General features: G+C 36.9%; 9 protein-coding genes and 1 pseudogene across 15 annotated transcripts in view; 4 read left to right on the forward strand and 6 right to left on the reverse strand.

Moving 5' to 3' along the window:
* Positions 1 to 5151: 5151 nt before the first annotated feature.
* On the forward strand, positions 5152 to 56068 carry LOC306882855 (protein jagged-2-like). Its single transcript, XM_079437821.1, has 25 exons — positions 5152 to 5423; positions 5940 to 6260; positions 20994 to 21054; positions 29752 to 30006; positions 31224 to 31284; positions 32367 to 32497; positions 33710 to 33829; positions 34018 to 34131; positions 34251 to 34364; positions 41331 to 41377; positions 43667 to 43840; positions 43929 to 44079; positions 44568 to 44732; positions 44838 to 44951; positions 45461 to 45574; positions 45655 to 45768; positions 45850 to 45966; positions 47706 to 47733; positions 47985 to 48070; positions 48615 to 48728; positions 49572 to 49687; positions 49896 to 50150; positions 50274 to 50405; positions 52148 to 52301; positions 52845 to 56068. Exons 1-25 carry the CDS (start codon positions 5361 to 5363, stop codon positions 53309 to 53311), a joined length of 3588 nt encoding a protein of 1195 aa, XP_079293947.1. The 5' UTR covers positions 5152 to 5360; the 3' UTR covers positions 53312 to 56068.
* On the reverse strand, positions 36936 to 40245 carry LOC306882856 (uncharacterized protein). Of its 2 annotated transcripts, none has more exons than XM_079437822.1 (6): positions 40097 to 40245; positions 39561 to 39677; positions 39146 to 39391; positions 38978 to 39045; positions 37587 to 37719; positions 36936 to 37284 (listed from the first exon to the last, which is right to left on the reverse strand). In XM_079437822.1, exons 3-6 carry the CDS (start codon positions 39257 to 39259, stop codon positions 37111 to 37113), a joined length of 489 nt encoding a protein of 162 aa, XP_079293948.1. In that variant the 5' UTR covers positions 39260 to 39391; positions 39561 to 39677; positions 40097 to 40245; the 3' UTR covers positions 36936 to 37110. The 2 variants fall into 2 exon arrangements, with proteins under 2 accessions (XP_079293948.1, XP_079293949.1); XM_079437823.1 differs by lacking the exon at positions 40097 to 40245 and adding an exon at positions 39814 to 39866.
* A 4072-nt stretch (positions 56069 to 60140) lies between the features above and the next one.
* Positions 60141 to 83947, forward strand: LOC306882087 (cofilin-2-like). Of its 3 annotated transcripts, none has more exons than XM_079436542.1 (5): positions 60141 to 60253; positions 60423 to 60511; positions 82501 to 82796; positions 83303 to 83379; positions 83516 to 83947. In XM_079436542.1, exons 2-5 carry the CDS (start codon positions 60455 to 60457, stop codon positions 83626 to 83628), a joined length of 543 nt encoding a protein of 180 aa, XP_079292668.1. In that variant the 5' UTR covers positions 60141 to 60253; positions 60423 to 60454; the 3' UTR covers positions 83629 to 83947. The 3 variants fall into 3 exon arrangements, with proteins under 3 accessions (XP_079292668.1, XP_079292669.1, XP_079292670.1); XM_079436543.1 differs by having other exon boundaries at positions 60174 to 60338; XM_079436544.1 differs by lacking the exons at positions 60141 to 60253; positions 60423 to 60511 and adding an exon at positions 80984 to 81282.
* A 4677-nt stretch (positions 83948 to 88624) lies between these two features.
* LOC306882547 (ribosome-binding protein 1-like) lies at positions 88625 to 108174 on the reverse strand. 2 transcript variants are annotated; one of them, XM_079437256.1, is made up of 29 exons: positions 107949 to 108174; positions 104398 to 106374; positions 101639 to 101793; positions 101378 to 101500; positions 99482 to 99634; positions 99023 to 99141; positions 98612 to 98765; positions 96793 to 96931; positions 96389 to 96516; positions 96233 to 96267; positions 95958 to 96012; positions 95789 to 95826; positions 95607 to 95688; positions 95477 to 95514; positions 95295 to 95370; positions 95138 to 95178; positions 94925 to 95012; positions 93960 to 94052; positions 93550 to 93642; positions 93342 to 93431; positions 93139 to 93231; positions 92853 to 92924; positions 91595 to 91690; positions 91282 to 91365; positions 91078 to 91158; positions 90352 to 90435; positions 90172 to 90267; positions 89216 to 89359; positions 88625 to 89130 (listed from the first exon to the last, which is right to left on the reverse strand). In XM_079437256.1, exons 2-29 carry the CDS (start codon positions 106355 to 106357, stop codon positions 89092 to 89094), a joined length of 4449 nt encoding a protein of 1482 aa, XP_079293382.1. In that variant the 5' UTR covers positions 106358 to 106374; positions 107949 to 108174; the 3' UTR covers positions 88625 to 89091. The 2 variants fall into 2 exon arrangements, 1 of the variants encoding a protein (XP_079293382.1); XR_013785264.1 differs by lacking the exons at positions 88625 to 89130; positions 89216 to 89359; positions 90172 to 90267 and having other exon boundaries at positions 90354 to 90435; positions 91078 to 91171.
* A 5285-nt stretch (positions 108175 to 113459) lies between these two features.
* On the reverse strand, positions 113460 to 121428 carry LOC306882504 (sorting nexin-5-like). 2 transcript variants are annotated; one of them, XM_079437166.1, is made up of 13 exons: positions 121146 to 121428; positions 120529 to 120633; positions 120266 to 120376; positions 119957 to 120078; positions 119760 to 119883; positions 119177 to 119272; positions 118966 to 119071; positions 118784 to 118859; positions 116929 to 116968; positions 116751 to 116837; positions 116186 to 116345; positions 115811 to 115896; positions 113460 to 114947 (listed from the first exon to the last, which is right to left on the reverse strand). In XM_079437166.1, exons 1-13 carry the CDS (start codon positions 121179 to 121181, stop codon positions 114897 to 114899), a joined length of 1200 nt encoding a protein of 399 aa, XP_079293292.1. In that variant the 5' UTR covers positions 121182 to 121428; the 3' UTR covers positions 113460 to 114896. The 2 variants fall into 2 exon arrangements, 1 of the variants encoding a protein (XP_079293292.1); XR_013785256.1 differs by having other exon boundaries at positions 113467 to 114947; positions 116006 to 116345.
* Positions 121429 to 122156: 728 nt separating this feature from the next.
* Positions 122157 to 124475, forward strand: LOC306882461 (mitochondrial genome maintenance exonuclease 1-like). The gene is made up of 4 exons (XM_079437086.1): positions 122157 to 122851; positions 122929 to 123151; positions 123316 to 123448; positions 124238 to 124475. The coding sequence occupies exons 1-4, from the start codon at positions 122326 to 122328 to the stop codon at positions 124367 to 124369; spliced, it is 1014 nt and encodes a 337-aa protein (XP_079293212.1). The 5' UTR covers positions 122157 to 122325; the 3' UTR covers positions 124370 to 124475.
* A 136-nt stretch (positions 124476 to 124611) lies between these two features.
* Positions 124612 to 126343, reverse strand: LOC306882905 (glycine N-acyltransferase-like protein; annotated as a pseudogene). Its single transcript has 5 exons — positions 126269 to 126343; positions 125959 to 126070; positions 125763 to 125871; positions 125538 to 125664; positions 124612 to 125005 (listed from the first exon to the last, which is right to left on the reverse strand). The product of its transcript is annotated as a glycine N-acyltransferase-like protein (transcript).
* Positions 126344 to 131563: 5220 nt separating this feature from the next.
* On the reverse strand, positions 131564 to 133656 carry LOC306882345 (cystatin-like). The gene is made up of 3 exons (XM_079436899.1): positions 133309 to 133656; positions 132340 to 132450; positions 131564 to 132237 (listed from the first exon to the last, which is right to left on the reverse strand). Exons 1-3 carry the CDS (start codon positions 133507 to 133509, stop codon positions 132160 to 132162), a joined length of 390 nt encoding a protein of 129 aa, XP_079293025.1. The 5' UTR covers positions 133510 to 133656; the 3' UTR covers positions 131564 to 132159.
* A 3213-nt stretch (positions 133657 to 136869) lies between these two features.
* Positions 136870 to 141999, forward strand: LOC306882083 (epoxide hydrolase 1-like). The gene is made up of 9 exons (XM_079436539.1): positions 136870 to 137219; positions 138129 to 138339; positions 138569 to 138749; positions 138924 to 139133; positions 139307 to 139436; positions 139616 to 139830; positions 139938 to 140046; positions 141207 to 141332; positions 141454 to 141999. Exons 1-9 carry the CDS (start codon positions 137176 to 137178, stop codon positions 141659 to 141661), a joined length of 1434 nt encoding a protein of 477 aa, XP_079292665.1. The 5' UTR covers positions 136870 to 137175; the 3' UTR covers positions 141662 to 141999.
* Positions 141954 to 143132, reverse strand: part of LOC306882084 (MAD2L1-binding protein-like) — a 3669-nt gene continuing 2490 nt past the window's right edge. The window contains exon 3 of the mRNA XM_079436540.1: positions 141954 to 143096. Coding sequence (XP_079292666.1) covers positions 142566 to 143096 — 531 coding nt within the window. The 3' untranslated portion in view covers positions 141954 to 142565. The remainder of the gene's footprint in view (positions 143097 to 143132) is intronic.

Consider the following 143132-nt stretch of genomic DNA (forward strand, 5'->3'; position numbering starts at 1 on the left):
CTACTTGGAAGACTTAATGCTATGTCACACATTACAATTAGATCTTGCCAATCGTCACTCGACATGAGGAATATATAAGCTCTCTACTCACCCTTCCTTGTGTTTGCAGATACTGACGTTATCATTCCCCTCCATCCTCTCCACCACCACCAGGTTGGCCCTACACCTGCCTTCGTCTTCGGCAGTAATAACTCGAGTCTACGACTTACTGATTCAAGCAACGGATGGGGCCTACACCAAAGAAATGTATTTTAATGTCTTGGTTTTGTCAAATAAATACTTTTGAGTCTTATCCTCACCTCCTGAGTCTTTCTGGTAGAACTTTACTTCATACATTCCAAAGCATAGTGTTATACTTTTTTACTGCACTGCATTTCATAATTAAAAGTTGTTGTTCGTTTTTCCTTTAATACTTAAGAACATTGAAAATGTAGTACTTTCTTGTACTAAAGTAAATCTTTGAATAACTTTTACTTGAGTAAAAGTAAGAAAGTAATAGATTTCTAAAGTAATTAAGTATTAAATTATATTTAATATGAAACGTAGTGCTGTAAAAAGTTCAATGTTATGCTTTGGAATATTGTGAAGTAAAGTTTTCTAAAGAAAAATACTCTGATAAAGGTCAGAAACTTGAAAAGTAAAAATACTTCACTGCTGTCCTCCTCTAGATGCCATCCACTAGCGATGTAACCTGCAGAAAGAGTCAAACAGTTTTGACTCAACAGAATATTTGAAGACATGTGAATTTAATGTGTTTTTAGCATTTTAATTTAGATTTAAGTTATATTATTTGAATACATTAATAATAATTTATTAATTTAAATTAATCATTCTCCGGAGTCCGACCCTCTTGGAAGTTTGCTGAGGCCCCTAGTGGATGAAATCTTCACCACTAATGCACAGACCTTCTGTTTTTGTATGTGCGAACACAGACTGGCAGAGCGATAAAAACAGTGAAAAGTCCTAATCAAATTGAAGGAATGTTTTATGCATATAATATATTAAACAAACACACATTAGAGAATATTCTCATGTGTAGAAGGTCACAGTCACACACAAAGGGTCCTTAGGGATTTCTCTGAGAAACACATAATCCATGCTCAACCAACCCTGCCTATCTCCTTCTATTCATCACTGTATATAAGCAACACAATGTCTCATTGTGTGTGCGTGTTTGTGTGTGTGTGTACTCCTCCCTCTCTTACAGCACACTAATGCAATGAATGATTGGCACAGCTGACTGAGCTGATAACAGCTCCATCCTCTACATACCCACCCACTGCTAGGCACGCACATACCCGCCTGAGGTTAACCCTCATGGGCTGCAGACCTATACTCTGCCATGGCATCTTTTCCCAGAAGCCTGGATCAAAACCACAGCTGGGCTTCAAAAACTGGCCTTTTTGCAGTGGGGGTCACATAGCTGTCTAATTACCAGTAGTTTACAGTCTCAGGCTGGATATGTGAGCAAGAAAAAAAATATTATTATTAATATTTTTTTTTTAAAGTTTATTCATTTTGACTAATTCAGCGAGGTTACTGGAGTAAGTATGGTACTGGACTACCTGTTTGGCCCAACAAATATTTGCTCGCAATTTTGTTTGGTGCAATGGTGTCAGTAGTCGCAGAAATAACCATTAAAATAAAATTAGGTTAATATACTTACAAGCTGTATCAAAGTTTATTAGGATTGTTTGGCAGTTTGAAATCCGATAAAGATATACAGTATTTCATGATACTTCCATACTTCAGCTCTTTTTTGAAAGTATATTTTGGCTTTCTTTCTTCAGTTGAATACAAAATGTGGAGCAAAGCTCCATACAAGTGGTTGGGGACAAAAAAAAGTAGGCTATACCATAAAAGCGCTATAAAGCTTGTACGTGATATTTCTATCCATTTTATTTTATTTTTTTTGTTTAAACCATGAGACACAAATGCTCGCGATTCTTGTCCCGACTCCGCCGTCTTCTGATTGGTCCGCTGTTTCATAACTGACATTGATAATCTTATTTTATTGTTATTGCTTATTTTAACTTTACGTGGCGGTCATAAGCGAGATGCGGCACAACACCTTTATCTATGCATGCTTACTTAAAACCTGAAAAAGCAGCACAGTGCAACCCAAAAACGCGGTATTTGTGAACCAGCCATGTATAATTGTGAGAGACATAAGACAAAGATTTTCTGAGTACACACAACATGTAGGCTAAGTACAATTCAATATGTCCTGCTTTTTCTATGAGAGTGTAACCCACAGCTCAGCTGTGAACAAAAACAAAATGTAAAACTCAAGAGTAAGCAAAGGGATCAACACAGTTTTATTGCAGTCACCCTTTTTTTAGCAACTAAAATCAGTTTTCAGATATCAATCAGAACAGGGCAAGCTGAGGTGAGCTGTAAGTGGCTCTTCTGAAGATGAGATATACAGGTCAACTCATTGACATGTCGCACCCCTTCAGTGACCCTAAAAGAGTTGTAGAGTGCACACACTGAAGGAATCTGCATTAGCTGTAATTGAAGTCTGACTTGAAGTCAGAGGTTAAGCACTCTCACACTCCATCACTGACATTTATAAACCTGAGACAGAATTTCACACCTCCCAATGACACGCCTGCTCGCTTCACTTCTGTTTCTCTCTGCTTCTTCAAGTGGAAGGAGAGAGAATGAGATGAAGACAGAGTGAATGCATTTATGGTGGCCATAGATTTGGGCACTTAAGATGTACCTAACCTGGTAAAGCCTGACACATTGATAACAAATAATTATTTAAAAAATAATCTCACATGAACACTTTTCACAAGACTGTGATGGTCATCAGCATCGTAAATCCTCAAAAGTTTTTTATATTTTGATATTGTAAAAAATGTATGTACATTTATAACACCTTCACATTAAAAAAAAAAAAGTTAACGCTAATGCAAGGGTGTTTGTAAAACAGCATCTGTGGGAGGGATGATAAATTTGACATCGTTCTCTCTTCTGACTGTCGTAATCAGTCTCTCATTTTTTCCCCCTTGAGTCATGAAAACACTATTGTGGAGTTTTTCTTTTGCTATTTGAGCAAATGGGAATGCAAAAAATATATTTGTGGTACTCTCCCATTCACTGCTGCTCTGAGCTTACCCAATTATGACGGCTTCCCCTGCTGAGAAACCCGGAAACGTGAAAAAAGTCTATTGAAATGGAACAGTTTATAAAACCTTTAGACAAAATATAAAAATGTTAAATGTTTTATATTTGATACATCAGTCTTTTATGGCTCCTAAAGTAAGATATATTGAGTATATTATTAAATATATATTGCTGTTGCTGTTATTTATATAACAAAAAGATTAAATTCTGATAGTTTGTAATGTAAATCAATGATATATATAGGCTATATATGTAGTAAATTGTACACAACAGGTTTCTCAGCATTTTATCATGGAAGTTAAAGGCCTTCAAAATTAAGATATTAACAAATAAGAAGCAGGCTTTTTAGCGTCACTGCATGTCAAAATGTTATTTCATATGTGAGCTAATCTCTTATGTTAACAGACAGAGCTGTAATCTTTTATCTTGTCATGCAACCAAACAAATCAATCAACAACACTGTATCAAAACTGCAATTGCATTTTTGACTGCAGGCCAAACCTCAGCTGTTAAAATAGAGCTACAATGGCGGCAATGACAACAACAACACTTCAATTAGTCATACCCTTAGACCCAAATAACGTGTGCTTCTGTGGTGTAGATATTATTCCATGTGCAAAATATTTCCAAGTTTCCCACCCCCTTCCCAATCTGTACATGTTGTATGAGTTCAACAGAATGCAGGTGCCTTTCTTTCTATCACAGCCACAGTGTGTCACATCCTCAGAGTGCAGCAAGCATTGTTAACATCTAATTCCTCTGCATGCAGCTCTCGGGCTGACTTCCTCTCTTTATTCTGGCTATGGACCGGCACTAGAGGAACGCAGGATGGAGTCTGACGGCTAGATTAACACCATAGCGTCACCCATTTCCTAATGAGTGAGAGAGCAAGAGTAGAGACAGACATAGAAAGACATCAACAAAAATCAGGACGTGATACAGCTCTACAATAAATCTGTGATATCATCTGGTTTAGTCTATTATTAACAAACTCTTTTAGATCTGCCTTCACTAAAGAGCAAAAGTTCAGGTCTGGTATCATGGCGGAGAGGTGGGAAGCCTTTGACCACAAAAAATCAAACAAAAATTAAATAAAACAAAACAAAACAAAACAAAAAAACATTCCCACGCTGTTTTATCAGGCACAATAATGACTTCAAATAATAAAGAGATGTGAGAGTGATATGGGCAAGTGCTTAATGTAAACACACACAAACAGACATGTTTGGTTTTTACTAAATTCATCAAAAACATGATTAGTCTGTTTTATGACGATTTCAAATTGTGATAATCACTTCAAAAGTCTTTTCAAGTTGTTGTTCAGCATGTATGCTCTTTGTCAGGAAATTTTCAAAAATACCCTTTTTGTATTATGTTGAAAAAACATCAACAACGAAAAAACATAAATAAACACATTTATTTATTTTAAATAATTCAATAAATGTATTTATTTATTTTAAATAAATAAATACATTTATTTATATATAAATAAATAAAGCGTACAAAAAGCCAGGACTACATGAGGCCAAAGAGTGAATGACAGTATTTTTATTGAAGTTTTCAGGAGGAAACCTAATAATACAGTAGGCCTACCTTTAACTAAAATACGCCGGTAATCGATCACTAGAGGGCGCTCTATATCTGTTACCCACAATCATTCACCCTGTGTCTTGACATGAGTGTAGTTTTGGATTGTGAAAGAGTACAAAAAGGGCAAAACGCTAAAAAAAACTTAGTCTGTAACAATCGTTTACAGAATGTCAACATACTTACCAGTAATTATAAAACCATTGAACTCTCAAATATTTTAGAATCGAAAATTATTTCCGTGAAAGATTAAAATTCTTAAATAATAGTTTTTCTTGTCATTTTAAAATCTTTTTTCTTTACTCTATAAACGAAGTCAATAAGCCTGTCAGAGCTATAATTTATAGGAATGCTCCGCCCTCTGACTATGCGATTGGCTGACGCAGACATTCTACTACAACTGATGGCTTGCCAATGGTGTATTGAACTGTCAATCAAGCCCTTTCAGACGGCTAGTAGTTGACTGATATAGTGAGAGCAGCGCGCTGGAGGAGCGAGTGGATGCATGTGTGTGACTTTCATCTCATCTTCTGGAGGTCTTGCGGAGAAAGGAATCACTTTGAATGGCTGGATTTTTGTGGATAATGATGCATATGTGTGTTTTCTTTTTCTAATCATGTCGTATTAACTTCATAGGAGTCATGCATAACTATTTTGGAGCTTGTTTCTCAGTAGCGTTCTTAATTTTGACGTTTTGGACTGAGGTGAGTTAAACTTCCTTATGCCTTTTTAAGTCCATCTTTTTCTTCACTAGTTGTAAAGTTATAGATTAAACAACCGATTTACACTGAACTGAAACTCATTCATTTTTGTCAAATTAGATTTTGGGATTCTTGTCCTAATAGAATTATCCTGCTGTCTTTGGAATCATGTGATCCTTAAACTTTAAAGGCGTTTTAAAACCAGTCCGCGTGCACTGTAATGCATGTAAATCGAAACTTTAAGCATTGCCTAAATAAAGTGCATATTTCATTATTGCAAAAACATGCTTATTCGTATTTGCTGCGAGGGCATTTGATTGGTATGTTTGCAATACCTGTATAACCATTAGATCACTCCTTTAACACATATGTAAGTCAGTGCACTGTATCCGCTATATTGTGTTCTGCTGCATGTTCTGGCTTGTATTTTAATGGGAGCGAGACAAATTATTCCGTGCAGACTTACAAAGCCAAACTGTTTGCATTTCATATTTTAACTGCTGTTTATGTTATTTTTAGGTGTGCCAGTCGTCGGGTTATTTGGAGCTCCAGTTGATCAGCGTGGAGAATGACAGGGGTGAGCTCGCGAATGGAGACTGCTGTGACGGCGCACGGAGCGCGCAAAACGGTTTGTGCGATCAGGACGAATGTGACACGTACTTGAGAGTGTGTCTAAAGGAATACCAAGTGGAGGTCACCACATCTGGCTTATGTACGTACGGCACTGGAAGCTCGAGCGTGGTCGGAGGGAATACGTTTCAGTTGAAAGGATTCAATGGAAACCCAAACAAGGCCAATGACCTCGGGACCGTTATCATCTCCTTTCAGTTCGCCTGGCCGGTAGGTGTTCACCGATACCCTCTTTCATCAGCCTTTCAACAACAAACAAATCCTTTTTGTGAGCATTTTCTATATAGTTATCTTTATGTAGGCTACAATGTGAAAAAATGTCTGCTCGATTTTATGAGTTTGAACTCGAATTTTCTTAAGGGTGTCAAAACTTAACACTGCTAGTTGTAACTTGGATTTTATTTTATTTTTAAAAAGAAGAAGAAGAAAGCAAGTAGCTAAACTTATAAGTGTGTTTGTCGTAACCATATAGCTTTTTCTATACTAGCTTCACGCATTAGGCTATATGCCCATATGACATTTGGGAAGTATCAAATCAAAGCCCCCTTATGTTAACGATTTCTTGCTATAGCCAGTCACATTATCCATCTTAAGGTGGAATATGTGGAAATGATTATCTGCTCTAAGATTATTATTAAGTATAAGGTAGTCCAAACTGGTTGCTATTTCCACTTCCACCTTAAGATTGGTTTGTTGTCGATCAAAGATGGTCTGCTTGTACCAGCTAACAACCAGTTTAGACCAGCTAAACCACCTTGCTCCAAAACTTGTTTCTAGCTGATGGTCAAGACGCACAAGTGAACATACAGCTACTTGGTCTTAACAACAGCAACTGGTAGCCTACGCTTTAAACACGCATTGCAAAGCAAATGTTTGACTCGGTGGAAAGAGGAGAGCTCGGTGTCACGGTGGTCACTGGCGTTAATCGTAGAGATGATGAGCAGAGCATCTCCGGTTACGGCGCGCGTTTGGCTGCGCGAGCGGCGGCTGGTGCGTGTCTCTCGCGCGCGCGGAGTGTACAGTTACAAGCTTAACTGATGGTGTCGTATTTATAGGACGTAGTGTGTTTTACTTCATGGCGTGCAGACGGGGCTGCAAGAAGTCCATGTATTGTGGAGTTTAAAAGGAAGACAATCGATATCTATCTATCTATCTATCTATCTATCTATCTATCTATCTATCTATCTATCTATCTATCTATCTATCTATCTATCTATCTATCTATCTATCTATCTATCTATCTATCTATCTCAAACTTTAAAAGCCTTATTTAGTTTTTTTTTTTAAATAGCTCTTTTATAGTATTGGCATTAGAAGCTGGCATGGTGTTAAAACAACAACCAACTAACATATATCCATCCATTCTGAATCAATCAATCTATCTACACTGTAAAAAAAAAAAAAAAAAAAAAGTTGAGCCAACTTAAAATTTCAAGGCAACCAGCTTCAGCAGATTTTTGAGTTTTCTCAACATATTTTTGTTGGAGATTCTCAACTTTTTGTTGTGTGAACTTAAAACAACAAGTTGAGAAAACTCAAAAATCTGCTGAAGCTGGTTGCCTTGAAATTTTAAGTTGGCTCAACTTTTTTTTAACAGTCTATCTATCTATCTATCTATCTATCTATCTATCTATCTATCTATCTATCTATCTATCTATCTATCTATCTATCTATCTATCTATCTATCTATCTATCTATCTATCTATCTATCTATCTATCTATCTATCTATCTATCTATCTATCTATCTATCTATCTGTCTGTCTGTCTGTCTGTCTATCTGTCTGTCTGTCTGTCTGTCTGTCTGTCTATCTATCTAATGTTGGTCAACGTAGCTCAAAAGTGGCAAAAACCTGACAAGGCTGGTTTAAGTTTCTTCTTTTTTTCAGCAGCAAGTCTAAAACATTTACTAAAGTCATTAATCATATAATAAAATCAGTGAGTCTAAAATCATTAATGAACATGTCATTTTCTCAGCAAATCAACTCTGAGCATGTTAGCATATTTTTCTTAGTGAAAGAATTTTAATATGTGGTCATTAGTGAAGGGCATGAGCTCACAGGAATGCTGTTTTGGGCAAAAATTAGATTGCATTTGTTTTTTTTTTTGTTTTTTTTAAGAAAGGCACGATTTACACAAGACAGAGTTCTTGACTAGAGCTGGCGTGCTCATGGAGCGATATCACAACCAGAGAGATAGAGAAGAGAAAGAGAGAGGCAGTGGGAGTTGTCTACACAATGTTTCAGATAGCAGCATTGTCGCTAAATAGACCAGAACAGATAGTTTGTAAGATAACGCAAGGCACATTACTGTGGGTAAAACATTTAACTCAAACCACACAGCGCTTACCTCAGTGTGAGTTTGTTGTGGTTTTCTTAAACCTGGTAAATATGTTTTGTAAGTAGTGAAAAACGCTGAATCACTGCGTTTGAGTCTTATTTGCTTCCAGATTTTTTCCAGATTTACGTACATGGTGATAACAGTAGCGCTGTGGTGAGAGCTGCCTGTGTTCTTCTGTTATGTACACATGTATTTTAAAGTGGCTTTGTTTTAAACACAGTAATTGCTCAATTGAAGATAAAATCATGTACACAGTAATGAGACGCTTTAGGACCGTGCATGATTATTTCTATATCTGTGAGATGGTTCTTCAGCGTTTTTCTGTGGAATGTTGATCTTGGAAGAATCTGACCAAGACTGAACTTGAGACAGCTTACAGATTGTTCAATTAAGAGTTGGTTTCAAGGGAACTAATCAAGATCATTTAATCAGAATCAACTTTACATATTATTTTACAGGGCTCTGCCACAACTTACAACTTCCCAACTCCATCTTTCCATCCACACACTCATCCATTATCTATCTATCCATCTATCTATCCATCCATCCATTCATCCATCCATCCATCCATCATACCCATAGTTGTTGATTTGCTGTCGTTTCTGGTATGCATAAGAACATCTGTGTTTTTACATGCACCGTCACATGGTTTCCCTATTCAATTTAGGACTGTTTCACAGATGCAAATTCTACTTTTTGAGTTTAGTTAGGTCTAGACTGTGTCTCAGAACCGTTATCTGGTCACCTGCATGCGAATAGATTCATAAGTGCTGTTTAAACAGCTTTGCAGGTGAGTCATTTGAGAAACTGGTTTCACATTGAGCTGGTGAACTTCTGAAGATTCTTCCCTGCTGCAACTCTGTTGAAGTCTGAAGTGAGACATAGGCGTAATTTACGGGTGGCACGGGTGGGACATGTCCCCACCACTTTTTACCAGGCTCGATATTGTCCCCACCACTTTTAAAAAGTAACTGAAAAATAGATTGCGTAAGGTATGTATTAAAGGAAAAGCACCATCTACAAATCGTCACTCTTCATAATCTAATTTATTCATTTAACAAATTTTTCCGCCGGTCAGAAGCTTTTCAACGTCCTCAAAGATGAATATTAAGTCTCGTTGTGAAACTATCGTGAGATACGCGATATGCGTCATGGGATATGTAGTTTCCTTTCCCTATAATTAGTCAACAGATCCTGTACCTCTTTTAAAATTTATTTGTAGTCTACAATGTTAATACTGTATTTTAGTCTTACTGTTACCTCTACATTTTCTGCTCCCTGTTCTTGTTCTTTGTCAGTAGGCACATTTGTCTGATTCTGGGGAAAAATTACTAGTTCAACCCAGGATCTAAATGTTTACATTTGCAATCATAAGCAATATTGGCATTTGTCCTTCGTTGAAGGCTGAATAATAGTTAAAGCACTTTTAGGCAACAGGACAATTCTATGTTATGACTTTAGTTCATAGTCCTTTAATTCAGTTTTGTATTAAATCACAGCGCGCTCCAGTGGCCGCCAAAAAACATGATTAGCGACAGTATGTCTATATAGAGTGGGGGAACTATGACGTCACTTTGTAGGCGGATCGGCTGTTAGCATGAAACTGGTTCCCTCGACAAAAACCCAATAGGATTTCCCCATAGGCTTTTGGATAATCGCAAAAAATAAGCTCTGTGTTCAATCATAGTTCATGAAATTTACACGTTTTGACAATCGAGATAATCTTTACAGAGTAATAAAAATTTTGTGAATTTTGAAGCCTAAATACAAGCGCCAGAACTAAAAAGCTAACATTAGGCTATAAACGAACTACAGCACCACGGTCGCTCTCCTTCAACGTCACCACCACCATGTTTCCGACACCTTTTAAACTTATTTTTAGAAACATTTTCCATGATAATTATTTACTCTGGATGAATTTTAATCCAAAAGAGCACGAGACTGTAAAAGCGGGTTAGAATGAGTTCCTGTTCGGCGTGATGACGTTGAATGTCTCCGACAGCGCCTGTAGTCCCATTTAGCAACTTGTTAGCAACCGTCTTTTTAAAGAAACGTAACAGCTTAAAAAAATCACGAGTGGGGTGTAACTGGTGTGTTTTATGTCGTAGAATAAAATGTGAAAGTATCTTGAGCCTGTGTAAACCACGGACCTTATTTAAGGGATTTAACCAAAATCCCATTCAAAAAACCCATTGACTCTGGGGTGATGGAACCGGAAGTGCTAAAATGCTAACTCGCTTCCGGGTTTTCGCCTACAAAGTGACATCATAGTTCCACCACTCTATTCACGTAAGTTAAATATAATATGTTTTCGTGTTAAGCAAAGTAAGTTACTGTGCGTGGGTGCTTCACTAAAAAGCTTCTTATATCACTTCCACACTTTCTTTTGGACATTTTGTTGATGTTTTAACATTTATGCTATAGGTAGCAACATTTACCGTTAACTAGCCTTTACATGTGGGGTGGGGGAGGAAAAAATTGAGCTTTTATACAAACGTAATAAAAAAAAGATTCGTCAAAACCATTTCATTTATTTAATTAATAAAGGTAGTTTAACCATTTTAAACACAAATTAACTCTCATTCATGTTTTACACAAGGTTTTGCGTAGTTCAGGATTGGTTAAATTATTTGATTGGATGAGGAAACATTTTGTGGGCTTGTCTTGACTCTTGACGTAATGTTGATTCTTCCATGTTCAGCGCGTGCATCGATCACACCTGCTTTTAGCAAGTTGTCCGGCTGGTATTAAGAGAACATATGCAAGTAATTCAAAGTAGAATGAATCGTAATACACACACACACACACACACACAACTGTGCAATTAATGAATACGCTGCAGCTGAGCTGACCATGAAATTGTAAGTTCACCATATTTATCTTGCGTATTTTGATTGATATTAGCTACCCTGGATGTGTTGTGATAAGCAAAACGTAACATTCACATTGTGAATGTTATGTTTTGCTTATTTGGATGTTTATAGATATATTTGTGAATGTGATGCATGTGTACATCAAAGTAAGTGCATTTCCAACTCTGAACTCAGTCCCCAAGTACATTCGGTTATTAAATAAACAAATAGCAAAACGAGTTGTGCGGTGTCCCCACCACTTTTCAAAGCAAAGTTACGCCACTGAAGTGAGAGATATTTGCAGTCTTGTGTTAATACTTGTGAAGACAACCCATAGCAGGAAGGAGATCCTCCTGCTGTGATGGATTAATAGTTATTTATGCTGTGATGTTTAATAGTTATTATAATAATTATGGGAATAATCCTCCCATAATGTTTTCTGCAGCATGTGCATGTCTAATGAATGGATATGATGGTTGACAATATACTGCTGGATAAACAATTGCTTGCATCATTGGACTCGGTGCATCATCAGTGTATTTAGCTGAACATCAGCTAATCTGAAATCTGACAAGACACTTACATCTGCTGTTGTCCATAGTTTCTTAGCGAATCGGGTGTGCCAGGGGAGGAACGCAGTTTACGGAAGGTGATGTTTATGAGCCTTGTAAGTCCTGCTGTGCCTGACGTCCTACAGCTGTGAGATCTTTGATACTCTTCCAGCATACCATCCTTTGTTTTTGGATAAAAATCCCATCCCACTGAGCACACACACACCACAATAATTTTTATATTTAAGCTTTTCCAAGTGAGAGTTCAACAAGTCCACCTTCTGTTTCATGATAAATTCTCAGACTTATTATAAACTCCGAATACACAGTTAAGAAAAGAGATCTTTTACAAACCAAACAGAAATATACAATAGCAATGTATCTTTACCAAAGATAATGCTAGCTCTTTGTAAAGCAGTCAGTGGATCTGGCTGTTTTGAGATATGACACTTAAATTACTTTATCTTTGCTCTGTCATTTCTGTCTCTGTTTTAAATCACATATATGTAGACCTGCCAAAATACAAGGGAGATTGATTCGCATTAAAAGTTTTGCTAAAAGAGAAAGGGATGCTATAGTGACAGACAAACCTGACTCCTTCATCCTTTACTACTTAAACAGTTATGAGGGCCTGACTAGATGTTCAAACATTATTTGATCTGCTCTACTCTTTCCATGTTTTATTTTCAGTTCTTTCCTGTCCTCCTTTCACCCCATCCTGCTTTCTTTAAATCTTGGATGAGTGTTGGGTCTCTTGTTTCACGACTGTTTCTCTCTCCTCTTTTCTGTGAGCGTTATATATAATTGGCTGCCCATTAGATCACATGTGTTTGATGCAAACCCGCTTTGTGTTATCCAACTGGACTGTGATGTTGTCTACTGGTTACAGGAGTGATAACAGTTGATATTTGACTATTATTAATGGAAACATGTTCCCATAGTTTTCAGAAGCTTAATGTTGGTGCAGTTGCATGTTCATGTTATTTTTTATGCAGTCAAATTAAAAATTTAGACTTATTCTTGTTCTATTATTTAGCAGAAATATTGCTTGTTATTATTATTATTAAATATTAAATATATTGACTTAACATAGGGTTTTCTGTCATATTGCTGTTGCTATACAGTTTTGTTAGCCACTCAAGACCATTTATTACAATGATTTTACCATGTTAAAGAAATCATTGTCTTAAAGATTCTGTTAGTATTTACTCACCTTGATGTCATTCCAAAACCCACTTGACATTTTTATTGATTTTTTATTTCAAGCTCCAATATGAGAGAAAAACACAATTAAGGTAACTTAAAAGCAGTCCATATGATTGTGGATGGTTTTATTGATATCTTTATGGAACAGACTGTATTAATTAATTAATTAATTCATTCATTCATTCATTCATTCATTTGTTCTCATTTTATTTTATTTTATTTTATTTTAAATTTTAAACTGGCCAATATCACCGGAGGAGAAAATTCCAAGTTACAAGAATAATGACTTTTGAATTTTGTCCTCACATAAAATTATAATGTCTTCAGGTAATTTGGAATATAAAATTATAATATGTCTTCAGGTAATTTGTAATAAACTTTTTTGTCTATTTTAAAAGCCCTGTGTACCTTTCACACCTTCATTTTTCTAGATATTAATATATCAAAATTATTGTCTTGCTGGCTACTAACATTTTAACACTCACACAGAAGCAGACCAGTAGGTGATTACAGCAGAAAGCTGGTGTCTCAAGGCAGATTTGACACTTGACACTTTTAGCAAGATGTTGGACAAACAGTGAGACACCTATTGCATGTTTACAAAGGAAAATAAAAATAAAAAAAAACAATGAATTAAATGGCAGAACACAAGTGCTATGACACTTTTGGTGCAATATTCTTCCACATTCATAAGTTTATATAACAACACTCATAAATAATTTTATAAAATGATGGTGATGACCTGTTTTGACATTTACAGTGTCAATGTTTTTTGCAACCTAGTCTCATGGCATTTTCGTACCTGGGTGCACTTTTTAGCGAGACACGAAATACGTACCAATAACTACATATTACTGCAGTTTCAGTTTCCTAAAGAAACAAACACTAGAGGCAGTAAAACTCTGACACCTTTTACTCCTTTTCACACAAATTTATAGAGTTTTGATTAATAAAGCGTATTTTTTGCACAATTACTTTAACAATATCATGTTACGACATCAAAACAATATTAATATGCTGGGAGATTTGAAAACTGATGCTTTTGAATGTTAGCATCGCACATATCCAGCCTCGTACCTATGGGTTTTCATAGACGGAAAGTTTGTTTGGTAGCTCACGGAGTACGGAGCCGTGCTTAGAAGGCGAGGAGCTCCGCTTTGAATTCCATGTAACTACGGTTTGACAAAACAGTTCAAATCTGCATAAAAGGAAGTTGAAATGGCACGGTTGCATCAACAAATATGTTTTTATACCAGTTTTGCATTTGTTAACATTACCAGTTTGGGTTTGGTGTAGGGAATATTTCCAACAATATTTGGAACTTTAACTTTTAGGGACAGACCCCGGATATTTGAATTCTGAACTGCCGCAGTAGCCTACGTACCTGTAGCAACATAATAAAAACACAGCAATACGTACCTATATCAACATAATAAAAACGTGCCAGGGTTCACATATTTAACCTGTGTTTTAGCACCACTCAGTGGACATTTCTCTTTGAAACTGCGGCGAAACGTGGCGGAAACGAGACCACGTTGTTTTTTTTCATGAACAGCCTACAGTCTTTACCACTGTTACTTCTGACATTCATATTAAATGTTTTCTTAAGAGTTTTGCATATTTACATATCTGTTGTAGTCTGTCTGCATACACAGATTTCTAAATGTCAATGAAATGTCAGTGAATGTCATTTTGGCATTTGACAGTGCAGATTTTTGAGTTAAATATTTATTTTAAAAAGCTTTAAATTAACAACACACCTTATTCATGATAAAATCAAATACACAGCTTCTCAGCTTATTGCTTTAATAAACCAACACCTCTTTCACTGAAAAACTGCACACAATAGAATTACATTGTTAATTCTGTGCCATAGAAACCCAAGCACATGGAGTATGAAGAGACTTACACAGGTGTGTTAGCAGCCTGCACATATCACATTCAGCTTTTAGTTGGAACAGCTCCCATGTAAGTGTGTTACTGTGCATTGATTTGCATTTGACCTGAATCCTTAGGGACCGGTATATTAAAATCTGGTCTGAGTGTATATGATAATAAAAGGCACATTCCAGCTCGGTTCTCGCAATATGCGTCCTCCTCAATGCCCTCTGAGGTGTAAAAACTGTGGCACTGCCTGTTCAGTGTCACTTAGGAGGTGTAATTTATTCATTGCCAGTGTGTGCGTGTTCCTGTGTATCTGCTGGCATGTGTATATGCATGTGGGTGTCTTATTTCCCTCTAACTAAGGAAAGATAAAATCTTCCCTGCTCCTGCTCCTCCCTGGACTGGTGGTTGGTGTCTGATGGCTGTCTTTGGAGATTAGTAACTTTGTCTTACACCACTCCACTGACCAGGTGTTAACATCAGTATGCTTATGCTGCAAACTAATGATACACAAAGCCTATCATTAGTTTTCTGACACAGATTCCTCAACATCCTGACCCATTTAATGAGTTTAGATGTTATTCTTAGTGTTATAAAGCAGTAGGCAACCCCTAGGGGGTCTGTGGGGGAACTGCAGGTGGTCCGCCAATTATTGTTTCTTGCCAAACAAAATGTTTGTGAAAAAATAAAATATACATGGCAAAAAAATACAATATTAAGTTAACTTCAACAACCAAATATGAGTTAAGCTAGTTTCATTGTCCTTCCTAAAGTAATGATTATTTTTAAAGGCTTTGTAAAGAAAGCATCGTATCAAATATTAAATACATTATTAAAGAGATTCACCAAAAAATAAAATTTCTGTCATCATTTACTCACTCTTTACTCACGGTTTTAAACCTGTAATTTTCATTTTTGGGTTGAGTGTCCCTTTATTATGGTATAGTGAATGATGAAGGAGGATGTGACATTGAAATGGAGTAATTACTGGAGCAGTGGCTGCTGAAAATTCAGCATTGCAGGAGTAAATTAAAGTATATTTTAAAATATATTAAAATAAAAAAATCTATAAAATTGTTGTATTTTACAATATAGTTTTACTGTAATTTTGATCAAATAAAGTATCTTAGTGAGAATAAGTTGACTTAAAAAAAAAGCTCTCACCAACCCCAAATTTTTGAACCGTAGTGTATATCTACCATATTCATTATATTTTGCAAATTTTTCATGACACATGCCTAAATGAGAGGGAATCATAAAGAGTAATGATCAATAAATCAAGAAGTCTTTCTTTGAGGATTGGAGTTTGTTTGAAGTTTTCATAATGTGTTGATGTGATGATTGCAAAGAGCTTCAGGCTTAATTGCATGAACTTTGAAATATTTTAGTGAAACAAATATCACTTGGTTTTTTTTCAGTTCATGACGCATAAGATTTGGCTCAATAGTTTGCGTATGCCTTGCCCATTTGTTTTTTAATAAAAAAAAATATTTTTATTTTCTTCTCTTGTAAACATACAGAAACATGTAGACAAACAATCAGCCATACAACAGCAAGTGATGGACACAACAGCTGTAACAAATAAAAAAATAATTGCACAGATACGTAAATAAAACCCTAAATAAATATGAATTTAAAAAAAAGTTTAAAAATATAAATAAATAATAAGGTACACTTGTCAGTTACACAGAAAATTAAATGACAGAAAATATATATAACAACTAAATGATACAAATGCAGAAAAATATATAAAAAATTAAGCAAATACTAATACACATTCAACCAAATTCATATATAAACATCTAAGGCAAGGGCATGTATGTACATACACTTCACATGAAGAATCAGTAGAATAAGTGACAAATTAACCCTTGGCATTTAAACTAAAACCGCTGAAAGAAGTCTATGATAGGTAGAAATCAGCAATTTACAACCTGAACAGGGAACGATAAAAAGAAAACGAGAACAAGAAGAACCAAGCCAAAAGACCAGAAGAGGGGGGTTTCCCCTTTAAGCTTCCCCAAAGTTTGGGCCAAAAGTCTAATGGTGCCTTCTCTTGCAATCAGAATCTTCTCTTACAATCTTGAATTGTCCACTGCATGCATTCATGGTGCAAGTTGCACCATGAATTAATGCAGTGGACAATTCAAGATACAACATGTCTATAATGCCTTGCCCATTTTAAAAGCATAGCCTGTACACCTTTCATGTTGTGATTCATTTTCACATTTCTCTGAGAATAAATAATTATCTTGCTGGGTACTGTTATTCACACCGCATTTATACTTACTGATGCAGAGCAGCAGAATATAATAGAAAGCTGGTTTCTCAAGGCAGATTTGATACTTGTGGCTTTTAACAAGAAGCTGGACAAACAGCGAGACACCTAGTGCAAAAGAAAACAACTTAAAAACAAAAATCAAATGTGACTATATTTCTGATGCAATATTACTGCCACACTTTTAAGTTCAATAATAATTTTATATTTGGATTGTGATAGTATTTTGTAGATGTCCAGCAGTTGTCCATCAGTTTTAATGTTTGTTTCTTCATGAACATCCTTCTACCAACATTACTCCTAACATACATGTTAAATATTTTCTGAAGGGTTTTGCATACTTTACAGATCTGTTGTAGCCTGTCTGTGTACAAACAAATATGTACATCTATAAATGTCAATGAAATGCCAAAACATAATTTTTTTTCCCGAGATACATGAATTTTGTTTGAGGATTAGTGAAAGGTTTGAATGCCTGTGCCTGTATCAGGAGTCTTTCCTTTCTACCATTTACTGCATGCACCTACAAGTTGGAGTGGTTTGGCTTCACTGATGTTAGCGTGCTGATTCATGCTTCCAGAGAAAAGATGCGTGAGTGTCAGCACACGGAATCCATGGGCATGTTTCTCATGCCGTGCTGCCTCAGTAAACCTGATCTCTGCCCAAACCAAAAAATACAACCTTTCAGCCAAACATAGACCTGCTAATATCACCTCTTCAGAAATGTCCTCTGTTTTTTTATTATTATTATTATTATTATTGCGAAGCTTTATATCATACATCATATAAAGCTGTTCCATTCCATTTCCTGTGCCAAAGTATTGGAAATTAATGGTGGTGTGATTTTTAACCATTTTCATTTGTACAGACTTAAGCTGAAGGAAAAAAACTCTTAACTACGCAGATTCTTATTACACTCTGTTGTATGCTATCCTGTCCCAGAGATTTCTTCCTAATGTTTCAGACATTTCCTGAATGTTCATCCAGCACAATGTTTGTAATCCAAAAGCACTCAGGTTCTGTCAGATTAAAGGGAAGAAACATTACTACCCCTCATTTGAGTGAAGAAACATGACCTCTCCCATCTTACAGTCAGTTCACCTCACTCACTGTAAAGTACTGCTGGTTCAGAAACCGTTTGAACCTTTTGAAGTCATTCTGCCCATGCTGTTATTTGACTTGACTTAGGAAACCATTTTCCCATGAAATAAATGAACTAAAGAACACTGTTGAAGCACATGTCTGTGTGAAAAAAAGTGCATGTATAAGCATCACGGAATCATTTATGAATTGTTGACTGCAGCAGTGACCTGATACATGCTCCTACAAACATCCTTGCACCATTTCATCATTCATCTGGTTTATAACCTAGCTAATCAGTCACCAGACCGTGGGAACCAGGTTATTCACATTGCTGTTATGACTTGATCCTGTTAAAAAGGCACGCACAAGTATACACACGGTATCAATATGAGGACATTAAATAGATTTCCATTGTTTGATAATGGCAACACACTAACCCAACCCTAGAGTAACTGAAAAAATTCCTAGATATTATACTTCATGATGTTTTTTTTCTTCAAGGATATCCCGTGATGCCCTTCAAAGTGTGGTTTTGTGAGATTAATGTAAAAAAATGGAAGTTTGGGAGAGTCACGTGACGTGCTCATGAACCTAGTCGCACTTGAGTAGAGCTTCATACGTTTGGCCTCTTTTAGCTGTTTTTTTGGACAAGATGGCGAACATTGTTACACACTTTGAGGACATTCTAAGAACCGAGTTGACGGCGATGCGGAACGAGTTCGCTTCTCACATGTCAGTTGTTCAGTCGCTATGCTCTAAACTAGATCTTCTTACAGGGGAGATGAGAGAACAAAAGAAAGTCGTCGTAGATCACGATAGGTGAGTAGCTGCGCTCGAGCAACAGGTTGTGGACTTGCAGGATCACAATAGGCATAGCAATCTGCCTCTGGTCGGATTGCCTGAAGGTTCCGAAAAGGACGACCCTATGGGCTTTTTGAAAAGATCGCTACCGACGTGGCTCCCATCTCTGGCGGGCAAAGAGATTGAAGTGGAGCGAGCGCATCGCGTACACAAGGCTCTCCTCAGATGTCATCTTTAAACTGCTGCGGTATATGGACAGGGAGCTCATTCTGCGGGCCGCCAGACTTCATGCCCCGGCGAAAACATCCGACGGAGCAACGCTGTCTTTCTTTCCAGATTTTTCTCTGGTCACCACAAAAAGAAGAAGGGCATTTGTGCCAATTAGGAAGGAGATGAGAGAAGCTGGCATCCAGAATGTTCTCCTTTATCCTGCAACGCTGAAGGTCATTCTCAATCAAGGTGAACCTAAAATGCTACACTCCCCAGAAGAAGCAAGAGATTTTCTCCAATCCCATTTATCCACCAACTCTCAGTGAGCTTTAGCTGGACATTTGCTGTCTAATCGGAGAAGAGATGCTCTAAATGGTTAGGTGATTGTGTCTTTCACTTTAATGTTCACTTCTTAATTCATAGTTCATTGTGCATACAGTACGCTCACTGATTATGATATTTTATTTGTTTTAGTTGTATTCTTTGTCTCTCTTCTCTTTTTTTTTTTTTTTTTAAATAGAAATACTACCTAGTCAATATGTGACTATGGGGCCAAATGTTGGTGCTACAGTAATGTGCAGGGTTTTGTTGACACCACGGACCATATTAAGGGGTGCTGGCAGAACAAGGTTCGTTCTTGGTTTGATCTGCCATAGTTCATGGGAATGTGTTTATGTTTTTTTGAATGGTAACGGGGAGGGTGGGGGGTGGCCCCTTCATGTTAGATATGATGAATTTTTCAGTTACTCAAGGCTCATTTCACCCATCCATTAATATAGCTGTTATTTCTCTCTTGTTAAAAAAAGATAAAGATCCGACTTCCTGTTCTAATTACCGGCCACTTTCTTTGATTGGGACTGATGTTAAATTATATGCTAAAGTACTATCTCGTCGTCTAGAGAAATTTATGAATAGGCTAGTTCATCATGACCAAACAGGATTCATTAAATCTCGCTCAGCTTCGGATAACTTACCAGGGTATATCATATTATTAATTCAAAGAATAGTTTGTCCTCCCCTTGAGCAGTATTATCTCTAGATGCAATAAAAGCTTTTGACCAGCTGGAACTATTTATGGGCGGTTCTACAGCATCTGGGTCTGGGATCGAGTTTCATAAATATGATAAAAGTTCTGTATGCCAATCCAGCAGCCACTGTTCTCACAGGTGCTGTTCACTCTAACCCATTCTTTATACATCGAGGTACTCGTCAGGGTTGCCCGCTGTCTTCTCTGTTATTTTCCCTATCCTTGGAACCCTTAGCTCAAGCGGTCCGACAATCTGAAATTATTTTTCCCATAAATATACGGAATACTCCTCATCATATTTCTTTGTTTGCTGATGATATCTTATTGTTTTTGGAGAAGCCGTCACATTCTATTCCTCATGTGCTGAATTTATTTGACTATTTTGGATCTCTCTCTCAGGGTTTAAAATTAATTGGAGTAAGTCATGTTTACTTCCCCTCAATTCTAAAATTTATTCCATGTCCCTTTCTATATCTATTTCATTGGTTCAAAAATCGTCTCAAAAAAAAAAAATGGTATTCTAGCCAAAGTATCCTCAGATTTGGAAAATTGGTCTAATAACTAATATGATTTTTTTATGTCTGTGCTTCTTGTGCCATTGTTTTTGTGTGGTGTTTTATTGATAATTTGTGTTTGTCTTCAGCATAGACTTTGACTGTGGAGACCTATATGTCTGTATATTAGCTAACCAGCTCTTTCTCTCTGTCTTCTAGCGAGCATACACTCTGATCGTGGAGGCTTGGGACTGGGACAATCAAACGATCCCAGACAGCAGTGAGTAATGATTTCTCAACACCTAGACACACACCATCAGTACCGACAAGCTCTCTCTTGTGCAAGTTCACATCTACAAGTGACACAGAAAGTCATATTTGACATTTGACCTTTCACTGTATGAGAAACATACCAGAATACATAACAAGGTAAACATACTTTGTGGAGCGACATACGAAATGTATCCTTACAGATAAAGTTCCTCAGGCCAGTGTAGAGGGACTGATGCATTAGCCTGGGGTTTGAAGTATGCTGTGCTTTTATGTTAAATTCTCCCAAGTTGTTAAAGGGATATTTCACCCAAAAATGAAAATTACCACGTGATTTACTAACCCTCAAGCCATCCTTGGTGTATATGACTTTCTTCTTTCAGACGAATACAATCTGAGTTATATTAAAAATGTCCTGGCTCTTCCAAGCTTTATAATTTTTAAAATATAACTCTGATTGTATTTGTCTGAAAGAAGAAAGTCATATACACCTAGGATTGCTTAAGTGTGAGTAAATCATTTTAACTTTTTGGGTGAACTATCCCTTTATATTCTCTGTAAGTCTTTCTTCGACACATTCCTCCTCGTTTTGTATCAAAGTGAGGCTGCTTCCTTCATGTTTTCACTTAGACAGCTGCTGTTACTTTTAGTACAACAAACAAAGCAGGTGGCCGATCAGAGTATTAAGACAGAGCTGGATGCCTGTGGTCTGACGTGTCTTTGTACCACAAAATGTTACCGACAGGCCCAAGAAGAATTTGCCTGCACAGAACTTGGCAGAAAATTACACCGATTTCTGCAGAAGTTGAATGCCTGTCATTCACTAAGTTGTACACATCCTCACATGCGTGTGTTTAAATATTTTGGTTAAATTGGCCTACATTTAAAAAAATATATAATAAAGCAATATGGGTTTAAAGCTAATACACTGCAATTTTTAATCATTAAAAAGTATCATACATAAATGAACTGTAGTTAAAAAAAAAAAAAAAAGTTTACTATAAACACTGACGAGATAAAACGTCTCAGGTTACGTATGTAACCCTGGTTCCCTGAAGGGAACGAGACGCTGCATCGAAACACTAGGGGAACGTCTTCAGCGTGACCGCGCTCTGAATCACTTGTGTAATCTGTCCAATGGAAGGGCGAGACGTCACGGGTGGGTGACGTAATCAACCAGGAAGCATAAAAGCACATGCGGTGGAGCCGCTGTTTGTTCTAGGAATGAAGCAACCGGTCGCAGAGATGCCAGAAGTATGGCCTCGAGATGCAGCGTCTCGTTCCCTTCAGGGAATCAGGGTTACATATGTAACCTGAGACGTTCCCTTCCAGGAACTCGAGCTGCGTCGAAACGCTAGGGGAACGAGATGCCCACACCTCCAGACTTCCAAGTCCCTGCCCTGTGTGTGTCCCTCAGGAGCACAACGAGGGCGAGAGAAAAAAGGCCACGAGTGGCTAAAGTGGGCAGGCCTGTGTCTGCTCTCTTGCGCACCAACACATGGTGGTCTCTTAGGTCTGGGAGAAAGTGTTTGAGTGCTCGAAGCACGGCCAGCATCTCCAGGCGGTCCACAGACCGCGGTCAGGGTGGCCACTCATGACCGCTCCCCAACTGGTGAGCGATGCGTCCGTCGCTAGCATTACGCGGCGACCAGGAGCTCCCAGCACCAGGCCCTGAGACGAGAACCAAGGATGTCTTCACATGTCTAAGGCACGTAGGCATCGCCGCGTGACCTTGAATGCGAAGTGGGTTTCCCCTCGGGGAGAACCCCTTGGTTCTGAGCCACCACTGTAGGGGTCACATGTACAGCAGGCCAATAGATATCACGTTGGACGCAGCTGCAATCAGACCCAGCAGTTTTTGAAACTGCTTGGCAGTGAGTGACCGCCCTCCTTTCACTCTCTTGACTGACGTGAGGATCGACTCAATCCGAGCACGGGACATGCGTGCCTGAATCGTGGTCGGATCCCACACCACGCCTAGATAAGTGGTTCTCTGTACTGGAGAAAGTACACTTTTCTTGACGTTCAGTCTCAACCCCAGCTCTTTCAAGTGTGCGAGAACGACAGCTCGATGTCGAATCGCCAACTGCACCGATTGAGCTAGAATCAACCAATCGTTGATGTAAAAGTGCGGGGTGAGAGTGCAAGGCCAAAGGGAAGAACCCGATATTGGTAAGCTTTGCCTCTGTCGTGACTTAAGCTCTATAGCGGTTTGCCCGAGCATTGCTATTCTTTCCTTTTTACTGGTGGCATTCTATCAAATGCCTTGCCAACTCATTTTTGTGTGCGTGAGGCACATTATTTCTTCTGCGTGTCCGTGGTGGAAGAAGACTGCGGCCGCACACGCGCTCAGTTTAGAGGGAACGCTGCGTGGGAGCCCTGTATTTAAGGTAGCCCATCGGGCAGGGCAGTAATACATTTTGGTAGCCCGACTGGAAAACACAATAGCCCCGGGACGTCGGGCTAGCGATTTTGCGAGCCCTGAACTGACGCAGATCTAAAAAGGGACGCAACCCTCCATCCTTCTTTGGAACAATGAAGTACCGGCTGTAGAACCCGGGCTCTCTTTCGTGAGGAGGGACCACCTCGATGGCCTCCTTCCTCAAAAGAGTGTCTACTTCCTGTTCCATGACCAGAGCCTGCTCGGGGCCCACCAATGTGGGAATCACCCCGTTGAAAGGCGGCGGCGGAGCGGAACCTTTCTCTACAGTACGCAGGACCCACTGAGACACATTTGGCAGTAGTTTCCACGCTGCCAGATGGTCTAATAAGGGAACCAGTCTCTCGAGATTGGCCTTTGATGTACTCAGAGCTGCTGGCTCGGTGCCCTGAAGCGGAGGACCGGCAGGAGACGGCCAAACCAGGAGCTCTAGAGACCCCCGCAGGGGTGGCAAGCTTCTCAGCTCCCCTACACTTCGGGGTGGAAATAACTGAGAAAAGCGCTCGCTGGAGCCAGCTGCACCCTGAAACTCTGGCAGGGTTGGCAGACTGGACTCCCGAGTGCATTGGGGGGAGACGTACACCGTATAATGAGGTGTAACTCGCTCTTCCCCAGAGGGGCCTGTCCTCGTAAGCCCTGGGCCACGCTCGTCATGGCTTCTTGGCCGAGGACCTCTTAGGCTTAAGAACGGTCCGCAGATCCGGCTTAGTCTTAGAGGTCCCCAACCTAGAGCGTTTGCCGCCACGGCCCCACCTCGGAGGGGTGCGAGTTGCAACTCTCTATTTTTGTGCCTCTGTGTATGAGGAGCTGGCACGCGGCGAGGGCTGCTCCCGCCCAGCAGCCCCCTGAGCTAGAGATCGGCGAGGGAGAAACCGCTGAAACGCCACTTCCTGGTACCTGGCGATCTGCTCTCGCCCAAGTGCTTGCACACATTGTGGAGCTTATTTCAAGTGATTGTGCTTAGGGACAAACAACACTAAATAAGACTCACAACACAGATGGACAGACACACACAGAGTAGTGGTTTCTGAATGACAAAAAGCAAACGCCGGTTCCACCGCACGTGCTTTTATGCTTCCTGGTCGATTACGTCACCTGCCCATGACGTCTTGCCCTTCCATTGGACAGATTACACATGTGATTCAGAGCGCGGTCACGCTGAAGACGTTCCCCTAGCGTTTTGACGCAGCTCGAGTTCCTGGAAGGGAACTACATTTCTCTAATGCCAACAGTAACTGAAAACGTTTCATTGCATATCGACCAGTGCAAATATATAACCAAAACATTTCTGAGTGCATCTTTAAACATTTCTGAGTGCATCATTTGGTTCATAGTTTTCAACACTGCAAAAACTTTTTTGATCAGAAAGCACTGTTGGTCCACTCCACTCTAATGGTACGGAAACCCAGTGTGCAGGACATGTTAACACATTGTTGATGTTGTCATTGTGAATGTTGATATGAGCGTGAATGTGTTGTCTTATCCAGATGTGTCATGTTTTCCTCTTCTCCTCCTGTGGTTCTCAATTGCTCCATAATAGATGATGACTCTGACAGGAAGCACCATTAATGAAGGAATTCATGTTCTGGGAGTTAGCTGATAATTTACAATGTACACTATAAACCCAAATATGCTGAATACACTCAAAGAATTTCAGGTAATTAATTACCTTCAGGAAATTAAGATTAAATTTGCCATCACAGGAATAAATTACATGTTAAAATATATTAAAATAGAAAAGTTATTTAAAATGTTAATAATATTTCACATATTTCAATAATAAATGCACCCTTGGTGACTTCTCAAAAACTTAAAAAAAAAAAAAAAAACTTACCCCAAACTTTTGAATGGTAGTTTAGACATAATAAATAAGCCAAATTGACCTAATGTGGTCTTCACAATGAGAAGATAAGTAAATTAAACTAGTGAAGACATTATTGAGACTGGACTGGAGATTCACATATTCGACTGGATGGGAAGAGTTTATGTTAGAAAGTAAACTATTACTTTATGTGTTTTGGGAAAAACAAGTGATGTGGAGATCAGTTAGTGTTAATGTTGCTGCTATGTGAGGATTTATAAGCAGGTTGGTCTGTGGTGATGGCTAGAGTCTGTGGTTTGGTCAGAAACGAGCAAAAACAAATTATTAGACAAAACTACAGATGCTCTAAAACAAGCAAATCTTGACCCATTATATCCAATAACATCTTATTGTATAAGCCAAGTATAATTCTTAGAAGAACAAATGTGTTTCTACTGCAAAGTAGTAGAAAGAGGTCAAACCAACTCAGGCTGGTAAAATGTCTATTCATCCATTTCATGTAAAGCTTAATTTTACATCTCTCTAGACACTTTACAGCAGATGTGAGTATTTGAATATGTTAGTTTATGTTTATTTGTGTATGAATATCTTGTTTGTTGCTAGTGTGCTAGTGCCCTTAACAGGGCATGGAGGTTGTTTTAGAATGCAAATGGAAACTGTTTATACTCAGCGTCTCATGTTTAAAGTCCCTGGAGAGAGTTTTTGTCTAAACAAAGAATATGAGGTCATCGCCTCGTTAAGACATTAATTACTGTAGCTGCTCGTTATTTTCCACACATGTCTGTGAGCTAATTATTGTCTGAGCAGCTGCAATGCTACTATTCTTCACACTACACGCACACATACAAACAAATATACTGCCGCCAATTAGTCATAAAGCAAAGGGCTGCTGACAGGACTGGCATGAATATACACTCTCACATATACACACAACACTAACAAGGCACTGATATGTGCACAGACACAATCGGACAGATGTCATGTGATTTTTTTGAAGTTCAGCACAGGACATTCATTTGCTTGAAATGGAGACTAGATCTCAGACAGACAGACCATGAGCAAGATTTGGTCTGCATTTTTTTTTAGATGATCACCCAGATGACATGATGTTGATGTTGAAACTTGTTCATGAAAGAGGACAAATAAAAGAAATTATCTTGCTTTATCAGTGCAGTCACAAGTGAAACTTGATAAATTAGTTTATATAGTTGGAAATATACAGCGATAGACTCAAACATGTAAGGTCACATGTAGTCATTTTTAAAGCATTATCTATTATCAACTTATTTATATTACATTTATATTACATTCTTTTAAAATAAATGATTTATAATAACTGTTAAACTAAAATTGCTTGTGTGTAATGGATTAATAATAATATAAATCATATAATTATATAAATCATATAAAATAATTATAAGTAATTATCATTAAAGCCAGACAATTTTTTTTAGTAATAGTGACCTTTAATTTGGAGCAAGATAAACTGGGGGAGTGACTTTTTTGTGTCAGACATGTGTCACTTTGCTCACATCTGGTTGGTCTGATTTCAGTTTGAGATCTCTAACTCAGAACATCACCTGCCCCGTAACACAGCTAAAAGCCAAGCCACTTTCATGGTACCTAAAGCCCAGGATTGGTGCAAACTAAACTGAAACTTACCTGGCTAGCCAGAAAATCCGGCTTCATGGTACAGGCCCCGAGCCTTGCATGCTAATGTTGTTATTGTTTTAGATAGTTGTAATAATGACTTAATACTTATTTTATAAAAATTATTATTACAGTGGCAGGTTTTTGTGTTTGTATTTGTGCATATTTTTGTTGCCTAGACACCACAGACATATCTGCTGTCAGCGGAGATCAATTCATCATCAGGGTGTCATACCTGCCTCACGGTTTCAATGTTTTGCAGGTGTTTTTTCCAAGTCTACCTTCTAGAATTAGCTCACAGATTTAGTTCAGGCCTTGCAGAAATAAAAAAAAATCTGTCTTTAGATGCAAGAAGTTGGTTTTGGCGTTTGTAGGGCATCAGGGAGCTGGGGTCCTTGGAGGAGAGGGTCCTGCAGGGCTGTTTACCTTTCAGGAAGTCTGTCTCTCCAGCTCTACGTTTGGACTCTAAACAGCTCTTTCTGGCCAGCAGGTCAACTGCATTGTTCATGTATCGTCAAGGGGCAGAGACAGGGGCGTTATTGTGTTTCACTTGTGCTGGCTGGTAGATCGCTAGATGGTAATGAGGTGGATAAGTGGAAAAACGCAAAAGGGAAGTTAAGAAAGGTGCGGTACATTAACATGGAGGAAAACTTAGAAAAGTGGCAAGCGAGCGTTGTGTAGTTATAGGGGAAAATGATTTGGCCTTGTCCGACTCTTTGGTCTATTGTTTGTGATCTGTTATCGCAGTGGCGATGGGGACCGAATCGCACCCATTGTGATGGAGGCAGTGAAAAAGAGCAAACTGGAGACAGAAAGAAAATAATAGGAAAGAAAAGAAACTAAGAAAAGATGCTTTGTTTTTAAGGCTAACAGTAGCCATCATCTGTGTTTCCTGAATTTTTTCTTTATCTAAAGCTGTTGTTATGAGTTAAAGAGAGCCTCTCAGATCAAGGCTGAAGTTCTAGTGTTGATTGAGCTCATGGATAAACACGACTGATTGCGTTTCAGACTCGGCGAGAGCTATTCATTTGCTTACCTGTTTGATAGTTAGTGCTCTTATCCGTGTGTGTGACTGTGTTCTTGAGCTGGCTTATCATCAGGCCCCCCCCCCCCCCACACACACACACGCAAACACTACTGTGACTCTACCCAGTAACAGTCTCTAAGTGTCTCCTTCAGCTTATAGAGAGGGAGTGATTGGTGTGTATTTTAGTAACTAATTGCTGTAGATGAATTAGGAGATGAGTACTAGATTTTTTTATATTTATAAGTGGGGGGACAGTGAGAGGGGGAAGAGAGGACAGCAAAAAGGGGGGATGGCACATTTGATATGAAAGAGTGTGTTGAATTCCTTTTTTTAGTCAGAAAGTAGGAAAGTATGTCAAAGCTTTTGTTCCACTTCTGGAATCGTGTGTCCATTTAAGGAAGAGAGCAAGTGGACTGAGATGGGGCGAGCGGGGTGAATTCAGCTGTGGGGAAGGATTCGTGAGAGAACGTGCGCAAGGACGATTTATAGAACACTGGCTAGCAGTCAAACATAACGACCTGTCAGAAATGCCATATCTTTAAGACATCCTCAAACTGGTTATCTGACTTTTTTTTCTAGGTTTTTAAAATATTTCTGCATTCAAGTGGGAGTCTATGGGAGTGTGTATATGTGTATATATATATATATATATATGTGTGTGTGTGTGTGTGTGTGTGTGTGTGTGTGTGTGTACAGTACATATAGGTATGTATTGCTGAATTTAATGTAATAATTGTATATATGAATAATAATAATAATTGTGAAATATTACTACAATTTAACATGACTGTTTTCTATTTTAATATATTACTGCTTAATACTTTTATGGAAACCATGATAATATTTTTTTATATTCTTTGATGAATAAAGTTCTGAAGAATATAATTTATTCCAATAAAATTTTTGCAAGCATATTAAAAGTATTTTTATAAGTAGTCACTTTTGATCAACTAAATCTTTTGATCACTAAAAACAGTGATAAAGTAGTGATATTATGTGTGTGTATGTGTTTGTGTGTGTGTGTGTGTGTGTGTGCGTGTGTGTATCCATTCATATCATTTATTGTACAGTTTAATGCCTAAATTCATTTGTAGCATTTAAGTGATTTATTTTAAGTGATTTATTTTATTGTCATTTATTGAGACAAATGAGTGTAAATGGTACTGCTAATTTTAGTAATATGCAAATGAGTCTCTGGCCTCAGGTACGTGATTGGGCTTCGGATGATCATGTCACCCCCTCATTCAGCCATATCCCTATCATATCCCTAGACGATGCTATTGCTAATTTAATCAGGTGTGAATTTCTTGTTTGGAATGGAAAGTGCTGCAATGTGAGAATCTCAAGCCAACACCCACCTTCATGAACGGCACAGATTAGATTAAAATCATTGTTGATGTTGTGTTCTCTCGCACTTTAAGACGCTGTTCGTCTTTTTCCCACACACCCACACACACCCACAAACAGACTTTCCCTCTCCCCTACATTGTGACTGTAGCTGTTCGCAAGGTCACAGCATTTCTCTTTGCTTCTCGAGAGGGAGTTTGGGTGGGTGTGTGTTTCTTTTTTTTTTGGGGGGGGGGGGGGGGGGGGGGGGGCTTCCTGGTCTGTTCCTGATTGTATTATTTCCTCACTGGCTCCCAAGCAGTCTGAGACAAGTGTGTGTTCCACTGAAGCAGGAAGACAGGCTTCGTAATACACACACACACACACACACTATATATATATATATATATAAAAATTAATGTTTTTTGTCTCTCTCTCATAGGTGATGATCTGTTGATCGAGAGGAGTGTTAGTCGTGGAGAAATGAACCCCGGAGAGGAGCGACAGCTCAATCAGCAGAAGGGCCGAACAGCCAGCATCCAGTACAGCGTGCGTGTGCGCTGTGACCGCAATTACTACGGCAACAAATGCAACAAACAGTGTCGCCCCCGAGATGATTACTTTGGCCATTACACATGCGATCAGTTCGGCAATCAGCAGTGCATGGAGGGCTGGACTGGGCAAGACTGCAAAAAAGGTGTGCGAATTTGCTAACACTCACATGAGATCGCAGTAATAAGCAAATGACAATGATCCAACAATCCAATCAAGTCCCACCCTACATTTTTTCTAGGTTAAAAAAAACATTTTACATGGATATATGTCACACAGGGAAGAAAAGATAATCACATCTTCTGTTTCATGCTGAGTTTCAAGTTTTTAGTTGTTTTATGTAATGTTTTACATAAATTTTTGGCTGCAAATCTACAGATTCTTTAATAATTTTATTTCTTGATAAATGCTGTTACAATAAAGTTGTAATTTTAGATGTTGGTTAAATATTGCAATTATTGATCTATAATTGATTAATTATTGATCACTGCAGCAAAAAACTAATACTAGCCTAAAATATAAGTACAAAGTTCCCAAGCAACATTATAAAAACGTCAAGCAGTTTATACATACATTTACACACAGTATCCATGACATAAACATTTATAGCAAAATCTCTATGAAATGACACTTCATTAGGTGTGAGGGGAAAAATCGATTCACATATGAATCGCAATTCAGTCTTCCAGCGATTCGCATCGATTCACAAATTTCAAACATTTATTTTCTAGTTAATATAATAATAATAACATGTTGTCGGAACAAAACAGCAACAGCAATGAAGGAGGAAAAACAGTAATAAATCTTGCCCTATTTTCAGTGAGGGCAAGTGTTTGTAAAATATTATATTACTTCATTTGTTATTATGGGAAGTTTAAAATATTTTGGATTTATTAGGAAGTTAATAGTTAACAGGAAACACTGATTTCTTGAGTCAGGACTACCCATACTATAGACTGCTGTGTTTTTGTATCAAAATACTGGTGCGTTTGACATCCAGTGTGCACCAAACATTTGATGAAAAATCATGAAACGTGATTAAAAATGGAAAAATTGTGAATACATTTTTAATCGAATCATGACCCCAAGAATCAATATGAATTGAATTGTGAGGTACTGAAAGATTGCCACCCCTACACTTCATATTATGTGATTACATTGCCAACCTTAACTTCATTTTTTTTTTTACAGGTAATATATCCCATTTATGATCAAATTTAAATTTTTCCTTGACCTCCCGAAATAAACTCATTATATGTGTGAACACCTTATTGTTGTCATCAGTAATGTATTTTACATGTGTAAATCAAAGGAGAGCAAAGGAATATAATAAAGCTCATTCATAATTTCTTTGTCTTTCAGCTATCTGTAAGCAAGGCTGCAGTGAGCTTCACGGAAGCTGTGACACTCCGGGAGAATGTGTGTAAGTGTTAGTTGATCTCTTTCTCCCTCTCTATCTCTCTCTATTCTCAGGTCATGCATCCCGATGAGATGAATGAGTCTGTTCGTTAGAGTAAAATTGTTTCACACACACATTTTCTGGCATGCACAGCAGCTTTAAATAGTTTTGAATGAGCTGAGCAGACAACTGAAGGATATTATATTAGCTCCGCCTCCCTCATGAATGTCTATATTCAGAATGGAATACTAGCTTACTACTGAATACTCTGCAGTATATACTGATATTATTTTTTAAATATATAAAAATGAAAGTATTAAACATTCAAGAGTCTATGGTGCGGTTTACAATTAAAGACATATGATCTGTTCACATGTGCATGTTTAATTTGACCTGTAATCACCTTTAAAAATGTAATTAGAAACATATTTAAATGAACATTTGTCTGTTTAATTAAATAATCAGTAAAGAAATAGATGTTCAAAATAGTAGTTCATGGTAAAAGTGTGCTCTTTGATATAGTAAACATTGTAAAGTGGCCATCTGAGTATTACTGTACATGGATACTGAAAGTTTGCATACAGTCTGCTATATAATATAGTACAGAAATAGTAGAGTAGTATGCTGTTTTGAATTGTCACCTCCAGTTTTGTGTGTCTGAGTGATGTTTCTTTTCCTCTGCGTTAATTCGACCATCTTTTAAAGTATGTGAGGTGGAAGTGACCTTTGACCACCAGTCTGTCTGGAATTCATTGCTGTCTAAGATTAGAAAAGAGACAGAGGTCATGACCTGTGTCTGCTACTGGAAAGAAGTTTACACTCCTGTCTCCGTATACTTCCTTCTCTTAAATTTACCGGTGTAATGTACATGTGCAATGTGTGACACTCAGAATTGTTAATATTTCTTTGTGAATGGAAGACTTTTCAAATGTGTAAATAAAAAGAAAGTGGAAAATCATGCTAAGCTGTCATGATGTAATAGGTTTAACTGCTGTTTGATAAATGTGTTCAATGGTATAGATTCAGTTCAGGGAGGCTTGTGCAGAAATATCGCGCGCACACACACATACACACACTCCTGCTCATGTTCTGTTTGGGTTTTGTAGGTGTAAGTATGGTTGGCAGGGCCCACTGTGCGAAGAGTGTTTGCCGCACCCGGGCTGTGTGCATGGAACCTGCAAGAAACCCTGGACCTGCACCTGTGAGAAGAACTGGGGAGGACTTCTGTGTGAGAAAGGTAGGCTGAATTGCCTTCTTTTAAAGGGGACATTGGATGAAATTTTCACTTTTTTTTAGAATTTTTTTTTTAGCTTTTTTCATTTAGTTAGGTTACTGGCATGTCTGCCACCTCAGAAAAGCTGAAAACACACAGCCAGTTCATTGTGGGCTGTCTGATTCTGAATTTGTAGCCGGTTTCTACATAGATAGCTAGTTATTTGAATAAGACCACCTCCAAGCCATATACGGGATCCAATGCAGGAATTCACATGTTTTGTGTCAACGCGCCCCATGGAAGAGAGGAGAGGGGTGAGCAGTACCTCATTATAACTTAAGATATGCACCAAAATGAGTCGCTGTGAACAGAGCTCTTTTTGACAAGGTAGAATGGGTGTTGTTTTACATGACCATTGAGGAATTTTAACTAAAGCATGTTACAGACATTTCATGAATACCCTAAAAATCACAGTCATAAGTCGCACAGGCATATATTTTAGCAATACCGAACAATACATTGTATGGGTCAAAATTACAGATTTGTATTTTTTGCCAAAAATCATTAGGATATTAAATAAAGATCATGCTCCATGAAGACATTTTGTAAATTTCCTACAGTAAATATAACAGTAAATATATCAAAACTTAAGTTTTGATTAGTAATATGCATTGCTAAGAACTTAATTTGGACAACTTTAAAGTTGATTTTCTCAATATTTAGATTTTTTTGCACCATCAGATTCCAGATTTTCAAATAGTTGTATCACAGCCAAATAGGATCCTATCTTAACAAACCACACATCAATGGAAAGCTTTTGAAAGCAATTTAAGAAAATTGACCCTTATAACTGGTTTTGTGGTCCAAAGTCACATATTAAATAGTAATTTTGAATTTTAATAATATTTCACAATATTACTACTTTATATTTGATCAAATAAACGCAACATTGATGAGAATAAAAATCTTACTTAACCCAAACTTTTGAACAGTAGTTTATCTGAACAAAAAAGCCCTTTTGTAGGAGATTTCTGGTGTTATGACCTGAAATGTCTCAGTTAGATCAGAAATGTTTTGTTAAGATGCATGCAGTTGAGGTATGTTCCCTCACTTTAGACATTCATTGACATCCACACACATTTTTCTGCTCTGAGGAGTGTTGCAGATTTTTCTGCCATATTCTTTCCTTTTGGAAAGGATTGATTGTGTCTTGTTTATGTATGTGTTTCTGTACAGATTTAAATTACTGCGGCACACACAAGCCCTGTGTAAATGGAGGCACGTGTCTGAATACAGAGCCAGATGAATATTTCTGCTCCTGCCCTGAGGGTTACTCCGGCAAAAACTGTCATATCGGTAAGAAAGCTTAGTAAAACTCTGACAAAAGTTGTCATATAATTCTCAAAATTAATAGCTTTAATATACAAGTGTAGGAATGGCAAAAATAATATATAGATAAGAAATGTTTATGCCAACCTGTGATTTGAGTTTAACAAGGTCTACCAAAACGTCTGTGTGTGTGTGTGTGTGTGTGTACCTTACAGCCGAGCATGCGTGCATGTCAAACCCATGTGCAAATGGCGGGACATGTCATGAGCTGGCTTCAGGGTTTGAGTGCCAGTGTCCCCCAGGGTGGGACGGCCCAACTTGTGCTAAAGGTCAGAAGTCATTCACTTTTTATTGACTCTAGATGAGGTAAACTATACTAGAAATTTACATATTATGCATACTTATTTTTATTTTCTGTATGTTTTTCGTTTGTGTATGCACATTTCAGACAAAGATGAGTGCACTTCAAACCCGTGCGCTCATGGGGGGACCTGCATTGATCTGGAGAATGGCTTCGAATGTTTATGCCTCCCACAGTGGACCGGCAAGACCTGTCAGATAGGTGAGACCTACTGTGTGCATGAATTCATATGATTGATATTTTGCTCAAATTTATTGGGGGCCACAAAACAGTACCACGTTTAACTGGATCATACCATGTCTAAATAGGGGGCCGGGTGGCACCTCTCAAATATCAGCAGTTCTCTGAGTCTGCAATGCATAGTGCTTGTTTAATGTAATGAGGTGTGTAACTGAATGTTGCGTTTTACATCTTACACCACAAATTACTCACTGTTGATTCTGTTACAGTGCGAGTGTGTGTTTTTTGTGAGTGCATGAGTGTGTGATATGCCTGCAACTATGTATATATTTTGGCATTGCGTGCTTGTATGTTTATTTAACCTGAGTTTGCGGGTATGTACTGTATGTGTATGATATGAAATTTCGTCCGAGGCTGTGTGGTCATGGCAGATAGCTGAATATTATCTGTAACCAGACCTAGGTGATTTAAGTAAAGCTATATATATGAACAGGCCTGGCAACTGCCAAGACGGGGGCTAAATTTATCTTTTTGCACGACTATATTAGAGTGATCATGGAGAGAGAAGCTCAAAAGGGGTGTGGTGGAAGTATTTTACTTTGCTGCTGCGAGTGCGACAGGAAATGCTTTATAACCTGTAAACAAGTGCAGTGTGGAATTGTAGCCGTGGTGTCTGGTTATGGGGGCAGGTCGGGTTTCCCAGGTTGCACTCTGTTCTCAGGTGTGGAGCGGACAGGGTTACCTGTGCAGGATTAAGAAGAGAGTTTGATTTCATCTTTGGTACAACATCAGTCCCATATAGCTACAGCGCCACACACAACTTTTATTCACTTTTTATACTCATTATAGTCACCTATACACATCAAACATATTAAATATGTTATTAAACATTAAACATATTGGCAGGATTTACCAAATGGAGGTTTGCAAGGGACCTGCACATGGTTCGTGAGTTGTTGAAAAAGCTAATAATTAATAATATTGAATGTGAAATAAAAATACTGCAAATAAATGCGGTATAGATGTTCTGCATATTTCAGAGTTATTATGCAAATTTCATTATTATAATGATCCAATAAGAAAACTTGTAATTTACAACAGTAATATATTGCTGTCTTTATTTTTATAATTAAGTTCAAACATACTAAAATACTAGTAATATTAATATTATCATTTTTTATCTATTTTAATTAAAAATAATTATATTAATATTACTAGTATATTACTATGTAATATTGCTAGTAATATTACCATATAGATTTTATTATTATTATTAAAATCTCAGGGTGTAAATAGTAAATATTGCCCCCCCCCACCTCCAATCCTTTACTGGATAAAGATTAAGGAATTTTATATATTTTTAAAAAGATTTTTAATATATCTTACTAGTAATTTCTACTCAATAAAGTATTTTAGAGCTTGGCATAAATATGATAATATAAATTTTATCTAAAAATAGACATTAATGATTTTATAAACATTTTTTTACTTTATGACTTTTCCAGGTCTAAAAATCCTACTTTCAGAATTAGGCTTGCTTAGAGATCAACGGTTTCCAAGAACCCTGGTTTGTAAATAAAAAAATAATGAAATAAACAAATAAATAAAAATAAGGCAACTAAAATCAAAATATGTTTGATTTTTAATAACCCCAACTATTTATGCTTGTTATGCCTTATATTAAATCATTTTAAATCATCTTGAGGCCCCCTTGGAAGTCTCCCTTGTTGCCCCTCTACTGTTTTAGGGTGTCTCAATGCTTTTATGAGAGAACATGAATATTTAGTAGTTTTACCTCCTTTTTATGAGCTTCTGGTATGTGTTTTGGAGGTGTGATATCACTACTGTAGTAACAACACAAACAGGGGAAAATGTGATTGTGCCACGGTGCATCATGGGAATCTGAATTTTTTTATGTAGTTTGACATATCCGAGATCTTGTGCTTGGTGGTGGGGCTTGAACTTCCATGCTCGCTTTAGCTCCCCTCATCCTCCTCTTCTCTCTAACACAGATGTGAATGAGTGTACGAGGAGACCTTGTCTAAATGCTTATGCTTGTAAAAATCTAATTGGTGGATATCATTGCAACTGCTACCCGGGCTGGGCGGGACCGAACTGTAATATCAGTCAGTACACTGTAAAACTTTTCGTTGTAAATTTACAGTATAATACTGGCAGCTGGGTTGCCAGCCACATACTGTATTTTTACAGTACTACTACTGTACACAACATTTACAGTTCTGTACTGTATTTACGAAATACAGTATTATACTGTTATATAACTTTTTTTTACAGTATTACACTGTAAAACTTTTCGTTGTAAATTTACAGTATAATACTGGCAGCTGGGTTGCCAGCCACATACTGTATTTTTACAGTACTACTACTGTACACAACATTTACAGTTCTGTACTGTATTTACGAAATACAGTATTATACTGTTATATAACTTTTTTTTACAGTATTACACTGTGCTCTTTACAGGGAATACTGTAAATCCTGCTTTTATTTCAGTACTCTTGGATTTACAAAATTAAAAATATACTTTTTCATAACAGTATTCACAAAAAAATAGAGAAAATAATATTTTCTGAGTTTTAAAACATTTTATTTATTTTGAAGAAAAGACCAGGCAATTGCCTTATATGAATTTACTGGCTGAAATGCCAGCTGTAGTTTTTTTTTTCCTTTTTCTTTTAAATATAAAACATGTAAAATGCAATTAACAATTAGCAAGTAATTCAAAATACAGTAATCTTATTTACTTTTAAAGAATGGAAAGGTTTTTCAGAAATATATTTTTTATAAGTCTTTCAGAAGAGAGGAAACCTGTGGGTTTACAGTACTGTTCTTTTTTTACACAACATGTCCAGTCTTCTTGTAAGTCACTTTTCCTTTCTTGGTTTTTGATGCACATGCAGGGCTGATGTCGAGAAAGCATCTAAAAGACAGAAAAGAAAAAAAGTGAACATTATGTATATGTCTAATATATATATCTAATACACACATACACACACAGCATCTCACAGAAGTGAGTTCTTTGAGACCGCACAGAGAATTGCAACACTTACGATGTGATTACATGACTACATGATAATGTTAAATATGCAATATGTCATTCAGCTCTTTAATCAACTGTATAAAATATTTGTTAAAATATACTTAAGTACTTTACAAATACTGTCAAAACAAGTTAGTGACAATTCACTCTATCATATATATATCAATGGCAAATATGCTAACCTCAGTCGCAAGGGTGCATGCCACCTCTTCCTGATACTGGAGGTTGAAATCATACAATAATACAAACAGCACTGCAAGGCCAGAGACAAAGTTGGGCTGCTCAACATTTACCGCTGGTTGCTTAGAGATTGACCTGAAAATAAAAAAAGAAAGAAAATACTTCAAATAAACTATTGTGGGTTCCATTGCAGTTCTGTTTAGTTGTCTATACATAGTTCAACTCAACATAACTATTAAACTAAATCTGAAATATGTGCAGGGAAATCCCATTTACAGGGTTCACAACTATAGCTGTGAACTGCATAATAATAGTATCTCATGAATGCACAGTCGAGCACAAAAGACCAATGTCAGTGTCAGGATTTTCATTAAACAATATTGCATTCCCTCGGAACACTTGGAATACATGACATGTTGCATGTGAACATTCTGTGATACTATTGTATCTTGATGCTGGTCACTATCACTGCCATTATATGGACAAGCGTGAGCAGGCTTTTTTTTATTTATTTTGTATTATTCTCCTTTAGTGGTCCAAAAAACAAAGAAGGTCATAGGGCATTAGAACAACACCAGGGTGCATGGAAGTATATGGGTAGCAAAATTCAATTGAAATGCAATACGTAAAATGGTGATATATTTCAATTTACATTTTCTTATACATATGTGCAATATTTAGTGCACATATGTATTTTATTGTATATCACATAAATTTTATTTAAATTATAAAATTTACATTTGCCATTTCCTACACTAGTTTTAATACACAAATTAAAAACATATTTTAATGCTTTATAAGTTGCAAAATGGAAATTAAAATGTATTACCCAAATTGATTAGATGTTTAACATGTCCAAGCAAAAACTGTTTTTACATCATAATACCACATGATAATTGTAATTTCAGAATGCATTCTGATCCAAAGGTGCAGTAAAAAGGTAGAAAAATTGTAATTTAAAATATCTTTTATTTTTCTTAAATGCATTGACACTCATATATAAGACGTTTCAATTGCATTTTCATTTAATACCCCATGATGAATATAAAGTCAATGTGGATTTGAAAATGCATTCGAAATGTATTTGAAAATGCAACACACCCCCGACCTGTCAATCTTTAGGCTACATCAAGGCTGGGCTTGGCAACAGGATGCACAATTGTAGAAAATATCATATGTAAATTATATAACTGAATTTCCATTTTCATTTTGCACTAAACTTTGCACATTTAGGGTAAAATGTCAATTAAAATACAGAAATGCATTGCCATTTTGCATATTACTAACTGAATTTGAAATTATTTCAAACTGAATTTTGCTACCCATATGCTTCCATAGCGTTAATGATGACTTGATGTTCATTTTAGGTACTAAACCTTTACTGTTTACTTACCAAGAATTATAGGTTGTGTTCTCTGGCAAATGTAGAGACTGCTGGACATCAGATTGAGTGGTGAATACCTGAAACAATTTTTAAGAAGACAGCACAACCATCACTAACAGAACCAAGACATAACAAATCACATTTATTTGCAACATGCTTTAAGTAATCTCTACTTACATCTGCTTGAAGGGTAAGACCATCTAATTTCTGCAAGTGTGGGAGCAGCTGTAGGACCATGGAAGACATGGAAGCAATCAGGAATACTACTTTTGAAATAAGCATTAGGAACATGACTATGGATTTTCATGTGCTGGCAAAATTATAACACATTAAAAAGCACGATCATAGAACTGACATTTTTTAACATGGACTACAAATGGGAAGCACTTACATTAGCACCGGATCTTCATCAGATTGTTCAGCCTGAAAAATAATAATAATAAAAAAATAATAATCAGAAGCAGGTCATGTGAATGTGTGTCTTATTTGCTATTTAAGTTGTTTTTGATTGTTGGATTAAAGGAAGGTGTGCATAAACATCTTAAAAGGGATAGTTCACTTTGAAATTAAAATTTGGTATCTATCAGCTTACCCCAAGGGCATCCAAGATGTAGGTGTCTTTTTTTCTTTAGTAGATCCAATTTTGATATGTTTAGGTCAAATCGTTCTAGCTTGTCAGTCATATAATGGCAGGTATAGGTCACTGTCTCTATAAGAGCGAAAAAGAACATGCACAGAGAAATCCAAATTAAACAATTCCCCATCGTAACTACACATTGATGGCCTAAGACACGAAACGAGCGGTTTGTGTGAGAAAATGAACAGTATTTATACAGTTTTTTTACCTCTTGTACACAACCATGTCCAAGTGATCTGAGTGCGCGCACGCATCCGGTGTGTGACGTGTGTGTGCGCGCTCTGGCTTAGTCCGCCAAAATAACTTTATTGCACAAATAATTAGAAAGTTATTGAACGCGGAAATATGTGAATGTTGTGAATGTGCGAATATAAAACCAATTTTACCCAAGTGAATTGCTAACTCGGGATTTAAGTTAAGTTTAACGTTCCCAAAATCAAACCATGCGTGGAAACAATGTAGAAATGTGAATGAAAAAAAGACAAGCTTACCGTATCGATACTTAGTCGAACATTAATCCATCTTCTCATGCTCCAGTCGATTAGCATCATCTCAGGCACAGGTTAGATGATTCAGATGACAAATGATCTCTGCGTCTGCTCAGGCAGCGTCGTCCATTGTTTGCTGCGTCACAGGCACTAACGCTTGAAACGCGAAATGAAGCTCACAAAGCTTATCTACGCACAGATTCACAAACCACTGGCTTATCTTAATAACGCGAATAATTATTTTGTTCAATTAATTCCCGCTGACGAATCTAGTTTGCCTGTAATACACTGTTCACATTTCTTCTTCTTTGGAGATCACATCACATTTGAATTGAGCGCGAAATAAATATATCCCACAATGCAATGCGTTTACAGTATGGTACTGTATTACAAATTTAGCGGGCTGAAAACAGAAAATTTCTGTATATTTACAGACATTCTGTAAAATATACAGAATGCTACTGTTTTATAAAAATACAGTATAATACTGTTAGAAAATGCCTGTAAATTTACAGTAAAGTTTTACAGTGTATACAAACTCTATAAAGTCTACAAAGTCTAAAGCCCTTATACTTTTTCTCTCTTTTTTCAACAAAGCAGCAAACTTTTGCTCTTCCTTCTCTTTTCTAACGCTGATTAAAGCTGCTTTGTTATTCATGAAGCAGAAACAGCTTTAAAGCAATAGTGCATCCAAAAATTCATAATGATGATCCAAAAACAGAAAATGTTCTGTTCCACGATGCTAGAAAAAAGGCTGAAATGTAAGTCATTACACATTACCACCAGTTTTGGGAACTGGATCAATTAATTCCTAGAAAATATCCAATTCAAATAAATGAATCGTTCACAAATAAGCATTCTGGTCTGTTACATTTCTCTGTTTGTCACACCAAGTTATCATATAGCTTCAGAAGATTTATTGTACTTTTTTGTCCTCTTTGAAGCTTAAAAGCTTCTTTTTAATTGCATAAAAAGGAGTGGCCAACACAATCTTTACAATTAATGTATAAAACAGAAATGTGGTCTTTTTTGAGAAAGCAGTATTTGTGATGTATTTTCCATCTTCAATTATTCTCAATTGCTTTGTCTCTTACAACGAGTTTTCTCCTAATTGTGCATGTGTTCTGTTAATCTGCCTGCTCTTGCATGTCTAAAAGCTGTTTTGATCTTTTGTTTTCAATTTTTACACATTTTGGACCAGAATGATGTGCTGATTGTGTTGATGATTATTTTACAGATGTCAATAGGTGTTACGGACAGTGTCAGAATGGAGGAACCTGTCAGGTGGGCATATGTCTGTTTTATTTGGCATGTCTGTTTAGACATTCTGGGATGAATCAGTTGCACTGCATGATGCATCCTCCACAACAAATTCTCAGAACAGTGCGCATTTGTGGTTCTTTACACTGTCCTGATTTACGTTATACAATTAGGTAAAAAACACAGTATGTGTACAAATAAATTATGCAAATTGAGGTCAGATTCATTACTGTAATACTGTAAGAAAAAGTTTTTTTTTTCAGAATAGCAGAATTTAGTGAAATAAACCATGAACAACCTAAACTCAAACCATACAGATTTTGCAGCCATTTAAGTTACACTTCTTATGGCAAAATTAGCATTTTTCTTCTCAAAGAATCAATGTTTGCACAGGTGTGAACACACAAATGGTAAAGATAAAAAGAAATTACAGGTGCATCTCAATAAATTATATTGTCGTGGAAAAGTTCATTTATTTCAGTAATTCAATTCAAATTGTGAAACTCATGTATTAAATAAATTCATTGCACACAGATTGAAGTAGTTTAAGTCTTTGGTTCTTTTAATTGTGATGATTTAGGCTCACATTTAACAAAAACCCACCAATTCAACAAATTAGAATACTTCATAAGACCAATAAAAAAAACATTTTTAGTGAATTGTTGGCCTTCTGGAAAGTATGTCCATTTACTGTATATGTACTCAATACTTGGTAAGGGCTCCTTTTGCTTTAATTACTGCCTCAATTCGGCGTGGCATGGAGGTGATCAGTTTGTGGCACTGCTGAGGTGGTATGGAAGCCCAGGTTGCTTTGATAGCGGCCTTCAGGTCATCTGCATTGTTGGGTCTGGTGTCTCTCATCTTCCTCTTGACAATACCCCATAGATTCTCTGTGGGGTTCAGGTCAGGCGAGTTTGCTGACCAATCAAGCACAGTAACACCATGGTCACTGAACCAGCTTTTGGTACCTTTGGCAGTGTGGGCAGGTGCCAAGTCCTGCTGGAAAATTAAATCAGTATCTCCATAAAGCTTGTCAGCAGAAGGAAGCATGAAGTGCTCTAAAATTTCCTGGTAGATGGCTGCGTTGACTGTGGACTTCAGAAAACACAGTGGACCGACACCAGGAGATGACATGGCAGCCCAAATCATCACTGACTGTGGAAACTTCACACTGGACTTCAAGCGATATGGATTTTGTGCCTCTCCACTCTTCCTCCAGACTCCAGACCTTGATTTCCAAATGAAATGCAAAATTTACTTTCAACTGAAAAAAGGACTTTGGACCACTGAGCAACAGTGCAGTTCTTTTTCTCCACAGCACAGGTAAGACGCATCTGACGTTGTCTCTGGTTCAGAAGTGGCTTGGTAGCCCTTTTCCTGAAGACGTCTGAGCATGGTGACTCCAGCTTCAGTCCAATCCTTGTGAAGCTCTCAGAAGTGTTTGAATCAGCTTTGCTTGACAGTATTCTCAAGCTTGCAGTCATCCCTGTTGCTTGTGCACCTTTTCCTACCCAATTTCGTCCTTCCAGTCAACTTTGCATTTAATATGCTTTGATACAGCACTCTGTAAACAGCCACCCCTTTCAGTAATTACCCTCTGTGACTTACCCTCTTTGTGGAGGGCGTCAATGTTCATCTTCTGGATCATTGCCAAGTCAGCAGTCTTCTCCATTATTGTGGTTTCAAAGAAGAGATACCCGGAATTTATTCTATAGGGATGGTCAATAATTGAAACTCAAATGTAAATATTCTAATATTTTTAGATACTGATTTTTTACTTTCATGAGCTGTTAGCACTAATCATCGAAATTAAAACAAAAAAACTTTTGAAATGTTTTACTTTACATGTAATGAATCTAAAATATATGAAAGTTTCACTTTTTGAAATAACTTACAAGAAAAACTTTTTCATGACATTCTAATTTATTGAGATTCACCTGTATATAGGTGTTGGTTCCGTAGATGATTAAGATATTTGGGCAATGCAGATATTCTTAAAGGGATAGTTACCTGTGTGACTTATTTTCTGTTGAGAAATGTTTCTTTCAAGTGTTTTTTTTTTTTTGTCTATAAAATTGAGGTCAAAATGGTTTGATTGTCAATATCCTTTTTTGTATTCCTCGGACAAAAATAAATATTTTCTTTGTTCAGTTTTGGGTAAACTATCCCTTTAAGAAAATACCATGTAATGGAATTTATATTGGAGTAGGTTATAATTTTTCTTGGTTATTTGCTCCCTAACTTTTACAAGCTTACTTGGGCTTCTGCCTCGCACACCTGCAAAACATCTCCACTTCTGTGTTATTTTGTTAGGATGGTCGTCATGGTTACGTGTGCCAGTGCCAGCCAGGCTTCACTGGAAGACACTGCGAAGTGCAGCAAAGCAGGTGTGCCAGCTCCCCTTGCCAGAATGGTGGACGCTGCCGTTCACTAGCCACAGGTTATGAGTGTGAGTGTCTGTACGGATACACCGGAACCAACTGTGAGGTGAGGCCAATAATTACATTAAGTATGCACTAAAAGAACTTTCTCTTTCTCAATCACTCATTTCCTCTCTCGTTCTCTCTCTCTGTAGGTGCAGGTGGATCTGTGTAGTCCAAACCCATGTCAGAATAAAGGCCAGTGTCATTCTATGCAGGGAGATTTTTACTGTGCCTGCGCAGATGAATATGAAGGGAAGACATGTAGTCAGCTACGAGACCACTGCAAAACCAGCACCTGCCAAGGTAGACAAATGACCTCACTGAAGGCCTCATAAAATTGTAGTTCAATTATTAGTGCACAGAGCTGTTTGATTCCCAGAGAAAGCATTACATAAAAGTTGCGTATTAATATACTTAAGCTAACTACTATTTCTAACTGATTTTATTTTCTGTCTATTTTATTAAGGCAGTGGCTATTAAGTGAAAATAGCAATAGATGAAGCGAAAACAGCATATTTTCTTAACAATAGATGTTTTTATGTTATTTTCTTAGCGATATGCGATTTACTCTAAATGCAAATAGCAATAGATTCTATTTACGCTATGTAAAAATAGCAGTATTTTTACACATATTGGTGGGCGGAGTTAGTGCAAATAGCCTTATTATTTGCACTTAGTGTAAATAGACACTCCGTTTTATTATTTTTTTCCCCCTTTTGTATGTCCCCTCCTGACATTAATATCAATGTTTAGTTAATTTTGTTTTGGATGATGTTCTTTTTTCTCATTAGTGATTGACAGTTGTACTATTGCCGTGACAACCAATGGCACAGCAAAAGCAGTTCGGCACATCTTATCAAATGTGTGTGGTCCTCACGGGCGCTGCATCAGTCAGTCAGGAGGAAACTTCACTTGTGCCTGCCAACCAGGATTCACTGGGACATACTGTCATGAGAGTGAGTAATATTACATCTAAACACGCACCATTATTACAGCTTTATAGCAGAATTTACAGTACACACACCAATTAATGGGGGTTTCTTTTCTGCTTTCTTTCTCAGATATAAATGACTGTGCATCATCTCCTTGTCAGAGCGGAGGGACATGCATTGATGACATTGACTCCTTTCGCTGTGTCTGTCCTGATGGCTTTGATGGGCAACTCTGTGAGCTGGGTAAAAATATCAGCTCTACATGTTTAACTTAACTATTGTCTCTTTTAGTAGTGGAGCTCTAAACACATTTAGTCCATAGAGATTTATTAAGCTGCACAACTGTTTTTAACATTGCTAATAATAATAGCTTCTTTAGCACCCAAACAGCATATTAGAATGTTTTTTGGTGGATCATGTGACACTGAAGACTGAAGTAATGGCTGCTGAAAATTCAGCTTAATAATAAATTATATTTTATAATATATTCAAATAATTTTTTTAGTATTTTATATTTTAATAATATTTCACAGTATTACTGTTTTGATCAAATAAATGCAGTCTTGCTAAAAATAAGACATTTAACTTTTTTCCACAAACCAGGTTGCTTGCTGTTCTAGCAAGATCTGGCAATGCTGATCTGAGTCTGTTTTAGTACAGGGTCTAGCATATATTCGCCAATAGAATTAAAGTACTCCAGCCTAATTTACAGGAGCGAACCACTACTGATGTGATTATAATCTTCTCTTCAGAGGTGAATGAGTGCAGTGGCGAGCCTTGTCTTAATGGGGGTATGTGCATCGATCTGCTGAATGATTTCTACTGCCGCTGCACTGACAACTGGAAAGGAAAGACGTGTAACTCACGTAAGTGAATGTATGTTTTAGTTTCCATTTTAGGCATTTAACTTTATGCACTTGTACTCAAAGTAGAGTTATTGTTACAGGAGACAGTCAGTGTGATTCCAGTACATGCGCTAATGGAGGAACATGCTATGATCATGGAGACTCATTCCGATGTGCATGTCCCTCTGGATGGGGTGGCAGTACCTGTAACACGGGTGAGATAGAAACCAGAACACCACCATGTTGACCTCATTTAATCCATATTTTTCTGACTATCTCTGTCTTTCTCTCTCTAGCCATGAACAGCTCGTGTGAATCTGGTCCGTGTCTAAATGGTGGGACTTGTATTGGAGGGGGCAGCGTGTTCACCTGCATCTGTAAGGATGGATGGAAGGGGCCTACCTGTGTTCAAGGTAAGGCCACGCCCAGGGCTGGACTGGGATAAAAATCGGCCATGGCATTTTTTGTTCCAGGCGGCCCACCACCACTTTTATATATATATTGGTGCTGTCAATCAATAAAAAAAAAAAAAACTAATTAATCGCACTTTTTTCTGAAATTAACCACGATAATTTGCGATTGATCACACCTAATATTAAAGTTTTTAAATATACTTTTATATTGCAATAATTTCACATACAATCTTCTAATTAATGTACAAACAACATAAAGACAGTAAATTTTTTTATATTTGTATCATGGCATCTTTTTTTAAGACTGAAGGCCAGCACTGCTCTGATGTCTCTGGAATAGTTTTTACCCCAGTAGCTATTTAATCATTGATTAGTCATTCAACATTACAAAGCTTTCAATTTTAACATTTATTAGACTTAAAAAAAGAACTTCTAATTTAAGTGAACTTAAAACAATCTTCACATAAACCCATTATAATACATGTCAAAAAATAAAACAAAAAAATTATACTGACTCCAAGCTTTTGAATGGTATAGTGTATAATGTTACAAAAGCTTTTTTATTTCTGATAAATGCAGATCTTTGGATCTTTCTATTCATCAAAGAATCCAGAAAAAAAAATGTACTCAACTGTTTTAAATATTGACAATAATAATAATAATAATAAATGTTTCTTGAACAGCAAATCAGAATATTAGAATGATTTCTGAAGGATCATGTGACACTGAAGACTGGAGTAATGATGCTGAAAATTCAGCTTTGATCACAGGAATTAAATACATTTTAAAATATATTCAAATAGGAAGCAGTTATTTAAAAAAAAAAAAGTAAAAATATTTCACAATATTACTGCTTTTGCTGTATTTTGGATCAAATAAATGCAGGTTTGGTGAGCAGAAGAGAATTCTTTAAAAAACATTCAAAATCTTACTGTTCAAAAACTTTTGACTGTTACTGTAGATATGTATCTTTGCATCTAGTTGTTTTGGATAAGAATAAAACGTCAGGTCCGACAAAAAATCGTGTCTTTTTTTAATTTAAATCTAGATTTATTCGGATTGGCTCATGGAAACCTTTATGAACACAAACTTGACTTGACTTGGCCAAAAAATCGCGAGGGATGACGTTTTATTAAAAATAGTTTACGTATTCTACACTCATGGTGCACGCACACATTAGGTTAGATGCCTGCCTCCATTCCGAGTCCCTATCAAGCAATTTACCGATTTAACTACTCTCCTCATCCTGCCTGGCTCTTTGGCCCGCATCACTCACCGCAGAGCAAGCCTGTTCTTTATACAGCTGCTGTGAAAATGTGGGAAAAGCCGATGAGGAAGAAGTTGGGGTATGTAGGCGGAGCAAAATACTTAATCGCTCCATCTATAGCGCATTGTGATTGGGTGCTTTACGCTGTCAATACAGGAGACAAACCAATGAACCACCGGCTGCTTGCTGTCCCCGCGTGATGGTCCTTGGCAAAAAAACAACAACATTCTGTCAGCCCCTTGAGTGCGTCGGCCCTCCGGGAAAATGCCCGATTACCAATCCAGCCCTGGCCACGCCCACTTACCAGTTTCCCCGAGCTCTTTCTCTTTTCCCAAAATATCCACTAACTAAACCTTGTGCATGTGTAAATGTGATAAATACTCTCACGTGTATGGCAGGCTGTCCTGACAGGTCTAGTTCTGATATATCATCTGGTAGTTCTGCATTTGAGATGTTTTCATTCTGTTTTCAGATGTTGATGACTGCAACCCTCATCCATGGTAAGTGATAAAACAGATAAAGTAAGTGAAGAAAAGTACAGAAAAGAGAACAAAACAATCACTCCCGTAAACATATCACTCACAAAACTTCAGTTGATCTTTTGATTCTGAATATAGAATATAAATGTGTCTATACACATCCATTTAACATGGGCAAGAAAGCTACTAGTTAATGCACCCGTAACATTTTTATCTTGCTAAGCTGGTAAGATATACTAAGATGCTGTCTCTCTGTCCCTCTCTTTCTGTAGTTATAATGGGGGACAGTGTGTGGATGGGGTCAACTGGTTTCGCTGTGAGTGCGCACCTGGATTTGCAGGACCTGACTGTCGAATCAGTGAGTAAATAAATATGCAAATATCTCTAAATATGACTATGAATATTCATGACATGACATTCCTTAAAGTTTAAGAAAATACTTAACATAAATACTATTGTTTAAATTAATATAAAAATATGAATATTAAATAATTTACAAGTGGAATATTCAGAAAACCTGTTCGAACATAGACATTGTTTTTGCAGTTGTTATTTAGTCCAACTAGTGGTGCAAAAATTACACACTTTGTACATTGTGAACAATTCATCCGTGTATGTGTTTAATTTTAAACATTTAGCTCATAATTTTTAAATAAATGTCAGTCTTCTTGTGAACTGACAGACTTCTATTTGGTGACATACGTCGCTTTCTTACAATCAACTGCAAGCTTGCATTCGTATCCAGTGAAAACCAAATGAAATTAAGTCCTCTTCCTACATTCTTTACATTTTCAATGAGCCATTTCACTCAGGTGTATGTCACAATAAGGAGGAAAGATCTGATGCTACTTTCGATACATTCAGACTAACACTCTCTACTTCTGTCACTCACTCGATCTCAGATATAGATGAGTGTCAGTCCTCTCCCTGTTCATATGGAGCCACATGTGTGGATGAGATTAATGGATATCGCTGTCTTTGCCCCATGGGACGAGCTGGACCGCGCTGCCAGGAGTGTGAGTTCCCACTGACAGACCACCCTACTTGTTTGCGTTATGAGAAATGAAGTGTTGAATATCTTTGCTACTCATGTCATGTGAGCCCACCTTAACTTCAGCCAAACAAAACTGGACTAGATTAAATTGCCTGTTTCAGCGGCTTTCAACAGGGGTCTGTGTTGGTAGTGCAAAAGCTCCGCCAACTTTTGTGTGGAAATTTCCTTTATCTTTTTTAAATACAGCTAAATGCATTCAGCTAAATGTTTCATTGTCCCTTATAAATTAAAATGCATTAAGTAAAATATTATGATTATTTATTTATTGAAATGATGGGATGGCATATTATTATTGATGCATATTATAATAGGACAGGCTTAAAATGCAACACTTAGTTATGTACAATATATAATGGAGGTCCCTGCTCCATCTCGTTGCATTTATTTGATCAAAAAAAAAGTACAAAATAGTAATACCGTGAAATATTTTTACAATTTTAAATAACTCTTTTCTATTTTAAGATATTTTAAAATGTAATTTATTTCTATAATGGCAGAGCTGAAACCAGTTTTAAGTGTCAAATGTAGAAATCATTCTAAAATGCAAATTTTGTGCTTTTTATCAATTTGTGGAAACCCTAAAAAAAATGTCAGGATTTTTGATGAAAGTTCAAAAGAACAGCATTTATTTTAAACAATATAAATGTATTTTCTGTCACTTTTGATCATGTTTTGATTACTCCTGCTGAATAGAAGTATTAATTAAAAGAATTTTACTAACTCCATACTTTCAAACTACTATAATGTTTATGATCTGATCTCTCTTTCTTTCTCTGTGTTCCTCTCCATCTCTCTTCATCTGTAGTTATTGGTGTTGGAAAGGCATGCAATCGCTCTGGGGTGCAGGTTCATCACGGTGATCGCTGGGAGGATGGGTGCAATAGCTGTCAGTGCATGAACGGAAACAGCAGATGCACTAAAGTGAGTCCAACAAGCTACCTCAGACTGTGTTACTGTACCAATCAAATACCAATTACAGTCACATGCAGTGTAAAATGTTAATGTCAGATGGCATTAAGGACATAATTTTGTGTATATTATCATTTATTCCTTTATTTTTATTATTATTTATTCTTATCTTCATGTAGATATAGATACATCATTAAGATTTTTTTTATTGTGACTACAGGTGCATTGTGGTCATCAGCCCTGCTTGTTGCAGTCAGACTCTGGTGAGCCACAGCGCCCCCTGTGTCCACTAGGACAGGAGTGTGTAGAGCATCATTTCCTGTCTTGCCTTCATCCACCATGCAATCATCTGGGTATATGCTCCACTCGTGAACATCCACAGCCCATCGGCACTCGGTGCCTACCCAACAACGGCTACCTAGACGACAACTGCGCTCGTGTTACGCTTGTATTTGACTCAGACAGTATCCCGCAGGTAAGAGTTTGTAATTTAGAAAATGCTGAAAATACTGAAAGTCAGATAGATGAAATATACACAGCTCTTCATCTCAGACACACTTGATGTTTCCATCAATAATGTGTTGGGTTTGTTTAACAGGGCACTACTTCTGAAGGAGTCTGCACAGAGCTAACATATCTTCCAATCACACGAATCCTGGCCAAAGACCACACTCTTTCCATTTTGTGCGACCAATCACCTTCCAGCCAAAATGCAGTGGAGGTTGCTATGGTGAGCTCACTTTCTTTAATCATCAGTCGTTAATCCTATAAAATTACCTCATCTGCTGTAAACATTCCCTGTCTGCTTGGTACTCATGTTCAGTCTCAGATCTTGACGTGTCATATAAAAACACTGTTATAAAGGCTGAATATAAAAGAAGGTTAATGATGAAGATTTAACTGTTTCTTGTTACTGTACCTCAAGTTGTCAGTTCATTAGTTATTAGAAGCTGTTTTCAAATGCCAACAAATACAAACTTTTTACTTGGAAAGTGGGCCTTGAAGAAAAAACCTAAGTTTCCTGCTGCTAAACACAACTGTGGCGACATTTATGTGTGCTTATCTCATAAAAGCAATTACTGTAACAACTTGAAGGCAGCGTAAAACAGTGTGCATCAAAATACAGATTTTTTTCATTCAATAACATGCTCTTCCTGAAATCATCACATCTGTTTTCCTTCACTTTGGAGTGTTTATTTCTTTCTTTCCGTCTCGTCTGTCCTTTAAAACATTTCCTTGTCTTATTTCCAGTTTGCACTTTCTTCAGAAAAGGCCCTTTAAATCAGAGTCAAACGGCTTCCAAAGAGAGCTTGTAAAATTTGATTCTTTTTCTGAACTTTTTGTGAGTTCTTTTGTAACTCATTTTCTTTCAGTTCTCTCATCTAAATGTTTCTTTCACATCGAAAATACAGCTTTTTATCCTTTAACATACCTCACCTGTCCTGCTCTGCACCTTCTCGTCTTTCTCTTTATCTCCTTCACTCACTCCGAGAACATTGCTGTAGTGATGCAGACTCTTGGGGAAAGGTCTGGCCCTCTACTTTAAGCCCTTAATGGCCAGAATCTTAGTTCTACTCTTTCTGTGATGTTGTAATTCTGTTAAGATTTATGTTGTAACATTGAAAATTTTCCGGAAAAGGAGCGGTAACCTTTTATGGTGTCATAAGGCTGTGCTATGTGCTGATGTTATAAGCTCAGCATTGGGACATCCCCTGCACACTCCAGCATGGTTATACCCTGACTATTACCAAAGACAAATTACATGTGGCTGGTCATGAAATTTAAGGGAAAGGTGAATAACTTGCCCAGTCAGGTCTAACTTCTTTCATTTCTGATCTAGCTATTCTTTTTTTCCTTCCTCACTCTAAATTCCTTTACTCCTATTTTATGCTGTCTATCTCTGTCATTCCACTATGGCTCCAACATTACCCCTTCCCTTTTCTCTTGACTGTACTTTTTCTTTTTTTAATTGAAATTGTAGTATGCTTTCTTATTAAATCAAAGTGAATAAAGAAGTAAAGTTATTACGTCACAAAATGTTATTTCTAGATTCAAATGAGATTTTCCCTTATTAGTTATCCTAATAGGACAGGGACTTTCTCATTGCTTGCTACATAATCAAATGTTTGTTTTATCTGTTTTATTTTGTGGTTAAACTTTTCCTTGATGTTGTAATTTGTATTCTTGTGTCTGCCTGTTTCAGTAGCGAGGTTGTGTGTCTCTACCAATTTGGCTCTTAGTTGTTGTTTTTTTTTTTCATTTGACTGTTTTCAGATATTCTGCCATTGTGTACTGACTTTTTTGGAGCCAAATAGCATCACATTGAATCTGTTGTTGTTGTTTTCCAAGAAGTGATATAATTTCAGTATGTGAATGCAAGTAAAACATCAGGCCTATAGCTAAGAGAAAGGACTTGAGTCTTTGCAAATTTTCATTTGCTCTTTTTCATTTGCTCTGTTTTGATTTCCGCAGTCATATGAGCAAAACACCTTTATGGAGGGAAGAGCTCAGATACAGGATGTTGTCCGCTCCATCATTGATGTTCTGTCCAAACCTCACAACAGCACGTTACTGTTGGCTGTGAGAGAGGTCAGAGTTGACACTTCGGATCCGCGTCCCCAAGTCGGTGAGTCAGATGTGTCTCTTTTAGACATCATAACAAATCTATTAACATAATTCATTTTTAAAATAATTATGATTTAATTTATTATTTAAAATATAGTTTATTTATAAAATAATTCAAATGTATATATTATAATAACAATAATAATATTAAAAGTTTTGGGTTGGTAAGATGTTTTCTAATTTTATCTATTTTAAAATGTAATTTATTCCTGTGAAAGCTGTCAAATTTTCAGCATCATTACTCCAGGCATCAGTGTCACATGATTTGATGCTCAACAAACATGTATTTATCATATTGAAAACAGGTCTGCTTAATTTTTTTGAGTAAACAGCAATACATTTTCAAGATTCTTTAATGAATGGAAAGTTCAAGAGAACAAAATTTATTTGAAATCTAAATCTTTTGTAACTTTATTTATGTCTTTGCAGTCACTTTTAATCCATTTATTTTGATAAAGTATTAATTTCTTTTAAAAAATCTTACTGACCCCCAAAATTTTGAATGGTAGTGAATGTTTAATGTCTTTTTTGTCTCTTTCTACAGGTTACCTCATTCCGTTGCTGTGTGTGCTGTTTGTGGTATTATGGATCTTGTGTGTCATCGTCTGCGTGTGGTGGTTCAGGAGACGCAGGAAAGCGAGACAAAGAGAGGACACGCAGATGGAGGAGAGCATCAACAACCAACGTGGAACACTACTGAGCACTCGCACACCTCACAAAGACAACACAGACCCGCTGCAGGACAACAAGAACCTGCTTTACCCTCTGGATCGAGTTGGAGACGGAGCCGAGCGAGAGGAAGAGGAGGAAGAAGGAGATGAAGAGAGCGACAGAGGGCTGGTTCTGCATAAGTGCTCATCTCTTGCGTGCACTAAAGGGGATGCTGTGTACACTATTCACACTACAGCCCAAAATCAGCCAAACAGGACACACTACAGCAGCAAAGACAACCGCTGCAAGAACAATGTGAACAAGAGTTTAAGCGAGAGCACGAAAGGTCTTTACGTATGAAAGAAGCAGACAAAATGGAAAAGTATTTTTTTGCTGTCTGGGCTGAAAGCTTCTGGGCTTGTGCGATTGGTGTTTTTCATCCTTTTTTCATCATTGGGTAGTCAAATGAAACGGGGATTTGTGTCACAAAAATGCAGCAAATGAGACATTCAAAGAATGGTTTTCAATCCTTTTCTTTTGTTTACACTTGCACTCACTTTCCTTAAAAAGAAGGACATTTTTACACAAAGCTGATCTTTGAGATTATGTCTGTGAACTGTGGCAGGACCTTTGACCCTTGGGGCTGAGGAGGAATCAGCGATAGGCAGCCTTAAAGTGTTTTTGATTTTGTCCAGACCTGCCCAAAGTCAAGTGTTAGAAGCCGTTAAATCTTGCAGAGGTGTATATACACAAGTGCCTCATTGAATCTTCACGACAGTGCTTACCTTTTATATACATTTCGCATAATAATACACATATGTTGGTTCTTGTTTTTGTTAACAAATGCTATTGACACACTTAAATGGGTAGTTCACCCAAAGGAAGATTCAGTCATCATTTACTCACCCTCATGTCATTCCAAACCTGTATGACTTTCTTCTTCTGTGTAAAACAAATTACATAAGAGTGTAGAAATTCACTCAAGAACTGGAGCTTTCAAGCTTCAAAAGGGATGCCATAAAAGTATCATAAGGGTATCATAAAATTGTTATGTTAAATTCAAAGTCATCTGGAGCCATGTGATAGCTTTGTGTGATGAACAATTTACCTGTTGTCAGTGAGTGAAAACCAGATCATTCAGAGTTGAACTGGATCAACTGATTCATTGAAAGGCTCCAACTCAAAAGAATCATTTGTTCATGAATCAGACAATCTCTAGCACTCTCAACAAGGAGATTAAGAGCAGATATCAAGATATTATGTGAATAATGTCTGAAGTTTGCCCTTCACACAAATCTGTCGTATGACATCAGAAGACTTTTTAAAGAGCTCGACAGCCTCAGCCTCATTTTTGTTACACAGAAAAGAGAATAAAACAACATTTGGAATGACATGAGGGTGAGTATGTGATATCAAGTTTCATTTTTCGGTGAACTAAGATACTGTTAAGTATAAAAGTTTACTTTATATTGAAATTCACCTTCTTTGGGAATTGGTACTCATAGTCCAGACAGTAAGAGTATTCTGACTGATAAACTCTCACTCAGCTCTTGATGGTTAGAAATTATTGCTCAGTTTTTTTGTTTTTTTTTCAAGTGACAGCCATATAAACGGAACAGTCATGAGGTAAAGAATCATGGGCCACTTCAGTCAGTGCACTATTGTGTTGTCGCAAAACACTTGGATTTTTGGTCACACAGTAGGGGACAATGATTTTAATTCTTAAATCACTGAGAGATAGTTCATTATATTGAAAAAATATTCATATGTACATATGTAAATAGTGAAAAAAGACATAGCTGTGTATATTCGAGTTTAGTAAGTTATGTGGCACCTTTTTATCATTGTCATTCTTAGAATTATTGCTTTATCTTATTCTCACCTTTAGTCGCTCTTCTTTTCAACAGTGTCATTCCTTTTATTTATGTTGGTCAGAAAATGTTTTATATATAAATATGTAAAATGGCCACAGGTTGGTAGTCTATCTGTGGAGACTATAAAAAAAAAAATTAAACAATAGATGATCTATCTTCATGTTAGAATAGATTATGACTTTCCTAATGAATGTCGATTTAGGATTGGATACATTGACCGTGCTGAAAGTATGTTTTGCCACTGATCAAATGCTGACTTCTTCTGAAGGTCTACAGTACTTCATTGGAGAAAGACTCAAAAAGAAATGTGTTGCGTGTTCGAGTGGCACTTTGTTTCCTTGGAAAAATCCAACACCTGCATTTTCAAGCCACTGTCAGTCATGATATAATTGTGTGTTTATATTAGTGTCCCAGACTGTCTGGTTTTTAAGTTGGATGTTGGAAGACTTTGGAACATTTATTTTAAATATTCTTAATGTTTTCAGAACATCGTTGCTTTGTATTATTATACTACAATTCAAAATGAACCACAAACGGACCAGAGTATTGACCCATGTCAAAGACAGAAAACATTTGAGTTCAAAGTGTCAAAGTGAGTTCTGTCTGAGCATTGTGTTGAATATCGGATTTTATATTTATAAACTGGTACTATATTACTATAATACCATTTTTCAAAAGAACACTATGAGTAAAGATTTATGTTATCAGAAATCCTACCTTGTCTGGGGTGGCTGGGGTATTTCCCCCTCCTTTATTCATGAGCTGTTCTGTCATATTTGATTGGGGTCAAATCAAATGCAATTAAGATTTTTGGAAGGTCAGAAAAATTGTATCAGTGCATGTTACTGTGGCTGAATGAAGGGAACAATTTATGTCATGTGTTTCATTTGGTGTCTTTAATGCACAGAAAAATATAATACAGTTGAATATAGAAATGATTGGATGATGCAAAATGTGACTAATTCAGATGAGTATCTGAAAGTTTCATTATTGTAATATTGAGGAATTGAACCATTCCCCTAACATGGGAAAACAAGTCCATCACATTTCTGGCTGTGATTAGTTCGACATGCACTGATGCTCATACTGAATCTGGCATTTCATTTGTTAAATCCGTTTGATTTTCCCAAGTATTTATTAAAGACTTTTGTACCTATAGAGGTTTACACTTTTATTTCATATGTAGCATTTGTGATGTCTTCATGTTGCTTTTCCATTCCAAAATACAAGCTCATGCCTCGTCTCTCAGCTGTTGATATCATGCATGACAGTGAAATCCACAGAGCTGGAGAAGAATCCTCTGTGAGTTGAAGAGGCTGATAACAAGGGTTTTGTTTTAACTCAGTCAGAGTAACGATGTGTATCATCTCTTTTAAAGATTAACCTGCTCTAACTCATCCTGGTTCTCAGGGCTTTAATTTCCCAAGGACAAAAAGACACACCCACATAAACATTTTGGGTGGATGAGGGTGTAAAGCATTGGCAAGCAACCAGTAAAGACTTTTTAAAAAAAAAAAAAGGCATCACAACTGTTTTCAAGGCTGTTTCTTGAGCACCAAATCAGCATATTAGAATGATTTCTGAAGAATCATGTGACACTGAAGACTGGAGTAATGATGCTGAAAATAAATTTTTGCCATCACAGGAATAAATTACCTTTTGAAATATAGTAGTCACCATTTGAAGTGGATCAAAAAATTTCATCATAGTTGTCCTATAAGAACACATTTTGGTTTAGGTTTAAGGACAACTTTGATGAAAGGTTTTGATCCACTTCAGATGTTGACTAGTGTATATTAAGTTAACAGTTAAAACAGTTAAATTGCAATAATATTTCAGAATAGTACACTTTTAACTGTATATTTATTAAATAAACTGGCAATGCTGTAAAATACTTACTTTCAAAAACATAAAAAAATATCACAGCTGTTTTCAACATTGATAATAATTCTTGAAAAGTTTCTTGAGCACCAAATCATCACAATGATTTCTGAAAAATCATGTAACACTGAAGACTGGAGTAATGACTGCTGAAAATTCAGCTTCGCCATTACAGTAATAAATGACCTTTCAAAATATATTTAGATAACAGTTAAAAGTTAAATTGCAATAATATTTCAGAATATTACACTTTTTACTGTATATTTATTAAGTAAATTGGTAGTCCTGGTGAGCATAAGAGACTTGTTTTCAAAAGCATTTTTTTTTTTTACTTTTGAATTGTGAAGTGTAGTTTACCCAAAAAGGATTTTGTCATGGAAATAAGATGCTAGTTCATGCCAGTTCATGCTAGTTTCACATACAATGAAAGTGACTGGGGTTGTTATGCTCTAAAAATGAATTAAGATTTGAGAGCTGTTTTATATTACAGTATATTTTCCTTTAACTCTTAATGTGCAAAACTATAGAAATTGGAGTCTAAAATAGTTAAAAACTACTCAAAACTAGACCTTTAAATACTTATGGGGTCCTTTTACGAAGTCTTGATTTGGTTTTTGGTGTACTAGAACAGGTTTTCATGCTTGATTTTTTGTTTGTTTTTACACACTGTCTATTATTGCAACACCTCTCTTCCCAGGCTGTCTCGAACGCCCTATTTATTGCCTGTTTCGATGAAACCTCTCCTTCCGAAACAAGAAATGTGCTCTGATTGGTTAGCTTGCCCAGTGTGTAGTGATTGGTGAACCACTTAGAGCGTTTTCTAGAAATGTCTCTCCCCTTAACAAAACGGCAAGTTTCATCCGCTCAGCGGCACATATTAATGATGGCTCCAATTTTGCCATACCTATTGGAGTCTAATGCAGACCCTAAGAATGTTTACGAACAAGATTGTGCAGAAACTTTGGACGATCTTGTTTGTAAATATTCTAGCCACAGCACCAACATGCTACTGAAGCAGCTGTTCTTCATTATCTTCTGTAGCGCAGCTCAACCAGTTCTCCTTTTAGAATGGATCTTTTTGTGCTCAAACAGCAACATTCCACACTAACTAAAGTTGAAAAAGGGAAAAAGCATAATAGATTGAGATACATAACATTACTCAATATTTTACATCAAGGGCTTTTCAATTCCAGTCCTGGAAGGCCAGTGTCCTGCTGGATTTAGCTCTGGTCCTAACCAAACACACCCGAACAAGCAAGTCAATGTGTTCAAAACTGACAGCAAATTACAGACAGTTGAGTTAAATTAGGATTGGTACTGCAGGACACTGGAGTTGAAGAGCCCAAGTCTATGGTTTTGCACCCTCAGGTCTTGTTAGGTGGCCTGGTGCCCTTGGTCTGAACTCTGTGCTGAAATGACTTTATCCTGTAACATGTCTGTGGTAGTGGAAAGGTGTCTATTTTAAGAGCGTGTTTTTCTTGCCGTACTGTAATATATACTTAATGGGGAGAGCAGGTGCTGGTAAGCTTACTGTATGAAGGGACAGTAAGCGTACTTGACTGCTAATGTCAACAGTAGTAGGTTTACATGTAGGTACTTTGGCGTGTGAGTATGAGCGAGCGCGCTTTGATTTGTTGGATGCTGGCTCCATGCTAAGCTGTAGTATTATTGCTGAGTCAGCAATGGTATCAGATTCACAATCTGAGCTGCATGCACAGACATAAAGAAAAGAATTTAGCGAACACATGTGTTCTGCCAACAAAGGAAGATGCCAACAGGAATCTGGCAGCTCAGTCTTCAGTACCTGAAACTTGAGGTACACCTCGCATTCCTGTTTTATAAGCTGAGAGAGAATGACGGAGAGAGAAATCAGAAACTGTGCTGTAAAACGTACCCTTGCTTTTAAGTTGTCTGCACTCAAAATTTATTTCAACAATCAATACAACTGAAGTAGTTGAGAGAACATCAATGTTAGGCTTTCATTGAGTCAACTGAAAATGCTACAAAAGTCTATTAGACATATTACACATTTAACTCATATATACTTTAAAAAGGAATTAAAAATTCAAGGCAACATGATGCATTCAAATTTTTTAAGTTCTCTCAGCTATTGTCTTAATAAGTGTCCTAAGTAACACTTTATTTTCTTATTTTCAGTTTGTACATAGGGTTTAGAGGTTTAGTGCTATTTACTGCATACTGGAATGTTGGTTTAATTTAATTTCATTTAATTTGTTTGTTGCTGGTCATCCCTTAATTTTTGCCTGATCCTAATTAACTACCGCACTTAATATAAAATTGAAATAGAAATAGAAATGCCTAATTTATTCATTCATTCGTTCATAAATAAATACTAGACATGCTCAAACACGGCATACAAAATGTTGACAATGCGCAAACAAGTTTCAGATAAAAAAGACAAACTCTGAACATTACAAAAAAGAAAGTGGCAAAATAATAAATGAAATGAGAAATTGTGAGAAAAAAACTCACTGTCAGCACAGTACTTATTTGACCTGACATAACATTTCCAGTCAATGCAAAGCTTTGTAAATAAACTGTTTACACTTTCATTAACCTGTGTGTTGAGGAAGTTAAAGTGTTGGATATTTTATTTTAAGTGCAGACCAGTTTATGAAACACTGAGGGATCCATGCTTGGTTTTCCATGCAGTGCGAGACTAAAGATGAGTCAAAGCCTGTGTTTCACTCATCTCAATACCTTAATTGTTTGTGGAAACAGCTGCTAAAGACCCTCTGCGGGTGAAAGATTCCATGCTGGCATTGAACACATCCCAGAATTCCTCTTGCTCTCAACTGAACCTTATTTATCTAGTGCTGGCAAAAAACCACAGCAGCTGCCAATCGAAACTCCTCTCATCCTAAAACCAAAAACTTCAAGCACCCCTGAAAAAACACCCTTTGCTTCAAGCACAAATAGTTGGGCATTTCAGGTGTGAGTTTCTGAGAAACTGAATGGACAATGATTGTATTATTGCCCCGATTAATCATTAAATTCCTGCTCTGCATTCTTGGGCATGTTTTGATCTGTCATTACACCTCGTGTCATATATGAAGAGCTGAGCAGGTCTAGATCAAACATTCTCAAGGACTATTACAGAAGACGCCACTGACGTTTCTAACATATCTCAGCACTTTATCACGTCACAGAGTTCAGAGTATAAGAAGCTGTTCCATTCAAACTGAATACAACGTACTGTGATTGAAACCTTTCAAATCACAGAGGTTTTGTCAGGCTCAGTCACAAGCTTAAACTTTACAAAAGCATCCGAGCATGTGTGTGTTCAGTTGTGTTCAGTGTTTTGAGAAAAATCATGTAGCGGCACGGATCACATTTGACATGCACACACACACACATACATGCCACACCCTAAATTAAATTTCTATTTGGGAAAAAACTGCTGGAGTGATTTTCATTTGATGTTGGGACAAGAAAAGACTTGCGTTATTCCAGGCCCTGACACAGAGGGTGTTGTGCTCACCTCTCTACTGATGTGATTAAGATCTCATATCCAGTGCTATCCCAGGTAATAAATACGAGCTAAGCAATTCTTCCTTTCTTTTTCTTCATTTTAGGGTGGATCCATCCTTACGGTAATGCAGAAAAGAAAAGTAAGATAAATAGCTTGCTATTCGACACTCATGCGCGCATGCACGTTTTTACTTACTTGGCTATTCCTGTCTCTCTCTTTTCAGAAGAATGGTAATACAGGCATTCATGTGGCATCATGTCTCAATCTTCCTGCTGGACGTCCCACCGCTGCACAGTAGATGTCTCACTAAAGGTGAGGTCACACTTCACTTTGAGAATGTGAAAGTTCTTCTGAACCTGCAAAAAATTTCGCAACAGGATATTATGTCACATTCTAGTTCTATAAAATAGTAAATTGGAAATAATAACTCAAAATATTTTAAAATGCTGTTTTGCAACACTACCGAACATGCAGCTTTGAAGTTTGTATTCTTTGTAGACCGAACCTGTGATGTTAAAATAGATCCTCCTCTATTGGTCAAAAAAGCTAAATGCAAAAGCTAATGCTTTTGGTTCCATTCTGCTACATTTGTGTGTATAAATTGAAGTGAACAATAGAAAATCTTAATTTTACACCCCCGGTTCAGATCATGCTTAATAATTACTGAGTTTATAGCAACAAATAGCACTTGCTGAATGAACCCCATTAAGTGAATTGTTCACAATGAAATGAACCTGGACAAAATGATCATAAGCAAATTCATTATTTGTGTGCTTTACCACATCTGGCCCACTTCTCTTCACTTGTCTCTTCTTAATTACTATATTGCGGATGGTACAGCTACAGCAGAGTCTCAAACACAAGTCATTTCCATCAAAGGTCATTTCCTAAATGAGGCCTGAACAGTTGTCATATGTGTAATGGAGTAGATTAGCTAGATAATGGGAAAAACTGATTCAAGATCAGCTCTTAATTGAAGCTGTACTCATAATCGATCGTTAAGCATACCGCTCTATCTTCACTCTATCGGTGTCTGAATCTGTGTGATTCAAGACCAGGTGTAGAAGTAACTCACAGATGATGATTTGTAGTGGTTAAAAGCTCAGGGTTAGTGATATTTATAGAAAATGCCCTTGTCCTGAGAACACAATTCAGATCAAATTTACCCTCAGTACACAAGTAAACAAATTTGTTGAATTGCATTAAAATAAGAAAAATGTTTCCAATGTTTGTACCTGAAAGTGTTTTAGAGGATAGAATTCACAAATTTCATAATCTAAGATTTTTGCAACCAATATGTAAAACAAGTGCTAGAGGAAAACACATATTTGGGTAACTGAACTTCTGACCTTACTTTTTTTTGTGACAACTAGCCCCATCCACCAAATAGCCTGTATGATAAGGTGCATGTTTATTGTTTTTGTAAACCGAACAAAGTTAAGAGCAGTGTGTGTGTGTCTATGAGCACATGCATGTGTTTGAGCGATCGTTCAGCTGTCTTTACCAACGCAGCTGTCCGTCTTCATACAGACAGCTGCCACCGTCAACCTATCAATGAATCATTACTCCTTTGCATAAATAAACCACGATTGTGTGTGCTTTTTCAAATACAAGCATTATGTTACAGCAAATGTTAAGATTGCTTGTTCTCTTTCCTTTTGGCTATATGTCTATATGCGAACATATTTATGGTTAATGATGAATGCATTGTAATGCATCCATGTAACTTTGTGTGGGCTGCAGGTTCAATGTCAAAAACTAGTGAATCCAAGTTTCAGACTGAAAAACTACACTGCATCTAAATTGCCATTGTGAGAAGCATTGAACTTCTGAATGCTCCAGGCTACTGTCCAAGTGTGAATCAGTGAGAATGCAGCAGGGTGGTTTCTCATTGATGCAAAGTGCACTTTGCACATGCATTTGTTTAAGCAAAATTCACCAGAAGAGAGATAGACCATTTGTAATAAATGGTGCCTCTCATCACACACTGGCAGCTTTGTCAATTTCCTCTGTACGGACATATGCACCTACAGCGCATACCCATGCATGTGGTAGGAGGTCCCTCTGAAACTGAAATCTGATAGTGTGTGTACAGTAACCCCACTGACAATGTGAATCTGGCCGTGACCCTTGAAGCCACAGCTATTCTGTTCTGATAAGATATTTAAAATTAAGAGAATATATTTGGAAATAAATGTGCATGTCCCTTTATGCATGCTGCAGATCTATAACCTTACAGTGTCACATGTAAGTGTAGCATGTGTCTGTGCTTTAGTGTCTGTGTCTATATATCTGTTCTCTCATATCTCTGTCAATAGTTAAGTTGCAGCTGTTGCTTTCAGATGAGTCCAGTCATTCCTCAGCTGTTCCACTTCTGACCACTGAACATATGCATGTGTGTGTTTCTTCAAAGGAAACTCACTAACCTCACTAAATCACTAACATGAAGGTGCAAAGTTACATTACCTGCCATTAAAGAAAAATGTTTATTGCACAGACACAAAAATAAAAAATGGCAGCAAAGACTGTGGCATTGATTGAGCTTTAATCAGTGTCATGTTTCAGTGACTAGTTTCACTCTGAAAGCTTGCTTCTTGGGATGCGACGCACTCCTCCCACTCACTTTACCTAAACACCTTTGGGAAAAACTGTAAAAATATATTACATGGGAAAGACTTCAGAGATGTGCAATAACACCATCTGTCAATCTGATTGGCCACTATATGGAAAATATTGTTCTTGGGAAAAAAAGTGTTATGTGTGATTGTATGTGACTGTACGTGTCGAGCATTGTGATTAGAAAACGTGATTGGCAAACTCAAATTCTATTCATTTAAAGCCAAGTCATCCACTTGTAAACACACTCACATGCATTTTCCGAATGCATCAAGTTTTCCATCCAGTGTTGTTATTGTTAACAAAATAAAAAAATTTTGATACAAAACAATTTGAAAACATTTTGAAAAATGTTGCCTTTAAAAGTAATGGATATAAAAAGTTCAAGCTGAAGTATTAAAATGAGTAAAATTAAAACAGAAATAAATTACAGCTAAATAGAAACAAAAATAGGGGAAAAATGACAAAAGCACGTTACAAAAACCTGAACTAAAATTGAAACAAAAAAATGTGAAAATAAATGTTCATTTAAATATTGATAGTATATAAGTAAAATTCAAATAACAATGTTTTCACCTACAAATATCTGACCATTAGATATTTGCATACAGCTTTAAGGGTAAAGTTCTATATCTGTACAGTACAATTAACCCATTTTGAAAATTCAATCAAAATTGTATAATCTGTTTGCATTCTGGTATATGCACACACATGCACCCACACACACACACACACACACTCTCTACTGATACTGATACCACTTCAATGATGCCATCATTTACCCAAGTGTTTATCCCTGGAGTCATGGAAGTGTGTGTGTGTGGCATGTTATTGTGCATCTCAGATGAGCGTATTATAGTGGTTTATTGATTTATTGTGAGTCTTCAGTCAGTCATGTCTTTATTAAGGTCTGTCATTAATCAGCTTCTGTAATATGGAAACACACTGGCAGAGTCTGGGAACTGGCCCTAGGCTGTGGGGTGTAGCCTGGGATTGTGTGTGTGTGTGTGTGTGTGTTAATGGGTGTGGCAGACTACTGTCTCCCTCAATGAGACACAGACTTTTCTCAGCCTTGGTAATGGAGTCAGTCCTAAAATAAACCATCCAACACACATAGATAAACACACACTGCAGCGTGCATTATTACTGCAGAATGCGTCACCTTAGAGGGATACTTAGAGGACGCAGATCAGTTCAAAGGGAACTGACCCATTAAAGTGACCACTAATACTGGGCCACTGTGACATTAATGTAGTGACACATTGACTGTTACATCTGAAATGTTGTCACTCCTCATTTGTGTTTGTTACGTATTACAACTCCGCATTTTGTCATCCAATCAACATTAAGCTAACTAAAATAAGAAAAGGAGCATCATGTAAATAGTACATGCAATATTGCTGCATGCAATATGTGCCAGTTCTGAGCAAATGCGTAAAAAGAGGATGCAGGAAAAAGTTTTGGGGTCATGGACAATACATTTTCAACACAACTGAGATAATGTTTGGCGACCGCCAAGGTCATAAACTATCATACTCACCATAAGTCACCAAGAAATAAAGAGTTGGCAAGACTATTAATTCAGCAGGGAGTTGAACTGATGGTCAACAACTGACAGACATAGTCGCACATACAACTTGATAGGATTTTTCGGAAAGATTATATATATGAGGCTGATGACTGAATAAAAGTAAAGATCTGTTATTTTAATGTACAGCAAAGCTTCTAATTTGAGACGTGACTCAATATCCATATTCTGAAACTACAAAAAAAAAAAAAAAATGAACAAAAGTGCATGCTTTTTGTACGGTGGCCGTGAGAGCTCAACGCGCTGCAACTTCAGAAAACACATGCAAATAGACAAAACACCAGCAAATCAAGAAAACATCTTCATCATTTTGACAACACATGCGCTGCAAATGCTCACAACACATGCAAATTAATAAACGCTGCAAATGCTCACAACACATGCAAATTGAGAAACGCTGCAAATGCTCACAACACATGCAAATTGAGAAACGCTGCAAATACTCACAACACATGCAAATTGAGAAACGCTGCAAATGCTCACAACACATGCAAATTGAGAAACGCTGCAAATGCTCACAACACATGCAAATTGAGAAACGCTGCAAATCCTCACAACACATGCAAATTGAGAAACGCTGCAAATCCTCACAACACATGCAAATGTCCCTTCTTTCATTAGCCTACTAAAAGAGCTTGAATAAATTTTTAAATATTATTCTTACTGACATTTTTATTTTGACCTGGTTTTAACAATTAATGAAGCATTGCAAATTTATTTTCATTAACCTTGAAATTATATTTAGTTGAGGATAAGTTAGCCATCTTACATAATAACGTTAATCGTGTTATTTGTCATTATTAATCTAATAATATCCAAAAGACAAAGAAATCATGCAATCAGGGTGTTAAAATAAACAACAACAACAAAAAAACACTCACCTTTCAGTTCACCAACAACTCAACCAATAGCCACTGCACAATAAGCAAATCCCAGCTGGTCCGTCACTTTTTTTGGGTCCCCTTGAAACATTTCCATTGTGGTCCATGCAGCACGTTTTTGTGAGGATTTGCAGCGTTTCTTAATTTGCATGTGTTGTGAGGATTTGCAGTGTTTCTCAATTTGCATGTGTTGTGAGGATTTGCAGTGTTTCTCAATTTGCATGTGTTGTGAGGATTTGCAGCGTTTCTCAATTTGCATGTGTTGTGAGGATTTGCAGTGTTTCTCAATTTGCATGTGTTGTGAGGATTTGCAGCGTTTCTCAATTTGCATGTGTTGTGAGGATTTGCAGCGTTTCTCAATTTGCATGTGTTGTGAGGATTTGCAGCGTTTCTCATTTGCAGCGCATGTGTTGTCAAAATGATGAAGATGTTTTCTTGATTTGCTGGTGTTTTGTCTATTTGCATGTGTTTTCTGAAGTTGCAGCGCGTTGAGCTCTCACGGCCACCGTATTTTTGTCCTTTTTGTCACATGCAAGAAGGGAGTGTTTGAAAAAGAGAACAAGTGTGTTTTTGTTTCTAATGTGTCATGAGAGGAACTTTAAGATGACAGGAAGTCAGTGTGTGATGTTTGATCAGAAACTGCAAATTAATGGTGGTTGCGATTGCATTTAAAAAGGAAAAAGACAGATACAGACATTTATTCACTTAAGAAAAATTTAATAAATGCTGATGAAATGAATAATAATACTGAAATTTGTATTTGAATAAAAAGTTAATTTTACACATATGTATTCTTTCTGCAGCTGTGTGGGAAATTACCCTTTTTTAAACAAATTAATACTTTTATCAGCAAGGATGCATTAAATGGATAAAATTGACTGCAAATACAGCATAGATTTTTTTTAAATGGTTTGAACTTTCAATGTATAAACAGTTATTTTAAATTGGAATAGCATTTCATAACATTACTTCTTTTTTTTTTTCTTACATATTTTTGCTTAGTAATGCAGCCTTTGTAAGCACAAGTGACAAAAAAAAAAAAAAATCTTACCAACCCCAAACTTTTGAACGGTAGTGTAACTAGGAGGACAAATTTGCCCTGCATGGAGTGTTGCTTCTTAAAATATTTTTGTTCTTTCATCTATATTTCAATTAAATGGTTAAGTGGCAATCTGCAGTTGTTTATCTAATTTGTTTGCCTGTAACTCACAGAGCATAATCAGCCAAATATATAAACATTAAACTCAAGCTCCTGCAAGCAGCAGTGAGGTGAGTACTGAGTAACATAAATCTGGAACTTGCAATACTTTTTCAGATTATTTTTCCTTTTGGTAAGAGGCAAGGCAAGGATCATCCCTTCAAACTAATGCATTCTTTGGCAAAGAGCCTAAAATCAAGATGTCTCTTCAACATGACATTGATGTCTCTCAGAATTTCACTGCTAGGTATTTCAAATCAGCACTTGCTATCTTATCAAAGAATGCATTAATTCTATCATTCTTACAGCCCTTCCAGTGTTTTCATGGGAATATGCAACTTGAGAACATGGTGCTTGGAGACCTATGATTTATTTGCAATAGTAGTAGAAATGTTTAGTGACCTGGAAGGCTTACATTGGACATCCTCTACTGTGCAGGTTAGTTTTTTAGTAGATTCAGATTAAATGTGTTGTACTGCTTTTGCATGTTTAAGTATGAGTAAATGGGTTTGACAAGCTTTTTCACATTAGCAGTTGCAGGATCGTTTGCTTTGAGACTGACCCAAGCACCAAACACCTGGAGTCTTTTAAAGTGCTATTCATTCTCATCTCAAATCCATTCAATATGATGGAGGGCTTCTTCAGACCCCTTAAAATATCTGTTTGAATCTAGGACACATCTGCAATGCAGCTGTGATGATGCTTCTTTCAACACTACTCTAGGATAAATCTAGAAAGGCAGGTGACAGTTGCTGGGACAACACTGAAAGACTGTGATACAAACGCTGACCTTTTGCCATTTGGCATTACATTTTATATCGTCATAGACCTCCCCGTCCATAGCCTGGTCAGTAATATTTTTCAGACATTGTTTCTCACTGCTTTAAGTTGGGTGGATGCATCTCTCCAGGAAAACAGAAGAAGGCACTAGAAAAGAGGATGTAGCAGTACCATCTATCAGTTATTGCTTTTTAGCTAAAATTGTCCACCGTAACCTGTAGGTTATTTGATGGGTTTCTTGGAAGCTTTTTCTGCGCTGGCGTGTGCCGTAATCTGGTCAGAACACATTTAACATAGCCAACATGTTTACTTTTCACTACAGTTGATGATCGGCTGACAGCTGTTACATTCTATTAAATGTTCAACTAAGAAAAAAGCACTGCATAATTAAATAAGCTAATATTGTGTAACTTACATTATAGACATCATATTTCCAATTTATTTTTGCCCAATCCAAAAAATTTCTCCAAATAAGGCAAAATGAACCACTGCATGTCTCCGACCAATACATGATTGTAGCGGACAATGTTTCCTTCTTGAATGAATCATTGTTTCGAGTGAACGATTCAGTGGTTATATTCACTGATCCACTGACTTTCTAATAATGCAGTACATATAATAAAAATAGTATGTGGTCTCTATGGTCTTTATGTGATTAATTTACAACAAAATAAAAGAAAACACAATGCCTTCACCTCAAAAATTATTTTTTGTCTTGCATAACATGGGGAAAAATTTGCAGCGAAGGATACTCCTGATGCATCCTTCAAAACAGGCCAAATGAAGGATGTAAACCATAGACCGCCTCATGACGTGGTAGCCTTAATATACAGCAAGGATGCATCATTTCATTTGAGAAGCCGTAGTTCCTTGTTTTGATCATAAATGAATCAATGTTGTTGAACTTATCAGTTGAGTAAAGATTCAATGACTCACTTACAGAAGCAGACACTTGTAGCCATATGCAGACATGACTATAACCTGTGCAAAGAGTCATTGAAAAATCCCCACCGCTAATGAATGGACAGTCTGGAGAGTCTGTCCTGTAGCACATAAATACAGACAAGAGTGTTGTTATTATTAATAAAAACTAAAACCATAAAAAAACTAATAAAAATCACAAAAGCATAAAAATACTAAAAATGGAACTAAAATGAAAATGAAAGCTAATAGAAAAGACTAATCTCAAAACATCAATAATACTAAGATAGAATACGAATAACAGTAAAATAACACTGGTAGAGACAGAAACACTGAAAAGTCTCACGGAGAGGAACTTTGACTTGCCATTATTAGTAGCAAAAGTCTGCACCTAAAGTTTTGAATCCACTGGTTTTTTAATGCTTTCAGATGTGAAGCCTTATTTTCCAATCAAACCAACTCTGTCAGTAAATACAGTGACTATTGTATACATTTATGCATGAACTGATGAGGCTGCAATTATTTTTAAATGTTTTGTAAATGTTTGAATAATTGTTTTGTTGTTTTTTAATGTCCTAAACATTGCTGGATCCATTTAAAATTGCAGGGTAGTTACAACATGTTGAACACACACACACACACACACACACACTGTGGAGCTCTCAGTATCCACTGAATCGGTACAGTAGTAATCAGTAAAGGTGTAATTATCTATGTCTGTCTCTGCTGTCTATTATTTTAGGGTTCTGCTGCTTGTCTGAGAAGGGGTCAAAGTTTACCATAAAAAGAGGCCTACACAACCCCCGCTATTTCTTTCTTTCTCTCTAATTGGCTCATGTACACACACACACACACACACACACACATACTCTCTTTGACACTGCTGTTTGCCTGTTTAGCCTTCAGTGTGTGTGTGTTTTTCAACAGCTGTTTTCAGCAGTTGCTTGTCACTTTGTCTCTGTTTTTTCACAGTGATTTTCTGTCAGGACCGTGACCATGACAATGACACACACCCAGTCGCTTCAAATCACTATAAAAAACACTAACTGTTTGTACAGCATATATACTGTAAGCTATGTCTGTTTAGCAATTTCTCTGTACAAAAGATTTCTGACAAAACATGTTACAACCTAAAGACTCACAAAACTCCAGTTTATGCTGCACTGCAGAAGGTTTTAAATGATCGATAAATCAAATTTGAGAATACATATCAATCATCACATCATGTTATGCAAAAATAACTTCCTATTTCTATTTTCCGATTTCCTGATTTAACCCATAAAAATTATAATTTTTTATTTAAACTATGTATTTAGGTTGATTCAGTGATGTTAAATTATATTTTATAATATTAATAATATAATAATATATTTTGACTTAAATATAGAATAATTTACTTAAAACCGAAAGTTTTAGAGCTATATGGTTCAAATGAGCCGTGTCCAATATGGTTTTAACAATCCTGTAATTGATTTGGTATTTTATGGGTATTTTGAATTATATTGTAATTTATTACATTATTACTATTATTTAATTATGTTTTAATGACATTGGAATAAAAAGCAGAGTGCAGATAGTAAATGGGTGGGTGGGGGGATCTCTGCAATATCACTCCATTTGTTTTCACCAATCAGCTCTGCTTGTCTTGAATGCTCTGTTGAATAACGTTTCTACTTTAATAAGGCTGCTAGGCTGAGACAACTTTCCAATGAATCAAAAAGACATATCCGCTTCGTGTTACACGCATTCCTTGAGATTTCTGACCTGGGTCAACCAGCAAGCCAGGACATGCCCTTCTTTTCAGATCACACAAGAACACACACACATGTATGCACTTACACTAAAAGCACCCATAAAATGGAGTATCTGTGTCATTTTCCTGTTTCCTGCACACAAACCATATAGGTGACCAATCAGTGTCAATATCAACTCATTCCATACAATTTATATTGACTATAAAACATCCCTGCATGGGGAACACAGAGCCTATGCTTAAAACATTTCTAAATGTTTTCAGAAATACGTTTTCTGTTGTATTGCCCCCCCCCCCCCCCCCCCCCCCCAAAAAAAAGAAGTTTGTTTCCTCTCTTAATCATCTTTAAATGAACACCATGTGCAATAAGGGATTAGAATCACTGTGTCAAAGTGTGAATCCATGCATCTCTCTCTGGGAGCTCTTCAGTCTGTGTGTGTTGGTACCTGTCTGCACTCTGTTAAGGTGTATTGTGTGTAATGGAAGCTTGGCCATTAATCAGAGTCTCAGACACTCTGTCATAAACATGTATTACTTAGCCAGAAGCTATACTTATTGAATGGGCAGTGTGTACAAATATATACGTCTGTGTGTGCATTTGTGTGTGTCACGCCCAGCCATAAACTCTGACTTTAGGTGCCTTCAGGCTATGCCTTTTTGTCTTTAATTCCAGTGTGGCATCTTCTTGTTATTCCCTGCATCTGCACCTGCACCATTTCTCTGGCAACACTGCCTCCTGCTGGACAGGAGGGGTCTGAACAGCTATTGATATACTCTTTTTCATTTTTTTATTTTTTTTGCATCAGACCCCAAGCTTAGCACTTAAAAAGACACAGAAATCTTATACACCTGTTGTGCGGTCTCAGAAGTTGGCTTGTGTTTTTGATTTTCCTCCGGGCCAGAAGAATGTGCATGTGGCCAAACAGCAGTGCTCTCTGTTTGTAATTGATTTCAGTGCCAAACAGCTGTCTAAAGATGGCTCTAAAATCTCAAGAATTTATTATCAACTTCCACTGCTGATGAACATCACAGTACTGCCTGCTTATCTTGTCACTGTTGCATTTGCTGCTGTCTAGTAAATTCAGTTCTTGAGTGAATTTACTGAACAATGATTCTTTAGGATGTTTATAACATTAATGGTCTGTTTAGTGTTAAAGTGTCATTCTTTTAATTATTTTTAAATGTTAAATTTAAGATGACTTTATGGAAAAATCTCCGGTGATAAGATATTTAGACACCTTTATATCATGGTGGAGGTGTTTTGTTTGGTGTTAAACTACTCTTCTGAAGGTGTCGTGTTCCCCAACATCATTGTTCACTCAGAACTCACAAGGAGTCTTTTGTCTTCAATAAAAGCTGAATGGTTTGGTGTGGCCTATATAGCAAAACCATAAGAGACAGTAGAAAACAGAACTCTGTCTGTCGCAAAGTAACAGGGTGGGGATGCAAAATTCAGCCCAGCATACCAGAAGAACAAAACCTCAAGAGGTGGAACTGTGTCGCTTACAAGAATCACCATTCACCCCACAATGCATCAGTCAGAGTATCGTTTTAACATGCACCATTCTGGTGTTTTGTTTGCACTGCCAGTGAGTGATGGGGTTTGATAGGGGGTTACAGTATTTTTCAAATGGATCGATGTATTTATGGAAAAAAAAATTTAATCATTTTTTTTCCTTTTATTTATTATTATTTTTATTTTTTTATTTTTTTGCATTGCATTACAGATTTATTTATTTATTGGATGATTTCTTTTTTTAATCATTTTTTTAAACATTTAAATCATTTTAATTTAATCAAATTTAAAACTTTATATAGCCCTCAAAATCAAACTATGCTGTTTCCGGCATGTCTGCATGAGATATTAATAACTTGGTGTAGACACTGTAAAAGAGCATCAGATGCAGGAAGTCAAATTAGACTGGAAAATCGAATGGAAAATTAGTAAAAAAGCAAAAAGATGTGAAAGAAATGTGGTCATAAAAAGCGTCAGGTTATTTTATGAAGCTCTACTACACACAGAACAGCACTCAGATCTCTGAAGCCGTACAGGATGCACGTAAAGATCCCCATGCTTTGCCCTCATCCTTTCTGTGTGTATATATGTGTGTGTTTATATCCTGGGGGCTTGTTACCACATCAAGGTTCAAGAACAATGGACCCAAAGCGGATATCCTCCACATGGACAGGTGTGGTGAGAAAAACCTCATACCCACTTTTTCTGTCTTCCTCTTTCTCTCTCTCTTTCCGTCTTTTCCTTTTGTCTCTCTTTATTTCTCAACGCATCATATCTCGCCTTATAGTCCTTTATCACTCATCTTTGACCAGCAGGATTGTGATCACTTTAGCTAAAGTGAGCACTGTCAATTATTAGTCTTAATGTGTTTCATTATTCTATTCATTCTACTTGTGCAAGACAGATGAGGTTTGATTATGAAGTCAGACAGGTGGGATGTAAACTGATATTGCTGTCCCCTCAACTGCTCTCAACAGTTCCTTATCAGTTGCTGTTTTGTGTGGGAGAGTGTGGGAGCACATTTGTGTGAACTTAAGGAGAATGTGTGGGCTTTTTCAACAGTCGGGAGACAATTTTGTGAGCTAAATCTGATATAACTGTCCTTTGGAAATATTCAGGGACAATTTCAATTAGAATTTTCCAGTCCTTGAATTTGGTTCTTGCCTGTGACTCTTTCGGCAGGTTCCATAGTTAGACTAGTAGCTGGCGACTGTCCTAATGACTGCGTCAAGTTCATTCAACCATTTTGTTTAAAAACACTGGATACTTCGCATACTTCTCTTACTACGACATAGTGAAATATGTCGGAATTCCTAGCATTCAGGTAAAAAGTTACTGGATGACTTACTACTACGGCGAGATTCTGAAGTGCAAATCCAAGAGGCCACAGGAGAAGATCACATGACAGTGACAACAAGCCATGGTGAATGTAGTATGTCTGTATTAATTGCATAGTAACATTCATACTATACAGAACATACTTTTTAATGGTCATGAAGTATTTATTTCCTCAAAAGAACTGCCTACTCAGAGAGAATGGCAGCCACTATTAAATTCTGGAAAGAAACAAATCTGTCATGGTCAATCACTGAATCAGTCTCTCAACTGATTCATTCATTCACACTGATTTATTTAGGAATGAAAACTTGTGTTGTTCATCTCAAGACTTTTTTTTTGTATACATTTTAATGTCATTTGTATCAGAATTTGAGCAAATGCCAGAAATACAAATGACAAAAAAAATTTTATTTATTTATTTTTTAACATTTTAACTGCAAATTTATTGATTGACTGATTGTTGATCTCTGAATGGGCTATGATATTGGGGTTAAAATGAAAACTAATCCTGACCAGTGACACAAAAATAAAAAAAAGACAAAGAAGGTTCCATGTTTGTGGAGCGAATTAAAATCTGTACTTTATGGTGCTTCTTTTAATTCCCCTTATAAACCTTTGTGAACTGCCTTCATTGGCAACTAGGACATTTTAAACCGTTTCTTAAACGGCCTGAATTCTCAGATGAAAAGAGCTGAAGGTTGAACTCCAACCTTATTTCAGACCCCTAATAATAACTTTTTAAAGGACCACTGATTTTATTCTCACAGAGTTTCTTTGCCCGTCTCAAAAGCTGTTTTTCCAAAGAACAAGAGAGAAGTGGAATTACTTGGGGTTCACCGGTGCCACCAGTGCCCCTTCATGTTGTTTTCCATGACACTCTTTTAATCAACTCTCTGCTCTCCTTTTATGAAGTCATAAATCATTATCTGACTGCTGTGAATTAATTTCACCGTCTCTCTGCTTTGTAACCATAGCAGCTGGTCAATAAACTGCAACTTAAACACACCGTGTGTGTGTGTGTGTGTGTGTATTCTTCATGGTAACTTGAGATTCACTCATTCACAGCTTTAAAAGTGAGGCTGTTTTTCCTTTTTACAGTCTAAAATCAAATGCATGCAGCATTATTATTATATGTTTGGTTTTAGTCGCTGAAAGTCACTCACATACAAAGATTCAGTGTAATCTTCATCTTCAAAACTGACATTATTAAACAACACTTCCATTTCATTTAGGGATTTTCAGCCACAAGACTGACTTCATATAACCACAACCCCAAAGAATGTGTATGCACTGCCATTTTCAGAATAATACCATAACATAATATAGTTACAGAGTGTAACACTGGGGAGGGGAGATGTTTCCAAAGCCATCAGAAGCCAGAAATGTTCTCACATGGGCCTGAATATTTGTCATCATCTTTAATTGTTGCATATGTTGGAAATAAGCTTGGAGGGATGAAAACAGTTGTGTTGAAATAACCTTTGACCTCGTCTCCCTTGCATTACCATGGGTTGTGGAGTTCATAATAGCAGATCTGCCCAAAACACACACATGAATGCACAGTGCTGAGGTTGATTTTTCTGCAGATTTACTCACACACGCACAAACTAGTACACACAGGACCCTCTTGATTGGGAAAATGTTTTGGCCATGTCCAGTGGACATCAAGCCTATTGTGTAAGTTCACAGCAGCCCTGGAGACCCCTGAACTAACAGGGTTCAAAGAGATCATCTCTTTCTGCACCAGATGGGTAACCGCCTCCTTCTCAGTAACCAATCAGACTTCGACTATCTCTTTTTACCAACAAACCAAACGCTTCTACCCTGAGGCTTTTGAGCAATCGCCACACTTGCTTCATCTGCACGCTGTGTGTAATTCCATTTTAACAGTCGCTTCGGCACAGACCTACAGAGCAACGGTTCCGTAACATAAAGACATTTTAAATTAGTATTGCAAAACTGTATAACCACACACTTACACAAGTGCTCGACTAGAGAACAATTACAGTGCTGAAACTTTGGATTGATGCACAGCAAAGAAATATTGCACGAGGGTATGCTAGAACATTTTACAATAGGTTTCTCTGAAAACAATTTTTCCGACCATGCTTAAATGCATATCATTTTCTGATTAAGGTCCATATTCTAATTAAGTCTCTATCATGAAAAACACATTTACATGCTAACAGAAATTCACAGTAACAGACATGCATGTTCTTAAAGCAGAAGCACAAGTGATGCGAGTAACCAAACAGTTGACGGTAGCCATTGACTTGCATAGTATTTTGTCCCCCCATACTATGGAAGTCAATGGCTACCGTCAACTTTTTGGTTATTCACATTCTTCAATATATCTTCTTTTTTGCTCAACAGAAGAAAGAATCTAATGTAGGTTTGGAACAACTTGGGGGTAAGTAAAGAATGACCAAATTTTGAGTGAACTATCCCTTTAATTTTCAGTAATTTTGCACAGCAACTCATTTCTGTCTTTGACAACAGCACACAAAAATGAAAGACAGGGTATGAGGTATATGCATCCATCTTGCTTTTTTTAATTTCTTCTAATATTTGGAGAAAAAATGCCCTCCTCTTTGCTCCAAAAATGAGTTTTGTTAATAGCTTCAGTTTTCACAACTGCCTTTATGACACAGAATTGCTCATACATGAACAGATAATAGATGTCAGATAATAGATGCTGCTGCTGGAGGAAAGTCACCTCTGAAATGATCTGTGAGTGAGAGATGAGTGAGAGTTCATAACTTGCTTATGTGTTTTGAAAGTGTGTTCAGAATGAAATGGAATTCCTCTGTGCTACACTGACGCCCAACTAGCACTGTCATGATTTATCACACGTCTTCTCTCCTGATTCTGTATTTCCATCTCTTATTTTGCATTTATCTTTTCCTTCAGTTTGGCTGACAATACTAGTATTATTGGTCTCTTGGGTAACCTCAACCTATAAAATCTGATTTTAGGTAAATGAAAGCATTATTCTGTGATTTGATATTAAATGATATTAAAAAATCAAGTCTAACAGATTCCCCTTTAGATTACTACAGCAAAGCGGTTATCGTTTTTAGTAAAGCTGATAATGTTTTGTTTGAAAAGATTTTAATTTATGTTGGCACATAGCAGCATTGGTATCACTTCTATTCATCAGTGCTGTTTATAATACTGGGGCTGTCTAACCTTCTGTGATGTTTGATCTCCTCCAATAGCATTTAAAATCTGCAATTCACCATGTGGTAAATGGGTGAACAAGTAACCAATTTCAGAATGAAGTCATCAGATTTGTTGATCTGTATTGGTGGTGGAGAAAAACACCACTGATCTATAACAATTATTTGGATTATATAGACCAGTGAAAACACTCAATCTTGAATATAGGCTACATATATCATTTTAATGCAAATGTTGTCATTTTGTCTTTTGGAGTACACTAGCTTATACAAACTTCTATTTTGATTTCATGTGGACTTTAGAATAAATGCACTGAAATTTAAGGATTATTGGGTGGGCTACACTGCCCTCTTTTGACTATTAGTCCCTTTTCTCTAGTGTAGAGCAACCACTGCTCCAAGTGTCTCCAGGACTGGAGTTGAACACCACTGGTGTAGAGTACAATTATACACTGATCTTTGCAAGTTTATACTTTTTCATTTTAATTATGGAGTTTTGATTTTCCATTAGTTTGGTACTTTGCTAAATGTAATTTATTTTAAATCTGAAATGTAATTCTATTTGTTGGTGTATTCATTCTCATTCATTCAGTGGTAGTTTTCATGTGGAATCTATACTTGAGACAATATAATGACATTTTTAAAATATAACACATTTATAAAAATATATATATATATCATAAAACAAAATTATAAAATAAAATAAAATGTAGAAAACTGTAGAAAAAATGCTTTAAAAATATTTTTTTGTTTGTTTTAAAGAACAGCCCCTTTTTTATTTATTTTTATTCTGTCCTTAATCCCTTATTCCTAATTTGTTAATGTTAAAAACTCTATTTTGGGCTGTAACCTCAACTCTCCAAAACAAAACAAAACAAATAAAATAAAATATAAAATAAAAAAGACTCAGTGGGTAGCCCTGACACCTCACAGCAAGAAGGTACCAGTCCTGGATGAGCTAGGCATTTCTGTGTGGAGTTTGCATGTTACCCTGTGTCCGAATGGGTTTAAATCCCGGTTTGCCCCACATTCCCAAACATTCAGTTTGGAATCAGTGCTGTTTTTATAGCGGTGTGATATCGCCATCTAGTGAATACACTTTTGTTGTTGATAATAATTTTTTTTTTAATGATTTTGATTATTACTTTCATTGCTCTCTGCATCCCCTAAAAATCAGCTCAATGTACTAAGAATGTGTTGATAACAAAACTCAATAAAAATACTTCCAACATATCAGAAGCAGCTGTTCTTTTTCATACAGCATAAACTGTGCGCCTTTAGCCCAAACAGCAGGAGCACTTTTTACCCCAAATACCATACTACATATTCTTTCGTTATTTAGAAACTGTTGCTTTAATTATCTTAAACAAAACTGAAAATCATAAAGTCTCAAAATATATGCATAAATTTTACTTAAATCTAGTCAAGTCACTATTATTTGTATAGCGCTTTTAACAATGCAAATTGTGTCAAAGCAGCTTTACATCAGCTTGATATAAAGCTGGGTGGCTTTATATCAGCTTTACAGTATTTAGACGGGGAAATAGTGTGTCGAAATAGTGTCATTCTCCTCTGGCCAGACAAAATCAGCAGTTTAAATCTAGACTGCAGCAGAGTTTGTGCAAAGGACTCATCTGGTTCCTGTGGTCTTGTCCTGATGGCAGGATCAGAGCCGATCCTCCCTATACACAGAATATGCAAGCTGCGTAGGGCCCCCGAAACACCTTTGCTCAAGATGTTTTAATTTTAGTTTCGTTTTTGAGTTTGGCCAGCGGTTATGAAAACATTCTCTACGTAAAAATCAGGGCCTTATAGGTAATTAGCAAGATTTTAATATGTATATAATGTTTAATAGGGAGCCAGTGCAGTGTTGACAGAATGTGGTCATACTTCCTGGTTCTAGTAAGAACTCTAGCTGCTGCATTTTGAACCAGCTGGAGTTTGTTTATTAAACGTACAGAGCAACCACCCAATAAAGCATTACAATAATCTAGCCTCGAGGTCATGAACGCATGAATTAATGTTTCTGCATTTGACATTGAGAGCATAGGTCGTAATTTAGATATATTTTTAAGATGTAAAAATGCAGTTCTACAAATGCTAGAAACATGTTTTTCGAAGCAAAGATTGATATCAAAAAGTATGCCTAGGTTCCTAACTGATGACGAAGAATTTACAGAGCAGCCAACAAGTATTAGACAGTGATCTAGGTTATTACATGCAAAAGTTTTTGGTCCAATAATTAACACCTCTGTTTTTTCAGAATTTAGCAGTAAGAAATTGCTAGTCATCCAGTTTTTGATATCAACTCTACATTCCGTTAGTTGTGCAAATTGGTAAGTTTCATCAGGTCGCAAAAAAATATAGAGCTGGGTATCATCAACATAACAGTGAAAGTTAACGCCATGTTTCCTAATGATATCTCCCAAGGGTAACATGTAAAAAGTAAGGGGCCTAGTACTGAGCCTTGAGGTACTCCATACTGCACTTGTTATTGGTATGATACCTCTTCATTTACTGCAACAAATTGATGGCGGTCAGATAAGTATGATTTGAACTGTGCCAGTGCACTTCCTCTAATGCCAACATAATTTTCTAGTCTATTTAAAAGAATGTTGTGGTCGATAGTGTCAAACGTGGTGTTAAGATCCAGTAGCACTAATAGAAAGATACAACCACGATCAGATTATAAGAGCAGGTCGTTTGTAACTCTAATGAGAGCAGTCTCAGTACTATGATATGGTCTAAAACCTGACTGGAAATCCTCACATATAGCATTTTTCTCTGAGACGGAACATAGTTGTGATGATACTAGCTTTTCTAATATCTTTGACAGAAAAGGGAGATTCAAGATTGGTCTGTAATTGATTAATTCTTTGGGGTCAAGTTGTGGTTTTTTAATGAGAGGCTTAATACAAGCCAGTTTTAAAGTTTTTGCTACATCCTAATGACAACGATGAGTTAATAATATTCAGAAGAGCATATTACTTCTGGAAGCACCTCTTTTAGGAGTTTAGATGGAACAGGGTCTAACATACAGGTTCACTGAAAAAAATTATTAATTGAATTGACTAAGTTTTTTTTAAGGTAAGTGGTTGCAATCAATTTATTTTAGCTATATTTAAATAAACAAATTTAGTTGACTTACTTTCAACATATTTTTTTTTTATTAAATGTAGCTAAAATAAATTGTTTGCGACCACTTACCTTAAAAGAGTTTAGTATAATTTTTTTCAGTGTTGTTGGTTTAGATCAGGAGTCGGCAACCAACTGCACGCGTACCAACAGTGGCACGCAGAGGGATAATCGCTGGCATGCGAGCAATAGGGAAAACTGCATACTGATGTACATTTTTATGCAATAACTTCTCATAGTCACACAGCCTGTTAGCAGCTATAAATATTATTAAAGTGTGAGAATTAACTTTTGCTAGTCTACATGCGCACGTGACCGCTGCAAATACTAGGCGCTTCAGATCAAATCCTCAACAATGCTCGTCAAATGTGAGAATTGTCTGCATCCGTGTCTCTCTCTACAAACAATGAAGCTGAGTTTAGTTACTTAAAAAACAGCTATTTTACCCCCTCATTGCTGAGCAATATAATGTAGAGATTCAGTAGCCTATCGAGCAACACCTCCCCCTTTACCTTTTGGACACGGTTCATGTTTGTAACTAATCTTGGGGGGTAGACTCGTTTAAAGTAATGTAGTCATCTGGTTTTAGCCAGGTTTCTGTCAAACAAAGCGCATCTAGTTTATGTCATTACCATATCATTTACAAAAAGTGCTTTTGTAGAAAGGGATATAATATTCAATAAGCCAAGCTTTATCTTTTGTTTATCTGTATTAAATCTGTTTTTTATTTGTTGAACATCAATTAAATTGTTACTCTTACTTTGGTTTGTATGTTTTCTGTATTTTCTAGTTCGGGGAGCAGTTGGGGGTTCGGTGCCTTGCTCAAGGTGTTTCTAACATCATCAAATCCAATACAGCTCACAAATCTTATTTTACTTGGAAAATATCACATTCATGTGAAAAAATGGACTAAAGCTAAGCCAAACTTTGAACATTTTATAAAAGAGATTATACAATATGGTTCTACATTTGATCAAATTAAGAACAAAAAAGCAACAGAGACCTATGAAGCTTTTTGTTCAAATTGTTGTAATTGTACCCCTGGCATGAATTGTTTCACTTATTCTTATGAATGTTTATTTGTTTTTGTACTTGCTTGTACAAACCCTTGTATAATTTTTGCATAATAATAAAAAATATTGCTCACAAATATGTTTTTAGAACAGTAAAAGCTTTTTTACTGTATAGTCACAATGTTATATTGAGTTACATTTATTTAAAAAAAAAAAAAACAATGATAAAAGCAAATATACCCCCACTTTATTGGTATTTAAATAGTATATGTTTATGTTGAACTTTATTCTTGAACAGATGGCCCTGTATTAAGCAGTATATAAAAAGTGTTTCTGTTGATCATGAAAACATTTCTGAAACGTCCGTGCATTTGACAAATATTGCATGTTATTCACTTCATCTGTGATATGAGTATCCAACACCGCGAGAGCATCACTACCTGGAGCAGAAAGAGTCGGACTTCACGTCTCCGCTTTCAATTCCGCCCCCGACTGCAAGCGGCTGCTCTCGCCGATAGGTCTGTGCGGCGCTACATGAAGTCGAACACACCTTGTATGTAAGGTGGGAGGAGTTTGATCGGGATCCAGCCACGCCCCCTGGATCTCATGGGCTTCTAGATATTTTTCTTACAGTGTGCTAACTGATCAATAATCACAGGTACAAGCTACAAGGTGTATCATAAATTAACAATTATACATTAATTTGCTGATCTATAATAACCATCATGATTAAACGTCATGTGTCGATCCTTTTTACACCATTCGTGCTAACGTAATATTTGTGCCCCTCTCACCAAATTTTTTTTTTCTTCCTTATAAGGCTGTTTTCTTTTTTTTTTCTTCTTCCTTATAAGGCTGTTTTCTTCCTTATAAGGCTGTCTCCAACTCCAAACTGCATCTGACTCACTTGAGCCCATCAATCACTTTTATGGCTTCCTTATCAAAAGCACAGAATATAAATAATCGGATTCTGGCGACAACAGGATATTTAACACAACCATCCGGTAATTAGAAGTGTTTGCAGTTGTGCGCCGCAGGTAGAAAGTCAGGTCATTCAGGACTGATCTGTTCTGAAGAGGGTGTGTTCAGATCCCCTTCTTTACTGTGCACTGTGCAGGGCAACAACTTACTTCTCTCCTCCGTCTCAGAGCAAGCGTCAGCCATGGTAAGTCCTCAGACTTGGACAGTTTCCTTTCAGTCTACATTTTGCATGCTGTTCAAGCACTTCATAAAAACTGGCTCGTGTTCATGCAGTTGCATTATATACATGTGCTACAGTGTGTCGCGCTAAACTCTATCTATTTGAGCATTTCAGCGTTAAGATAATTCCTGCGGTTTTTATGGCCTCTTGGAATAATGTTATATTTATTTATAAAAAAAAAGCGAACTAATCATGAATTAATCTGAATGAACTAGTGAAGGAAAAATGTGATGGTGGATCCATTTAATCTTTAGTTAAAAATAATACTACTAACTTATTGACATGTTGATGAAAATGGGAGGAAAATTCATTATTGTTTATCTCTTCTATTCCTATATTTCCTTTTTTAATTATTGTAATGCTTTTGTAGAGAAGTAAGAAGTAGCCTATTTGGATAGGACAGGAAGAATTGGGCCACACCTTACATCACAATGTTCATGTGTCATAAGGTCTGAGTAATGCGTATGAATTACTTATGTGATTATACTAAATGTGTTATTATTTTGTGATTGTGGAGAATACAATCACACATTACTATCATTACTATTACCAGTGTTTTCAACAGGGGGTCCACCAAGCTACTCCAGGGGGCCTGTGAAAAGATATAGCACATAGAACTTAAGATTTCATGATATTTATAACTATTTCTTGACTTTCTAACTTATAATCTTTTAAGCATTAAATAATGTAGTATTAGGGGTTCCTGGGTGAGCTGAAAGTCTGACTAGGTCTATTAAGTTGGAAAACTCATACTATTGTAGCATGTAAAATTTAAAACAACTACACTGTAATGGGAAGTGTTACCAAAAAGATATTCAGAGATATTCCTTAGTTTCCTCACACCAGAGTGTTTTGAGGTGTAAGTCAGCTTCTTGTTTCGACTTGTTTGTAAAGGAATGGAATGTGAAGGCAGCAAACTGGTTCAAATTTTCACCTCATATCTTAAACCAAAGCATTTATAAATATGGGAAATACCTATGGAATGTAGATTAAAAAGAATAAAACATTTTAGTGGGAGTCATATATCTGCCTAATCGAATAAATAATTTTATGAGGTTCATACAATCATCTACTACCTTACGTTTTCCTCAAAGTCATCTGGATGGAAGAAAATGCCATCTTAACAGTCTAATTGTATAGTTATCACTTCTGCATATCATTATTCTTTCCCATGTCACCCAGGCCTCAGGTGTAGCCATCAGTGATGAGGTGATAGAACACTACAATTCAATCCGGGTGCGCAACATGGGAACTGAGGCGGGGCAAAGGCTTAAACTTGTGGTCATGTGTTTGAGCAAAGACCAAAAGAGCATCGTAGTGGACGAAGAAAAATGCCTGAAAGTCAAAGATGTGGGGAACTCGGATGTCTTAAAGAAGATCCTCAGTAAGCTTCCTACTGATGAGTGCCGCTACGCCCTGTACGACTGCTCTTATGTGAGCAAGGAGAGCGTGAAGGAGGACCTAGTCTTCATCTTATCGTACGAGACCTTTGCATCTCACTAATCAATCTACTTTTGCAGTCATGTGACGGCTTGTGTTCCATGTGACTGTTTGGTTGTACTAAGAATATCTGGTGTAAATCATGCCATTTTCAATGAGCTCCTTTTAGAATAAGTGGACATATTTAGGCTGTCAAAAATGTCTCCTAGGAATGGGCTGGAAAAACCCACTGAAGCCTAATCTATGCTTCGTTTGGCAATACATGCTTATTGGTGACATTTGGTTAATTTTTGTGGGAACTTGAGCATCCAGCAGAAACAAACATGGATATGTAAGATCGGCTCATAATAAAAAAGTTAGCCAACGTACAATTTTTTAAAATGATTTTTTTATGGTCAAAGACGTCTATCTAGTGCATGTTTTAATAGAAAATCAATTAGAAAGCAGCACAATGGAACACAAAATGCTATGTCTGTAATAAGCAGCTGTTACGATTAGTTTTCCCTACTTTTTTCACCATATTGTGTGTCTATTTATTCCACAGTGCCCCTGAAACTGCCCCCTTAAAGAGCAAAATGGTCTATGCAAGCTCAAAGGCTGCTCTTAAGGCCAAAATGCCAGGTTGGTTATGGTCCATTTAATGTTACAATTCATATTTTAATTTATTTGTAAAGCGCTTCTTACAGTACACATTATTCCAAAGCAGTTTAATAGAAAATGAAAATGAAAGAAGATAACCTGTGCTTTTTCTCTATAGGTTTGAAATTTGAGTGGCAAATTAATGAACCTGCAGACAGAGAAGCATCATGTCTTGTGGAGAAACTTGGTGGAAGGGACACAGTAAAGTCTTTGGAGGGGAACCGTGTGTAAAATCATACCAATGACCCAACAGCCCCCTTCCCTTATCAGCCTGTTAGTCAAAATGAAAAATTTGACCTCTAAGGATTTTTTTTTTTAGGTATGCTTATGAACTATTTCATTAGAGCCCGTATTTGTCATTTGACCAAGTGAGAACAACTCCTATTTATCCATTTACAATTAATGATCATCATTAAGCAAATACCAACACTTTTTACTAACAAACCATCAAATATAGTACAATGACAGCAAAAATCCTGTTACATTTGGACTGTTACCTGAAGCAACTGTGTACTTGAAAAATAAAATCATGTGATTTTCAAAAACCTTTAATGTGTTTCTTAATTAACCTGGAATTGTACAAAAGATACCAAAAAATTACAGCCACGTTAGGCATTATGAAATGCTTCTGTATTTCCTAATTCTAAATCTACTGTATATGCACCTATGCCAAAACAATATATTTTTTAAACCTAATGATTCTATTTAATATTGATATGATAAAAACAACTAATTTACATTTTTGGGTGAACTACTTTAACCCTCTGGTTGTGTTCGGACTCCGGTCACGCCTTTTGTGTTACCGGTCAAAAATGACCGGACTCCAAACAATTGCTTATAAATCTGTCATTATGCTATATTATCACCAAATATTGGATTCAATCTTTTTGTCAACTTGTTTTCTTTCATTTAGGACTGGTTTTGTGTTTCTATTTGCTTCTGTTTAATTGTAGGCCTCATTTATCTGAGAGTAGGCACCTCATTTTTTGAGTGAAAAAAGCATTTTTTATGAATAATTTTCACAATATTAAACAAAAAATTATAAAAATTTGCACTGTTTCTCACACTAGTGTACTTTAATGTTTAATCAGGAAGTTTGCTTTTAAATGCTTTTATTTTGTACAAAATTGCAAAAAGTCACACTCGTGGTGTTCCCGGTCAAAAATGACCGGACTCCGAACAACTGCTTATAAATCTGTCATTATGCTATATTATCACCAAATAGTGGATTCAATCTTTTTGTCAACTTGTTTTCTTTCATTTAGGACTGGTTTTGTGTTTCTATTTGCATCCGATTAATCGTAGGCCTCATTTATCTGAAAGTAGGCACCTAATTTTTTGAGTGAAAAAAGCATTTTTTATGAATAATTTTCACAATATGAGAGAAAAAATTATGAAAATTTGCACTGTTTCTCACACTAGTGTACTTTAATGTTTAATCAAGAAGTTTGCTTTTAAATGCTTTTATTTTGTACAAAATTGCACAAAGTAACACTTGTCAAAAATGGCCGGCCATTGAAAGTGAATGGGGAAGAATGAAAGAAACAACTAGTGTTCAGGAGCATGTTGTGCTTGCAAACAAAGACCTTGGACCTTTGCATGTGTGGATGCATTTATACTCAAGCTATCACACACACACATGCGCACACACGCACGCGCACACACACACACACACACACACACACCATCCATCCATGCATACAAACTATTTTATTACACCTATTTCATCCTACCCTGAACTGCATGCAATATCCTTTTATGAGTAAAAAAGGATCTCTCTCTCTCTCTCTCTCTCTCACACACACACACACACACACACACACACATGCTCAGACTGCCTTGTCTTTAGCCTGCATTGACCTCAAAAATAATCTTTTCTTTCACCACATATTCTAGACTACGGAGCCCCTTAGAGCTCATGGTGGTGGAAAGATTTCGGGGTGGGTGAAAAAAATTTGGGGTGGGAGGAAAAAATATTTTTCAAATCTTTTGCGTTCTCTCGCAAAGATGTTTGCGTTCTCTCGCAAAGATGTTTGCGTTCTCTCGCAAAACTTTGCGTTCTCTCGCAAAGATGTTTGCGTTCTCTCGCAAAACTTTGTGTTCTCTCGCAAAGATGTTTGCGTTCTCTCTCAAAGATGTTTGCGTTCTCTCGCAAAGATGTTTGCGTTCTCTCGCAAAGATGTTTGCGTTCTCTCTCAAAGATGTTTGCGTTCTCTCGCAAAGATGTTTGCGTTCTCTCGCAAAACTTTGTGTTCTCTCGCAAAGATGTTTGCGTTCTCTCGCAAAACTTTGTGTTCTCTCGCAAAGATGTTTGCGTTCTCTCGCAAAGATGTTTGCGTTCTCTCTCAAAACTTTGTGTTCTCTCGCAAAGATGTTTGCGTTCTCTCGCAAAGATGTTTGCGTTCTCTCGCAAAACTTTGTGTTCTCTCGCAAAGATGTTTGCGTTCTCTCGCAAAACTTTGTGTTCTCTCGCAAAGATGTTTGCGTTCTCTCGCAAAGATGTTTGCGTTCTCTCGCAAAACTTTGTGTTCTCTCGCAAAGATGTTTGCGTTCTCTCGCAAAGATGTTTGCGTTCTCTCTCAAAGATGTTTGCGTTCTCTCGCAAAGATGTTTGCGTTCTCTCTCAAAGATGTTTGCGTTCTCTCGCAAAGATGTTTGCGTTCTCTCGCAAAACTTTGTGTTCTCTCGCAAAGATGTTTGCGTTCTCTTGCAAATATGTACGCAAAGTTTTGTGAGGGAACGCAAACATCTTTGCGAGAGAACGCAAACATCTTTGCGAGAGAACACAAAGTTTTGCGAGAGAACGCAAACATCTTTGCGAGAGAACACAAAGAACGCATACATCTTTGCGAGAGAACGCAAACATCTTTGCGAGAGAACACAAAGTTTTGCGAGAGAACGCAAACATCTTTGCGAGAGAACGCAAACATCTTTGCGAGAGAACACAAAGTTTTGCGAGAGAACGCAAACATCTTTGAGAGAGAACGCAAACATCTTTGCGAGATAACACAAAGTTTTGCGAGAGAACGCAAACATCTTTGCGAGAGAACGCAAACATCTTTGCGAGATAACACAAAGTTTTGCGAGAGAACGCAAACATCTTTGCGAGAGAACACAAAGAACGCATACATCTTTGCGAGAGAACGCAAACATCTTTGCGAGAGAACACAAAGTTTTGCGAGAGAACGCAAACATCTTTGCGAGAGAACGCAAACATCTTTGCGAGAGAACACAAAGTTTTGCGAGAGAACGCAAACATCTTTGCGAGACAACACAAAGAACGCATACATCTTTGCGAGAGAACGCAAACATCTTTGAGAGAGAACGCAAACATCTTTGCGAGAGAACACAAAGTTTTGCGAGAGAACGCAAACATCTTTGCGAGAGAACGCAAACATCTTTGAGAGAGAACGCAAACATCTTTGCGAGAGAACGCAAAGTTTTGCGAGAGAACGCAAACATCTTTGCGAGAGAACGCAAACATCTTTGAAAAATATTTTTTCCTCCCACCCCGAATTTTTTTCACCCACCCCGAAATCTTTCCACCACCATGAGCTCTAAGGGGCTCCGTAGTCTAGAATATGTGGTGAAAGAAAAGATTATTTTTGAGGTCAATGCAGGCTAAAGACAAGGCAGTCTGAGCATGTGTGTGTGTGTGTGTGTGTGTGTGTGTGAGAGAGAGAGAGAGAGAGAGAGAGAGAGAGATCCTTTTTTATTCATAAAAGGATATTGCATGCAGTTCAGGGTAGGATGAAATAGGTGTAATAAAATAGTTTGTATGCATGGATGGATGGGTGTGTGTGTGTGTGTGTGTGTGTGCGCGTGCGTGTGTGCGCATGTGTGTGTGTGATAGCTTGAGTATAAATGCATCCACACATGCAAAGGTCCAAGGTCTTTGTTTGCAAGCACAACATGCTCCTGAACACTAGTTGTTTCTTTCATTCTTCCCCATTCACTTTCAATGGCCGGCCATTTTTGACAAGTGTTACTTTGTGCAATTTTGTACAAAATAAAAGCATTTAAAAAAAAAATTCTTGATTAAACATTAAAGTACACTAGTGTGAGAAACAGTGCAAATTTTCATAATTTTTTCTCTCATATTGTGAAAATTATTCATAAAAAATGCTTTTTTCACTCAAAAAATTAGGTGCCTACTTTCAGATAAATGAGGCCTACGATTAATCGGATGCAAATAGAAACACAAAACCAGTCCTAAATGAAAGAAAACAAGTTGACAAAAAGATTGAATCCAATATTTGGTGATAATATAGCATATTGACAGATTTATAAGCAGTTGTTTGGAGTCCGGTCATTTTTGACCGGGAACACCACGAGTGTGACTTTTTGCAATTTTGTACAAAATAAAAGCATTTAAAAGCAAACTTCCTGATTAAACATTAAAGTACACTAGTGTGAGAAACAGTGCAAATTTTCATAATTTTTCATTTCATATTATGAAAATTATTCATATAAAATGCTTTTTTCACTCAAAAAATTAGGTGCCTACTTTCGGATAAATAAGGCTTACGGTTAATCAGAAGCAAATAGAAACACAAAACCAGTCCTAAATGAAAGAAAACAAGTTGACAAAAAGATTGAATCCAATATTTGGTGATAATATAGCATATTGACAGATTTATAAGCAGTTGTTCGGAGTCCGGTCATTTTTGACCGGGAACACCACGAGTGTGACTTTTTGCAATTTTGTACAAAATAAAAGCATTTAAAAGCAAACTTCTTGATTAAACATTAAAGTACACTAGTGTGAGAAACAGTGCAAATTTTTATAATTTTTTGTTTAATATTGTGAAAATTATTCATAAAAAATAATTTTTTCACTCAAAAAATTAGGTGCCTACTCTCAGATAAATGAGGCTTACGATTAATCAGAAGCAAATAGAAACACAAAACCAGTCCTAAATGAAAGAAAACAAGTTGACAAAAAGAATGAATCCAATATTTAGTGATAATATAGCATAATGACAGATTTATAAGCAGTTGTTCGGAGTCCGGTCATTTTTGACCGGGAACACAACGAGTGTGACTAGGTGAAATAAAACCCACAAAAAATTACGAAAATTCTAAAAAAATTTATGAGAAATACTTGTACCCTATGTGCGCAAAGTCAGTAAGTTTGAGTCCAATGCGATAACGTTAACTAGTATTTTCAGGAAAAAGAAAAAAAAATTCTTGTCAATTTGACCCGAACACAACCAGAGGGTTAAATAAATAAAAGCAGGAAACATGACAGAAAAATAAAGCTATGTTGCCATTTATTATCGAACTTACTACAATGGTGTTGAAGCCAGCTACAGAGAGGGCATTCAAATGCTGTACCCATGTACCAATACAATTATGCATACTCATTCACTTACAAGAAATTAATTGCACTAGTTAATGTACGCATAACGTACATGTGGTTTCCCTTTTAACACTGACATCAGGAGGAGAGGTGCAGGAACACTATATATATATATATATATATATAAGGCAGTTGAGGAATGGAATGTGAAGTGAAAATATGTCCAGCACATCTCCGAAAAAAAATGTTTGCATGAGTTAGATTTCTCCAAAAGTCTTCAAACAATTTATCCAAAGACTATAGTACAACAAAAAAGGGAAGAAAAATTTCTGAAAATTGCTTAATTTTGGTCATCTTAAGGCAATTTTTGGCAATTAGTTTTGTTTTACACCTCAAACAGAAGTGCCTTGCTTCAGCTCTCCATCACCCTCCTGGAAAACCAAGAACAAACATCGTTAACACAGGCATACAGCGATTTGTCCTATACACTTTTATTAATATTTATGATGTTTGTACTTTGTCTTGCAGTTGATCCTGCAGGGTCCTGACTTTCTCTTTCTCTTTGGAAAGTTGGTCATGGCTGTTCCTAAGCAGTTGTTGGAGTTTGGTGGCTGCCTGGCCCAAATCTTTGGTCATCTTTCGCTCCTTTTCTAGACACTCCTAAAACAAAGTCATGAGCATTAGGGATTTACATAGAAACTCACTTCTAACAGTTAAACAAGAAACATTTTAGATAAAGCTCTTCCAGAATGCATGGACAAAGTCATAAATAAAAGTGCTTGTTTTTTATTGCCATGTAATAAATTAAATAAAATACTTACAAATAAACTTATTACAATAACAACTACATATGATCTCCATAATTTGACAAATTCTCTTCTTTCTTTCCTTCCTTCTTTCTTTTTTTTCCATCAAAGGCTATAATCATAGCAAACTCAAGAATAATAAGATTTACAAAGGTCTTAATAATAATAATACCCAAGTGAACTGTACACAATTTAACAAGACGTTACAAAAATAAATACATAAAATGATATGCAATCTTTCAAACTGATATTTGATAAAAGTTCTAATATTTTCTCTGGAGAATTATTATTTTTTTCTTTCTTAAAGTCCACTAATTTACTTTGAGAAAAACATTTCTACAGTACCACTTTAACAGTAAAGGAACACCTACGGGTAAGTCTTGTGTGACCAGATCTACATCTTGTAAATACAGTTTGGAAATTTCTATTTTCAAACCAAAACCAATGATTAGATCTTTCAATTAGAACTGGATTCATTTCATATACTTTGCTGTGGATACATTTAATCCATTCCTTCTAGTAAATCTAGTACCAACATCAGATGTTGGTATTTGACATTGTCATTCCCTGCTGACGTGCTTTCTTAGTAGCTTAGAACGAGGGGGGGGGGGGGGGGGGGGGGGACCACATTATACTGGTTATCAGCTATTCAAAGTTCAAAAATACCTTCAGCTGAACAACATCCTCCATGGCTGCAGCATCTTCAGCTGACTTCATCTGTTCTAAATGGCTCTGAAGCTGTTTTTTGAGGGCTTCCTGAGCCTATTAATGATAAAATAATGCGTTTAATGAATTACATGTTTTTAGAAATCAAGACGAAACACAAGATCTTGGACACCACTGTACCTGCTCCACTTCAGCAGAGAGCTGCTGGTTTAGAGCCTGTTCACCTTGTAGTTTTTCCAACGTCTGCTCCAGCTGAGCCTGGACCTGACCAAACCAACAATACCACACAAGTAGATAAGTTATTACAGTTAATCCATGAACTACTGCAAAACCTTTCAATTCTAGCCAACACAAGAGCTGCATTAGTGCACGATGCATCCAGAAAATGAGAGTAAAAACATAAAAAAATAGTAGGATCTTCAAAGAAGTATGAGTTTCAAATACAATAGAAAAATGTTAGTGGTTAAAAAAGGTGAGTGACAGAAAGAACCCAAGCGAGCAGATATTCAGAGACGAAAACAGGTGCCTGGGTTAACAGAAGCTGCTGAAACAAAATGCTGAAATATGAATGGTTAGAATTATGAGTAAAACATCCCCTCATTGGCAGCACTGGATAGGGATAATAACATATGGCATATACATATAGCCTCTTGTATAGGGTAAAATAATCTCAATGTGTAGAGTGAAATTAACTATGTAAATAAATTTGAATTAACTTTTCTATGGATATTTGGTGACTGCGTCTCATAACAATCAGCAATGTAAGCAGTAATCCAGTCAACCATTTTTGGGAGACTTATTCTATAGACATTGATAGATTTTGAGACAGCCATAGTTAGTACTAAAAAAATCTATCTAAAACTGCCAAGTGAGGGGCAGGGTGCCTTTTGAGTGTTGCACCCTAACCTGACACTCCTCCGCCTCAGGCTGCCCGTTCTCTGCCACTCCCTGAGCTCGCTTTGTCACGTCACTCAGTTGCTGCCTGACCTGGAAATAAAAGCTGTCACTCAAGAAAACCAACTTTTATTTTCCTTGGCAAAATCTGTGGGTAAACAAAGAATAGTAGGTGTAAACCTGTAGCAAATGCTTCGGACTTCAAGAGAAACCAACCTGTAAAAGCTCCTCCCTCTGCGTCTGCATCTCCTTCTGGGCCGCACTCAGCTGTCTTTCTGATTCTGCTAAAACATGCTTCAACTGAAAACAAACAAAATGAACTGTTAAGTAGCAGAGCAGGATTAGATCTCAAGATGTTTTCACAACCATGTCAGACGTTAAAACAACCTCTTCACAAAAGCAAAACCGTTCTTAAACAAAATAAATCAAATAAAATGCATTGAATGACTGACTAATATGGCTTTGTTTTGCTTTTGTATCTCATATTGTGTTTTAGTGAATAAACCTTTAGGCAGGAGTGTGCGCTCACCTGTGTTATCGCTTCAGATTGACTCTGGCTGTCAGTGGACACTGACTGGAGCTGTTTCTCAAACTGGGCCTCGAGCAACATCACTTTCTCCTCCAGCTGCACAGGTGGAAAAAAATGGATAGATACAAAATACAGATTGAATGAGAATGGTCATAGGGAGCACCGGGAGAATTCTCGGTGGCTATATATATATAGTTGCTGTTGTTGTTGTTGCCTGCCGAATGTACTAAAGTGATTTTTTCCAAATTCAACATTCAATAATAAAACTCTAATAAATCATGAGTCGGTTAGTCTTGACTGGCAACGCAATTCTCCTCGCGCAGGCGTCCGCCAAAAGGCTGCGAGACTCGAGAATGGAGTGGAAGTGCCCAGGTGGAGCAGAGAGGTTAAACTGTCCTGTTCAAGACTTCAAGTTCAGGTCAGTTACATCTGTAAACAGACTATTGTAGTTTTGTCTTTGTTTACTTAGTTAAACATTAAACTGCTAGCAAATGTTAGCAGTAGCAGTCAATTACTGAAAAATTACCAAAAGGACGTATAACTATTGTAAAGAATAGGAATAGCAGACAAATATTCACATTGTTTTATAACAGGTTTAGAGGGAGCTAAGGCAGACAACAACACAACCCTTTAGGAAAATTAACCAAAAACCTTGGTTGGTATAGTTAAATTGCACTCTTAAAAATAAAGATGCTATTTGTAGTAAAACTTTGGTTATACAAATGGTAATCAATCCATCAAAAAAACATGGTTACTATACTTTTACCATAGGCCTAATAACACCATGGCTAATTTGACTTAGGACAAAACATGACCCATGATAATGCAAAAACATGTTGAGCGTTAAGATTTTTCTGTAAAGATATATTCAAGATGTAGCTATTAATGTACTAATTTTGACATTTAGGCAAGATAAAACAATACTATGTATACAAACAAATTACAATGAGATAGTTGTTTTGCAACAAGGTGGAGATGCGTTTATGAAAAAGTGACGGGTACAAGAAAATTAGTGAAAAAAGTAAACATGACGGACAGAGAGATGTCAGGGAAAATGAAGAGACTAAAAAGGAAACTGGAAGTTCAAGATAACATTTAATTATTTTCGCGTGGCCCCAGCCTAGGGATTTAAACTTTTTCAAAATTTGTTGTGGATGTATGAGATGGCGTGGATACGTGTGAGATTTCCCAGCCTGAACTTTTGTCCCAGTCCGCCCCTGTCCTGCTGTACAAAAATTTCCACAGGTGAAATCTGTACCTGTTGTGTTCTCTGGTTCTCCTCTCTCAAACCCTCTGTTGTCTCTTCTAATTCCTGCACCTTTTTGAGTGCCTACATAAAATGACAGATGGAAAAAATAAAATGACAGATTGAAACACACTCGCTGTCATTTGGAGGTGGAATGAATGTTTTCCACATCATTACATGATAATTTTCTATAATTAAACAAATGAATAAACTCTTCTTTATTATCGTACTTATACGGTGTACGCAGATTTATATGTGTGTATGTGTGTGTGTGTGTTAATACAGTGAATAAACCTACCATTCTCAGTTTCTCCTCTGACTCCATTATCTGGGTCTTCCACACTCTCTCCTCCTCCTCTACACTCTTCTGAAGTGCTTTCAGCATCCCCTCCTAAAGAACATCAGGAAACAATGATTGTTTCATTATTGAAACAATCATTCTGGTTCGATCTCATTCCCATTAAGGCTTAGCTGAAACAGATTCTTAGTGTATAATCTCACCGTCTCAGCCAGTACACTCCTGTACTGTTCACACTCAGACTGTAATGTGCACTGATTCTCTTGGGCTGCCTGTAGTTTTCCCATTATCTCCTAATAATAAAAACAGCATTGTAGTAAGTACAAATATGCCTTACATCCCCAGTAGGGGGCAACAAAGACCCACTTTAAAATGATAATAGCACAAGGCCAAAAACCGCAGCACACTTACCACCATCTCCGTGCTTTGCTGGGATTCTTGGCTCTGTTGCTTTTGATTTAGCACCTCTTGTGCTTTCACAGCTAAGTCTTGCAGCCAATTGGTCTGAAGGAGGAAAATGAGAGACTCAGGATTAGCTAGCATTCAAGGATGTGAATAGGGAAAGTGTATCAAGTACACTACCATTCAGAGGTTGGGGGTCACAAGTTTTTATTTTAAAGAAATTAATACTTTTACATAATCTATTTCACATTATTACTGTTTTTATTGTAATTTTGATCAAAGAAATGCAGCCTTGGTGAACAAACATTTGAATGGTACTGTGTGTATAGAGCGACTTTTCCAAAACACACTAATATTACAAGTGGATCCAAAAACAAAACTGAGAAATGAAACCATGAGAAAACTGAAATCCTAGACACCTGTGCTGTCTCTATGTTGATGTGTGGGAAAAGAGAATGAAGAACTTCTTTGGTCTCAGCCTGGACAGATTTCAGCATGTCCTCCAAACTTTCCTGTAACAACATTATATGCTCAGAGACAACTGAATGCAATATTTACATTAACACCTCTAAACCCAACAAAAATGCAAATCTAAGCACAGAAATGCAACAAAAAAATTTTTAATCTTCTGTCTTAGTTAAAAGCTGAAACACTGGAATAAATAATGGATTAACATGAAACAAATGATTTGAGGTTTCTTTAAAACTAAAAACTGTGGAGTAAAACGATGACTCTTAAAAGGTGCTGTAAGATTTTGACTCTACTAAAGCATAAAAATACCATAATATATTTGCAGATATGTAAGAAACATGCTAAGTTAACATACTTGTCTATCTGAAAAACAATGCTACAGCCAGTTATTCTCCTTTGAAAATGTGCATTCTGTGTCAGAATGTCTGTCTGTTTTGGTCTGTGTTACCCGCCCACTGCCAGTTAACCCAATTGTATTTCGGCACCCTGGGTTGTCAAGTTGGCGGAAAACACAGCGTTTTCATTTCAGTCATGGAAGCTGCCAAGGAAGGTGCGCTCGTTTCTGTTGGTGTCGTCAATCTGGCAACCTGCGTCAAGTCTGAGGAGGGGCCGGGTAAAAAAACCAAAAAAAAAACCCTCTCCAATATTTTGAATTTGGACGGTCAATCCTACATACAGCACCTATAACACTTTTATCTGTCACCATTTTTAAACTCACCGAAAAACCTATATATGGTTCTTTAGAAGTCTTGAAATAGAAATGGAAGAACACTACAACAATCTGCTTTGTACAGCAAGATCATATACCCAGCTGACATGAGATAAAATGTGTGCCTACGCATGTTTTATGAATCACTGTGTACATGTAAGATAATGACAAGCACGTCCGCAGTTGGCTCACTTGGCTACTTACGTAACTCTTGCCTTGTGACTGATTTAGTTCCTTGAGCTGCTGCACTTCCTGTTGTAGTGATGTCACTAGGCTCTCTTTTTCAGTGACACTAAAAAAAACAAAAAACACCACTCGGCTTTTGTAGAGAAAGACACTTATCAAAGAATGGTGTTAATGTGGGTGACTGACAGGAACATATACATGCAGTGGCCTACAGTAGGACTGAAAATGTACCTTTTATGTAGGTACTCCAGCTTGGCTGTGCTGTCTGCCAGCTGTAAATGAAAAGTGCATTATTAGAAAATGGTGGATTGTTTAAAACTAACAAATGATACATCAGCTTGAAAAGTCAAACATACTAATATAAAAACAACAGTGAAGTCTCACTTACTTTAGTGTCATACTGTTCTATACACTGCTTCATCTCTTCTTCAAACAGAGCCACCCGAGACTCTCTTTCTTTCAAACTACAGGAACAGGAAAAAGAGAACATATGGCATTAAATCTTAATAAGAGAATGAAAAAGAAAAACATGAATTTGAAGCTGTTGTTTGAATCACAAATTATGCATACCTGCTTTGAAGCTGTTCCAGCATTTCCGTGTTTTCAAGCTAGTGATAATAATAATAAAAAAAGGGATTAACGTTTAAGTCTAAATTGAATTATTGTTTGAAGTGTGAGGGTTTGCATATGATAAACTTACTCTGGTGAGGTCTGAACTTTTTTCTTTAACCTGTTGGAGCTCTCCCTGAAGAGTTGCTATTTGGTCATCCTTTTCTTTAATGCTTCAATTCAAAGGAAAAAAAATCAAATAAACAGATTTAAATCATTCAAATCAACTTCTGAAATGTATTAATAAAGAATCAGAAAACATCCTTATCTTACCTATGCTGCAACTGCTGCACCTTTGTTGTGTTATCCACCTGAAGAAGACATGTGATTGGTTCAAATAAGGCAGCACAACAAATCACGTTTTACACATTATAAATCAAAGTTACTAATGAAATACTAAAATGAGCTGAAAAGGTCTAAAAAGCAGTATGTTCGGCTTCACCTGATTGGATATGTTGTTTTTGAGTTGGATCAGTTCCTCTTCTTTCTCCTTCAGGCTAGAGATTAAACAATCAATGTGAATTCATGTTTAACAAATGCTAACTGTAAAGCGGATGAAAATTTATTGATGCATAATTTTTAGTTGAATTGTACTACAATTGTGTGACTCATGCAAAAAAACAAAACAAGAAAATTTGTCACTGGAGAAAAAAAAAAATCTGAAAACAAGTCATATACAATTTTTGCATCTCAAGCAAATATGGCCTTATATCTTACCTGCTCTTTGCTTGCTCCAGTTCAGCCATCAAAGCCTGTAAATATTAAGCATGCAAATTACCTCACAACCATATATTTAATAATTTACATAATGTTTAACAAACTTTAATCCCTTTATTCTATGACACATTGACATCTCAAAAAGTAGAATGTTACCTCTGAATTGTGGTTCTGTTCTTTGTTCTGGCTCGCCTCCAGCAGTTTCAGCTGGCTCTGCAGACTCTCCAACTGTCTGGTCTGCTCTTTCATTTCCACCTCCATACTGGCCACACGAGCTTGAGCCTCTGAAACAGTGCAGTTACGAAGAGAACAATTATTTCTAATTATTAATTCATAACTTCACTGATGCTTTTGTCCAAAGCGACATATAGTACACAAGAAACCTGATGATAAGCGTTTTGTTAGAGGACACATTGTGGATACTGCAAGCATTACACCTTGCACGATTTGCAGCTCAGATCTAACCAACTTTTTCAGTTATAAAGAAATGTTTTTAAAGCAAACTGAATCTTGTGGTTCTAGAGAGTGCTTCCTTGCTAAAGAACCAAGTGGGTGCTGACCTGCTAGAGCAGTGGCATCTTTCTGAGCTTGTTCAAGCTGTGTCTGAAGGCTGTTTCTGCTGCTCTGGGTCTGTCTGAGCTCCTCACTCACTTCCTCCAGACGCTTCTGCAGGGCCTGTTCACTGCTCACCCAGTTCGCCTGCAGAGGACAAAGCATGAAAGCAGAAAACATAGTTCAGATTTGGTTGCACAATGCCACTTAATTCAGAGTCTTTATGAACCAAATAGGTGATATCTCATAAACAGTAGAGTACAGTGCTAGCAACACCAAGGTCATAGGTTCGATACCTAGGGAAAGCAAGAACTGATGAAATGTGTACCATGAATGTCACTGTCACTTTGGATAAACGCCACAATCACCTAAAATTAAACAGTAGTCACAATTTTGTGTTCTGATATTATAAACAACATTCAAACAGTTTTTCTTTTTTGGAGGGAGGCAATGTAAATTAGATTTATTTTATAAAAAAAGTCGTGACGTATTGTCAAGTATGGTGACCCATACTCGAAATTGGTGCTCTGCGTTTAACCCATCCAAGTGCACACACACAGCAGTGAGTAGTGAACAAATGCACACACACGCACACACACACACCGTGAACACACACCCGGAGCAGTGGGCAGCCATGCTGCGGCGCCCGGGGAGCAATTGGGGGTTCGGTGCCTTGCTCAAGGGCACCTCAGTCGTGGTATTGAGGGTGGAGAGAGCGCTGGACATTCCCTCCCCCCACCTACAATTCCTGCCAGCCGGGGGCTCGAACTCGCAACCTTTCGATTACGAGTCCGACTCTCTAACCATTAGGCCACGACTTCCCTTTATGTCCAAATGTTTATTTAGACTCATTTCTAACAGGGAACTAACATAACATAGGAACATTGAATCTCTCTGTGTTTGATCACTCATAGATTATATCAAAACCTTACAAAAAAATAAGGCTGCTCGACACAAAAAAAATTGGTAACACTTTAGAATAGGTAACACTTGTTAACTATTAACTTTCCCTCAATAAATTATTAATTTGCTGCTTATTAATAGTTAGTAAGGTAGTTGTTAAGTTTAGGTATTGGGTAGGATTAGGGATCGTGTAGAATAAGGCATTAATATGTGCTTAATTAGCACTAATACATGGCTAATATTCTAGTAATATGCATACTAATAATCAACTAATATATGTAACCGTAAAATAAAGTGTTACCAAAAATTCTTTTTAGATCACTGACTCACACTCTCCAGACACTACCCATGTCTCTCCTAAGCCAGTACACCATCTAGATGCTTAAAATGGGCTCAGAACACACTTCAACACAAGGTTGCTTTTTATTCAGTGCTCTTTTGGTTTGTAGCAGAGGATTAGCGAAGAGACGTTTTATCTGTGTTTGCAGGATGAATAATCAGATACTGCTCAGGCAGGCTCACATTCCAGATCACTCGAAGAAGCGCTTCCCTGTAGTGTGGGCCATGTTCCAAACCACAGAACACTGCTGAGTGATCAAACTGGCAATCAAATGTTCTGCCAGCATGTGAACAATCCCATTAGTAGAGGCACCAGCACAGGGGGGTCAAAGCCTCAGCTTTACCAGCAAGCCTAATCAAGCTTCTTAAATACACACACAGATTGAAAATAAGCTTGCCTACCGGGATGTGCAAGGCTAAACAGCTCAGCAAGAGTTAACAGCTCATGTTGGGAGATGTTTTAAAAGAATTAGAGTGGCATTTTGATCTCTTTCATAAGAGGCATCACAAAACTAACTACAACTCAGCAAACTAAACAACAGGAATGATTGGCGTCTTTGGAGCAAAGAAGGGTGAGTTTCTGACCTGCAGCTGGGTCAGTTGTTTCTCAGCCGTGGCAGCTTTAGATTCCAGATTTTTCTTGAGCTGTTCGTCAGCCTGCAAGGCCTCGTTCTTCTCCACCAGCTCCTTATTCAGTCGAATGCAGTCCTGATGCAGTTTGGCCAATTCAGCATTTTGTCTAATGGATCAAAAAAATCAATAAATTACCATTCTGGACAACCCAGTGTAGTTGTCATCATAACCAGTGGCAATCATCAACAACAACCCACATGAAGACATTCTGCTTGGAAAATACAATGTTGCAATCTTATTGGTCAAAAGTTTTGATCATTCAGGTGTTGTCTCTGATATAAAACAATGTTTGGCACTATTGTGAAACAGATGAATTAAGCAAGCAAGACATTATTGGGTTTGGCAGGAGCTGTAGGTTCATACTTGCTCTCCGTCTGACTGGTGGCTTGGTTAAGGGCATCTCTGAGGATAGATTTTTCCTGCTGTAGACGGGCCAGCTGAGCATTAGAGCCTTTCTCCAGCTGGTCCTGGAGAGCCAAGATCTAAGGAGGAGCAGAAAAGGCTTAGGCACGTCACGTAAATATTAGGGCTGCCAAAGCTCACTAATGTGATTAATTAAATGCATCTAATCCTGTTAAATTGAATGAATTCACTTATACCTAACGTTAATGAGAAAACTTCCATCTATGTTACAATGTATAACAAATAAATGCATATTTTGGAAGAAAAATAGTTTGGTCACTTCATAATTTGAGATTAACCGTGTTTTTTTCCCCATAATTTTCTGTACTACTAAATAAATATTTTGGTAGATGTCCTTATAAATCACATGACTTTTTAGAGAGTCTTGCTACCATGCAGGTGTACGGCAGGGAATCTCACTTTGGCATTAAGCTGCTGAGTCTCCGCAAGGTGGTCTTGATAACTGGCCTGCATGCGTGCTTGCAGAGCAATAATGTCCTGCTCTCGCTTACTCAGCTGAGAGCTCAGCCTGGTCTCTACAGACACCACTTTTGACTTCTCCACAGAGAGCTCCTATACACAAACATAAATCATACACAGGTCATGATATGGCGTGAAAACAGGCCATCACAATACTTGTGACTTCTTGTGTGGGGTTGTGTAGAGCTGGTAAAAAACACAAAAATTTTATACTACCATTCAAAAGTTTGGGGTCGGTATGAAAATGATTACTTATATTCAACTATGACTCATTAAACTGATCAAAAGTAATGAGTGTTTTCAACATTACCAATCCCGAAATTTTGAATGGTACTGTAGGTTTAAACCTTGGCACTATCACCATCAGACCAAAGCAAAATATTTAATCAAGAGACTGGCCAGTTCTCCCCTAATATAGTCCATATAAGGTTTAACGCATGTGCACATATCAAACTTTTCCTAATTTAGATGTGATTCAGGGATGTTCATTTCAAGGATGTTATTTTTCCTAACCGACAACCGACGCTCGTTAACCGATTATTAACCGTTAACCGACAAGATTATTTTCAATTAGAACTGAATTAAATTAGAAAGAATAAGTGTCTGTGACCCGTTAAAAATACTAACATTTGTTAGTAAAAAGCAGCAAACAACAGAACATGAGGATTCACATGGTTATGATAGCTATCACATCACATTCTGCGAGCAGAGAAAAACATAAAGCTAGGCGCTTTATATACATGTAGATACTGTATAGATATATTATAATGAATAAATAGGCCTATATGAGAAACATTTTCACTTAAATAATAATTTAAGAAAACGAAAGAAAAACTGTGCAACAAGCAGCCTATGCAGTATGCAGAGTTTCGGTTAATTTTTGTGCTGCGCGAAAGGAAACCAGATGGCAGAAAGCGGCATCCTATTTTTTTAGGCTTATTTTACAAAAGCACAAAGATTTGTTTTTATTGTGAATGTACACAAATAAAAGCAAACCTTTTACAATTCCAATTATCTTCATGACTAAAAGGAACTTTGCTTCCACTGTTAGAAGGAAAAAACAATTGATTGCACCAGCGCCGTATGCGCGCACACAGTTAAGCATTCTACCTTGACAATGCAGCCTGTTCATTATCAAAATAAAAAACAATCAGTCAGACATATGGAAAAAAAAACCACTGCTCAGTTTAAATATGTAGTAAAAGTCGTTAAGCATTATCACCGTACCGCCGTGAAGTTATGCAAAATATTTTGTTTTACGTGGATATTGGAACGCGAGTGAAGTAGGCCTATATAAAAGCCAAATAATATTTTGGCATTCAAATACATTGCAAATATGGAAATATTTGATTTTGTGACCCAACATTAGTTTCAGTTTCGTTTTATCCTAAATGAATTTGTTTTGGTTTGTCGTTTATATAGCTATAGCTTCTTACATTTTTAATTCTTGTTCTTTTCTAAATAGCCTACTGTTAATTGAAAGGATTTGTTGTGGAGTGAGAGGATCTAAAACAGCCTAGCTATTTTTACAGTGTTTATTATGTTTGTAATTTGCGTCGGCCTATTTCTGAATGAAATTATAAAATGCGACTTATAGACGACTTGTTTTTTTTTTCTCCCTCTAAAAACTTTTTTTTTTTTATACGCGTAGCTTATTTTAACCATGCAGCAAACCTTTAAAAATATTTTGACATTACTGAAAAAAATTAATAAGTGACTTTAAACCATTTAACATTGTATTAATCGGTCAAAATTCTTATCGGTCGGTTAACCGGTTAAAATGAACATCCCTAATGTGATTATTTTTTAGACTGGCATGAGTGTTTCAGGCCTCACTTTAGTCAAATCCCTTAATCGGCTTTTAACAGCTGCTGAGTCCTCCTGCTCGGCTGCCAGATGCTTGTCTCGTTCTTCCAGCTGTTTCTTCAGCACAACTACCGGATCACCCTTCGGTGTGGCCTATAAACATGCATAAAACTTTGTTTAGACAAACTTCCTGGTTGAGTTGAAATAAAGAGATAGAAAGTGAAAGATCACTCATTTAAAAAAATAAAATGACAAAAAAAAAAAAAAAAGATTTTAGGAAGTTGGCCATACCTTGTGCCATGTGTCCTGAATAATGCCAGCCTTAGCAGACAGAATCTCAATGAGCTGCTGGGCCTCTCCTTCAGTGAACACCATACTCCTCACCGTGGAAAGCAGGGCCTTGTAGGGCAGGTACAGTGGACTGTCCACGGGGTCTGCAGCCACCGCTAGAGAGAAAGAAACAAAAAACTGATCATTTATTAAGGCCTATTAAAGCATTTATGCCTAAGAAAAAAAGGATACAAATAACAGAACTCACAGAGTTAACTGCTATCCACTAAGAAAACACAGTTACATCCTTTTGGAGTCCCAGTGTGCCATTCTGTATTTCAGAGACACTATAAGTGCTCTGCGGCACAAACGTCTCTGGACGCAGCAGGGTGTCCACTAAACTAATTGTGTTTATGAGCGAATTCTCCAAATCATTTTATTACACTCCTAAACACCCACACCATGATCTCCAGCATCCAATCAAACATGTTGAGAACAGCACAGTCATAAAATAAAACAGACAGACCAAAACAAGTGCAGCTTCCAGAGAATGACGTGTACAATACAGTTAACTGAATGCTTGTACAGTGGTGTGTGCATGCACTTTCATGTTCTTTATTGACTCGCTGTGTTATTTAGACAGTGCCAACATGGCATGAGTACAGTGTGGAACCAGGGTGAGATGGCACCCAGGACTGATGATAAACTCCTATTGTCCAGTCACTAAAGGCCTTTGTGTGCTCCCCTAATGGAGCAGTTGAGGCAAAAATATTGTTTGAACAGGGCCAAGAGGGCTGTGCTCCTCGTGAAGAGGAGTGGAATTCTGGGTGCACGGAAACCTGTCACAGTGTCCTGCCACAAAATCTCTGCGTTTTCCCATGGCCAAAGCAGAGCAATACCTCATGAGAAGTGAGTGGAAAATTTATAAGGACTGACTCTATGTGCATGCGTGAAAGGAGTTGACCACATAAAAACAAACTACAGTAGTAATGATGAGACATGACCAGAGTTATTTTATTATCATTTAATAGATATTTATACTTTTTTTTAATTAGTTTTTATTTACATTTTGATATATTTTTTACTTTAAGTTCTAGTAATTTAGTTTGTCACTTTTATTAGTTTTTCTCTATTTAGTTTTGATAAATCTATTGCATTTCTAATTTTAGTAATTTTACTACAACTTAACATGTCAGCTAACTAAAACTTTTTTATTTAAATTAACAAATGTTTTTTATTATTACTTTTACTTAATGATAACAAAACTGAAAGGCTGACTATTCTAACAATAAATTAACTAAAGAGTTAGGTTGAGCGATTTATCTAGATTTTTTTAATGGTATTGTTCTATGTTGTGTTGTGACTAGTCGACTTTGACAATATGTCGTTTTTCACATCTCTAGTTGACAAAGTGTGTCAACTAGAGATGTGCAAAAAGATGTGTGCACGCAAAAAGAGAAAGAAAGGCACAGAGAATAAAGTGAAGTCAAAATTATGCATAACATCATAAGAATCAAGGGCAAGGCAGAATGTGAAACTGTTATTAAATGAAACTCAATCTATGTGCTTAAGAGCCTGTGAACTAGCACACACACGTGTATGAAAACCAGCAGAAGAATGCAGCTCACTGCCTCCATTCCCCTGCGAGTAGCACTTCAGACAGAAACTCACTCTGTGCTCTCTGCAACCAATCAGAGCCAACATCAGCAAATAAGGAGTAGGGCTATTCCAATACCCCGCCCACAAAGGAAATAGAGCACATCAGTGCTATTTGTCAGAAGAAACAATCCAGACGGTACTCTGAACGAGATGAATGACATCAGGAAGTGACACGTATATAAACTTACGAGTCAGCCACTTCACATACACCATATTTTCAGGTTTTCCAGGCTCCACTTGGAGGTTTATTACATGTAGATGTCACCTGTGTGGTCTAGCCAAAACAGTTTTATCTCTATGTATTTAAGGGTCTGGCAAACCAATCAGAAGTATCCTGTTATTGCACACTGAGGCCATACTTCCTTTAACACATACCTGGATCCAATATATTCATTTGGACTGGCTTTTTTAAATTAGCATCTGCTACACTTCAGAAAAACTACACTGCATTCACCTGATTATGTCAAATTAATTTATTTTTTAAACTGGTATAATATAATAAATATAAATAAAATATATAATTAAATATGTAATATTGTTAAGTATTTATAAATATAAAATATAAGTATATATATTAAATAATTATTTATTAATATATAAAGATATTAAAGATAATACATATTACATACAAACAGATATTGTAGAAATGAGAGGAAAACATTGGCACTTGAAATCAAGCTCCGTGTGTGCAGAGCGCATACAAAAATCATTTGTCATGGATCAGACAGGTTAAAGCATTGAAGAGACTTTGAGCTGCAATTTAGTGCCTATGAAGATTATAATGTAAGCATTAATTTTCAGCAGCACCTGTTAGTCCTTCAATGTAGCAAAAGAAAGACAAGAAGGGTAAGCTGGAGGAATAGGAAACAGAGTAATAGAAAAACTACGACTCCTAAGGTCTGATGATGCCTTAGTGCATCATACTGACTACCATTGAAAGCTACTCTTATTAATAATATTATTGTTATTTATTATGTCAATTAAGTGAAATGTCTAAAAACTTACAGTTGCAAAGAGAAACAGGAGGGGGCAGCCTCCTCCACTTTCTTTAGGTCTGTGCAGCCCGGCTAGTATTAATCTGACCACTTAATATAGGTGATTTTGTGGAGATAATAGCATACCTGGCTCTGACTTCTTCTTGGATCCTCCTTTCTTCTTGGCTGGAGCATCCTGTTGGGGCTCTTCTGCTTTGGCCGGCACAACAGTTGCTGAGACAGCTTTTGGAGTACCCACTGGAGGCACTGCCATGACAGGAACCTTTTTGGTCACAATCTCCAATGGAGCCACCGATTTGGGCTGAATCTCAGCAGAAACAGACTCTGCTTTGGCTTTCTTCTTCCTCTTTTCCTTAGGAGCTGGGGCCGGCGGAGCATCTTCAGGAGCAGGACGGGATACAGGAGGGGTAGGACCTGCAGAATCTTTTTGGGAAGGGGCTGGGGCAGGTGGACTGGGTTTTCGGTCGGGTGGAGAGGATTTCTGCACTTGGGCTGGTGGAGTGACTTTCTGGGCTGGGGCGGGTGAGGCAGCTTTTTGGGGTGGGGCAGGCTGAGACGATTTCTGTGTTGGGGCAGTTGGAACATCCTTTTGGGTTTGGGCAGGCTGAGAAGATTTCTGTTTTGGGGCAGTTGGAGCAGCCTTTTGGGTTTGAGCAGGCTGAGAAGATTTCTGTGTTGGGGCAGTTGGAACATCCTTTTGGGTTTGAGCAGGCTGAGAAGATTTCTGTGTTGGGGCAGTTGGAACATCCTTTTGGGTTTGAGCAGGCTGAGAAGATTTCTGTTTTGGGGCAGTTGGAACATCCTTTTGGGTTTGAGCAGGCTGAGAAGATTTCTGTGTTGGGGCAGTTGGAACATCCTTTTGGGTTTGAGCAGGCTGAGAAGATTTCTGTGTTGGGGCAGTTGGAACATCCTTTTGGGTTTGAGCAGGCTGAGAAGATTTCTGTTTTGGGGCAGTTGGAACATCCTTTTGGGTTTGAGCAGGCTGAGAAGATTTCTGTTTTGGGGCAGTTGGAGCAGCCTTTTGGGTTTGAGCAGGCTGAGAAGATTTCTGTGTTGGGGCAGCCTTTTGGGTTTGAGCAGGCTGAGAAGATTTCTGTGTTGGGGCAGTTGGAACATCCTTTTGGGTTTGAGCAGGCTGAGAAGATTTCTGTGTTGGGGCAGCCTTTTGGGTTTGAGCAGGTTGAGAAGATTTCTGTGTTGGGGCAGTTGTAGCAGCCTTTTGAGTTTGAGCAGATTTTTGTGCAGGGGCCGGTGGAGCAACTTTCTGGTCTGGGGCAGGTGAAGATTTCTGGGTAGGAGAAGGTGAATCAGATTTCTGGGCAGAGGGAGTTGGAGAGGATTTCTGGGCAGGAGACGCTGGAGTAGACTTCTGGATAGGTTCAGCAGATTTCTGAGCCGGGCCAGGTGGAGATGACTTCTGGGCATTTGAAGCAGACTTCTGAGCGGGGGCAGGTGATGCGGATTTCTGTGCAGGGGCAGCTGGAGCAGACTTTTGGGCTGGGGCCGGTGAAGATTTCTGGGTAGGAGGAGGTGAAGCAGATTTCTGGGCAGTGGGAGTTGGAGAGGATTTCTGGGCAGGAGGCGCTAGAGTAGACTTCTGGATAGGTTCAGCTGATTTCTGAGCCGGGCCAGGTGGAGTTGACTTCTGGGCTAGGACAGTTGAAGCTGATTTCTGAGCCGGGGCAGGTGGAGTGGGCTTCTGAGAAGGAGTGGATTGGGGAGACTTCTGAGCTGGGTCCTCTTGTTTAGGTGCTTGTGTAGAAACTTGTTCTGGGGCTGGAGGACTGGGCTCAGCTGGCACTTCTGTAACCTCAGGGGTGGCCTCTGACTCCAGGAGCTTCCCGTTGGGCTTATCTTCCTTTTTCTTAGCACGATTTTTCTTCTCAGCTGCTTTGTCCTTTTTCTTCTTGTCTGACCGTTGGCTAGATAGAGTATTCCCCTGATCCTTCCGCTGCTTGGCTATAGCTTCTTCATATGAGGTCTCTTTCATGGAAAATGTTGAGACCAGAGCAATCCCAATGGCTGAGAACACCATGAAGCCACCAAACACCACAATTCCAAGGGTCTGAGGATCGTAGATATCCATGACTGCTAGTTTCCGTTCTGATTAAAAAGAAAAAAAGTGTAAGGTTTGGTGTACATTTATGTCAATAATTTGTATATTCAAATATATTCCATATATTTTAAAGTTCCACAGTTACAAAGTTAGCTTCCAGTAACATGAGTTCCTCTAACCTTCAGATCATCTTTATCAAACACATATGTCGCTGTACTAGTTAAACACCAGTTTTACACCAAGGATATTGTACTAAGTTGGCTTTTGAATGCTGACCTGAAGAAAAGCTTCTTCCATACAATATGCAAACACTGCATTCGGTAGAAGAGGACCATGTAACAAAAAAACAAAACAAAAAACAAGTGTGCCACTGCCACCCTCAACTTCTACTACAAAAATCTGACGAAAAGCTGCTTCCCTACAATATGCAAATTTATGTAAGAAAGTTTTCCATTCCACCACGTGCTGCTGTCTGCAAATTTCTATACTCTGTTGCTTCCATGGGATTCCAATCTCACACGTCAAATGTGCACCAAATCACAAATGTGTTGCAAAAAAAAGATGTGGACTTGACATCCCAGAAGCAAGAACAATCTAAACAACTTTCAGAGCACAATAGAGGTTTAGTGGCCATCGTTAACTTGGAATAACAGTGGAATGCTAAGTTTTTGGGTAAACGGATTTGCACATAAACTGCTATTTTCTATCGCCTTAGACTATGTTTTTTGTGTTGTACTTGTAATATATAATGACTTGATTGGGTGCCAATTAATTATTAGATTATACAGGAAACTTGAATGAAAAAGCATAATCAATATTAGATCAAAAAAAATCTACAGGTATACTGTACACCGTAAGATTATTTGCATCATGTTTATACCTTGAAATCCACTTATAGACATGCTCATTTATAGTGAAATGAAATAATTGTGAAATAACACAATTATTAACATAGTGAAATTATTGGGGGGGGGGGGGGGGGGGTTCTCTGAAATTTCAATGATTGTGCCTGTAAAATGTGACAGACTACATTTATGTTGTACATTTATTTCCAACTAACATTTCCATAAGTTATAAGAAATAATCATTCATAATAGTTATAGTAATAATAGTACGTGGCTCATTTGCAATGACTTTATTGGGAGCCATGAGTCAATAGGAAATTACGGGGATATTCAACATTTGTTATGAAACTGAATTAAAAGGCTGATTCATATTAGATGAAACAGGATTTGTTCCATATTCTCATTTGATTCCTATTCATAATGTTGCTGAAGTATGAATAATCTATCAAAATTATGTGTTTAAACAAATTTCGGATAATTCTCACAGACATTAAAGCCGAAATGTGTTTTTTAATATACAGTTTTCTTTGCTAGCTCACAAAGGAAAAGCTGGAGTTAATTGTCTGCCAACAACAGAGCATCACTCGAACCAAATTGTGAAACCACTTTATTATTCATGCTCTACGCTTCGTAACTACAATAAGATGTCTTCAACCCACGAGCTAGATAAAGAGGGGAGTAAATAAACGGGAGAGATCAAAGTTTACTGATAATTGCAGCTGAAAATCTTTTAATCTTATAATGAATAACGCCATAACAAAAGCTTTAAATCTCACCTTTTCTCGCTGCAGATTTCCGTTGGATGAATCACTTTAGGAAGAGTTTAAACAGAAGTGATTATCTCGAATCCAACTGCCTCACCACTCCAGCCAAAAAAAACAAAAACAACAAAAAAAAACAAAAAAATTCTTATCCCCAGCTTGAGGAGTCAGTCGACGTCTGTGTGGAGTCGTGGCACTTTCTCGCGCTGGCATTACGCCGCCAGTGGCCCGCATTCCGTTCATCCTGAAGACAGCTGATTGGCTAGAGCGGAGTCAGTCAAACAGATGCGAACCAATAGAATTTTGTTGTCGTAAAAGAAGGCGGGTCTTTTTTATTTTACTGGGAGTTGTAGTTTTTTTACTCGGGTTGTTAAACAATTCATTCAGAAAACACCGTCACAGATTTCAATATATATATATGAACACAGACAATTGTTTTCAAATATATTATGACTCAATTTAATTTATTTTTCATTTAAAATCCAGCCTTTAATGTCCACCATTTGTTTCACATGAAAATAAGTTTTAATGGATAATAATTCCATTTTTAACGGATTAGATGTCTCGAAAAATAAGAAACAATACCTTGCTGTGAACATTTATACAAAAGAAAATCCAGCTTCAAGGAAGCTGTTTTCAGAGTCATTTATATCATTCTTATGAGACTGCTTTACAACTGTTTAATATCCTGTGACTGTGGGCAAAGTGTGTTTTAAAAGTCATGTGTAAATGAAGGTGTGACTTATTTATTGCTAATATCCTTTACAAATCAATAGCCTACAAGACAAGTCAGTATTTATATTCTTTATCTTTATTTGCCTTTAGCTTATACCATGACATGAGCTGTTTATTGAACACAGATGAGCATATATGGAACATAAAAAATATCTTAATTTACTTTTGAAAGTTTATTCTTTGGTGTGGCTGTGTTGTGTTAGGTGTGTGGTGTAACATTCATTTGTTTAGCAGCGGGTGTGGTTTCTATAGAGCACTGGAACATCAGTAGAAATGTTTTAAAATATTTAAAATGTTATACAAATTATATTATTTAATTATAACTTTAAAAATCATGAATGAGGCTTAAAAGTCAAACATGCATCACTGTACACTTAAAAGCAGATTTTAAGAACTGTGAGGATTCATATGAGAGAACTAAAGTTTACTTTAAAGGAGTGGATGCACACATTCCACATTCATTTGTTTATTGTGTATTAGCATGGTGTAATAGAACTCACAGAATCAAATCGAATAAGAGGGCGTTAAAAGAAATATACAGTAAATAGATTTAGTGCGTCACTCCACACCTTCTTGCCTCTCCTAACAAACAAGTAATTTCCGGCATGCTTTCATTTAATTACTTTCCAGGTGAAATGTCTTTTCATTGTTGTTTTTTCTTTGCAGTTTACACTTCTATATATGCACAGAATATTTTTAGATAGGTGACAATAGTATACGTACTGCATTATTCAGACTTCATTTTCTTTGTAGTTACATAATCCTCTACTGTTGAGCCTGCACATAATTATAGATCACACATTTGTCTATAATTCAATATTTTCAAATGTTTATTCACTAACAGTGCCCACAAAATGTATTTGCTTCATAATAGTCTTGAGTTTTACAACAGGTCCCATATGTAAAATTAGAAAAACTGGCATGAAACTCTTGGTTTTACTGCTGACTCGTGGATTTATCGGTCAGCCATTCGAGGTCAAGTCAACGTGGTCTGTTTGCTTAGTGAGTGAGAAAGTCAGAGTTACAGCATGGTCCAGAAAAGTATTGTCAGAGGAATATTCACAATTTTTCATTCATTGCTTGTTATAGTCTAACCCTAATGGTTGTAATTAGCACATGGACGTAAATGCAAAAGAGTAATAAATGTTACCTTTGTTCATATTAAATGCGTTCACTTTAAAAATCAAGCTGGAAAAAATATATAATAAATATTTTTAAAATGTTTTTGCATTTACACAAAAATACAGTGCAAACAGCTCATCATTTTAAAGTCTTTTGCATTATTCTCTAGTCTAGAGCACAGAACATTATATAACCTATAATAAATGACTGCATGGTGGATAGTCTCTCAGCTGTTACTGCAATGTTTGATGTCTGTAGAGCAAACAAAACTGCTTCTCCAACTTTATCAAGAGAAGCGGACAAACTGGTCTGCTTATTCAAGGTATATAAAAGCACAGTATATACATTTCTGAGAATCATATATCCAAATTTCTGTCACAGCTAATTTGCTTTCTGTTGTTTTTGTATTGAGTTTTCATCACATTTTCCTTAGGTCCATTTATGATGTTAGTTATAAAGTAATAATTTTGAGTTTCAGGTCCATTTTTATTTATGTGTGCATTTAATTATTTATGTACACTTTTACTTGTATCTAATATGTACTTGGATTGAACATCCTGAAGCAGACCAAGCAGTGCCAAGAGCACGCTCTTATCTAACCACTCAGTGGAATCAGAACAGATGCTCTCACTGACTTCAGAGAATATCGTGGAGTACTTCTTTTAAGTGATTCATTGCATTTTTCTCTTAACCATTCACAGCCTTTCTTTCTTTGAAAAAAAAAAAGGTGTGTGGGGGGGGGGGGGGGGGGGGGGTACAGTGCCCTTGCCATCTTCTGTTTTGTGCAGGTGCAGTCATTTGACACAGGACAAGGCACTCTGACCCAGAATTCTGACATGTGATTGGGTAATCCAAAGACAATCTTGAAACTCTGTGGAAAGTAGGTCCGTAAAATGATTTTTAGATTGTGGTTAAAAGGAAACTGGGACAGAAGTATATAAAGATTTAATGGCATTGTAAGAGTGTAATGAAAGTCTAGTATGACTGGAAAGTGGGTGGAATTGTATTGGATGACCCACTTAACGTCTTATATTTCTGTTTCAGCGGCTCAACTTTGTATTGTATGTAAGGGAGAACGTACATTCAGCCCGTACACTTTCCTTCAGGGTCCTGATCGCGTTTGTATTATGATGGACAGATTGACATTATTCTCATTTTTATTGAACTACTATCCAAATAAAAATATAGGACACTAAATTCCTGTTGAAATCATTTTATTATGTGTTCACTGCAAAGTGACACAAAAGACGTATAACTACACAGTAAAAATGCTACAGAAAAAAAACACTTTAATTGGTACCATTAAGTTCTCTTACTACACAGGGAAAAAGTGCAATAGATTTAACCTAACATTTAATGTAATTTTACGTACTGATGAATGTAAAAAGAAATTCCAAAAGTCATCTTATAACTTACAGTGTAAACACGCAAAATGACATTCCCAAATGACACTTCATATTTGATGGTATTTTGTTTAAATTATTGTTTTGTGATCGGTATCAGATATCAGTTATGCATATTAGTATTATATGTTACAACTCGTGTTGTTTAATTAATGTTTGTTGCATTAATTTAGTGTTATCATGGTGGTGTTTTGTGTTTATGACACTGTATGAAAGTGACGTGACATACAGCCAAGTATGGTGACCCATACTCTGCATTTAACCCATCCAAAGTGCACACACACAGCAGTGAACACACACACCCGGAGCAGTGGGCAGCCATTTTTGCTGTGGCGCCCGGGGATCAGTTGTGGGTTCTGTGCCTCAGTCATGGTATTGAGGGTGGAGAGAGCGCTATACATTCACTCCCCCCACCTACAATACCTGCCGGCCTGAGACTCGGACTCACAACCTTTGGATTACAAGTCCGACTCTCTAACCATTAGGCCACGATTTCCCACAAGTATGCACCATAGACTAAAAATTATTATTTACCACAGCTTAAAGGTTATTTGCAATTAACTTTGCTTCTTCCTGTGGCTTTTTCTTTACCACCTATGTTATTGTAGTGTTTGTTAGTATATGTTAAAAGTACAAACCAGATATTAGTAGCAGCTTGGCCTTTACCTTTAAGCAGAAAAGGCTGTAGGATTTACCAGATTAAAATGTTTTTGTTGTTTTGTAAACAGTAAAATTTACAGGTTGTTCTGTAAATACGTTCACATTTTTACTGTATTATTATAGAATTATTCTGGCAAACACAGCTGCCTTTTTTTCTCTTAACTGCATTAAGAGATATTACACAAAAAATATTTGAGCACTAAATGTCATTACTGATCAGAATCAAGTACTACAGACAGTCTTTTAGCTATGTATGTTACTTTAAAAGCCAAACTTATACTTTTGCAGTGTTGTGGAAAAGGTCTTTAACATTGTATGTGTTCAGATTTTATTATGGGAATAGATAAATAGGGTCTGGTAAAATGGACACAAGGTTTGGTGTGTATTGCATTTGTTTGGTGTTCAAGGTTTCAGTTCTTCTCCAGGGTCAAAACACAAAAATACTTGAAATGGTGGATTGTAAAAAAAGAAAAGAAAAAGAAGACCATAAAGTTACTCATCGACATTCATATCTGATCACATCACTGGATAGCCTCCAGATATAGCTACAGTAGATGAGGAACTCGACACTTATGTACAAATATTCAAATGCAAAACCACAAAATTTCCACCTCAACTACTGACAGCAACCATATCTATTGTGTGGTTTGGAAGAGCTGACCCACATCCTGACTGCGATGACAGCATTTTTCAACTTGTCTGAGAGTCCAGCTTCCCTCATCATTGATTAAGCTTTTTGTTTTTTTGACAGAGCATGGCGTGTTATTCTGCCATCAAATTTTTACATTCTTGCACCAGCACATAGACGTTTGGCCAGTCATAATGAGTCACATTACATCACTAAACCACCATGATCAGCTTAATGGAAAAACAGGCCCAGCTATTAAAACAGATGAAGTCAAAATGTGGAAAGTCTTGTAGAAAGACCCTCCCCTATAACCATAATGTCACCATTTAGTGACATCACAGCCAGCATGTTCAAATCCTTTCATACCGAGATAAATACTTTCATCAACAGATAGTTATGTCTCTGTGAAGAGTAGCTCATGAGTGGGTCATGAAGTCTGAGTTAGTCAGAAGACCTGAAGTTTAGAGGCCAATGACAGGGAAATGTAATCAGAATGGAGATGTAACCAGATCCTCTTCTTACCGACAGAAAAATATGAATCGTTGGATAATGTACTGAGCCCTACAGCCAAAACAATGACAGCAACTCCAGCTCCAAATGAAATGAAGAAGACACTGAGAAAAAAAACATCGATCAGTGTTCTTTTGGCAAAAAGGAAGTCAATGCAGTAGATGTGTCTGTTCATCCCATTAATTGATCTCAAGCTGTGCTAAAATCAATTAATTATTATAAAGCTTCCCCAAAAGCCACTGGTAAAGAGCTTTTGCTTCTTTTTAGCTGCAAGAGTGTGTCTTAATATGATGTCTGATATTTAGCATTTCTCACAGCAAGCAAACAAGTGACACGTCATTGAAATTCATAATCACTGCTACCCTCTGGTGGAAAAAGAACATATTCAAACCATTAATAACTGATATGTCTCAATATCTCTTATCAAAAACAGGTAAAAAAATAAATAAAATAAAAAAGACAAAAAGCCACAAAATGGGAAAGCAGGGCACATTTATTTTCATTATTGCAAGCTTTCATAAAAATGATGATAGTTCATATGAAAAAACTTTTTTCATCTATACAATCATTTATAAAAATGGTCTTCTCTGAGACATGATTGTAATAGTGCTTTTACAAAACAACCTCCATAATCAGTAAAGTTACATCTTTTCGTGGTTTTACATCAAACCAAACCTTAAACATATTTTGGTCCAATTTAAATGTAGCAAATCTTACACTGTTAGTAACAACATCAAGAGAAAACATTTAGTCAAGTAAAAAAATACATTTGCATAAGGAATGCTGATTTATATTTAATAGTGAAAGGATGTAAAGGCTAACTATGAAACTAAATGAACAAACTTAAACCGGTGGAATTTTTCACAAAAGAATCGGACTTCAGTCTTCAGAAAAGGATGAGTTCAGGAAAAACATGCAGCTCACTTGAGGGAAACACTTTCTTGTTTACACATATGGAAGCACCATCTTATTCATGGCTGTGTAAACTTTACCATAAAAAACTCTGGATTCCACAAACTACTAATAGTAACTGAAAATTGACACTTGTGCGATTCACCCTCACACACCAAATGAGGACATAAGAGTGAGTCTACAATTTAAAACAAAAATAACCAGATTCAATACAAAAAGTGCTGTTTTTGACCCTGGCAAAGGGTATTTGAAAGTATTTGATCGTAAATTAATGTCAACATTTCCTTGGTGCTTACATTTTTATCTAGTAATCTGTGATATTGGGTTGTGTCTTCTGATGAATCTCGACTGAACAGAAAAAGGTTATAAAGAAAGATATCTGAAGTATTTCATGTCACGTAACACTTTATACTGCTCTGTTTGTCGTCACACGTCAGTTTACGTCATAGTTCATGATTAGTATGCATCAGCTTTCCAGTGTGACAGCAAAAAGCAGATAAATCACATTTAAAGGTACAAAATTGCAGTCATAATCAAAACAACAGAAAAAAAAAAAAAAAAAAAAAAAGCTGAAATTATGCACTTTTTCTTCTGTCACTGTGGTGATTTATATCAGTCTGCATAATCCTAGCTAAAACATCTCATTTTGCAAAACTTGGAATACTTAAAAAAAAGAAAGAAAAGGATACTAACACACACATTGCGTTTTGGATAATTCAAAATAAATGGGAGACCTTTTGGGTGATGTCATGTTCACTGCCCTCAGTTTGGTGGCAAGATACCGGCAGTAAAAAGGCATGAGAGAAAAAAAAAAAACTACGAGATAGAGTGTAAACATGTTAGCGACGTTGCTGGTAGTGGCTCTTTTTCACGTTTTGGAGAGGTTACTGAACCACATTTAAGACATCTGAAGTAGGTGCATTCAGGTTCCCCTCTAATGGGTTGGTAACAATGCAAGGAGCTCTAGATGATCCAGTGACCTCATCATGTGGGTCAGTTGCTATTGAGGATCTCAATACTGTCCTGCAGAAGGGACACACTGTTCTGTAGTGAGTGTACAGAAGAGAGAACAACAGAGATAAGAGAGAGAGAACACATGGAAGAAAGTTAACGTGGTGGGCCAAATCACACTAAAAATCAAGGTTTTCAGGCCTATTAACCAATGAATCTCCATGATGTTCCAAGTCTACCATGTTTGCTTTAAGGGTGCTTAAGGTTTGTAAAAGTTTGTTAGGTTTTGGATCAGTAAAAAATAAATTATGTTATGTTTACCAAGGATGTATTTATTTGGTCTAAAAAAAACATTTAATTTGGGATTCATTTATACAGTCTAGTGAAATATTATTAGAATCTTAATTTTTTATATATTTTAAAAGCAGTTTAAAATAGCAAAGCTGAATTTTCGGCAGCCATTACTCCAGCCTTCGGTGTCACATGATCCTGTGATTTGTTTCAGGATTCTTTGATAAATGGAAAGTTTAAGTACTTTTACTTTTGTTAAAATCGTAGCTGAATAAAAAAAAATTACGATTTTAATTTTGGCCTTTATTCTGACAGGACTGTAGTAATGACAGGAAGCAAAGTGGGAGAGAAAGGGAGGGTCCACAAGCCAGGATTCAAACTCGGGCCGCCCATAGTGCAATGGCGCTATATGTCAGCACTGATAGCCTTCTAGGCAGCACCCCGATATATAGCGCCATTGCGCTATTCATTCCTTTTAAAAGAGAATCTTACTGTCCCCAATCTATTGAACAAGTTTATATTCAATATAGAAATTTAAATATAGACATTTCCAGTCCTGGAAAGCAAATTTTTTTAAATTCTCTCATATTACCAGGTTTTCCATGAGTACCTGAAAGCTGCTGAGTAAACGTAATGATACACACACAACACTTCAACCTCCTCACCTTGGCATGTTTTATTTCCAGCTCAGTCATCTCGATCAAGTTCTTACGGAAGGCTACTACACGTCTCGCCTTGAAGCTGGTGAGCTCTATAAACAAAAGAAATCAATGTTAGTAAGTAAGGAAGGGTTCGCCCAAAACTGATAATTAAACAACTTTGATGATTTTTCAAATTTTCTTTGTAATTGACCGTCTTACCAGGCACAATGATAATAGCTCACAGATAGCTCCTTGCAGGATGTAAACCTACAATCTTTCGGCTACCAGCCAAGATCTATAATCACCATCTTAACTCTTCATATACTATAAACTCAGATCAGAGTAATTCATCAAGGTTATTTAACAGTTAAATAAAATTAAGTTTCGATTGTACAACACCTTTCTTGCCAGACTCGGAGAGCTTGTCAAACTTCTGTAGACAGTGCTTCTGGTTTTCCTCAGCCTGTGCGATGTCCTTACCCTTGAGACGAGCCTTGTCAAGAGCTTTATTGGAGTTCTCGTAATCGGCAAGTGCCCGTGCACGTCTATACAACAGGTCCTGAAGGAAGGAATGGAATGCATTATTGCTCAACCTATAATCAGGATAAATCGACTGTTGTTAGTGCCATTAGTGAACAATGACCCAGAGTGGTCAGCCAAATGCGGGTTTTTAACTTTTTAAACAGTTGCAGGCAAAGCAACAGTATATAATGTTTTAGATTAAAGATAAATTATGTTGCCGTTAGAACCAGTAACGTGCACTTGAAGAACAATGTACAAAACTGGGACATTCACCACACAGGTCTGGTGGGCAAACATGTTAATTTTCCACACTACAATCACCCCATTCTGAAAAAACATACATGAATAAAACATACACTCTAGTGCATCTGGTTGAATTATACATTCCAATGTATGTAACCAATGTAGTGTTACACAACTGAAATAAAGAGGAAGGTGTCACCTTAGCTGCCTGGATGTCCCTTGTGTAGTATCTCAACAATTCTGTCAGCTTGAGCTCTTGATCCGATGCCCCCCTGTCCTCCAATTTCTGCAAAACAACACACACACACACACACTTATGATCCTATGAAAGTAAATAAAAATTAGGTTGGTAAGATAGATCCTATACAGATACTCACTCTAAGCTTTTCAAACACTTCAGCACATTTTTCTAAGTGCCTGGAAGGAGAAAAAAGTTTTAGTAAAAAAACAAAAAAAACAAAAAATATTTTCTTTAAAATTACTGTTGTTTGAAAATTCTCTGACTTTCATATACATATGTGTGTGTGTGTGTGCGCGCACATTATCTATCTATATACACACACATACATATATATATATATATATATATATATATATATATATATATACATATATACACACATGTATGTATGCACATACGTACACACACACACACACATACATACAGTGGGTACGGAAAGTATTCAGACCCCCTTACATTTTTCACTCTGTTATATTGCAGCCATTTGCTAAAATCATTTAAGTTCATTTTTTTTCCCCTCAATGTACACACAGCACCCCATATTGACATATTGATGTGATATTTCAGTTTTTCTTTTTTAATAAATCTGCAAAAATGTCAACAATTCTGTGTTTTTCTGTCAATATGGGGTGCTGTGTGTACATTGAGGAACAAAAATGAACTTAAATGATTTTAGCAAATGGCTGCAATATAACAAAGAGTGAAAAATTTAAGGGGGTCTGAATACTTTCCGTACCCACTGTGTGTGTGTGTGTGTGTGTATGTATATATATATATATATATATATATATATATATATATATATATATATATATATATATATATATATATATATATATATGTATATGTATGTGTATATATATATATATATATATGTGTATATATATATATGTATATGTATATGTATATGTATATGTATATGTATATATATATATATATATATATATATATATATATATATATATATATATATATATATATATATATATATATATATATATATATATATATATATATATATACACACACTTTTTTTTTTTTTTCTTGTTAATTGTTTGAAATTTTTTTGTGGTGGGTCCACTGAAAATGTTGACAGGGTAAGTTGACAAAAAAAAACCTGATCATTGAGCCATAAAAGAAATAAAAAAAAATGCATATACACTGCATGGCAAAACAAAAAGTCACCATCTAGATGTAAATAAGCAAATACTTAAGATTAATATGTGAATAATATGTTTCTGGCATGTTGTATGTTTGGCAACCATTCTTTTTACCCTAACTGATGCAGTGTGTATCTTTTTATTTCTCAAACAAACATGTTGGAATGTCTACCCATGGCATGTACATATTCATGATGATAATGTCAAGATTCACCAGGTTCAAATTGTGAAAGATTTCGTTTGACCTTCAGATTTGATAATACTGTACTTTTGTTGTGGAATTGTTTTGACTACGTTATGCATCACAACATTATTTCCATCAAAAGTTGCATTAATTTTTGGAGTCAAACCACTCTGTAAAGTCGTCTTCAGCACATCCCGAAAACTTTCAGTGGTTGCCAATTCATACGTGAAAATTATTCCTCATGCTCACTGAACCCCTATTTCACAATTTGTGCTCAATGAATCTCGACATTGTCATCCTGTAACACGGTCTTCCAACATGGCTGATTGAGAAATAAAAAGTTACACACTGCATCAGTTAGGGTTAAAAAGATTTGTTGCCAAACATGCCGGAAACATATTAATCACTGCAATAATAATCAGATCCTTGACTCTATATTTTTTGCTTATTTAAATCCAAATGGCAAATTGGCCAGAAAGTGTATATAACAGTAGTAGTAGTAGTACTGACTGTTACTAACTATACTAAGGAGCTGGTTTCACTTGCATATCAATTAAGTATGCCCTTTAACGAATCATACATTTATTACTGTTCTTCGTTAATGGTGTTTTTACTGCAAGCAATATGAAATATAACGTATTTCTCACTTTTTAAAGGCAGTGTTGTTGTCTGCAGCAATGCTGTTCAGAGGCCCAGAAATGTGGTTATAATCATCAGCAACATCTTAGAAAAGAAAGACAATCTTTCTGTGAATAAGAATTTCTCTTATAATTAACAAAGAGTCAAAATACTCGCAGCCAGTTGATTCATTTGGATGAAATGGTCTCACTTTTGTGTGAACGCGTCATTTTCTCAGCCTTAGCAGTGGCATCTTTGATTTTAATGGAATAATCCAACAGAAAAGTCTTCTCCTGTTCAAAAAACTCATCAACCTCCTGCAAAAAGAAAGTAAAAAACTGACATATCATGGCATGAGACAGAACACTACTGCCTTGTGTTGATATCAATAACACCCACAGAGAGTTGCTTGGCACACTGACCTTGACCCCTGATATGAGGACCTCATCAGCACTCTTTACCATGTTCTTAAAGAACCCTCCAAACATTTCCTTGGCATTTTTCCTCCTCACGGTGAGCTAAACAACAAATGAGAAGAGGATTACAGAGTCAAGAACACTATGAACCAATCAGAAGGCAGAACCATAGTGCACACTCTTTATCACCACTGGCTGGGATCCAAGGAGGCCACTTGTCTTTGTTATCAGTATAACTGACACTTATCGGTGCAATACAAGACTTGCGGGATATGGCTGAGTTTAAAGAGACTTTTCTATATTTAAATATATAATATATATGTATGTATGAACCAGAAAAAACTGTTGTCCAGTCAGAGACAGTTTTTGTGCTGAACTAAGCAGGAAGTGGACCTCAGGGTAATACCCTCTCATCTCCTCCCCCTATATCTCCTGCACTCATCCTCCACTCTCTCTCTCTCCATTTGTGTATAAACTGCCAACATTGCAGCTTCACAGGAAATAAGCAGTGCCAACTCTCTCTCTCACTGTCTCTCTGTTTCCTGGTTTGTGAAGAATAGGACAGGCCAAGACAAAACGGAAGACTCACATCCTGGTCATATTCCAGGAATATCTGGAAGTTTCTGTCCTTTCTGAAGATGGGGTGGGAGGAGAGTCTCTGAAGAAAAACTTCATGAACCTGCACAGTCTTCTTAAAAACAGCAAGATATTCCCTGCAAGGATACAATGTTTTAAATGTATACATGTCAACCGATGTGCAAGAATTGAATTTAGATTTAAACTCACGCCTCAAGTTCCTGCTTCATTTTGGCATATTCCTCCTTTGTCAAGCTTGATTCCCCCTCTCCCAATTTATGCATCTTCTCCCGGGGACCCTCAAAGTCAGGTTTTGGTGGGGCAGGAGGAATCTAAGGAATATGGTAAATGCAAGACAATTCCATTCAGTGGAAGTCTTTTTGGCTATTCCAACAGTCTACAATGCAGACAGATAGTCAGTAGAGAAACTTTGTGGTTTCCATGTTGGCCGACGGAATGCCTGTTGCTGATGATGAGCTTTCATAAATCTAGACAATATGAGTATGGGTTTTAACTTACAATGAGGCCAGCATATTCCTCAGTCTCCACGATTGTGTCATGAAGCCAGATGAAATCTTCATGCTGTCGTGGCACAGAAAATTCCGGCTTCTGAAAGGAACTAAGCGTGGTCTGTGAGGAAGTGAAGAGCAAATCGACACCATGAGTCAAAGATATACTGTCCACCACTACTACAGACCATGGAAAGTTACACTATGAAATACAGGAATGTGTGCAAGTTACTGACTTTTTTGAATGATTATAAATTAGATCTGTTGTCTCACCTTGGTGTGGACGGTAAATTTGACTTTGTCACGTTCACAGAGGGCATCAGGGATATCAATGACGAGAGATGCATCATTGTTCAAGTCGACTGATACAGAGCGCATCTATATAAAAACATGATTTGTTGAAAACTTAATCATCTTGTGTCAAATCAAGAAGAGAGCTTCAAACAAAGACTGAGAACTTATTCAGTCACTTATTCCACAAACTGTAACAGTAGTTTGGAAAAGAGTTCAGAAAAAGAGAAATTTCCTCAAATCATTTCTGCAGAAAAGAGAACAGCAAGTACAATACAACTACAAAACAAATATAACTAACATATTGGCCAATATAACTAAAGAATAACAACACTGACAAATAAAACAATATAATTATTGTTAGACAGACAGACTAGACTAGATAGATATGAAACGAAGACTATTGTAATCCTGTTTTGTAGTTATTATTGAGGAACAGCTAGTAAAGAGTTAATGCTATGAGTGAGTGTGACAAGCGTACGATTACTCACTATAAAGTGCAAACAGAGCTGGGCGGTTAGTGTGCAACCAAGCATGACTGCTTAAAACATCAATTAATAAGCTTTATCTTTACAATAGAGAGATCTGACAACACTTACCTTCTCCTGATCACTGTCGTCTGAGATAGATGTCATGTTCAGAAAATCTTTCGCTTATTTTATCGTCTCTGGGTTGTACATTAAACTGTACTTTTAACTTTTCAACAGCTCGCTGCTCTTCAGTCTCTACTCATGTCACTGTTCACATCCGGCTCGAATTTTTTTTTTCTGGCAGCACGTCAAAATAAAAGTCTAAAACTTAAAATTGGTTGAATTTTGACAAAACCCCGTGAAAAGAGAAAGAGAGAAAACGTGTTCTTCTTCTTCTTCATGTGATTTTATTGGCGGTTGACAAACAACTTAATGGTGTATTTCCGCCACCTACTGGTATGGAGTGTGAATCAAAATGAGTTTCTCCCTCCCCCTTTTTATTTAAATGTACATTTATATTCTATCCCACAATTTAGTTTTTTTAAGGAACTTCAAAACTAGACTAAAACATTCATTATTCGAATTATTTTGTAAAATATATCTTATTATAAATTGTATTTTCCTATTACCTAATTCTTGTATTAAAATTCTCCTCTCATTGTCATATTTCTGGCAATACTGTATGACATGTTCTACGGTCTCTTCCTGTCCACAAAACTCACACCTCCCCGTTTCATGTTTACCCATTTTATGAAGTGTGCTATTTAATCTTGTATGCCCAAATCTCAATCTTGATATTATTATTTCATCTTTTCTATTTTTTCCTGCATTTCTTATTTCACCCACTTTCCCTTGTATCTTATAGAACCATCTTCCTTTTTTCTCCTTATCCCATTGTTTTTGCCATCTTCCCTTCAGTCTTTTTTTGATTAAACTTTTGAGAAAACGTGTTGAAAGGTTTCGAGTGATTTCAATACAATTGTTTTATTTGGAAATGTGAGCCTATATACATATTTATATATAACTTATGCTCTGGCTGTCAATAAAAATTTAGACTATTTTTAAGTTGCATTGTAGGAAATTGTGTTTTATGGGAACGTGTTAAACCTATTTTTCGATGCAATTCGAACTACAATTCCCATAATTCCCCAGTAGATCCAGTTCAATTTGCGCTTAATTTGAAAGGGGAATGCAACAACTTCATCGCTAATCCACTCCAAAACTTTTTGGTTTATTTATTTGTCCGTTTTCTTGAGTGTACGCAAATAGCCGCAACAATTACTACAGAAACAGGATAAGAACATCACGTATGGCGATTACAATGCAAGTATTGAAGCTGGTGATACAATGCAAGTGTGTGAGATCAATAGGTTTCCCCTCTGGTCAGTTCTCGCGTGTGGACAACTTTTCAACCAGCTGTCAATGGCGAGCACGCAAAAAGGTGAGTCAGTACAGCACAGTGGACACAGAGCGGTACTCATCTCTGGTGCGAGAGGTGTTGTCGTCAAAAAACAGCTCCCAGACCCCTACTAGCATCGAGGATGATGGCTGTCAGCTGTACGGACCTATAATAAGATCCAGACCGCCTTCACAACAGCCCAAAGTACCTAAAAACCTGCATCCACTGTTAAATGAGGCCAAAGGCCAATCGGAGTATATGCCGGGACCTTTGGCTCGTATAACATTAAAGAGAGACGCTAATAAGACATCTATACCTAGTGTGACCCGAATCCTTCAGAAGACCATGCCTCCTGACCAAGCCTTTTACCTGGAAAGGTGGAAGAGAAGGATGATTGCTGAACTCGGAGAGGAAGGGTTTCGAGAATACAGCTCGAGTAAGAATAATTATTTTTCTTTCATTATTGCTTTTTAAAAGAATAACACCTTCTAATTCATCTGTGTGATGTTTTAGACATTTTCAGACAAGGAAAGCTGTTCCATGCTGCCATTGAGGACACTTTCACCCAGGAAACCCCTTCTAAGGAGGACCATGTGTGTCCAGAAGAGGTGTCCGGATATATAGAGAGTGTATCTAATGTGTTGAATTATATAACAGGAGTGAGAGCTATTGAGAGTGTTGTGGATCATTCTGCATTACGGTACCTTGGCATTGTAGATTGCGTTGCCGAATACAGGTGAGATTAATTTTGTTAAATCAAAGAGTCATGTACACTTTTTAATGTATAGCCTATGATTGTGTGTTTATATATATATATTATATGTGTGTGTGTGGGTATGTATGTATGTATTTATGTACGAGTGTCATGTTGAATTTTAAATCTCATCTTCTTTCATACAGAGGTTCCCTGTGTGTCATTGACTGGAAGACCTCAGAGAAGCCTAAGCCCCTCCTTCGCCACACTTACGACAATCCATTACAAGTAGCTGCATACATTGGAGCTCTGAACAGTGACCACAACTACAACTACCAGGTAAACATCACTCCGACACATTTTAAACCTGGTATAAATTTATAACCTGGTACAAATGTTTAGGGTCAGTAAGATAAATTAATACTTTTATTCAGCAAGTATGCATTAAATTGATCAAATGTGAAAGAAAATACATTTCTAATGTTATGAAAGAATAATAAACGCTGTCCTTTTTAACATTATCAAAGAATTCTGAAAAAAATCTATCCCAGTTTACACAGAAATATGAAGTTTTCAATTTTGCTAATAATTAGAAATGTTTCTTGGGCACCAAATCAGCATATTAGAATGATTTTTGTGTGACACTGAAGACTGAAAATTTAGCTTTGCTATCACAAGACTAAATTACATTTCAAAAATATATTACAGAGATCTAGTTCTTTGAAATTGTACAAATATGAGACCTTTACTGTTTTACTGTATTTTTACAAACTTTTGAATGGCAGTGTGTATAGTCATGAAATGGCCCTTAAAACCTGTTCATAAGTGGTCACGTGTTAATTTCTGGTGGATACATTTTTGTCTGACCATTTGTGTATGGATCATCTGTGATGGATTGTAATTCTAGGTATTACAAATGGATTGTTGAAGTTTTCTTTTCTTCTCTAGCTTCCTTCCTAATCTACCTGCCAAATAGACAGGCATTCTGTATTATAATTATTATTGGCTGCTTGACAAATTGCTTTTGTCCCTCTTTTTTTTAAATAAGTTGCTTTGGATGAAAGCATCTGTTAAATGCATACATGTATTCTTCATTGAAGTCTTCCATCTCATGTCATTTATGTACAGGTAGAAAACGGCTTAATTGTGGTGGCCTACAAAGATGGATCACCCGGACATGCTCACTTCCTGAACTCAGAGCAGATTCTGCCATTCTGGGAGAAATGGCTGCTTCGACTAGAAGAATATGCAGAAAAATAAGATGCCTTTAACTAGTATAACAAATCTAGCTGATTCTACACACTGTGTAGCTTGACTGTAAATGTTTTATATTTGCAACAAAAAATAAACGGTTGTTTACACATTTTATTCATTTTATTATTTTTGTTGTTGATGGTGGCCTTGTGGACATTTTTAAAAGTAAAAAAACAGATTGTACATAACTATATAGCTTCTCAGACCGAAGCTAAACAATTGTGATTGGCTGCTCTGATGGGACCCAATTACAAGTCATTAAAGACAAACCAGGCTGCCCTGTAATCCGGTTCTTCTGTGAAACCCAGGCTTGTGAAGAGGCTGTAGGATAAATGGTTCTCTTCCTCTATAAAACAGTACACCGGATAACACAGAGTGGAGTCTCTTTGACATAATGGTGACCAGTGCTTTTGCATAGCCTTTTCCTCTGTGTTCTGGAAGTGTGTACAGCATTCCCAAAGCACAGGAAGCACAAGTTAAAATCCATGCTACCGGTTGATCATTTGAGTCCAGGACACAACAAGAGGGGAAGTTCAAAATCACATTCTTAATCATTAATTTGCGGTTTCACAGCCAAACGTCCAGCTACGGTCGACTAGTTCAAGATGAGACTCATTGAGAGAAGACATCTTCAGTGATGAACTGTGGAGAAAAAAAACAAAAAACAGAATAAAATACGTTTTTTTAAAGGAAATTAATGTCATGCATTTTCTTCAATATTTAGTATTTTGAGGAGATTTCATAGTATTAGGCAATATTCACCTCTCTAAATTATGCACAATTACATTTCTACATAATACAAATATTAAAAAAATATATTCTCTGGTTAGAGTATTTTCAGATGCAATATTACTAGGTTTTGCATTATCAAATACTACTTTATTGTGGCTTTTTTGTTGACTGTACTCCAAAAATTGGTTATTTTTAAAACCATTACCATTATGTAATTATGTCCACTATTGTTTTTTCAGACAACATGCGCTGCAAAAAAATCAAAATGTAAAAGACAAGGACCACCAGGGTAAATACAATGAACAGCCATTACTAAGTTACATGTTTCAGTTACAGTACAGTAGTCAATGACATATTACTGCAAAGTAGCTTGGTTTAAACTGACAGGTCATAAAATGGTGTCTGAAGTGTGATGTTAATGATTACAGTTCATATAATTCACCTGTCAACGTGTAAGAGTTTTGATGGATCCTGAAGAACCAACATGTAGCACACAGCTTCTTTTTTCATAAGTACATCTCTGTTTATTGCCACGACTTCCAGCATCTTCTCATGATGAAGCTCAGTGGCTTAAGACAGTTTACAAAGGAACAAGTGTCTGAGACCTTAAAGATTTTCAAGGATTCAGACAGACGTTAAAAAACTAACAAATGGGAGATGCAAGTACCCAAGCAAATAAACATCTTCCAATCAATGACATCTGAATGTGTCAGCAGGTCTCTGAGGTAGACATCGTTTTTTGAAAACACAGTCAAGTCTTTGAAAAGGTCTCCCTTCTAAAATTAAATAAATGGATTGTTGAATCTCTCAAATCACTGTGAAACATTCAACCAAGCATTTATATTTCCCAATATTCCTGATACCTCACGGAATTGTGGTTTAAAAAGTAAAACTCTGGCCACTGGTCGACAAGCACACTAACAGGATCAGCTCTCTGTCCATTCCTGTTGAGCGCTGGACAATACACCCATATACCTGTATATATTCAGGACAGAAAAAGGCCATATATTGAATGTTTGCAAAAGCCTACAGAGCATTAAAGCGCCACAAATAATGACTTACTGCTATCAGTCACAGTTAATTAGCGTGTAGCGCATTCTATGAATTTTAACGGTAACAAACATGACCATTGCAAATTGAGCTACTTCATTAACTCAATAAACGCTTTCAAACCTGCAGCGACTGTGGAAAGTAGTTTTTAAGATCTACTTCCAGGGTCTTCAGATCCTCTTTAGTCAGCTGACGCATTGCGAGGTGTCCTGCCAGCAGCTTTATTTGGGACTTTCTAAAACGCTTAACGTGGCTTAAACATCGACCAGGGAAGCCCAAATTTCTGTCAAACCTTACTTGTAATAAACACTAACTACTGTCAAAAGAACAAGCTCTTATTCATTGTATAAAGTGAATAATTTCATGTTAAGCGTTCTCCCCCATAGAAGTCCATTATAAGGAAAAAGTTTAACGTATCTTAACAATGACCGGGGAAAACCACATTTCTGTCATTTTAATTGTAATATATATGCAGTAATTTTACTCAAAAGCCATCGTGCATTGCGTAAGTGTTAAAAGGTGTTGTACTGTATATGACTAGGCTACATGAAATGAACATGAGACCAATCACCGCAAAGGGGGGATTTGGAAAAATGAATCATCGAGCGAATCGTTTGGGAGTCGTTGAGCAAATAAGGTAAACATAAATGCATATTATAAGACAATGAAAGTGTGTCTTGACCTTGCATGCATGTCAACCTGTTGTTGGGGACTCCCAAAAATAACCTATAATAGGGGCACTTTAAATAAACGTGTACGGTTGAAAAGGAAATCGTCACTCTGTCACTGAATATTAGTAGAAATCTTGCCTTGGTATACTGTGCAGCTGTGGTATGTTTGATTGTTAAAGCAAAAAAAAAAAAAAAAAAAATTGGAGTCTATAATATACAGGTGCTGGTCATAAAATTAGAATATCATGAAAAAGTTGATTTATTTCAGTAATACCATTCAAAAAGTGAAACTTGTATATTAGATTCATTCATTACACATAGACTGATATATTTCAAATGTTTATTTCCTTTAATTTTCTTGATAACTGACAACTAATGAAAGTCCCAAATTCAGTATCTCAGAAAATTTGAATATCAATTAAGACCGATGCAAAAAAAATGATTTTTAAAAATGTTGGCCAACTGAAAAGTATGAACATGAAAAGTATGAGCATGTACAGCACTCAATATTTAGTTGGGGCTCCTTTGGCCTGGATTACTGCAGCAATGCGGCGTGGCATGGAGTCGATCAGTCTGTGGCACTGCTTAGGTGTTATGAGAGCCCATGTTGCTCTGATAGTGGCCTTCAGATCTTCTGAATTGTTGGGTCTGGCGTATTGCATCTTCCTCTTCACAATACCCCATAGGTTTTCTATGGGGTTAAGGTCAGGCGAGTTTGCTGGCCAATCAAGAACAGGGATACCATGGTCCTTAAACCAGGTACTGGTAGCTTTGGCAGTGTGTGCAGGTACCAAGTCCTGTTGGAAAATGAAATCTGCATCTGCATAAAGTTGGTCAGCAGCAGGAAGCATGAAGTGCTCTAAAACTTCCTGGTAGACGGCTGCGTTGACCTTGGACCTCAGAAAACACAATGGACCAACACCAGCAGATGACATGGCACCCCAAACCATCAATGACTGTGGAAACTTTACACTGGACCTCAAGCAACGTGGATTATGTGCCTCTCCTCTCTTCCTCCAGACTCTGGGACCTTGATTTCCAAAGGAAATGCAAAATGTACTTTCATCAGAGAACATAACTTTGGACCACTCAGCAGCAGTCCAGTCAAGACGCTTCTGACGCTGTCTCTTGTTCAAGAGTGGCTTGACACAAGGAATGCGACAGCTGAAACCCATGTCTTGCATACGTCTGTGTGTGGTGGTTCTTGAAGCACTGACTCCAGCTGCAGTCCACTCTTTGTGAATCTCCCACACATTTTTGAATGGGGTTTGTTTCACAATCCTCACCAGGGTGCGGTTATCCCTATTGCTTGTACACTTTTTTACTACCACATCTTGTCCTTCCTTTCGCCTCTCTATTAATGTGCTTGGACACAGAGCTCTATGAACAGCCAGCCTCTTTAGCAATGACCTTTTGTGTCTTGCCCTCCTTGTGCAAGATGTCAATGGTCGTCTTTTGGACAACTGTCAAGTCAGCAGTCTTCCCCATGATTGTGTAGCCTACAGAACTAGACTGAGAGACCATTTAAAGGCTTTTGCAGGTGTTTGAGTTAATTAGCTGATTAGAGTGTGGCACCAGGTGTCTTCAATATTGAACATTTTCACAATATTCAAATTTTCTGAGATACTGAATTTGGGACTTTCATTAGTTGTCAGTTATAATCATCAAAATTAAAGGAAATAAACATCTGAAATATATCAGTCTGTGTGTAATGAATGAATCTAATATACAAGTTTCACTTTTTGAATGGTATTACTGAAATAAATCAACTTTTTCATGATATTCTAATTTTATGACCAGCACCTGTAGTACCCTAATTAGGTTCTAAGGATGTTTCCCATGGAAAATTGTAAATGTAAAGACTTTTTTTAAAGGATGTTTAACTGCACATAGGCAAGGAACTACTGTCAAAGCCAAGCAACAGAATAAAGAATGCTTGAAAAGCTGTCTGGTAGTGAATTAATTTATAGTGATGTTCAAAACAATCAGTTAACGGATATCAGATGATTACATCCTTTCGTAATTTAGCAATTAACATGCTTATATATCTGTGATTGGTTTAAGGTAATCATGTGACATTAACTTGTTGGGGTCTGAGGGTGTTTTGGGGCCCTTCTTTAGTTTGCACTTGCCCTTACATTTGTGCTTTTTTTCAGTTGTTTGTAAACATATTAATGGCTAAAGTGTGTTGAGCACAAACTGTGCTAGAATAATATGCAATCAACATGTATGTACATGCTTGCTTTTTTGAGAAAATTGTTTATGCATGGTTAATAATATATATATATATATATATATATATATATATATATTAAGTCACTGAAGTAAGGCCAGAAAACTCATACAAAACATATAGTCACAAAATTTTGAGTATTGGATGTCATAGAGTAGAAAGTTTGCTATAAAAAGATATGAAAACCATTCTGCTTACTTATTCACATAAAACAATATAGTGATTTAACTTTTGTAAGACACTTTTTGTTGTCCATATGTGAGGGAGTGTCAATGGCCATACATATTGATGTGCTTCACACCTGGGCATATATAAAGATCCAACCCCCTAATGGGCCTCTCAAGGTGGAAATGAGAAAGAATGTTAGGAGATTTAAAAACATGTTTTATTTGTAATTTATTTAAGTAAATAGTGCACATCAACATATAAATAATGAGAGGCTTATTGTTGAGCACATTGTTGCACATCCTTGTGTCATTTTTGGAAAGAGTTCCTGTGAAACTGATGACCATCACATGTCTGTCATGTGTCCTGTCTTTCACCATGTATTGCTTTAAAACACACAGAACTAGTAATGCAGCCACATTCCTATAAGAAAAAGTAAATGATTGTTAGCATATATTGTGAAGCGTACAATACCAGTAGCACACATAGGCAAATAATAAAAATACTAACATATGGCTACTTAAAATAATAATCACCAACCACCATACAACAATAGTATTCGTAAAACTGTGCTCAGTCTGCCCCAAAACCAGGGTCACTGCACATTTACTATAGTGAGCCATGCTATATTTTCCGAAGGAAAAAATGAAACAAAATACTCACTCGTCAGAAACGATGTGCTCCGCTGGATGCTTCACAATGTTCATTTTCAGGATCACGACCTTTATCTCAAAGTGAAAGTTTGTTTTACTCTGTATATGACCGTCTGCTGAACATGTTATGATCCAAACGCGCAGACAAATCAATAAACATGACAATGAATGAACGCTTTGTTTATCATTGTTTGGGGGCGTTGACCCTGTTCGCGTGGCTCGAGTTGATCATTAACATATGACTAGTGCTCTGCAGGAGGGCGTGATCATTAGAGATAATGAGCCGAGCCTGGAGAAAATGTACCTGTCTTTACTTACTTTCATGCTTATTACAAAATGAAACTGAACAACATGTTATCAGTTTGTCGATGCGTTCACGTTAAACTGCTTCCTTATAATAGACTTCTATGGGAGAGAAAGCGCTTAACATTAAATTATTCACTTTATCTGTGGAATAACAGCTCGTTCTTTTGACAGTAGTTAGTGTTTATTACAAGAAAGGTTTGACAGAAATTTGGGCTTCCCTGGTCGATGTTTAAGTACGTTAAGCCACGTTAAGCTGTTTAGAAAGTCCCCTTTATTTCACGTGTCGCTTGGCGTCAGCGTGTCTAGCGGTGCTTTTAAAAGGCACTTATGACAGACCCAGTACGTAAAAAGGTAGGCAGGGGTTGCGGGTTATGTTATGTAAAAGTTAAAGTTGAGAAGTCCTCATGCATTCATTGCTATAGTCTTCAATCTGTACGTCTGGAATGTTGCGCCCCCAATTAGAATCGTTTCCGGTGTTGTCCTTCCCACGATGCTCTGGCTGAGTGTACAACATCCCCATGGCACAGTAATCATACAACAGCACCCAGGACACAGGCTGATTGTTCTCATCTGTAATGCAGCATGTGGGGAAATGTCTAATGTGATTCAGGATATTCCTGTAACCTTTGTCATCCCCACCAAATTTCCAAGTCTTATTAACTACACTGGCATGTGTTTCATTGAGGACAGACAATCTGGACTCAAGGTCACTGAGAAAGGAAGCAAATATATAAAGGAAAGTTTAAGCATGTTTAAGCTTTTATTTAAATGTATCATATATTGTACGAACACAAAATTATATATTTGTATTACTTATTCAAAAAGCTTACCATCTTACCTGGTAATCAGCTCAGGTAAATGACTGGGCTCAGTTAATGTCATAAGGTGCACCAAGGATAACCCTTTAATACTGACACCCCGAGAAGCAGCAGTTTCCTTCAGTATTGGTGAATGGCGTAAATCACATCCTAGAAATTAAAAATAACCAGAATTTATTAAAATAATCATAATTCATATTAATAACATATAATATTTTTTGGGGGGGGAAGTAGCCATACCTCCTAGGAAGTATGTGCTCCAGTCAATTGCATCTTCCACAGCAAGCATTCTTCTGAGGACTTCTTCATCGGTACTGTATAGAGTCACCTTCTTCATAAAGTCCTTTGCTCGATTATTCTAACGATTTTAGACATTAGTGATATTGACATAACAGTGGCTTACTTGGTTAAAGTTGTAAATAGTTAATAAAGAACAGAATCTTTAATTTAAAATTTTTTATCCCATTTTACTTAAATCCATAACAACTATTATTCCAACTATAGCAGTCGTGGCAATCAAAGCATGATGGCAAAACACTTATAACTTAGTTATAACACTTATCAACATGATTGTATTAATGCAGCAACTTTGCAGACGTTTATTTCATGTACAGAGGAAAAGTGTGAATGCAACATTACTGATAATATTTAATCATTTATAAAATCTGAATGTAAACACACAAATATAACAGTTCTGGTAGCTCTTTTTAAACTGTTATTATAACATCAATTTTATTGTTTTCTTTATGTTCATGTAAATACATGAAATAATACATAGGTCTACACTAACACAGTGTTCTCAATCTTAGAATTTGTAACGTCAAGTCATTATGACTTCTATAATAAATTGAACCAAATAAACACAGCACACAGACATATTGTGTTCAACAAAGTTTTAATAGTAAAGGATGAACTCATATAGAAACATGCGTTTTATTTAGAAATTCCTACAAATTGTGGCTTTTTTTCAAAGCAATGGAGTCTAATGAGATTACATGATTATGTGTTAATGAAGCATCTTTTATCATGATCTGTTGTTGGCAGATTTTCAGGACAAATAAAATGTATATTTTATCAAGAGTAAAGACTTAAGGGTCACCATTATAAAGAAATAGCAAGTAAATTTTATTGCTGCATGAATGTTGAAATGCCCCAAACAGCACTAGCTCTACAGGCAAGTGTTCTGAAGGACTTTAATGGAGTTTAACCATGGCTGGCTCCAGACCGTTATTTTGCACTGAGTGACCTTGAAGGAAAAGATAAAAAAGGGTCAATCTCTTTTAACATGGAAATCAAGAAATGTAAACAGAAAACCACAATACTGTAAATTAGACACAGTGTGTCTTACCCGTGCAACACTGGGATCCTCATGAACGGCACACAGGGACTCAACTCCACCCTTTCTGCAGTTGGTTCTGCCCATCTTCACAGTGAAGATGTACTTCAGGCCAGAGACAACCTAGTCAACCAGAAACATGTTCAGACATAGTTGGGCCAAGCATGATGTGTGTCACACAGGCAACCTTCATCAATTGACGTTAAAAAAGGAGGACCTTTCAGAAGTCCTTCTTACCATACACATATCATTATGTAAGCAAAGAGGGCATTTTATTTAAGCAGTGATACGTTATGCTACATTATTTTTGTAATATTCACTTAAAAGGAAAAAAGAAAAAAACACGTCTAGCAAATCGCATTTTAACAGTCCTTTACTCTCTTGCCTTATATACTTATTTCCTTATGTAGCATTTAATATAAATAGTTTTTATGATAAGGCAAACAGTTCTCTTTGTACAATTTCATGGTTCTGAGATTTCATACAATTGTTCTGAACAAATTTTTACATTCAAGTTAAAAATGTTTTATCCCTACATTATCAGTTTCTCCAGTAACTACTCAGACACAGATTAGATATTAACTCCAACACAGACTAGGATCTAATTAGTCTGCTATAAATCACTATAACATGATGGCATATGGGGTTACACTGAAAAAGATACTAGTCACTACTGGACAAAAATACTTAAAACTTTACTTAAAATAACGTACTTTTAAGAAACACAAATATTCAAACTAATGAACATTTAAAACGCTTGTTAAACGTATACACCTCTTTGACTGACAGAAATACTGATTCCGCCCCGTCTTGCGCTAAACAGGCCCGTTATGACAATAAAATCAGGTTCGACTACGATCATTATTCCGCCCCGGTCACCATGACAGGCAGCGCTGTAGGAGGAACTGTACGACTAGAAGTGATTCAGTGACGCTCCCAGTTTAAACGACGACAAACCGAATAAACGTGTAAAATACTTACTTGTTTTTGGACCTCGATGACCTCGGAAACCTGCCGCACAAACGCATCATTGCTTTGTCTGTTGTAGCTGGCCACTGCGAACTGTAACGCATTCTGAACCCCTTCATCGTTCATGTCTGCATCTATTGGGGCTCCAGGCATCCCAGCGCTCGCCACGGCCAAAAGCACGGCCAAAAACGGCACAATCATCTTAAAATACATACTCGAACCGTATTAATCGACTCGCCCTGTCTTGTTTCTTCCTAATGTCGACAAACTGTAACCAAATCTACTCACCGAGATTATATAAATAAACGTCACTCTCTGTAGCTCTGCGTTTAGGGGCGGGGCGTCGTGCCTCCACCAATCACAGTTTCAGGGAGAGGCTATGTTTTTTTTGTGTGGAAAATTTCATTTAGTCTTTTTTTATTTAATTACAGTATTGGTAAACACTGTATTGGAATATTCTTTTTATTCTTCCTCTTTACACACTGAAATTAAGTGACATCGTTTTGAGGATAATTTCAGCCTTAATGGTAGCCTAGTTATGGACTTATGAAGAATGTTATGGATTAAAATGTTTGTTAAAATATTTGGGCTTTTCATGTGGAATAATTCCAAAATGTATTCACAAAGATAAAGCCAAGCCTGTTTTGTTATACAGATGTTTTTAGTTGGTTGAGATTTTTGAAGAAAAATAATGTTATTAAATTATTCAATGTAGCCTATTAATATTGTATTTATTTGTTTGTTTGTTTGATTTATTTATGTCTGCTCCACCTACCTGATGTTTGTTGTAATGATTTGATGTAGTTGGTTGTTTACATTTTAATGTTATTGGAAACATTTGAGAGAAAAAAAACTTTTTATATTTTATATAGAATATCTATTTTTAAGATAATTGATACTAAGCCAAATTGAATTACCAGTCTTTATAATTCAAACTAGGCCGTCTGCTTCAGCCACTGTGTCTGAATTTTTATAAATCCCTCTTTCTTTATTTTTCTATTGACACATTATTTTCTGTTGACCCCATTTGTATAAGCAGCTTAAGACATGCAGGTCTTTATGGTTTGTGGTTTTATAAATCTGTCTCTGCTATTGTGATCTCAACAAAAGCAGGTGTAAAGCATGAATGCCTGTTGATGTCTCTATAAAACAAAATCCAAAACTCCTCTTTGAAAAAAATTATGCTGTAAAAAATGTAACTTCCTAACGCTTTATTTCTAGTTTCAGTCCTCTTTATATCATAAAATATAATTTTAAGCTAAATTAAAGTGGTGCCAATTTTGCCTTTTGAGAGAAAGCCCAGATAATGGTTTCATTCACTTCAACGCTTACAGAAATTGCTCATTCATACAGAATCAGGCCTTTGCAAGATATTTTAACTCACTGAGTAAACAGGGGTTAACCTCATGCAAAGTCACAGTGATGATACCTTAAGTCAGTGGCCTGGGATATTTTTAAGCACTTCCGATTACCATCCAAACTATCCTATACTTACAGTTTCTCTAGAGTTGTACTATGATTCTTAAATATATATATATATATATATATATATATATATATATATATATATATATATATATATATATATATATATATATATATATATATATATAGTGGTACCGCTAATGCTGTTTTTATTCCTTATTCCTTATCCCTAGATGTTGATCCAACCCCGCCCATGTGGATCCTTGTTCTGCAGTGAGGGGCTACTGCAAATGCTGCTTTATCAGACATATGCAAGATGAAATGAAAATGACATACAAAATCTTAAAACAGTCGGTTTCCATCAGAAATATAGTGATATAAAAACACCCGCACCGGGTTTCGATTTTGAAATGTGCAGTGCAGAAAGTAAGGGTTCTCCCCACCCGCCAACCATTCGGATTTCTGTAGGCAGGATTTATTTGTGTGATATCACAAATACAGGAAAACAACTTTGTAGTCCAAATGAGCCGTTCGTTGTAGTTCTTGAAAAGGTATTATTAAAAAATGAAATATCTCCCTTTGGAGTGGACTTTGAGATTTGTAATGCCCAATTTTTTATGCCCAAACATCCACACTACACACTGATTAAAATTCAAAAACTGAAAAAGCATAATAGGAGCCCTTTAATCAATGCACTGTGTGAAGCAGCCCAACGATTGATTCTCACCACTAAACTAATCACTGTTATTTGCAGAAAGTAAGAAACAGGGAGTGACCCTTCAGTTTCCTTTCTTGGATTTTCTATGATTATTTTACAACAAGTGGTCTTGAAACCAGGCAGACGTTTACATCATTATTTAAAACCACTGTATATAGGGTTGCAACAAACCCTCTTAAGTAAAGAAACTGCTTACTGCAGCTGTAATGTAAGGTATAATCACTAAGGATTTTAAAAGGGCTTTGTTGCAGCTGGCTGCAGGACTTTAGCATAGTCTTAAAGATTAAATATATTTTCCGATCAGGTATGGGGTATGTTTAAATTGTCTTCTAAAAACTCTAATCACCAAATGATTCATTGGAAATTGCTGCATAGGGTTTACTTGACTCCAATGAAACATTTTTATATGAATCTGTTGTCTTCTCCTAAGTGGAATCTCTGTTCCCAAGGAATTTTAGGCACGTTTTTGCTTTTTTTTTGGGAGTGCCCCTCTCTCTCACCTTTTTGGACTCAGCTCTCACTGGACCTATCATATTTGTTGGGTACTGAGATATGTTTGACTCCACGCCATTTTTTCATGAATGACTTTTGGGACTTCACCTTGTCCATCAAAGATCTTTACTGTTAGCTGCTTTCACAGCAGCAGCAAAAAAAAAAAAAAGGATCTCGATTGATCTCTCTACTTCTTGTATACATGGATCTAACGTGAAAACTGTTAATTCATGGCATTCAGCTTTTAATGTTTTCTTTTCTAAAATCTTTGTAAAAATGATTTTATTGTTATTTGTTTATCTATTAATATTTATGTGTTTATTATTATTATTTATTTTTTTAAGTCTACCAAGGGGTGGGATGGGTTGTGTGGGTTTTAAATTTGTACAGCTCCTTTTTGTTTTTTAGTACTGTTCCACAAAATAAAACTCAATAAACAGTTGTAAAAAAAAAAAAAAAAAGATTAAATAGATTTGTGTCAATTTAGTTGATTGTTAATAAGTTGCCCGATCTTGCTTCTGGAGCCCCCAGGGGCTTCAACCCTGCTTCTGGAGACACACTGTCCAGGAGAGTATTGCTGCAAACTATGGTGAATGTAATAATGTATTATCATCTCACCCACTGATTTGGAAATGACAGTAATCACATTTGTGGATTCACAAACTGATATATAGGCCTATTACAAAATACAAAACTGCAACATTATGAACATGTTGCTGGAAGCATGACACGAACAATTCAGACGTAACCGCAAATTAGTGAAAGACAAATGAAGAAGAACAGTAAAAATGAGCATAGTCTTCATCGCATGACTTTTCCTCAGACAACTAAGCAGAAGCCCCGCCCCTTAGCGGATTCTAAAGATTTCATTGGTCATGTCAATCACAGAGCTGTATGCCTAGTACACAAAACTGAAACAAATATTTACTCTTAACGTTACTCTAAACCATAACATTAACCTTAGAACAGCACTGATAACACATAATGATAGATAACAGCATTACTGTTACACTCTAACTGTTAATCGCAATCAAAATCCATGATTTTTCTGAAGTTTTCTTGACAGGTGGCAGCATGATTGAATCGACCAATGAAATCGGCCGAGGGGCGGGGTTATTTTGCTAGTAAGTTTGGGGGAAAAACATCACCTTGACCGTATTTGCACTTTGAACGTTACATAAGCATTGTCAATTGTAAACAGTTCAGCACAGCTTTGTCTTAAAAAGACAGCTACTTAACGTACGATGGGCTTTGAGGACTCTGTTATGCAGACAATTGGATACGCCAAGTGAGTAATAATTGTGTATAATTGCTTAGTGCAGTGCAGCCTCTTCTATTGTTTAAGGTGCGGTTAAACCATTTCCGTTGGGCTGCAGCTTGTCTAACTTAATCATTTCGAGGTCACTGCATGTACTTCACCAGTTACACATTCGTCTGTGTAAAAAGACGTCTTCGTTTGTCTTGATTGCATGCATTTAGTTTTTTTTGCTGAGCATTCGTTCACTTAAGTCATAGCGACTTTAGTCAATAAAATAATTTTCACTTGTTGCATAGCTGTAAATCAGTCAGTATAATGTGCATTGTCTCATGTTTTGTATGAAAAATGTACACGCCACGAAGAACAATGTGCTTATTTTAAACGACATGTAGAATCAAGACTCAACAGTCATGAAATACCTTAAAATATCATTTTATTTGAGAAACTCATCCTGCCATTACAAGACCAAATCAACAACAGCGATTTAAAGAAACCTGACAAATGGTTAAACAGTGCAACAATATTAAGTATTTCAACAGTGCATGGTGGGAAGAGGATGAATAAATAAACCTTTTTTTAACTAAACAGAAAAAAACACGTTTATTTGCTTAGTAAGTAAATATATATAAAAAATATAGTAATAAAGCCATTCTTAAGATTTTGGGCAGTTGGGGTTAACTGATTTCAAACAAAAGCATGTAGAGTATGATGGGCACAGGCATACATTTTAGCCAATTTATTACATAGTCCCCCAGTTTCACAGACATGGCTAAAGTCTAGTCCCAGACTAAAATGTAATTCTGAGCCGTTACAGCTGAAAGAAACTTGTTTTCGAATAACTTGAAAGTCTGGTAGTCTGAGAATCTCAATCATGAGCAGTTTTTAAAATCTGTTCCCTATCCATAAGTTTTGTTGTCAACTAACTTTCTTAACTTTCAGAGAGACCCTTGGTAACCTTGATCGATCTAAACTACAGCTCCTAGCACTCTCTTCTGCTGGGGTTGGAGCTGTTTTGTGTTACTTGGCATGGAGGCAAAGCCCCAAAACTATACCTGTGGGGGATGGCTGGTGGGGAGTTGGAGAGAAGCCTTTAACGGAGGACGAAACCATTCACAGATTTGTAGTGACGACCTCGGTGGAAGAGATCGAGGTGGGTGTACAACCTAAACCGTAATAAAGTTTTATTCCAGTGTGCAAGATGCGAGTCAGCATCTTTTGTCTGAAGAATGGTGCGGCAATCAGTAATTTTAGAATCAAATAATAGGTTTCACATAAATCCTCACAAGATCACTCTCTATCACTTGCATGTGTGTTAAATATACACTCACTCAACCACTATATATTCAAATGGCATCATTAAGCCCCAGTGTTTTCTTTAGGATCTACGCAGACGCATTGATCAAACACGCTTCACGGATCCACTGGAGGATAGCCGCTTTAATTATGGATTCAACTCTAACTATCTTAGACGGGTGGTCTCTTATTGGAGGCACCAGTTTGACTGGGAAAAGCAGGTGAAGGTGATTAACCAGTATCCTCACTTCAAAACCAAAATTGAGGGTAAGCACGTAATACTTTCAAAAGTGATCATTTACCTCACTAGATAAAACATGTAGTGACAAAGCATGCAATTTTCATCTTGTGCTTCAAGTCCCACATCTTGCATTCAAAAAATGTGATTATGTAGTATATTACAAACTGTTAGTTTTAGTGAAAGCCTGTACTGCTTCTCAGGAATAGATGTGCATTTTGTTCACGTGAGGCCTGTCCAGAAGGCTGGACAGACAGTTCTCCCTCTCATGATGGTTCATGGCTGGCCTGGTTCATTCTATGAGTTTTACGGTATCATTCCCATGCTCACTAAGACCGATTCAGATGTGGTCTTTGAGGTCATCTGCCCCTCCATTCCAGGCTACGGCTACTCAGAAGCGCCACATAAAAAAGGTAAGTCTTAACATTTATGGAACTTATGGCTAGTTCTACTTGACAAAGACCTGGATAACTTCATACAGACAAGCAAAAAGCATGATGGCACATGGATAATAGTCAATCTAAATATGCAAATAGATGGGAAATGGAGAACAGACCTGCTGTTCTTTCCATTATTTCACATGAAGGATTCAACACTTTGGAAGCTGGCCGCGTCTTCCATAAGCTGATGGAAAGACTGGGATTCACTGAGTTTTACGTTCAAGGAGGAGACTGGGGAGCCTTCATTACAAACAACATGGCCCAGATGAAGCCAGAGTAAGAGTTTTACACCCCTTACTATCCTAATAACTGTCCTTTTATTGACGTTAGTCTGTCACTAGATTGTTTGTCTCTTTTTCTGTAATATGTTTTTTTTTATATATAAATATAGAGTGCCTTTTATAAAAGCATTAGTTGTCCATTAAAAAGCTAACTTTTGCTCTCTTTAAAATAAGGTGTATTCGTGGTCTACACTTGAACATGGTCATTGCCAGGACAGACAGCCTTGGACAGCTCCTCTCTTTAGTCATTGGTCGCTACCTGCCGTTCCTGGTGGGCTTCACAAAGGAAGATGTCAGACGACTCTATCCTTATATGGAGAAGAATATATTTGATATACTGAGAGAAACTGGCTATTTACACATTCAAGCCACTAAACCAGACACAGCAGGTAATACTCGGCACATATCATGTTATGCTTTTGGGTAATGTCAAATTAACACTGAATTGAAAACTTAACTTAAAAATATATTTTGGGCACTTTTGTCACCCCTGCAGGTTGTGGACTGAATGACTCACCAGTCGGATTGGCTGCCTATATCTTGGAGAAATTCTCCTCCTGGACAGACTTAGGAAACAGAGACTTGGAGGATGGAGGTTTAGAGAGGTGACGAAAGACTAATCTCATACAGTTGCAGTAATTTTTGCACAAATGTAAATATATAGTACTGTTCCAAAGTTTGAGGTCGGTACAATATTTTTCATCTTTGAAGTCTCTTATACTCAGCAAAGCTGCATTTACTTGATCAAAAATACAGTAAAATCAGTAATTGTTACGTCCCAGATGAAAATGGTCTAGGGTAAGGGAGTAACAGAGGAAAGTAAAACATAAAATTGGTTGGGTTGAGTGAGTATCAGTCCCCTGCCAGGCACAACAGACACGTCAAATTCCAAGAAACTAAGTACTTTTATTTATAGAATTTTGACAAAGTAAAATAGGAAGCAAAATGAACTTCAGGAGGGGGAAAAGCCAAAACAACAAACAAGTAAAACGGTCTAAACTGACAAAACAAAATTAATAACAGAAATGTACACTAACTCCCTAACTAATCAAAAAAACTAGAGAAAAAGATTCACAGAAATAAAATGGCACTCACCTCCCTACAGCTTCCAACATAGAGAGACACGTAGTGCAGCAACAATGCCACTATGTATACGGGTGGCTTCAATAAGCCGTAACCTGAGTAAGCTTTACACAATACAAACTCTTACAAGGCAAGCGAGAGGTACAACACTCTGGAAGTCGAGCTTCAGTGGGGTAGACATTTTGACAGGCTTTTAAGCTTGCAACCTCTTGCACAGTAACAAGCAGCAGGTGAGAGCAATCACCTTCCTCTCCTCCGCACCTGGTTGAGCAGCAGTGACACACAGAGACACAGAAGGGGAGAGAGAGCAAGATAGCACACAGCAGCATGTAGAACCCAACAATACCATATAAATAAACACGGAACATAACATAATATTGTGAAATAATTTTTAAAATACGTTTTCTGTTTGAATTTATTTTAAAATATAATTTATCCCTTTGATAGCAAAGCTGAATTTTCAGCATCATTGATCATCGTGTCACATGATCCTTCAGAAATAATTTTAATGTTCTGATTTGATGCTCTAGAAACATTTACATTTTATTTGATCAATATTGAAACTTACTTATTTTTGATTGTTCCATTAATGAATTTGGATGCGTAACTAGCAAAATGTAAAAATATAAAGGTTTAGTTCAATTTTAATTTAGTAGCTTTGTCACTTATTGTTCCATCACAGAATGTTCAGTCTAGACAACCTCCTTACAAATGTCATGATCTACTGGACCACATGTTCCATCATTCCCTCAATGCGCTTCTACAAAGAGAACCTGAAGAAAGATTTCAAGACAAGGGTGGACAGAGTGTAAGTTAAAAAAAGTCTTCATAGAGACCCAATGTGACTACTCAAAAACATATACTGTATAATTCTTTTCAACCTAATTTGTATGGCTAAAATTATTATTTTTTTCTTATTTCACTTCAAGGACAAGTGTGCATGTGCCCACTGGCCTGGCTGCCTTTCCTGATGAGCTACTCCACTGCCCTAGGGCCTGGGCTGGCTCACGGTTTACAAATGTGCGTTCTTTCACCTACATGCCTCGAGGGGGACACTTCGCTGCCTTTGAAGAACCTCAACTGATGGCTCAAGACATCATTCAGTTTGTGGAGAAAGTGGAGAGCATAGACCACTAATAACAGCAGTATATTAAGAAAATAATGCACTGCTCTGATCATTTCTGTTTAGTGTCATTAGTGCATTTAACAATCTGAAGTTAATTCAGTTGGAAATGCAAGGTTCAATATTAAAGAATGTTGTGGTTTTTCAATGAACCAAAGTTATATGAAGTTCTGAACAATATAATTTTGTAATTGTTTTTGCATGATTTGAGCTTAACTCTAAAGATCTCATAAAAACTCTAAATACATTTTTTACTGTGTACTGTAAAAATCAGTAAACATTTGTAAAAAAAAAAAACACTAACTTCTGCTTGCTAAAAATAAATTGTCATTGTACATTACAATATACATGCTACAGTTGTCAATTTGCATTGTTTCAACCAGATTTAACAAACTCTGACCTTAAGATTGAATGTTCTTTTGTAGGTGAATGTAATTGCAAATAAAAACAAAGAGAACAAAGATATAGCACCAAATGGAAGTGTTAAAATTCATTATTTTCATGAAAATATATACTGACAGACAGATAGAGCCTAAAACACATGAATTTAAGTAAACTAAAATAATGTACATGCATCAGTTTCCAAAAGCTGCCTTATAGCAGTTGGTTTTAATTAATAGTAATTACAAATGGTCTTGGAGTGAGTAGCAGCCAAGATTATTAAACATTAGTAAACCATCACTGTATACTGTAAAAAATAAATGTAAAATATATGGATTGACAAATGACAATGTAAACATAGCATAAATAATCAGAGGTTTAAAAAAAATTAAATTCTTACAGAATTCCTGAATAATAATAATAATAAAAAAAACAATAGCTCATATACATTTTGGCCAGTCATACAGCTGTGATCCCTGAGAATGGAATGAATTGTATTTCAACATTCCCTGAAATCGGTTACTCTTTATTCCCTTATCATTTACAGAAACCTTTCACGGTGACAGGGGCTTGAAACCATATATAGTCTTCCAGATCTCTTTTACTTTTTTGTAACTCCCCGGTGATTGACAAATCACTGGCTATAGAGATGACTTGCCTTTTCACTTTTGTGGGAATTTTAAAATCTACTTTGGGCTTAAACCCAGTCACGCCACAATCCCGGTGACCCAGAGCCATGACCGTGGTAGTCATGAGGCGCACAGACTTGGCATCTGACAGCAGGTCAGCCACAAACAACGTGCGGAAAAGCTGTCTTAGACAGGTTGAGGTCCTTAAGCTGTTTTCTCCGGCCCCCACAGCCACAGCTTCCATGTTCACCTCATACAGCTCGGTGGGAAGGACGGTAGACCCACCCAGCATGAAAAGCACGCGAGGAACTTGGCTAAGAGAGAACAATGCCTCAAGGTGGGCCAGCACTTCATCTAGCTCCTGCAATGTCCGCTGGCATCGACGCCAGTCCAAGCCCTCAGATGTCTTTGCAGACCGTCGGTTTACCATGTCCTGTGTCTGTGAGAAAGCAAGCACAATTCAGTCAAACTTTAT

Source organism: Barbus barbus (assembly GCF_936440315.1).
Source record: "Barbus barbus genome assembly, chromosome: 16".
Classification (NCBI taxonomy): domain Eukaryota; kingdom Metazoa; phylum Chordata; class Actinopteri; order Cypriniformes; family Cyprinidae; genus Barbus; species Barbus barbus.

What these genes read in the sequence shown, in the direction of transcription:
- LOC306882855 (XM_079437821.1), top strand. Translation starts at nt 5,361, where the DNA reads ATGCATAACTATTTTGGAGCTTGTTTCTCAGTAGCGTTCTTAATTTTG. An exon ending in ACACCGGAACCAACTGTGAG is followed by an intron (nt 43,841 to 43,928) that starts GTGAGGCCAATA and finishes CTCTCTCTGTAG; the next exon opens with GTGCAGGTGGATCTGTGTAG. An exon ending in TGGACCGCGCTGCCAGGAGT is followed by an intron (nt 48,729 to 49,571) that starts GTGAGTTCCCAC and finishes CTTCATCTGTAG; the next exon opens with TTATTGGTGTTGGAAAGGCA.
- LOC306882856 (XM_079437822.1), bottom strand. Translation starts at nt 39,259, where the DNA reads ATGTTCCTAATGCTTATTTCAAAAGTAGTATTCCTGATTGCTTCCATG. An exon ending in AACACAACCTATAATTCTTG is followed by an intron (nt 37,720 to 38,977) that starts GTAAGTAAACAG and finishes TTTTATTTTCAG; the next exon opens with GTCAATCTCTAAGCAACCAG. An exon ending in CATGCACCCTTGCGACTGAG is followed by an intron (nt 37,285 to 37,586) that starts GTTAGCATATTT and finishes TCTGTCTTTTAG; the next exon opens with ATGCTTTCTCGACATCAGCC.
- LOC306882087 (XM_079436542.1), top strand. Translation starts at nt 60,455, where the DNA reads ATGTCTCAATCTTCCTGCTGGACGTCCCACCGCTGCACAGTAGATGTC. An exon ending in CAGTAGATGTCTCACTAAAG is followed by an intron (nt 60,512 to 82,500) that starts GTGAGGTCACAC and finishes CATGTCACCCAG; the next exon opens with GCCTCAGGTGTAGCCATCAG. An exon ending in GACCTAGTCTTCATCTTATC is followed by an intron (nt 82,797 to 83,302) that starts GTACGAGACCTT and finishes TTTATTCCACAG; the next exon opens with TGCCCCTGAAACTGCCCCCT.
- LOC306882547 (XM_079437256.1), bottom strand. Translation starts at nt 106,357, where the DNA reads ATGGATATCTACGATCCTCAGACCCTTGGAATTGTGGTGTTTGGTGGC. An exon ending in CAAGAAGAAGTCAGAGCCAG is followed by an intron (nt 101,794 to 104,397) that starts GTATGCTATTAT and finishes CTTTCTCTCTAG; the next exon opens with CGGTGGCTGCAGACCCCGTG. An exon ending in AGCAAAGCACGGAGATGGTG is followed by an intron (nt 93,432 to 93,549) that starts GTAAGTGTGCTG and finishes TTTTATTATTAG; the next exon opens with GAGATAATGGGAAAACTACA.
- LOC306882504 (XM_079437166.1), bottom strand. Translation starts at nt 121,181, where the DNA reads ATGACATCTATCTCAGACGACAGTGATCAGGAGAAG. An exon ending in ATGAAGCAGGAACTTGAGGC is followed by an intron (nt 119,884 to 119,956) that starts GTGAGTTTAAAT and finishes GTATCCTTGCAG; the next exon opens with GGAATATCTTGCTGTTTTTA. An exon ending in TCCTGGAATATGACCAGGAT is followed by an intron (nt 119,273 to 119,759) that starts GTGAGTCTTCCG and finishes TTTGTTGTTTAG; the next exon opens with CTCACCGTGAGGAGGAAAAA.
- LOC306882461 (XM_079437086.1), top strand. Translation starts at nt 122,326, where the DNA reads ATGGCGATTACAATGCAAGTATTGAAGCTGGTGATACAATGCAAGTGT. An exon ending in GTTTCGAGAATACAGCTCGA is followed by an intron (nt 122,852 to 122,928) that starts GTAAGAATAATT and finishes GTGATGTTTTAG; the next exon opens with ACATTTTCAGACAAGGAAAG. An exon ending in ACCACAACTACAACTACCAG is followed by an intron (nt 123,449 to 124,237) that starts GTAAACATCACT and finishes ATTTATGTACAG; the next exon opens with GTAGAAAACGGCTTAATTGT.
- LOC306882345 (XM_079436899.1), bottom strand. Translation starts at nt 133,509, where the DNA reads ATGTATTTTAAGATGATTGTGCCGTTTTTGGCCGTGCTTTTGGCCGTG. An exon ending in TCATCGAGGTCCAAAAACAA is followed by an intron (nt 132,451 to 133,308) that starts GTAAGTATTTTA and finishes CTGGTTGACTAG; the next exon opens with GTTGTCTCTGGCCTGAAGTA. An exon ending in AGGATCCCAGTGTTGCACGG is followed by an intron (nt 132,238 to 132,339) that starts GTAAGACACACT and finishes TTTTCCTTCAAG; the next exon opens with GTCACTCAGTGCAAAATAAC.
- LOC306882083 (XM_079436539.1), top strand. Translation starts at nt 137,176, where the DNA reads ATGGGCTTTGAGGACTCTGTTATGCAGACAATTGGATACGCCAA. An exon ending in CACTAAACCAGACACAGCAG is followed by an intron (nt 139,831 to 139,937) that starts GTAATACTCGGC and finishes TCACCCCTGCAG; the next exon opens with GTTGTGGACTGAATGACTCA. An exon ending in GAGGATGGAGGTTTAGAGAG is followed by an intron (nt 140,047 to 141,206) that starts GTGACGAAAGAC and finishes GTTCCATCACAG; the next exon opens with AATGTTCAGTCTAGACAACC.